This window comes from Pseudorasbora parva, chromosome 20 (genome assembly GCF_024679245.1).
Source record: "Pseudorasbora parva isolate DD20220531a chromosome 20, ASM2467924v1, whole genome shotgun sequence".
In the NCBI taxonomy this organism is placed as follows: Eukaryota; Metazoa; Chordata; class Actinopteri; order Cypriniformes; family Gobionidae; genus Pseudorasbora; species Pseudorasbora parva.
In genome coordinates this window covers 40,697,942-40,842,120 of record NC_090191.1, presented here as the reverse complement: position 1 = coordinate 40,842,120, position 144,179 = coordinate 40,697,942, and the positions used below count along the sequence as shown (strand labels likewise).

The 144,179-nt window shown below is 38.0% G+C and overlaps 5 protein-coding genes across 7 annotated transcripts in view; all 5 read right to left on the bottom strand.

The window, feature by feature from the left end:
* The window catches only part of grm8a (glutamate receptor, metabotropic 8a), a 275,021-nt gene extending 233,904 nt beyond the window's left edge, over positions 1–41,117 (bottom strand). For both annotated transcript variants that reach the window (XM_067428552.1, XM_067428553.1), the window contains exons 1-2: positions 41,031–41,117; positions 36,314–37,068 (exon numbers count right to left, since the gene is read on the bottom strand). In XM_067428552.1, coding sequence (XP_067284653.1) covers positions 36,314–36,820 — 507 coding nt within the window. In that variant the 5' untranslated portion in view covers positions 36,821–37,068; positions 41,031–41,117. The remainder of the gene's footprint in view (positions 1–36,313; positions 37,069–41,030) is intronic.
* A 1,414-nt stretch (positions 41,118–42,531) lies between these two features.
* On the bottom strand, positions 42,532–59,624 carry znf800b (zinc finger protein 800b). Its single transcript, XM_067427980.1, has 6 exons — positions 59,436–59,624; positions 54,778–54,907; positions 48,319–48,414; positions 47,988–48,131; positions 46,115–47,297; positions 42,532–43,335 (listed from the first exon to the last, which is right to left on the bottom strand). Coding segments are annotated over exons 2-6 (1,530 nt in total). The 5' UTR covers positions 54,884–54,907; positions 59,436–59,624; the 3' UTR covers positions 42,532–43,334.
* A 6,052-nt stretch (positions 59,625–65,676) lies between these two features.
* atxn7l1 (ataxin 7-like 1) lies at positions 65,677–88,094 on the bottom strand. 2 transcript variants are annotated; one of them, XM_067428097.1, is made up of 10 exons: positions 87,990–88,094; positions 80,024–80,103; positions 77,351–77,534; positions 76,531–76,949; positions 74,018–74,100; positions 73,674–73,924; positions 72,318–72,483; positions 70,066–70,187; positions 68,118–68,766; positions 65,677–66,776 (listed from the first exon to the last, which is right to left on the bottom strand). In XM_067428097.1, exons 2-10 carry the CDS (start codon positions 80,037–80,039, stop codon positions 66,759–66,761), a joined length of 1,908 nt encoding a protein of 635 aa, XP_067284198.1. In that variant the 5' UTR covers positions 80,040–80,103; positions 87,990–88,094; the 3' UTR covers positions 65,677–66,758. The 2 variants fall into 2 exon arrangements, with proteins under 2 accessions (XP_067284198.1, XP_067284199.1); XM_067428098.1 differs by lacking the exon at positions 87,990–88,094 and adding an exon at positions 79,026–79,098 and having other exon boundaries at positions 80,024–80,050.
* Positions 88,095–96,858: 8,764 nt separating this feature from the next.
* sypl1 (synaptophysin-like 1) lies at positions 96,859–108,313 on the bottom strand. Its single transcript, XM_067427085.1, has 5 exons — positions 107,969–108,313; positions 106,047–106,165; positions 104,159–104,363; positions 102,014–102,205; positions 96,859–99,117 (listed from the first exon to the last, which is right to left on the bottom strand). Exons 1-5 carry the CDS (start codon positions 108,038–108,040, stop codon positions 98,986–98,988), a joined length of 720 nt encoding a protein of 239 aa, XP_067283186.1. The 5' UTR covers positions 108,041–108,313; the 3' UTR covers positions 96,859–98,985.
* Positions 108,314–111,973: 3,660 nt separating this feature from the next.
* Positions 111,974–141,243, bottom strand: nampt1 (nicotinamide phosphoribosyltransferase 1). Its single transcript, XM_067427276.1, has 11 exons — positions 141,093–141,243; positions 132,215–132,371; positions 129,118–129,221; positions 128,912–129,040; positions 120,937–121,095; positions 120,507–120,643; positions 118,028–118,253; positions 116,988–117,107; positions 116,761–116,901; positions 116,356–116,490; positions 111,974–114,188 (listed from the first exon to the last, which is right to left on the bottom strand). Exons 1-11 carry the CDS (start codon positions 141,147–141,149, stop codon positions 114,075–114,077), a joined length of 1,479 nt encoding a protein of 492 aa, XP_067283377.1. The 5' UTR covers positions 141,150–141,243; the 3' UTR covers positions 111,974–114,074.
* Between the last annotated feature and the right edge of the window lie 2,936 nt (positions 141,244–144,179).

The window sequence follows — 144,179 nt, the reverse complement described above, 5'->3', positions numbered from 1 at the left end:
GCGGAAACTTTGCAATGGACTGAACTGGAACGCCCTCAGCCCTTGATCACTTGGAATACACTATGGAGTTGATTTATTATTTATTTTTTTCCTTTACGAAATAGTTTAAAGCAGCATTCTATATGTATATGGATGTGTTTGGGTTGTTTTAAATGTTTTTAAAAATATCATAGAGTTGTTTGTGGTGGGGTAAATTAAACACGATACGTGGTGACGTCACAATCGCGTTGCATTGTGGTATATGAAGCTGCCTGAAGTGTACATATGAAGTAGACTCGCTCACTCGGTCAAAATCGAGGTAGCAAGGGTCTGTCCATATAAACTTCCCTTGTCCACTTCACGAAGTGGAACGCACTTCAAAATGGCGGCGGGGATTCCCCCAAGGGGAAGGGCTTAGGGAAGTTTGCAAGTGCGTGTCTTAAAGTGGAGTGGAACGCAGCATGAGTCAATCAGCAGGTAAGGGGCGTGTCCATGGTGAGAAGTGTGTGAGCCAATCAGCAGGTAAGGGGCGTGTCTATGGTGAGAAGAGAGCGAGCCAATCAGCAGGTAAGGGGCGTGTCTATGGTGAGAAGAGAGTGAGCCAATCAGCAGGTAAGGGGCGTGTCTATGGTGAGAAGAGAGTGAGCCAATCAGCAGGTAAGGGGCGTGTCTATGGTGAGAAGAGAGTGAGCCAATCAGCAGGTAAGGGGCGTGTCTATGGTGAGAAGTGTGTGAGCCAATCAGCAGGTAAGGGGCGTGTCTATGGTGAGAAGAGAGCGAGCCAATCAGCAGGTAAGGGGCGTGTCTATGGTGAGAAGAGAGCGAGCCAATCAGCAGGTAAGGGGCGTGTCTATGGTGAGTGCACCTCATTATTCAAAACACACGAGTAACACATGACAGACATTAGCCAAGAAAGAACTAATATATGCTGCTTTCGCTTGAATATGCTCGTGTGTCATGTTCGCTTGTTTGTCCATTTGCGATCGTATTGTGTCTCACTTAAGACCCGTTCATTTCCACAGCGTATGGAGCATCTAAATCCCCTCAGTGTTTCAAGCGTCAGCTCACAAAATGTGTCTGACAGGTAAGATACTGTACTCCTACACTTACAATTTTGAGTTCATTGAAATTAAATTTTTGAGTTAATACAATGAACATTATTTGAGATTCGACAACATTTTATTAAAATATTATTAAAAGATTTTGTAAGCATATTGGGTAATTGTGTGTGTGTTTTATTTCTGATGACGTTATCGAGTTGATCATGAGAACGGTTTGTGTTTTTGTGATCGCTACAACTCTAATCTGGTCATAATTGTAATGTGTGTTAGTTGGACTCGTGCTCATGTACTAACGAGTCGTTCATGAGAACGGTTTGTGTTTTTGTGATGGAAGGGGTGACTTTTTCATTGCTGTAGTCGTTGTCTGGGTTACATATGTGTGGGGCGGAGCTATCAAAATAGGGCCGAGACCCTTTTGGGGGTGGGGCGTGTTTATTTTGGTGATTTGAAATATCAACAACGGTTACCAGATATCACTTACCCCACCTTTAAGGCTAGTCTAATCCTACGTTTTCTCTTGTTTAATTTGACATATTTCAAAATATGACACACAACGGAAGTAACATGTCAATTTTAGCATACCTGTATAAAACGTTCAGCTTTCTTCATAGTTCCCACTCTAAAAGCTGGTCAGGGATTTTAAACCTTCCCTTTCTTGGAAGCTCCTTAAAATTCGGTTGAAGATGATTCAACCCAGAGAGGTTTGCTCGTGTTTCACACATCCCTACAGAGAGGAAGTTGCAACATCCTTAAAGGGAGATTACCAAAGCCTCTCTTCTACGGCTGCCGCTTCAGCTCTCTTCAAAAGACAAAAGGAAATCTGCGCCCGGGCCATTTCTCTAACAAGACATTCCCACGAATCCTGCCTGCAGCATGTTCAGAATTCAAATGGATAATGCTTGGAAAGTATTTATGAAACGCGAACTTCTATGGATTACCAACTTGTTGCATTTGATAGAAACGATCTTATGGAAATTGCATGTGGTGCCGTTTCATTAGCGAGTCTGATGGGATTGTATATTACGCCTGGAAAAGGAGCCGGAGGTCATCATACCGAATTAATAAGGTCAATTAGCAAACACACAAAGCCATCTAGAGCCAATAGCAGGGGCCGAGAACGAACACAGGTGTCTGTTTACTTCTCAGCGTGGCACGGATTTGATTTATGTACACTTGACTTCTCGGCTAAACACATTTCTAATAGAGCAGCGGCTGGTGAAAAATGGCTTGTAGTTAATTATATATGACAGGGAGAGGCCTCTTATTAAAGGGAATTTTATCGTGAAGTGCCACTGTGTTCTTCCTCGTCAGAAAATTGAGATTCATTGGGAGCAAGAACGGGACTCACATGGTCTGCGTGCATTATCTGCAGAGGAAAAGATAAAGCAATGAGAGCATCTCGCATGCGGTTACAGGTTACAGAAAAGGATGAAGAGCAGCAGGATCTATGTGCAGCAGATTTCTTTATACACTGTCAGAAAAAAAGGTACATTTCTGTCACTGGAGCGGTACCCTAAGGTACTAATTCGCACTCTTAGAGTACTGATATGTACCTTTTAAGGTACTAATATGTACCTTTTGGGGGTTAGTAAGGTATAAAGATGTGCCTTTTCACTTTTGTACCTTAGGGTACCGTCCCAGTGACAGCACTGTACCTTTTATTCTGAGAGTGTATAACAAAAATAACAACAACTTTGATTTGACAATCTAGAAAACCGCAAACAGAACAACCACATTTATAATGACAAGGACTAAATATACACAAACTAATGATGGGTAATACAGGGGCTTTGTTAGGCCCCCAAACGGTGTTTTCATGTAAATGAACGGCCAAAACACATACATTTTACATTTTTATTTGAAAATTGTGTCATCTAAACAGCCCCTTAGCATTAGCATGGCAACAGACGTGAGACAAGCCCAGCATTTTAGCACGAACAGCTCCGAATAGAAAAACCCCATGTTGTCATCCCAAAACTACGGTAATCTGTTGATCTCTTGAAACCAATGACTAATCAGAGGTGTTTCAGTTAGGATGTCTGTGTTTGTGTTCAGAACATAGACTGTAAAAAAATATGGATGTAGTGTCCGTGACGTCACCCATAGGATTCTGATAAGTCGTTCTGAAGCTTAAAGTAGGGGCGAGCGGGGCGTTGCCATCTTGTGAGCGCGTGTCACTTCCGGATAACAGAAAATGGACAAAAAGGCGGGATGTGCACGGAGCTGAGGTGACGCAATGACTATAGACGGCGGATAAATGGCTATCCACTTGTAACCACGCCCTTAATTATGCAGAACTTTAAGGCTTTACATAACGTGAAAGAATGAGTTATAAAAAAATTCACCCCCCTAACGGTTGTCATGAAGATCAAAATTAGCCATATAGGCAAAAACCACAATTTGTACCAGGCTGTAAACATGTTTTATTCTGCTGTAAAGTTGAGAATTTTAACATGGGGCTCAATGAGATTCTGCTCCTTCTGGAGCCTGCCTCTAGCGACCAGGTAAGGAATTGCAGTTTACCTTACTTCCATATTGGCTTCAAGAGAGATCGCGGGAGGTTGCCGCTTGGTTCAGAAGAGCCTCAAAGGTTTCTATTTACAACCTGTTTTTGCACCATTGAGAAATGTAGCCAATCACAGGCCAATCTGTGGATCTCTTGAACTCAGTGACCAATCAGAGGTGTTTTAGATACAATGTCTCTGTTTGCATTCAGAAGAGCCTCAAAGGTTTCTATTTATTACTTGTTTTGCAGCGTTGAGCAATGTAGCCAATCACAAACCTATCTGTTGATCTCTTGAACCTAGGGATGCACGATATTATCGGTACGACATCGGAATCGGCCGTTAAACGCTTAAAATATAAAAATCGGCATTGGCCGATATGAAAAAAATATGCCGATATGCCTTGCCGACACGATAACGTGTTAACATGCGCCTGCAATAACTCACGTGTGCAAGGAGTGCTACAGCGATAAGACCATGTCAGCACTGCGGTCATTCTTGAAGTGAAAACAAGCAAATACATTGCATGTAAAGTGATTTATATTGACTGTTTTTAAATGCTGCCTTGAATTTGTGAATGCGCGTACAGAAGGACAGGACCGTCAGCAGCAGATTTGCCAGGTTTTCACAACAAAACTAGCCCAAAACAAGCCCAATCGCGTCTCCCCACTCTCTAGCGCATTCGGCAGCAGAAGCTCCTCCAGGTCCTAGTGTCCGCCCGCCAGACCGCTATATATTTATACATGCTGTTGTTACAGTGATACAATGAAAAGTAGAACACACAAATAAATTGAAGTTACTTCTTGTCCTGAATAAACAAATCAGTAATGATGTCATAAATCACAAACATACACAGTGTATTAATCTGTAATTACATTTTAGGAAATGGATGGTGAAAAATAATCCAAGGAGCTCTACAATAATTGTAGAATTGAACCCCCATTTCATGTGCACAAATGTTAAATCCAAATATACAATATTTAGGTTACAGCTGCATCTGGGGTGAAAAATGACAGACCTTTTGTTATTTTCAGAGCTTTTAATATACTCTTATCATAAAAATAACTTTATTAACATTAATTTATCTTCAGCAAGAATCCTTAAAGTAAGGAGACCTCAGAAATCTGAAACAGAATGAAAAGTGTTTGCTCAAAAAGGTGTTGTTTCCAAACAAAGGGAAAAAATAAACATATATCGGCATATTGGATATCGGCAAAAATCCAATATCGTGCATCACTACAATGACCAATCAGAGGATGTCTGTGTTTGTGTTCAGGAGAGCCTCAAAGGTTTCTATTTACAACCTGTTTTTGCAGCGTTGAGCAATGTAGCCAATCACAGGCCAATCTGTTGATCTCTTGAACTCAGTGACCAATCAGATGTGTTTTAGATATAATCCACTCACCTTTCAGTAAAACAAACAAAGTGTAGACATTATGATAGAATCATTGTATTTTATTGATTATAACATAACTTTGATGTAATGTGAAAAACTGAAATGAGACAGCGTTTTAGTGATTATAAAGAGAGCATGGCAAAATCACACCTATGCTTAACAGCGGTTATCATAGTCAACTATTGAATTATGTTTTAAAGGGGAAGTGCATCTTTCTTGGCCTTACCATGGAGTTGGTTTACCGTCCGCCGATGTACGAGACAAATTAAATAACTATGGTTTATAGCAGTATTTACTGTGTGGCACAAAAACAATTACTCATTTCAAGAGACAGCATTACACGCCAATGTATATTAGTGGTGTATTGTTCAGTTACAATACAATTTGAGATATATTATACAAAGTACAATGCAAAAAAGCATTGTCTGCATGTTTATTTGTTGGGGAATACAAAATAGGCCTATAGGCTAGCCATTACTAGAAAGCTATACAGTATTTTAGTATGCTACTCCCAATCTCGGTTCCACTAGCTCTTTTTGCTTAATTAGCATAACTTCTAGATGATATTAAGATGAAAATGTTTTTTTCATATGCTGCTAATTACATACGCAAAGTCAGTGTGCTTCACTCATTCACCACAACGATACTCTATCGCTCATTAGCTGCCAGGAGCACCTCCAACAGCCTCCTGACCCATGTGGAAGCAAACTCTAATTAAAGCTAGTAGACTCGAGTCTTTCAGAGCCATCCGAGCTCTAATTACAGGGCCAAAAACGAGGCTTCTCTCGCCTGATGGGAAAGGAATGTGTATTGATTGAACTCGCTGCATTTCTGTGTCTGTCCAGCTGCTGCCCTTAAAAAAATGCAGCTTCTTTTTATTTCTAAATGATATAGTGCTGCCATAATGATGCATTTTGGCTTACAAAAAACAGAAGGTAGTATCACTCCGGCCCTCCTCGACAAACTCCCAATAGTATTTTCCATTGGCTTTTGGATTGTGGCAACAAAAAACAAAAAACAAAAAAAAGCTCTGTGGCCAATTCTTACACGTTTTGTTCACGCTGTGATACTGAACACAACGTATATGTTGGCCTGTCACGATCACAAATTTTGCTGGACGATAAATTGGCCAAGAAATTATTACGATAAAATCGTCATTCTGAGACCATTTTCATCTAAAATAATGATAATGGCATAATAATGCAGGTCAATTTTTCAAAGATCAATAAACTTTTATTTCTAAAAGACTAACACTGAAAACGCAAAACATTTAAATAATCAATAAATAAATCATTCATCAAAAAAAATTACAATAAATGAACAAAAGACCAAAAACAATAAATAAAATGGATGAAAACTGCAAAAGATGGGGTGCATATTAGGGGTGGCACGGTTCACAAAAGCCACGGTTAGGTTCTGTACGGTTCTTGTTTTTGTTTTAATCGTTAACACTCCAGAAATTTACTTTAGCATGATATATTACTTAATTATCAACAGTTTAGGATACTGCATTTAAAAAAACGTTATCTCTTGTAATAATTCTCAAACAACTTGACCATCTCTGAGGAAAGCTAGGTGAGGTTTTGATACAGAAAGAGAGAAGACACTGATGACATGCTTTTCATTAAATGGCAAAAAAGGAGAATGTGTATTGTATCTCTACAGGACCGCATGTGCCTTTTTTAGCACACAAAGATTGAACTGAAGAATTAACTTGAATTTATCAAACTGCCAACTTCAGAGTAGCTTTAAGTCAGTGTCGAGTATAAACATCTCCCAAAACGATCGGCGCGCGCGCAGTCAACAAGAGAGACGAGGAAAACAAACATGCATGCAAATGGAAATTATAGAGCTCATTTTTTTAATCGTGCGATTAATTGATTTATTGACTATCGCGACAGGCCTACTTATATGAATGCTAAAAGCCTAATCACCAGAAGTTCGTAGAATAACATTTGAAAATATCTTTAGCTTGGGTTTACCACAGATATTATTTTTATATATATATTGACTTCAGGATAATGGAAGTGTTAAAATGCTCTTTTCCGAGTTTTGGCGTAGAAAATATGTCACCCTTATGAATAAATTCCGGCAGATCTGACTGGATGAGCCAGCTATCAATCTGGGTCAACCAGTTCCTCCCTTTGCCCTTAAATGTCAACAGCACACGAATTGCAACGAAATAACATTCCAGTCCTGCTAACAGGGGGCGTGTCTTAGAAGGGTCGCACCGCCTGTCAATCACTGCCTGATGCACCAACCATTGACACCTGTAAATGTAATAATGATCAACACCATTGGTTCAAAGCGCTGGCAAGGCTTTGGTAATATAAAACCATGCCAATAAAGCTACTTCAATCAGCACTTGTTTGCAAACAGGAGGAGAGAAATTATGTCTCTGTTCATGGTATGTAAACACTCATATATTGTGGTCACACACAGTCAATATTTATTCTAATTACTTTCACGTGACTAATCACGCTATTATATGCGGCTAGTATGAGTAACAAAATGCTTGTGTCCACATTTGACTGTAGTAATAATAATGCAAAACCTGACACTTCAAATCAACATTAAAAACCTAAACTTTGACAATTAAGTAGTCTTTAATAACATCTAAATATACATACAAATGCAAAACATAAGAAAATATAACTATGTACTAAAAACTGAAAAGTTTTTCTTTTGTGTACAGTCAACAGCATTGTCAAAACCACAAAAAAATTACCAAAAACGGGGTACTATTCATGGCAGGCCAGTAGATGGCGGTGTCACTTTGTAAATCAACACTACTAGACTTAACGTATAATACGCATGCGTCAATGTTTTCACAAATGCGCGTTTTTGTGGTTTACACAGAGACAATAACGGTATCGATTTCAGAAACTTGCACATTGAAACCCATTTAAGGGTGCTTTCACACCTGCCTCATTTAGTTCGGTTGAATCGTACTAGAGTTCGTTTCCCTCTTTGGTGCGGTTCGTTTGGTCAGGTCTGAAAGCAGCAATCGCACTCGGGTGCGCACCAAAAGCGGACCAAACAAACGTACCGAGACCTCCTTGAAGAGCTGGTCTCGGTACGATTTCAAACGAACTCTGGAGCGGTTTGTTTGTGGTGAGAACGTGATCCGACCTCGAACAGAACCAACTGCAAAAGTACTGATCAGTTTTGGACTGAACCAGCTGCCGTAGTTAGCTGCGCTGACATTGTGTGCATGATATTATTACCTGATAGATCGTTGGCAATATTTTCGGAAGATGAGCATGTCGAGTTAATAATTAATGCACGCCTCCTCTTGAAGTGACGAGTGATGTGCGCTCGCCGTCTGCAGTGCATTAGAGCGGTGTTTCACGTCGCATCCGCGCTTCATTATAGAAATGTATTGTTTGCATACTGTGGTAAATACACACAGTGAAGTAGATTATGGCCAGGGACAAAACTAGCCCGCGCAGTCGTCTCTCCATAGTGTTATTATAGTTTGCTGGCTTTGCCTCTTCTGCTGGAATTTTCCCACACGTAAATTCTGACCAATCGAAAAGCAGTTTAGGAAATACGCCATGGCCAATGAGTGATGTTGATGTTGTCACGTGCCTGCGTTTTGGTTCGTTTCAACGGGTTCGGACCAAAGCAATCAGTGTGGTGTGAAAAGGAACCCAAAAAATCTGAAAAATGCAACAATGTATAATTGTTTGCCCTTGGTTCGGACCAAATGAACCGAACTAGAGATGTGAAAGCACCCTAAGTTTGCATTTTTTACACCCCCAAAATGCTGTTGACATTTTAATGAGGGTCCAAAATGTATAAATAATTCAGTTTTTTAGTAATTATGTCTGACAACAGTGTTTCCCCCCAAAAAAGAAATACGCAGCCATTTATATACAGGGCAACTAGTGGTTTCACAAGGGTATTACAGGTGATAAATGGTGCATAATTTAGAGGTAAATATATATTGTCTTCGCAGAAGCCAGTATTTATTTTGGATTTCTTAACTTATAAATAAAGTCATCTTTAATAACAGCTTAATATATATCCAAATGCAAAAACCGTATACAGGTAAGGGTATGTTTACACCACAACTATGTACTAAACTTACAGTCAACAGTGTCGTCAAAACGAGCCCATTCACACGGATTAGCTTAAAAAAAACCGGCTAAAACGCTGTACTATTCATGCCAGGCCAGTAGATGGCGATGTCACTTTGTAAATAAACACTACTAGACTGTAATGTTGTCAAAAATATCGATATATCGATATGTATCGATAGTGGAATATATGAAACGATAAGATTCTCAGTTTCTACAGTCTCGATACCAGCTGCGCTCTCCGACCGACAGCGAGTCGACACACACCGCGTTCTCACTCAGCCCGGTTAACCTCTGAACACGGCGAACGCGCGGTCTGCTGGATTTTTCCTCATGACAGCGCATTAGTGTTCGAATGTGATCGGTCTGAATTTCTTGCGGGATTGCACATAATTCAACTAATCCCAGCAGATTTCGCGCTGACCTCTGAAGCGCACACACACACACACACACACATCATAATAAAGCCACCTCTGACATACAAGTGCAAACATTTGCTTCTTTTTCCAGCTTATTATTGGGCAAATACACTCAAAAAATTATCAGTGCACATCTGGAAGAGTATTACCGTGAACACAGTCGTAAACAGTTCAGGAAGAACAGGGTTTAGGATCCATGCGTGCGTTAGTCTTAAAGGGACAGTGGTTATTTGTTATTCAAACTACAAAAAGACTACAAAAAAAACTACAAAAAAAAATGTAATTACTTTGCATTTTTTTAATTCAGTTTCTTACCTGAATGTTAGACCTACCTGAAAAAATAAAGCAGTCTATTTCATTTGTACCTTTTATTCTATTGTATTTATTTGTGCTATTGTTTCTAATTTGTTTATTTGTTCTTATTTTATTACTGTTTACTCGTCTTTTTAAATTCAATTTACCATTCGAAATCCAGCTTCCTTGTGCTGTGTGTAAGCTATTGCAACCCAAATACCCTGTTGTAAAAAATACATTGAGGAAGCAAATATTTGTGAGAATTTTAATAGTAATTGATCAATAATTGTTCAAATCAAAACGATGCCCAACCCTAAGGAACATGCTGGCCACATTAATTTTTAGTTTAAAAAAAATAAAACAATGAATAATAAGTTATGTTGTCATATTATTCATCTTTTATTTATTTTTTACTATGGTATCGATTTAGTATCGGTATCAAGGTATTTTAGTCTGTTATCGTATCGAAGTCATAATTTTGGTATCGTGACAACACTACTAGACTGTACACGTAATACACATGCGCATTCATGTTTTTGTAGTTTACACAGTATCATTTTCAGACACTTACCCATTTTCAAAAATGTGCGTTTTTATGCCCCCGGAATGCAGTTGACGTTTAAATGACCGCCCAAAACACATAAAAAGTTGTGTTTTTAAAATAGTTTGAAAATGATGTCATGTAAACGACCCCTTAGTAATTACGTCTGAAAACAGTTTATCCAATAAAAAGGGAATTACAGCCATTTATATATTATTATATAGGGCTACACAGCCATCTAGTGGTTACACCGGGGTATTACAGGTGATAAATGGGACATAGTTTAGAGGTATATAAAGCCAGTATTTACACAGAAGCCAATATTTCTTTCTGATTACTCATGGGCTCACCGGACTGGTTCTTGGTCCCACCTGTGTCACCCCAATAACCCTGCCTCCAACTCCATTTCCTTCTTTCATTCTGATTTTTTCCCCTCGTTCTCGCCACTACTTCAGAATTGTGTGTGTGTGTTTGTGTGTGTGTGTGTGTGTGTGTGTGTGTGTGTGTGTGTGTGTGTGTGTGTGTGTGTGTGCTCAAGAGGAGCTGAAAGGTATCAGTGCTGTGGTAGGCACCAGCCGGCCTTGGGGAATGTGGGAATTAAAGTCGAGGGGTGACACAAATGGTCAAGTGAATGGAGATTATGTGCCTCCATCAAACTGCAAATAAAACACACTCACACACTTCTTCCTCCTCCTCCTGTGACAAACTCTCATCTCGTCCCTGCATATGAATAATTCACTCAGATACTCCAAAAGGAAGAGCTATTAAAATTACATGGGTACGGGGAGAAGCAGATAAAATATTCGTACCTTTCCTTTCTTCTCGCTGTCCTGTAGCTCAGAGCTCACGATTAGAGGAGTCTGTTTGAGGTTTCTTCAGCCCTTTCTATACATTAGTAAATGACAAGATATCCAGCTGCAGTAAATATTATCTGGGGGAGATCTTTGCATTTTGGGAAATGTTCTCATTAGCATGTTTTTGAGTGAGAGATAAAAAAAAACAGGTCATATATCCTCCAAGATCTAAACAAGGAAAAGCAAAGGCCTTGTCCAATAGTTTTTAGTCACAGCTGTGAAGGTTTGCTAATCAGAGGCAGGTGGTGAAGGTTTCATTCAAGAGGTCATTTGATTGGGTAAAAGTTTGGCCAATGGACACACACAACAGAACTCAAATTTTAATGCAATGGGATTTTTAAGCATCTTTCATTTGACATTTTTACAGTAAAAAGTAACTCAGGAAACTAACATAGTAAAAATTTTAGAAGATTTTGTTTTAATCGTAATTATTCTCATTTCATGTCTAAAGTAAAAATCAAATCAAATATGTAAAATTGTGCATTTTCTCGTGCAAACTTCAAAATGCATGAAAAGTACATTTAAAATTATGAGAGCAATTAGATTTTCTTAAATGTAATAGCAACGAATGTGCTAATTCGCTCAAAGTTTTCATGTATTTTCCATTACACATTAAAAGTTAAAATTGTGACTAAGTTTATTGTTAACTAAAACTAAAACTATTACAATTGTTTTTGTCAACTGAAATAAAGCTGCATTCAAATTAAACATTTATTTTAAACAAGAATTAGATGGAAAAACTCAACGAAACTGAGACAAGTTGCCTTGAAAAAAAAAACCTAAAACTGAAATAAAGCTCAAAAGAATTTTTTTTTTAATCGCAAAAGCACATTACAAAAAAAACAAATAAAACTTAAATGGAAATTAAAATGTAAACAGAAAATATAAAAGTTACCTGGAAAATAAATAAAACTGAAATAAAGCTAAAAAGAAATATTTTAAAAAAGCACAAAAAACAGTAATTAAAATGTAAACTGAAAATATGAAAGTAAATTTAAAATATTAATAAATGCTATAATGGTATATGAATATGTGCCTAAAATAACACTTTAGCATCCTGATATAACATTCATGGGGAAACAAATGGCAACATTTCTGAGAATGAACCATAAACAATTCAGATCACATTCATGAAAGAAACGCACAGACACGTAAAATCAAGAGGTGGCTTCTCGACTGACAAGCTCAACTCACGCTGCATGACTCTGAAGTGCATTGATGTCTATAGATGGCTGATGCTCATTGGCACTGGTACAGTTCATGCTTTAATTAGAGACCCAAGGGCTCCTGAGGGACTGAGTCTACTACAGCAAATCAACTAGCCACATCTCTCTCTCTCTCTCTCTCTCTCTCTCTCTGCATGCTGGGAGTGTGTGAGTGCGTGTGAGGGTGAACACGGGGAGAGTGCGTCTAATGGTTTATTTTTTCCTTTTCTTTTCTCTTTACTTTGAAGTTATAACGGATTAGTTTATTGATTTATTTTAGGAAAAGTAAGTTATAGTGTTGGTGTAAGGTGTGGCGGAGTCGGGATGGCGTCCCTCCCTGAGAGTGGAGCGGCGTCTCTCTCGCTCCGTCATGGCGTCAGGTGTATGGTTGAACCTGGCGTCACGGTGGAGGATGTTTTACTGGCAGCGGGCGAGCAGATCGGGTACGAAAACATCTGCTCGGCCTCCCGTATGAGCAAGGCAGTAGTGATCTTTGTGAAGGAGGAAGTCTTGGTCAGTCGGCTGATAAGCAGCGGTGTTGTGGTAAGTGGCGCTTTTATTACCGTTTCACCGCTGGTTACACCGACGACGAGAGTTACAATCTCAAATGTCCCACCTTTCATTAAAAACAGCGAGATTGAACGATCTCTGGCGAGCTACGGGAAGTTCGCTAGCCCGATCAAAATGGTTTCACTTGGTTGTAAAAATGCGGCTTTAAAGCATGTATTGTCATTCAGGCGACAAGTTTTTATGTTTCTGAGCGAACCGGATTTGAATGTTTCTTTTAGACTGTGGCATGAAGGGAAATCTTATCAGGTGTATGCGAGTAGTGGAAGCATGAAATGCTTTGAATGTGGAGACGTTGGGCATAAAAGGGTGGTGTGTCCACACAAAAGTCAGGTCAGGGAGAATACACAGCAGGGTGCTGATGCTGCAGGTGAGGGATCAAAGGAAGGGGAAGAACAGCCTCAGGTGGAGAGTGAGGTGCATGAGGATGATGATGATGGTGGTGATGGTGGTGGTGCTGCTGGTGTTGTAGGTAAGGTGAGGTCTACTGTTACTGTGGACCAAAACAGAAATACTGAGGAAAGGGGGATGACAGATGAAGGTGAGGTTACGGCGGGAGGAAGTGGAGAAACAGTGATTGGTGAGGATTTGGTGATGGCAGATGAAGGTGAGGTTACGGCGGGACGAAGTGGAGAAACAGTTATTGCTGAGGAAATGGTAATGACAAACGAAGATGAGGTTACGGCGGGAGTAAGTGGAGAAGTGGTGTTTGTTGAGGATGGTGGAAATGGAATTGAGACTCAATTAGAAACATCACAGGGTTCTATAATGAGTAATGACAACGATGATGCTCTTTCAGATGTTTCTGAAGTTGGTTCCCAGGTTGTGGAAAATGTCTACACACTGCAAGAAATAAATGAATTTTTGGATGTTACTTTTGGGAAAGTGGTGGAAGTCAGTGATTTTTTCCCGGATTTGGATAAATTTATTGCTTCAGCCACTTTGTTGCAAAGAACAGTAAGCTTTGATGAGCTAAGCAAGAAAAAGAGATTTCGTCTAAAGAAAATTTTAACGAAGTTACGTCAAGGCAGGTCTAGTGCTTCGAATAATTAAAAAAATGGATAAGTTACAAAGAGTGTCTTTTTCACTATGGTTTCTTCTGTTTCTGTTCCTTTTTTCTCTCTTTCTCTTCTCTATGGGGTGTCTGAAGGTTGGCTCCTTAAATATAAACGGGGGTAGAGATAGGAAGAAATTAGCAGTAGTCTCAGAGTTTTTAAAGATAAAACAAATTAATGCAGGAAACACACACTGACGTTAATAATGAGGTGGAGTGGGGTATGTGGTGGGGGGGGAAGCTAGTTTTAAGTCATGGCTCAAGCAATAGTGCTGGGGTTGCTATTTTATTCTCAAAGAATATGAATTTTAACATTTTAGCTGTGGAGGAAATTGAGAAAGGGAGGATTTTATTAACAAAGATAGAGTTTTGTGGTTTTTTGTTTGCTTTTGTTAATGTTTATGCCCCAAATAACGGGTCGGAAAGGGTGAAGGTTTTTATAAAACTAAATGAAGTGTTAAAGACGATTAATGATGGTGTGTGTGTTGTTTTGGGGGGAGATTGGAACTGTACAACGGATTTTACTGTTGATAGGAATGGAGTGGAACCACATCACCAATCCAGCTTAGTACTTTCTAAAATAATGGGAAAAAATGTTTTGATGGATGTATGGAGAATGAGGAATAAGAAGGAAAGGCAGTACACATGGGTTAAAGTGACTGATAATGTGATTTGTGGGGCTCGATTGGACCGTTTTTATCTTATAAAAACATGGAATAATAGAGTAGCAAATGTTTTTCATTCGCCCAATGGCTTTTCAGACCATCATATGGTTAGTCTAGTTTTAAATCTGAAAGAACTGTCAAAAAAAACTTTTTATTGGCATTTTAACACCAAACTTTTACAAGATGTTTTGTTTACTGAAAGATTTAGATTGTTTTGGGATGAATGGCGAGTGAAGAAGAGTTCTTTTGAGAGTCTGAGTCAGTGGTGGGACGTGGGTAAAGCTCAAATACGAGTCTTTTGTCAGAACTATACCCTGCACTCTTCATCACGTATTAAAACAACAATAAAAGGACTGGAGAAAGACATTATGAAATTAGAAAAAAGCCTTATGGATGATCCTGGAGCGGTGCAGAAGGACTTTCTGGAAAAGAAAAGAATGGAGCTTGGATCTTTTCTACAGGAACAGACGAAGGGGGCACTGATCAGAGCAAGATACTGCTCCATCAAAGACATGGATGCTCCCACCTCCTATTTTTTTAATTTAGAGAAGAAAAATGTACAACAAAAACACATGTTTCACCTGCGACGTACTGATGGATCCATAACAACTGACCCAGTGGAAATAAAAAGAATGGCAGTTGACTTTTATGGGAAGCTATACAGCAAAGAACCTTGTGATTCTAACAGTGCTGCGGAATTACTCCAAGACTTGCCAAAGTTACCTGATGAACAGAAGGAATGGCTGGACAATGAGATCAGTTTTGAGGAGCTAACGGAGGCGATGCAGCAACTGTCCTCGGGACGCTCTCCGGGAATAGATGGACTGCCTGTGGAGTTTTATAAACAGTTTTGGACTATTATAAGAGAGGATTTACATGAAGTATTTTTAAGTTGTTTTAAAGAAAAGTCACTACCTGTAAGCTGTCGCCGTGCAGTTTTATCTTTGCTTCCAAAAAAAGGGGATTTATGCTGCCTGAAGAACTGGAGACCGGTGTCTCTTTTATGCTTGGACTATAAGATTTTATCCAAATGTCTTTCTAACAGAATCAAACATTGTTTACAGTTTTTAATTGAGAAAGAGCAAACGTACTGTGTCCCAGAGAGGTCAATTTTAGATAATATATATCTGTTAAGGGATTTAGTTGATTTTGGCCATCTTAATAATATTAATCTGGGTATTTTATCATTAGATCAGGAAAAGGCATTTGATAGGGTCGATCATGGGTATCTTTTCAATGTTTTAAAAAACTTTGGGTTTGGTGAAATTATGTTATCATATGTAAAGTTGTTATATTCTGATGTATGTATTATGGTTAAGGCTGGTGGGGGTCTAAGCGCTCCCGTTCCTATTGGTCGAGGGATTCGACAGGGCTGTCCGTTATCTGGTCAGTTATACAGTCTGATGATTGAACCGTTGTTACACAGACTGAAAAAAGACCTAAAAGGTGTAGAGATTCAAAATGGGGGTGAAAGTGCGAATTTGGTATTATCAGCTTATGCAGATGACATCACTGTTTTTATTACAAGGCAGGAAGACATTAGAAGATTAAATAAAAACATTATTTTATATGAAAAGGCATCTACAGCCAAAGTGAACTGGGAGAAAAGTGAGGGGTATATTATAGGCAGGTGGGAAGAGACGGGATGTCCAACACTTCCAGGTGGCTTAAGGTGGAGAAGAGAAGGGTTAAAGGTTTTAGGGGTTTTTATTGGTAGTGCGCAGTATCAGATGAAGAACTGGGAGGGTTTGCTGGAGAAGGTGTCTGGCCGGTTGTCTAAGTGGGAACGGCTATTACCACAGTTGTCCTACAGAGGTCGAGTTCTGGTTGCCAACAACCTGGCAGCTTCTGTCCTGTGGCACAGGTGTGCAGTCCTGGATCCACCGGAAGAAGTTATATGTGAAATACAAAGAAAGCTGGTAAACTTCTTCTGGAGTGGTGAGCACTGGATCCGGGCATCGGGGATCTACTTGCCAGTCTGTGAGGGAGGACATGGACTGGTGGATGTCAAGAGCAGGATCAATGCTTTTAGACTGCAAGCAGCAAAGAGACTCTTGTATCACAAAGAGTTGTTGTGGACCCACACTGCGTGTGCCATTTTACAGAGGGCAGGGGGTCTCGGACTGGACAAACACCTGTTTTTAATGAGGTTGGAAGAAATGAATCTTTCTGGAATTACACCTTTTTATCAGACAATGTTTTATGTGTGGAGGAGTGTTTTTAAAATGGACAGAGATTGGAGCAGTTCTGCTCAATGGGCTCCGGAAGAACCTTTATTTTTTAACAATATGATCCAGACAAGACTTTTATCATCAGTGACTGTCAAAACCTGTCTCATTGGGAAGGGGATTGTGAAGCTGGGTCAACTCATGGATAAAGATGGATGGAAAGCGGTGGGAGTTATTCAAGGAATTACGGGCCTACAGTCACAGAGACTTGCATCTAAGCTGATAGAAGAAATTTCCATGGTGGTAAAAAACATGTATGGAGAGAACATGGCAAGAGGACAAATGGATAACCATAGTGGCAAACCAGAATTTCCAAGAATTGACATTTCACTGCTAATGAGTGACGAGGACGAGGGTGAAGTCGCCAATTCAATCCTGAACTCTCGGACACCTCAACTGGAGTATTTGGACAATGTTTCAAAGAAGGCGCTCTATCACTCTACGGTTAAAGTGATGCATCAGCGGTCACTAAAGCGACAGAAAGCCTCCAGATGGCCAGGTTTGTTGGGACCAGAATTCCTTGTGCGAGACAGGTGGAGGACCCTGTATAAACCCCCTGTAGAGAAGCGTACTGCTGATCTGCAGTGGAGGATTATCCACGGGGCCATAGCTACGGACAGACACGTGGCACACCTGAATCCAGCGGTGGGGGGGCAGTGCAGGTTTTGTGGTGAGGGAGAAGATTTAGAACATCTGTTTTTAAAATGTGGTAGATTAAATAATCTTTTTCAGTTACTAAAAATTTGGTTTAATGGTTTTACAGGGGATTTTAATGATCAGGTCTTTATTGGAGGGTTGAAGTATAGTTTTGTTTTAAGGAAGAGAGTAGTTTTATTGAATTATTTAATAGGGACAGCAAAAATGGCTATATGGAAGACCAGAAAGAATAAAGGTCTAGGGTTGGCGGCGACAGATCCAAAAGTGATGCTGATGTGGATGGTGGCAGCAAGATTGAGAACTGAGTTTGCATATTACAGTCTTACCAATAATATTCCTGCTTTTTGTGAAACATGGTGTTTTAAGGAGGTTTTATGTGTTGTACATGATGATCAGTTGGTTTTAGGGTTTTAGAAGAAGAAGAAAAAAAAAGAAAACAAAAGCTTTTTTTTTTATGTTTTGTTTTTAAGACATCATGTTTGTAACAAGTAAAAAGTAAAAATAAAGTTTTTTCTAAACCTCTCTCTCTCTCTCTCTCTCTCTCTCTCTCTCTCTCTCTCTCTCTCTCTCTCTCTCACCGTGCTAATGTTTTTTTCAGTGTCTTTTATCAATAGTGTCACCAGCCTAATAAAGTGTGCGAGGCTTTCTCGTGAGGCAGGGAGGAGGGCTGTGTGAGTTCATGCTATCGGTGACGGACATCTCCTCCCATGCTGATCAGAGAGAGAGAGAGAGAGAGAGAGAGAGAGAGAGAGAGAGAGAGAGAGAGACAGAGAGAGAGAGAGAGAGAGAGAGAGAGAGAGAGAGAGAGAGAGAGAGAGAGAGAGAGAGAGAGAGAGAGAGAGAGAGAGAGAGAGAGAGAGAGAGGAGGCATGCACTGTCAGGTCACATAAACGACCTGTCGCTGTCACCAATCGCCTGGAATGACGCTGACAGAGAGACGGAGGAGGAAAGAGAACGAGCCATTATCATTCAGGTGAGGCTGGAGCACTGCAGTGATGATATATCTTCGTTGGCAAATGGGAAATTTAAAAAACTGGACATTTTGAATGTTCTCAGGACATAACTTGATCGAAACATTGTTAAAATGTTCTTAGAACATATTTTTGTTTGATAGGAAGCTTAAAAAAGCGTTAAATATCTTAAAGGCGTCATAAATGCCCCTTATTACAAGATGTATAATGAGTCTCTGATGTCCCCAGAAAGTGTATGTGAAGTTTTAGCTCAAAATACCCCATAGATGATTTTTTATAGCATGTTAAAATTGTCATGCACCGTTTTTGTGTGTGTCCCTTTAAATGCAAATGAGCTGCTGCTCCCGCCCCCGTATCAAAAAGAGGGTGGAGCTTCAAGAGCTCATGTTAGCAGCTCTGATTACCTCACTCACACACACACACACACTGAAAATGTCAGAAACTGTACAGCCTTTTATGTTCAAACCGGAGTCAGACAATGATGGAGCAACTCAAGAAGAAGTGACGACATGTAGGACATTTCTGAAGGGTAAGTTTATGAATTTATGAGTTAACTATCTTCAAGTCATCGATTAGGATTCTGTCATAATCTATAAACCGCTGGTGTGGGAACTTTTGTGAGATGAGCCAGAGGATATCTGCTGCAAGAAGAGAGAAAAGGTATAGTTTAGTTTAATTACGGTTATATTGTCATCTTGCTTTTATGCCATGCTATTAGTGTTCGTTCTGTATTGAAATAAATGTGAAAAAACGGATGTGACAGCTTGAGCGACTCCCAAATGTGCTCGACTACAACAACTCTTCTCAACATGGCCTTTGTTGTGTGTTCCCAGGGGCGGGGTTTATTTTATTCTAGGTTTTCTGAAGAAGTTCATTGTAGTTCCTACCAGCCGTTTGTTGTAGTCCTTAAAAAGTGATTTCCATAAAATAAAATATCTCCCTATGCTTTGAACTTTGAGCGTCGTAACTTTGCAGATGTTGTTTATGCTCAAACAGCAACACTACAGACTCACTAAAGTTAAAAAAATATATAATTATAGTCAACCACCCCTTTAAGCTATTGTTAAATACAGAGCTTATTTCAGGCACTGAATTCAGAATAGAACCAGGAGTGCTAAAATGCTTGCTTCTGGGGTTTGGCCTACAAACATAAGTAAAGCAAGCTAGTCAAGATGAAGATCGTACAACTTCTTTAACAACTTGGCAACAAGATTCGATGCGAGCGCTGATGTAAATCGCATGGAAATCTCTCAAAAGCAATTAAAAATTCACAGGGAAAAAGATCTAAGCCTGCTAAAGTATGAGCACGGATTTCAATCCCGCACGCCGTGAAGTCTGGCCTGACCCATAAAGCAAAAATGAGAGAGTTCAGGATACTCCATCTACAAATCGCCACTCTGTCAATGCGAGAGGTGTTGTTTACCAGCAGTCTCTTGTGGGCATAAAGAAGCAGCTTCCTGCAGTCTGAGTCATTTTCAGCCAGGCACCAGATTTCACACTCATCTGCTTCGTCCCAATGGACTTCACTGTGGGCAGCGAAGACGCTACGCTAGCCGTCACAACACACTCTGAAGTGCTCCGGATTCACTGCCTCAATTGGACGTCCAAGTACACACAATGCCAGCTAATATAGGAGCACTTCAGCTGAGTGTGCATGCTTTTTGTTCTCATAGCTATTGCTCATTTGCATGTTTAAAGGAATAGCAATATTTCAGAGGTTTGTATGGCACTAATCTGTTGTTTTGTTGTGCCATTATTTCGAGTCTTTATTTTGTGATTTTCACTGTCAAATTCAGAAATTCACTGAAAAGCATACGGTGAAAATGTTTAGGTGTTATAATGGGATATTGGTGCCTGTACACTGTAAACACTGTCTGGTTTTCAGTAAAATATCAAAAAACTATATCAAAAAAAAAGAAGTGACACAAAATTGTCTTGTTTGCTGAAAAAGCCTTAAAATTCTAGCCTGGATGCCAGCCGAACTCAGCCCCGGCCACAACATTTGAGCTCGGGCGGTTCGGTCTGGACCCGATCCACAGAGGAGTAATAAAGCCCGAACAGAAACTGTTCTGACCAATGAAATCATCAGGGCGAGCTTTAGACGATGATGGACAGATGATCAACAGTAACGCAATCATGCACGTCATCAAAGGCGCTTGCCTTGGATTGAATTTGTTCAAATCCTAAACGGAGAGCTTGTTCGTATATGCATTCACATTCACTATTTCTCTCTGAAATGATGATCATGTTGGTAAGCAAATGTGTATCTTTAAATTCTTTTCTTTTTTACAACACCGGCAGAGGTTGTTTATTTCAGCGTGCGTGACAGAGTTGCCAAGTTTTACAACAAAACCCACCAATAACTAGCCCAAAACAATAGCCTCTTGGGGGGTTCTCCGGGGAAAAAAGGCGTTTAGGGGGTAAAATGTGTGTTATTTAGGCAAGGTTGCTGCTAAAATTCGCATTCCTGGGTCTATATATCACATAATAGTCGCTTCAACCCGCGGACATAGAAAACAACCCGCGGAAAAAGATGCAGATTTGGCAACACAGTGCAGTTGAGTTCTGTTGACATTTGACAACTAATGTTATGCGTCGCTCTGTTGCTCTGATTGGTTGTAGATCTATCCAATTGAGGTCTTTCCTGGTTGGGTTGAAACACCCCATAATCACAGCCCAATGAAGCAGTATCAGACTCATATTCTGACTAGAATTCAGTATGACCACGAAATCAATAAGTTGGGACAACATATGTTTTTACATTGCTTTAACTCTTTAAAATAAGTAAAGCAATGCAAAAGATTCAACTCATGAAGTCAGTTTAATGTAATTTAAGTTGAAATTACTTAAACATCCAAGCTGGTTGTACTTAATTTAAGGCAAAAACTGTTTTAAAGATTTCAAATGGGTCGATATGAAGATGAACGCGGTGTTAGGAAAGTAAAAGTGATTCAGTAGCGGTGGCTTTGGGAGTGGCCTCACAGGGCAGCGAAGCATTCTGGGAATTGTAGTCTTTCATCCCCACGAGACAAAAGTAAATTTTCTGTTTTTTCTCGGTCTAGAAAGCAACAAATTCAAAGATAATTTCACATTTCTACTACATTAATGACCCCGTTTAAATACAGATTCATCTTCCCAGCGCTGAAGTACCCCTTTAAAGACCAGATAACTTTGAACGGACATTCAATTAACGTTACTGGAAGAACGTTTGTTCATAACTTTGCTGTTGCTGGATGCCAGCTTGAAAAAGTATGAGCTGTCATGAAATGAACCTTGCTTATTTAATTTCATAGCCAAAAACCCCATATTGACTCCTGAAAGAGTTGTTTCAGGACCTTTGATTGTTGTGACCTTTGCTAGGAAGGAAATTTAGAGACTGGGCCTGAACTTTACCTGAATAAACCCGTGTTATACTGTGTGTGTGGTTGTGTCTAATGAGCTCGCTGTCTATTTTGTGCTCCGAGTCCATTATCACACTCTTAATTCTCCTCATGGAGGAAATCAACGGGCGGAATTGTTAAGTGGCACCCGTGGCCTCTCGCCTACGCGTCCTCGCTCTCATCCTCACGAGGTTTCCACCCCAACAAAGCATCCGAGAGCCGACGCTCTTCAACCTGAACCCGTGAGGCACAGACTGCGTCTGAGAATGAGACCCTGAGGGCCCACAAGTATGTTCATCTCTAAGACTAGGGTAAGGCTGAGGCGTTATGATGTTAAAGGGGTACTTGGGCTGTCAATAAAACTTGCCTGTCTTAAAGGTGAAAAAACCTGCTACCCAGAGACAGAGGTGGACAAAGTACACAACTCTATTACTTGAGTACTACTACTGGTCAAATATTACTCCGTTACAAGTGAAAGTTGTAAAAACAGATTTTTACTCAAGTAAAAGCACAGAAGTATTTGTTTTCAGAAGTACTTTAGTATCAAAAGTAAAATTCCTTTTTTATGCCAATGCATTACTTTATTATTGTTGTATAAATGCTCATTATGTCATCCTGGTTTAAACCAGTCAGTGATGCTCCATCTGACATATTAGCATACGACTAACTTAAACTCATTTAAATACTTGTATATAAGTTACAAAGCTTTTTACAAAGCTGCTGTCACTTTAAGGCCGCCTGCACGGATCCAATACACTGATACACATCTGATATTCTCACAACTTTACATTTCTCTTTCTCACAGACGTTTATATTTTTAATATTATATAAGACATGCACCAAGTGTATGCCAACTAAACTAATCTTGATTTTTTTTAAAAACTGAAACACTTTCAAAGTATGGCTATGGGCGCACACACTGCCTAAGAACCGTCTTCTTCCATTTTACTATGAACTGATCAGTGTTCAAAAAAAGTTGGGAAAATGTATATGACCCTATAAGAGTGATTCCTGACAGACTGTCTGAAACAACAACAACAAAAAACCTTTTAAAGAAGGAAAAAATCATCCTCTGACTTTCAGAGCTGCTACAGAAACGACTTTCGACCTTGAAAGAAATGTAGTGGAGTAAAAAATACGATATTTGTCTTTCAAATGTAGTGAAGTAAAAGTCATAAGTTTCCAGAAAAAATAAGACTCCAGTAAAGTACAGATACTCAAAAAGTGTACTTAAGTACGGTACTCAAGTAAATTTAACTGTCCACCTCTGCCTAGAGAAAAGGCTTATGTCATCCCGCTTGCGAAATAGGTTGAAAACTTCAACACCCACAATGCACTGGGCATGTTGCCATCCAAGGCCACTCCCACCAGTCTGCTATCGAGTTAAATATGTTTAGCTTGTTTTTAGATTCCAGTGAAGGATCCAGCTCGGTGTAGGCAGAAACGTAAATAAGGAGAGAAAGCCGTGATGGAAAATCTGAAAAACCTGTTTGTAGTCAACATTATATCATGCAATTGCGACTTTATATCTAACAATTCTGACTTTATATCACTCAATTCTGACTTTATATCTCACAATTCTGACTTTATATCCCACAATTCTGACTTTATATCTCAATTCTGACTTTATATCACTCAATTCTGACTTTATATCACTCAATTCTGACTTTATATCTCACAATTCTGACTTTATATCTCTCAATTCTGACTTTATATCTCACAATTCTGACTTTATATCCCACAATTCTGACTTTATATCTCACAATTCTGACTTTATATCTCTCAATTCTGACTTTATATCACACAATTCTGACTTTATATCTCACAATTCTGACTTTATATCACTCAATTCTGACTTTATATCTCACAATTCTGACTTTATATCCCACAATTCTGACTTTATATCACACAATTCTGACTTTATATCACACAATTCTGACTTTATATCACACAATTCTGACTTTATATCTCTCAATTCTGACTTTATATCTCACAATTCTGACTTTATATCCCACAATTCTGACTTTATATCTCACAATTCTGACTTTATATCACTCAATTCTGACTTTATATCTCTCAATTCTGACTTTATATCCCACAATTCTGACTTTATATCTCACAATTCTGACTTTATATCTCTCAATTCTGACTTTATATCTCACAATTCTGACTTTATATCTCACAATTCTGACTTTATATCTCACAATTCTGACTTTATATCCCACAATTCTGACTTTATATCACACAATTCTGACTTTATATCTCACAATTCTGACTTTATATCCCACAATTCTGACTTTATATCACACAATTCTGACTTTATATCTCACAATTCTGACTTTATATCCCACAATTCTGACTTTATATCACACAATTCTGACTTTATATCCCACAATTCTGACTTTATATCACACAATTCTGACTTTATATCTCACAATTCTGACTTTATATCTCACAATTCTGACTTTATATCTCACAATTCTGACTTTATATCTCACAATTCCGACTTAATATCACTCAATCCTGACTTTATATCCCACAATTCTGACTTTATATCATGCAATTCTGACTTTATATCTCTCAATTCTGACTTTATATCACTCAATTCTGACTTTATATCACACAATCCTGACTTTATATCTCTCAATTCTGACTTTATATCACTCAATCCTGACTTTATATCACACAATTCTGACTTTATATCACTCAATTCTGACTTTATATCACTCAATTCAGACTTTATATCACTCAATTCTGACTTTATATCACACAATTCTGACTTTATATCACACAATCCTGACTTTATATCTCTCAATTCTGACTTTATATCACTCAATTCTGACTTTATATCACACAATTCTGACTTTATATCACACAATTCTGACTTTATATCACTCAATTCTGACTTTATATCACACAATTCTGACTTTATATCTCACAATTCTGACTTTATATCTCACAATTCTGACTTTATATCACTCAATTCAGACTTTATATCACTCAATTCTGACTTTATATCTCACAATTCTGACTTTATATCACTCAATTCTGACTTTATATCACTCAATTCTGACTTTATATCACACAATTCTGACTTTATATCTCACAATTCTGACTTTATATCACACAATTCTGACTTTATATCACACAATTCTGACTTTATATCACTCAATTCTGACTTTATATCACACAATTCTGACTTTATATCACTCAATTCTGACTTTATATCACACAATTCTGACTTTATATCACACAATTCTGACTTTATATCACACAATTCTGACTTTATATCACACAATTCTGACTTTATATCTCACAATTCTGACTTTATTTCTCACAATTCTGACTTTATATCTCACAATTCTGACTTTATATCACACAATTCTGACTTTATATCACACAATTCTGACTTTATATCACTCAATTCTGACTTTATATCACACAATTCTGACTTTATATCACACAATTCTGACTTTATATCACTCAATTCTGACTTTATATCACACAATTCTGACTTTATATCACTCAATTCTGACTTTATATCACTCAATTCTGACTTTATATCACACAATTCTGACTTTATATCTCTCAATTCTGACTTTATATCACTCAATTCTGACTTTATATCACACAATTCTGACTTTATATCTCACAATTCAGACTTTATATCACTCAATTCAGACTTTATATCACTCAATTCTGACTTTATATCACTCAATTCTGACTTTATATCACTCAATTCTGACTTTATATCACACAATTCTGACTTTATATCACACAATTCTGACTTTATATCCCACAATTCTGACTTTATATCACTCAATTCTGACTTTATATCACTCAATTCAGACTTTATATCACTCAATTCTGACTTTATATCACACAATTCTGACTTTATATCACACAATTCTGACTTTATATCACACAATTCTGACTTTATATCACACAATTCTGACTTTATATCACACAATTCTGACTTTATATCACACAATTCTGACTTTATATCTCACAATTCTGACTTTATATCTCACAATTCTGACTTTATATCTCTCAATTCTGACTTTATATCACACAATTCTGACTTTATATCACACAATTCTGACTTTATATTCCACAATTCTGACTTTATATCACACAATTCTGACTTTATATCTCACAATTCTGACTTTATATCACACAATTCTGACTTTATATCACTCAATTCTGACTTTATATCACACAATTCTGACTTTATATCTCACAATTCTGACTTTATATCACACAATTCTGACTTTATATCTCACAATTCTGACTTTATATCACACAATTCTGACTTTATATCACTCAATTCTGACTTTATATCACACAATTCTGACTTTATATCACACAATTCTGACTTTATATCACACAATTCTGACTTTATATCACACAATTCTGACTTTATATCACACAATTCTGACTTTATATCTCACAATTCTGACTTTATATCACACAATTCTGACTTTATATCTCTCAATTCTGACTTTATATCTCACAATTCTGACTTTATATCTCACAATTCTGACTTTATATCACTCAATTCTGACTTTATATCTCACAATTCTGACTTTATATCTCACAATTCTGACTTTATATCTCTCAATTCTGACTTTATATCACACAATTCTGACTTTATATCACACAATTCTGACTTTATATCACACAATTCTGACTTTATATCACACAATTCTGACTTTATATCTCACAATTCTGACTTTATATCACACAATTCTGACTTTATATCACACAATTCTGACTTTATATCACACAATTCTGACTTTATATCACACAATTCTGACTTTATATCTCACAATTCTGACTTTATATCACACAATTCTGACTTTATATCACTCAATTCTGACTTTATATCACACAATTCTGACTTTATATCACACAATTCTGACTTTATATCACTCAATTCTGACTTTATATCACACAATTCTGACTTTATATCACACAGTTCTGACTTTATATCACACAATTCTGACTTTATATCACACAATTCTGACTTTATATCACACAATTCTGACTTTATATCACTCAATTCTGACTTTATATCACACAATTCTGACTTTATATCACACAATTCTGACTTTATATCACTCAATTCTGACTTTATATCACACAATTCTGACTTTATATCACTCAATTCTGACTTTATATCACTCAATTCTGACTTTATATCACACAATTCTGACTTTATATCTCTCAATTCTGACTTTATATCACTCAATTCTGACTTTATATCACACAATTCTGACTTTATATCTCACAATTCAGACTTTATATCACTCAATTCAGACTTTATATCACTCAATTCTGACTTTATATCACTCAATTCTGACTTTATATCACTCAATTCTGACTTTATATCACACAATTCTGACTTTATATCACACAATTCTGACTTTATATCCCACAATTCTGACTTTATATCACTCAATTCTGACTTTATATCACTCAATTCAGACTTTATATCACTCAATTCTGACTTTATATCACACAATTCTGACTTTATATCACACAATTCTGACTTTATATCACACAATTCTGACTTTATATCACACAATTCTGACTTTATATCACACAATTCTGACTTTATATCACACAATTCTGACTTTATATCTCACAATTCTGACTTTATATCTCACAATTCTGACTTTATATCTCTCAATTCTGACTTTATATCACACAATTCTGACTTTATATCACACAATTCTGACTTTATATCACACAATTCTGACTTTATATCACACAATTCTGACTTTATATCTCACAATTCTGACTTTATATCACACAATTCTGACTTTATATCACTCAATTCTGACTTTATATCACACAATTCTGACTTTATATCTCACAATTCTGACTTTATATCACACAATTCTGACTTTATATCTCACAATTCTGACTTTATATCACACAATTCTGACTTTATATCACTCAATTCTGACTTTATATCACACAATTCTGACTTTATATCACACAATTCTGACTTTATATCACACAATTCTGACTTTATATCACACAATTCTGACTTTATATCACACAATTCTGACTTTATATCTCACAATTCTGACTTTATATCACACAATTCTGACTTTATATCTCTCAATTCTGACTTTATATCACACAATTCTGACTTTATATCTCACAATTCTGACTTTATATCACTCAATTCTGACTTTATATCTCACAATTCTGACTTTATATCTCACAATTCTGACTTTATATCTCTCAATTCTGACTTTATATCACACAATTCTGACTTTATATCACACAATTCTGACTTTATATCACACAATTCTGACTTTATATCACACAATTCTGACTTTATATCTCACAATTCTGACTTTATATCACACAATTCTGACTTTATATCACACAATTCTGACTTTATATCACACAATTCTGACTTTATATCACACAATTCTGACTTTATATCTCACAATTCTGACTTTATATCACACAATTCTGACTTTATATCACTCAATTCTGACTTTATATCACACAATTCTGACTTTATATCACACAATTCTGACTTTATATCACTCAATTCTGACTTTATATCACACAATTCTGACTTTATATCACACAGTTCTGACTTTATATCACACAATTCTGACTTTATATCACACAATTCTGACTTTATATCACACAATTCTGACTTTATATCTCTCAATTCTGACTTTATATCTCACAATTCAGACTTTATATCTCACAATTCAGACTTTATATCACTCAATTCTGACTTTATATCACACAATTCTGACTTTATATCTCACAATTCTGACTTTATATCACACAATTCTGACTTTATATCTCACAATTCTGACTTTATATCACTCAATTCTGACTTTATATCACTCAATTCTGACTTTATATCACACAATTCTGACTTTATATCTCTCAATTCTGACTTTATATCACTCAATTCTGACTTTATATCTCACAATTCTGACTTTATATCTCTCAATTCTGACTTTATATCTCACAATTCTGACTTTATATCACACAATTCTGAGTTTATATCACTCAATTCTGTCTTTATATCACTCAATTCTGACTTTATATCACACAATTCAGACTTTATATCTCTCAATTCTGACTTTATATCTCACAATTCAGACTTTATATCACACAATTCTGACTTTATATCACACAATTCAGACTTTATATCACTCAATTCTGACTTTATATCACACAATTCAGACTTTATATCACTCAATTCAGACTTTATATCACTCAATTCTGACTTTGTATCACACAATTCTGACTTTATATCACACAATTCTGACTTTATATCACTCAATTCTGACTTTATATCACACAATTCTGACTTTATATCACACAATTCAGACTTTATATCACTCAATTCTGACTTTATATCACTCAATCCTGACTTTATATCACTCAATTCAGACTTTATATCACTCAATTCTGACTTTATATCACACAATTCTGACTTTATATCACACAATTCTGACTTTATATCACTCAATTCTGACTTTATATCCCACAATTCTGAGAAAAAATTCAGAATTGCGAAATAAAAAAAATTATTTACCTTTTGCATTTTTTAATACTGTGGCGGAATAAAGCTTCCATAAAAATTGTATCAAAACAACCCAGCATTTTTTTAGAGTGTGCTATCATGAGCTGTCAAAAGTCTTGCTGATAAATAAACTTGAATTTATCTAGCCATGTAACATGGAGAACAAGGAAACATTGTTTATTTACATATACTACCAAAACTGTACCAATACAAAGCCAGTTGAAAATCAGAAATGTAGAGTTTAAATGCAGCACATCGATTGAAATGTCTGTTATAGTGCATAACATGGTAGACATATCTGCTTGATTTATATATTTTTGAATAAAGAGAAAATAATCAAATGCTATTTGTAAAGTACACTGGATTATTCAAAAATATGAACATTTTCTCATAATTTAATTTCCAGGACAATCACTCAAGCATGTCATAAAACACATGCATTCAGCCGCGCACAGAAGGTTCCCGCCAGGAAGATGCAATTTAATAGATTTAGGAAGGTGCAAAGGTTTATTGGCCTCGTGTGCCGATGCCAATGGTTTTCAGCACGCAAGCAAACCCATCAGCTGAAATTAACTTAAGAGGGCTGGTTCAATAAGAGAAGAAAAAAAACTTTATGAAAATGCCAACTTCATTACACAATCCATTATAGCGCAGTGCCATGCCAGTGATTTATGCCGTGCCGCATTTCGTGGTCTAAATAAGCCACGGAAGAGCGCGGTTGATTCTGACCTTTCCACAAACACACAGAGACTAACGATAACGGTCTCGCTGACTCAACCCAACATAATGTGCATCTGTTGGTTAATTACATTTTAATCTAATTGTTGTCTTTCTGGAGTAATGAAGCACAAAATCGTTTCATAATTCACAGGCTGTGCGACACATTAGTCTTTCTCTTTAACTTCAAACTGAGATGCAGAGCGAATTTATACAAAAAAAAACATTTACGCTCGCCAATTTAGCTCTCAGCATGAATGCGGCGTGATTTTACCTTTGTTCCCTTTTACATCAAGGCAAAACCTGAAGTAAAAGCCACCGTGACTGAATGGACAGGGCTACATGTTGCTACTGGATAAACAAGTAATCTCAAAGCCTGTGGCTTGTAATTGAATCAGGCTTTCAGAAGCACAAAGGTTGGTGTGTTTCAACACAATTATGATGGACGCTATATTGATCCAGCCGTATTTTGCACATCGCCGTCAAAACCACGCTGACCCCTTTTGCTCACAGCTGAAAAAATGCTGAAAGGATGTAATCTGATATTTGCAAGAACCATGCAATAATGTTAGTATGTTAATGTGTTCACATGCAAAGTGAAAACTATTAGGCCTATTCATTATATGAAACGTTGAAAAGTTGAAAAAGCAATCCAGCACTTAAAAAAAAGCTTAAATTTTTCACAATTTACACTAACTCACACACAATTACAACACAAATCCTGTTCTCAACCGCTTTTTGCATTACAAATAAATGAATGCTACACTCAGAGCAAAATCATTATTATTCAAGTCCATCTTAAAAGCGTTTCTGGAAAAGTTCAGTCTGAATGCACAATGAATGCCGAGCCGGAGCTCATGAATATGCATGTCAATTGTTTGCCAATGATTGTAATATTGCTAAATATTGTTAAATAAATAAGAACAGGCAGCGGTGTAACAAGCATCTTAATTAACAACCAAACCCACCGTCCCAACAGCACTGATGGTGTACTGATCCGTTCCACAGTGAGCCGCATTAAAAGCCTTCATTTTAAAGTCAGCTGAACAAGTATTTCTTCTTGATAATGCAGTGCAGAAGGCAGTAAAATTGTGATAATTAAGGAAAATAGGGTAACACTTTAAAACACTGTTCTGTCATTAATGAAAAACTTCACAGGAACAAAAGAGTAATGCATTATTAACACTAACTACTATTAACTAACAAGAAACTCTGATTGTTGAATTAGTAATAGTGCTTGATTAAATGTGATAGTTCACTATTAGTTAATCAATAACTACTATTATATTCACACGTCCCAGAGGACTACTTAGAACTGCTATACAGATTCATAATTAACATGAATAATGCATAATTCATTCTAATGTGAAGGTCATGATAACACACTAGCAATGACTCAAGTATTGCCAAATCCTTTAGTAATTATTAATTATTTGGATCCGTATTCTAAAGTTAAAAACACAACAACTCGCTAGTAATTACTGAAGCAAGTAACTTTTGTACGTTTTTGGATAGTAATAGTTTCTGACGGATTTGGTAACACTTGAGTAATTAACAGTGGGTTACCATGATCTTCACTTTAGAAGACTGATCCAAATTATTAGCAATTACAGATGTAGTCACACTATCAAAAACATTATAATGAATTTAGTCATTACTAGAGAATTATCATGTTTTTCACGTTAGATATACTGATCCAAATCATTAGGTATTTGGTAATACTTGAGTCATTACTATTGGGTTGCTATGACCTGCACTTCAGAATTAATTAAACATTATGCATTATTCACATTTATTATGAACCTGTATATAGTAGTTCTCTAGGTGTGAAAAAATTGTGACTAATAGTGAACTACCACGAGAAGCATTCAACTGAGCGTCAATACTTACTAATTCAATAATCAGAGTTACTAGAATGTTAATAGTGCATAACTCTAGTCTAGAAATCTAGATGAACCCTAGCGGCAGCAAATCTAATCTGTAGTCTAGCAACTCTCAATACCCTTCTGAGCTGAAAACGCCAAACTCTGGTCGGGCCAATCACATCGTGTATAGAGTCGATGGGCGGGGCTTAACATAATGACGGCCGAGTTGCGTTTGCGTGCTTCTAGTAAACACAGAAACTGGCGAACGGCGGCGGTCTTTCGAATCAGCTTTGACTGCGACTCTGGAAGACTTGGAGTTAAGCTTTTCTCTGAGAAAAGAACAAAGAACGGCACTGAAGTCATTCTTAAAAAGGGAAGATGTGTTCGGAGTTTAGCCGACCGGATACGGCGAATGTTTAATCTGTCAACGAGCTCCGCTTCACCTTCGTTGCTCTGGTTGGTTGTAGCCCTATCCTATCGCGTGCAGAGGGAGTTTGAAAGACAACCGTTTATCCGCCCCTCGGATTGAGCCGTCTATGGAGAGTTTCCAGACCAAACATCTTGATGTGGCTCTGGCTTGTCAGGCTAGCATAACTCATTTGTCCTGTCTGGTTATTTATTAATGAAGGAATAGTATTCTAAAAGTGTTACTAAAAATAGTTTAGAATAAAATAACTACACATGGACAGTTTTACTAATTGGTCTATTTGCTTATCATACTGTAAAGGGTTACTTCAGCGATTTAGCATTAAGTTGTGTATCAGTAGAAACCCGGTAGTATATTCCAATGATCGTGCTACAGGCTTCTAGTTGCTCAACTGTCTTAGGTCTTCTTTGTCGCATCTTCCTCTTTATGATGCAGCAAATGTTTTCTATGGGTGGAAGCAAAACACACACCCCTGAAATCTGACTCCTGCTGTGTTTGTGCTGCGACTCTCGTTCGGCTCACGCTGTGTTGAGCAGACACGTTCAGTTTTTAATTGTAGTGTCTGTTCTCTAACTGAACTAAATGAATTTATTACTCTAAAAATCAAAACGACTGTGGCTGTGACTGACAAAACGGCTTTGGGAGTGGCCTTGTAGGGCAGAGGAGCAAGTGCATTCTGGGAGTTGTTGTCTTTCATCCACATGAGCCAAAAATACATTTCCTGGCTTTTCTCAGTCAAGAAGGCACCAACTTCTAAAATTATTTCACATTTCTACTACATAAATTACCCAATTTAAATACACCTGGATCTTTCCAGCATTGAAGTATTGCTTTAATGTAGCAGTTTAAAAGTTTTGCTAACATTCCCATTGAGTAGTTGAATAGTGTCCAGTTTTTTAAATATGCAAATGCTAAGGAAACATTCAATTTTTCGATTTTGAATTTGAATGTTCTCTGAACATCCCGAAACAAGTATCAATATTTAAAAAAACGTTTTATTAACAGTCCATGAACAATGTATGAATAAGATTTCTGTGCCGAGGTTTTGAGAACATTATTAAAGCGTTCAATTAACATTACTGGAAGAACGTTTGCTCACAATGCTCAGAATGTTCCCTGTTACCTGGGGGGCAGTCGACAGCAAGGCAGCTCACTACCTTTTATAGTGCATATATTACACAACGGCATTATGCATGTTCCTCTTTCACTCTGCCAAACGCCAACTGGAGGCACTTCATGGTGCTCAGAAATCTCATGTGGTAAGACCCCACCTGCAGGGCTGCCCTGATAAATCACCTCCCCAATGAATTGCATCTGAATTGCACCTGCAGTGCGCGGGGACCGTCGGACGAATGGAAATCAGGGGACTAACAGCCTGTGGCCGTCCTCTCGCTATGCATCCTAATGCGGTAGCGATTACCTAAACAGGAGCTCTGACGGGGAACTCCATAAGCCCCATTCAGAATCACAATGCGCTGGCATCGGCCCCTTTTCACAGTGCACTCTCTGTTTTCAGTGACAAATCTTAACATCAGCATATTTCAAATGTGCTATTTAAAGTGTCATGAAACCCCCACCTCAGCATGGATCAGTTTTCACCATTCATTTGCACTTATCAATTTAGCAAACAGTTTCTTCCAAAGCTACTTACTAATGAGGAAAAACACGAAACCTTAATCTACGACAATGCACAAGTATCTGCAAAGTAATGAGCCATTTGTATTTGAACTCACAGACACACACAAATACACTTCGCATTTTTAATAAGTTTGAGGCTTCCACAACATTGATCTTTAGATAATTGGTCTGATCTTTTGACACGCTCACAGTGCCATTTGTGTCTGACTGCATCTGTAGACTCGAATGACTCAAGAAACTCTCTCAAGCAAGCAAGATATACATTCTCAGCCTGAAAATCTAAAAATGTTGCATTTAATAATAACAGCATTTCATAGGCCTTAAACAGCCATGCTGGAAAAAGAACATGCATGAGCACATTCGCAGCCATTTACATGCACAACACCCAAGACAACGTCTCTTCTAATCGTGTTTAACGCGATTACTTCCTGATTTCAAAGTCTGGCAGCTGACATTGTGTTACAGAAAAAGATCTGCGCTTGCAATATGGGACATGCGTCATTTACTGCGGATGGGTCGTTGGGCACACTGTGTCTACATCAATCAGTCAAATCATGGTCAGCTAATGAGTGTGGAATAAACAGTAGAGTTTCATTAACATCGTGTCGCTATTTGGCACAGGACGGCCGTGAGTTGTTCCTATGACAACTACAATGAGCAGTCGGCCAGAAGTGTTATTTAGACTGCTTATTAAACATGACCGTGTTAAAATCTATTGTTGTCAAGAGGCCACTTGAACTTCAGTCTACAGACATGGGAGACACTATATGAGGCACATCCCAACTCCTGGAGGCCTTGTTCTTCTAGAAAACACTAGATTGTAACTTTAGCTGTTTACATACATAAATGATGACAATGAAAGAGCCCCCTGGTTCACTTAATTCCCACCGACAAGTATAGCAAAATGCCGGAGTTCACTTCCCTGTCGCGTTTGCCCAGAAACAGTGATCTTCCTGCTGGGTAGGGGGATGTACATTTAAGAATACAATAGAGTCTGGGCAGTGTCATTCTCCGAAATCATCCTGCCTTGAGATTCTTCCAGGCCATGCTCTGTCACAACATATTTCAAACAACCGTAGTTTGAGTTGTGTGAGGTCACCCGTGGTTATGAAGACCGTGTCTACTTCATAGAACAACTGAAGAAGACTTAAAAGTAAGCAGGCAGAAACTTAACCCTAGGTTGCCCATGAACACTCTTTGGATAAGTATTTTCTCTCAAGGATACAGTGGCCATGGATTGCCTTTTGTACCGTTTTTACCAACAGCCTTTTGGCTTCTTATCTAGATTGCTAACCACTACACTATACCATGTCTTGAACATTGGGGGGGGGGCAGTTTTTTGCCATTTGGCCATTTCTACTTATTGGGGGGCCACCATTAACAACTACAGACTCTGGCCCGATTTAACTCAAAAAGCCTCATAATTTTGGCAAACACCTAAACATTTTTGTTGAACTTGGTCTTGATTGTAGTTTCCAACCTACACCTTTTAAAGGCTCAACCCAGATTGTTAACGACTACAACAGACTACGCCCCATTTCCAGGCCCCAGAATAACAAGAAAGAAACAGTTCAACCGTTCAGTCTCATATCTTCTTTGTTCGTTACACTATATCTTTTCAATGCCCAGCCCACTTCTACATTACACTACGACCACTATTCACAACAGCAACTCTGTCCCATTCCCAGGCACCAGAAAGGACCACTTATGTGTCCCTCTTTACCTCAAACATCTTACTTTTTGAAAACATGACGGAGACACATCAGCCATGATGACCCCAACAATTTTGCCAGACTTGGCAAATACTGGCTGGTCAAAAAAGAACCTTTTAAATCCCCAGCCCAGATTTTTAACCACTACACTGTATTATAAACTCCATTGACAACAGCTACAGTCTACACCCCAATCCCAGACCCCAGAAAGGCACGGTTAGACCTCTTATGCGACCCTGCTTACCTCAAACACGTTCATAATATTGGCAAACAATGGCGATAACCCAAGTATTTTGTCAAACTTGCCAAATATATTCTGGTCTTGATTTGTTTTTAGCCTACACCCTTCAACTACCAGCCCAGATTATTGCACCCTAACCCCACACCTCAAAAGGGCATGGTTAGACCCTTGGCAAATATGGACTGGACTCGACTCAACATCTGGACTCAACATCTGTCACTGCCAACAACTTCAGTTTGCACCCCTCTCCCAATCCCCAGAAGAACAAGGTGAGCGTGCTTACCTTAAAAAGCCTCAAGATGTTGGCGACCATAATGGAGACGGAGCTGGCGGCCGCTCCAATGACTCCTACGATTTTGTCGGGCTTGGCAAATATGGGCTGGTCTCCATTAGCACAGCGTACATCCGAGCCATCGCGCTCAATGAGAGCTTGTACGAAGGTTAGCGACTGCTCCAGGGCGTAGGTGTCCCGTGAGCAGGTGTCCAGGATACGGGCACCCAACGTCACATTGGGTAGCAGCTCGGGGTCTTTGTTGATAAGGTCGATGGCAAACAGCATTGCCTCCAGTCTGTGAATACCCTTCTCCTTCTTTAACTCTCCACAGGGAACACCACGCTCACCCCGGGAATGAACCGGAAACAGGCCCCCCAGGATGATGTCGCCATCCAGACGGATTGAGTGGGCATACTCGATAGGTGGCGTCTCCACCCGCTGGAGAGATACTGGTAACCAGTAGCAGAGGAAGAAGAGGAGCTGGTATTGAGTCCGACTTAAGCGTAACAGATCCATATCCTTAGGTTTGCTGGGAAAAATGTGAGAAAGTGTAAATCGGAAAATTCCAGTTGAAGGGGTCGAGGACTAACGGGGCAGCAGGTGGACGGGAACATCCATGCCCATTTCAACGCTGAAGACGAGCACTTCGACAATTTAGGGCGCGGCCACGGGAACGTCTCACGGGGCACAGATGTCTGGTGTGCATGTCATGTGATTGATATAAGGAGACGTCAGACAACAAGTGCCTCCATCTTCAGAAGCATCTAAATAAAAGCAAACACTTTATGAGTGGCTGCACAAAGAGAAATCAAACATGCATTATACACAAGCAACAAAGCAAACTCATCAAGCACACAGACGTCTTGACAGAAAGGAAATTACATCACAGTCATTTGGAGCTCAGTGTGGTCCTTCATTTCTGCCTCATTGAATGCACAACAAAATCAAGGCCTGTTCCCTCACATTTGCATAGGCAACTAAAGACATTCTGCAGTGTGTCTATTCGTGGACAATGAAGCTGTCGGGTTGATTTTTGCAGTTCAGCTTGTGGATTGGATTGGACTGGGACAGAGAGGGATCAAGGTTATGGCTGATGGATCTTCATAACAGTTTTTGTCGGGATGCACATATATAGAAATTTGGGGAAATATAGATATTGAGTAATTATTTTGATGTTAATCTTTAATTATAGTATACTCTAAAACATTTTTTCTTTCAATAATTTAATAAAATATATGTAATAATCATATCAGTACAGTCACCAATATATTGTGTGTTCTTAAAATTCGGTGATTTCCAACAGAAAGCATTTGAAGTATTATACATATTGCTACAGTATATATATACAGCTCTGGAAAAAATGCTGTAAAATGCTGAGACCACTTAAGTGGTCTCTTCATTTTTTCCAGAGCTGTATGATGCTCACGTGTCACTGTTGGTGCTTTCGGCGGGGTCAGGGGTCAGCATGGGCACCCTGACTGGTCAGCGGCTCTGCCGCCCCATACGCAACAAACTGAGCTGCTCTGTGTATTCTGACAGCTTTCTATCAGAACCAGCATTAACTTCTGGAGCAGTTTGAGCTCCAGTAGCTCGTCTGTTTGATCGGACCACATGGGCCAGCCTTCGCTCCCCACGTGCATCAATGAGCCTTGGCCGCCCATGACCCTGTGGCCGGTTCTCCACTGGTCCTCTTGGAGCACTTTTGATAGATACTGACCACTGCAGACCGGGAACAGCCCACAAGAGCTGCAGTTTTGGAGATGCTCTGACCCAGTCGTCTAGCCGTCACAATTTGGCCCTTGTCAAACTCGCTCAAATCCTTACGCTTGCCCATTTCTCCTGCTTCTAACACATCAACTCTGAGGACAAAATGTTCACTTGCTGCCTAATATATCACACACACTAACAGGAGCCGTGATGAAGAGATAATCAGTGTTGTTAACTACACCTGTCAGTGGTCATAATTTTATACACACACACACACACACACACACACACACACATACATTTTATATACTTTATTTGATTCCACATTACAAGTCATTTTAATTATAGGAATCAATTTTTTTGAATGCTCTAACAAATTAAAACACAGCAGCACATTATCATAGATTATGCCGTTCTAAGGGAACAGGAAACATCGCCTCTTCCAGATAAACATGTTTCCTATAGTAGCTGAGACTGAGCAGTACTTGTCCTGTTTTAGAAATCCCCCCAATGCGAAGTCCACGGATCGCCATCCTGTGCACATGACCCAAACAACCAAACACTAACACTATAAGCTGGCATTTATACCCAAGGATCTCAGTTATAGATACCAATGAATGATATTTCAGAGTCTTAGAGCAGTAAGAGTCCTCCATAAATAAGTCAAATGCACATGACACTTCAAATAATTTGACTGTTTGACTGTCAGTGGTCATAATTTTACACACACACACACACACATACACACACACACACACACACACACACACACACACACACACACACACACACACACACATGTCGTGTTTCCATGTTTTATGGGGACTTTTCATAGGCGTAATGGATTTCATACTGTACAAACCGTACATCCTATCCCCCTACACTGCCCCTGCCCCTAAACCTACCCATCACACACACACACACACTGCCCCTAAACCTACCCATCACAGGAAACATTCTGCATTTTTACTTTCTAAAAAAAACTCCTTCTGTGTGATTTATAAGATGTTTTCCTCATGGGGACCTAAAAATGTCCCCACTAGGACAAGGATTTTGGATATTGCCATCTTTGTGGGGACATTTTGTCCCCATAACGTATGGATTACCAGGCCACACACACACACACACACACACACACACACACGTTAGGTTTTTGTGAATTGTGGGGACTTTCCAAAGGCGTAATGCATTTTATACTGTACAAACTGTACATTATACACACACACACACACACACACACACACACACACACACACACACACACACACACACACACACACACATATATATATATATATATATATATATATATATATATACTGTGTGTAAAATATTTCAAATGTTTCTGTTAGAAAAAATATATATATGTTGTATTTTTATGAATAAATCCCATCCTATATTAATGCACATTTCTTTTCTTTTCTTTTTTTTCCTTTTTTTTTTTGCCAAACCACACAAAGCTCCAAAGGTAGCTAATTTACACTGCTGTTGGTACACAACCAAGCACCTAAAACCTTCCAGAGAGTCGAGACAGAGAGAACCTCTCGTGAAACACCTCCACATCTCCACTAGAACGGAGAGCCGTCGTTTGATTACGCGCAACGAGCGCGGTCACGCACAGCCTCGCGCTTCCGAGAGAGAGAGAGAGAGAGAGAGAGAGAGAGAGAGAGAGAGAGAGAGAGAGAGAGAGAGAGAGAGAGAGAGAGACATGCTGCGCAATCTGCCGCCTCCGTGCGCCAACAGCATCTCCACCCCTCAAAGGAAGTCCACTGCACACTTCTGAACGCATGAGTCTGCGCTCTCCTGGAGAGCCACTAATGCCACTGAAATCCCCCACACTCACACTGACACTAGGGGAAAAACCTCCTCATTATTCCTGGATCTTACTGTGAACAATATATTAGCTATATAAAACAACATTTATTCGACACTTTTATTCTGTTCTAGAACAACGACTCACTGTTCTTCTCTATGTTCTGCATTTCTCTGGGAAAGACCAGTGCGCATTGGTTTCTCGAGTGCAGGGACACACTTCTGCCCGTTTGAATTGAAATGCATTTGCATATAAGACGCTCTGTGCATAATTGGATTTGTTTCAGCCTAATATTCCTCTAGTTTGCGCGAATTAATCTCTATATGAGAGAGCTCGGGTCTTCCCTCTCTTCTGTCGTGATTTCAGAGACAGATGGAGTTATTACCCTGGCAGTCGCAGTGTGTCCCATTTCTCTTTTTAATTTACACGAATCAGTGTGTGTCAAGCAGAACCATCTTCAGCTGGAGATGCCATTATATTTCCACCAGGAGAACCTGTCTCATAGGAATCCAGAGCTCTCTCTCTCTCTCTCTCTCTCTCTCTCTCTCTCTCTCTCTCTCTCTCTCTCTCTCTCTCTCTCTCTCTACTGTAGTTTGGGGGGGGGCATACAATCGAGTGCAATTGAGTTCTACGTCTGTTAATGCAATTCAGGAGAAAGATACGAGACATTACACACATTCTCCATTCATGCATTAAGCACGCACATTTCTGATTCATAATTCTGAATTTATGAGAAAAACATCATAGTGCCATGTGTGTGAATCAGCATGCATGCGGGCGTGTGCAATTACGCACATTCCTTTAATGCAATGCAATGATTCACACACACACACACACACACACACACACACACACACACACACACACACACTGTCTCAATCAACACAGCCTCTGCATTCTCCTTCATTTCTTCACACACATTGATTGTCTCATTAAAAGCGCAACTATTGCTTCTCAAACAATAAAGTGCTGTCAAGTGACCATTGTCATCTTATTAAACGAGCTGAATAGAAACAACTGCAACATTCCTTCAGGTCTCACAGAGACACAATAAAACACAAGAGTTCCCTTTCTCATCACTGACAGTTTTCGCGCTCAAAATATTCCCATGATCAAACATGCCAAACAAAATCATGAGCAGATCATATTTTCTCGTGTAGTATTAAAACATACTAACATGGAAGTGCAGTAGATGTGAGATCTTACCTTCTTTCTGCTCTCAGATGATGGTTTGTGGTGCTGAAATGAACAGCGCATCACCAAAATCCTCCCAGTGAATGCTCTCTCTCTCTCTCTCTCTCTCTCTCTCTCTCTCTCTCTCTCTCTCTCCTCTCCCTCTCCCTCTCTCCCTCTCCCTCTCCCTCTCTCTCTCTCTCTCTCTCTCTCTCTCTCTCTCTGTCTTAAATGAAGCATGCATTTCAGAAGGAACATTCACATGATCGTTTCCCCTGAACGATCAAGGAAACACCCACTCTTGTGGACAAAAAAAGAAGGGAAAGGAAAAGGAAAAGGTGCAGAAGTGCAGAAATAAAGGAGAATAAATACATAAATGTAAAGACTAACGTTAATTTGTATCTCGCGCTGCACTTATAGGAATAAACCGAATTTCTATCTACAGAAACCGCATTAACACACATTCCAGTTTTTAATGTTAATGTACCGATGTCTGGTGTCATCTAACGCTATATTTGTGGATGAACTCTAACCTACCCTGTTCAATGTATTCATTTAATGAGTCTGAATGCAAACAAGTAGTCTCAAACACTTCAGCATGCAAATATCTATACTATTTATTCAGACATTTTTGGACGCACCATCTACGACTAACCAAAACCACACCTGAATAAAATGAACTTGTATTTCCACACAGTAAAACATTGTTTATTTTATTTTATAGAAAGTTGGGGAATGTCAGCTTTTGGCTGCATTATACTTCAACAGCTGGTTTATAAATAGTGCATTATTGCCCTCTAGTGGTGTAAAAAACTCTCACTCACCAAAATATTACTCAGCAGAACCTCATATACTCACACTGCGTGTGTGCGCGTGTGTGTGTGTGTGTGGCCACAATTATTAGAGCACTTTGCATCTGGGAGTCTTATTGGCTCCGGGTTTATTTTCCCAGAGGACAATGACCCAAAATGGCCGCCTTAAAGTGAAATCAGAAAATAAACTGGACGGATCTATTGTCCATTGAAAGGAAAGCCTTTGGCTTCAGTTGCAGAAGGCATGGGATAACTTTAGTATTGAAGTTCTCAGAGGAAATATATTGACATTATGCCAGAGATGAGCTGCTGTAATTAATGCAAAAGGTGGACATGCCAAATATTCCAGTTAAAAGTGGATAAAAACAGCACGACTCACTTCATCTGATATTTGATGGTCAGAGCAATCATCTGCATGTTTCATGAACATTATGAAATTAAATGAATCAATTATTATGTTTACATAAATACACACACTTGCATGTATATATTTAAGAAATATTTGCATGTAAAAACTGTACATACAATTTATCTTATATATATATTTTTAATAAAAATATAAACATTTTCTTAAATATATACATGCATGTGTATTTATATATACATAATTATGCACCGCAAACACATTATGAACACATTTTCCCCAGCACTTATATATACACACATTTATATTTGTAAATGATTTGAAACAAAATAGCATAAAGGGGAAAAACAATGCACACTGTAATTTATCTGTTTATTGTTGGTCAATACAAAGAAACATAAAAAAATTTAAACTTTAACCAACTTTTCTCCATCAGGCTAAATAAAGAAACTCGGATAAACACAGCGAATGACAGAAGACCGGTTCAGTTTTTTTTGTAAAATGTGAATCGATAACATAAGAAGAATCTAAAACTGATTTAAAGTGAATTAATGAGCGAGCAGGTCAGTCAATACCTGCAGGTCAGTCAAGCACAACGCAGTCCTGTTCCCCATTCGTGCGTGCCTGTTCAGACAGAAAAGATGCCTTTCCGTTAATATAACACAAGCAGAGTTTGTCTGCCGTTTTCTCAGTGATCGAAACGAGACGTCCAGATGTTACCCCACACAAATGCACTGAATACCAATGAGCCTGATGTGTGTAAAGAGCCAGCGCTCGATGCCCTATCCACAACAGCAGCTCCGCCTGAGGCCACTTCACTACAACCGGACAACCTGGAACAATCACCTGGACGTTTTCGGATGGAAACGCCAAGTCTTATTGATGTCAGCCGGGGAATGGAAAGCATATCCATTTCCTCTTAGATCTGAGAGTGGTCCGAACCCTTCATAAATGTGTAATAGAGCGCAGATGAAACACTGTACCGTTACACTGAGAGCTCTGGGACAGCGGAAAAGCTCCTAAAAGCACATTTCCCAGGGTTTCTTATAGCCTAATGACGGTTTACAGTCTTTTTTGTTAATGATCGGCCTTTTCTTTGTCACTCTCACTGTCCAGTACGTCTTTCCACCGTTGTCCGGTCCAGTTCGCTGTCAGAAAACATCTAATAAAGAGAGACAGGAAGTTAGAAAGAGACACAAAAACAGCATCATAGAAAGTTATCGTGAAATATACCATAGTAAAACCGTATTTCTATGGGCACGTACTAGTTCCTTGTAAGATTCAACATGGTCAGTTAAACAGTGTCAAATATTTGTATCTATAATGTACAATATGAAAAAAAATATGTATTTTGAGATTCGCAAAAGACTATACTTAGTGTTATTAAATTATTTTTCCTTTCCCCTTTTCTTTATCTAAATCTAAGAGAGGGACAATCAAACAGTACAGATAAATAATAATAATAATATAATTAATATAATATTTATTATATTCATGGTGAAAACAGAATAAACAACAATTCATACAATTAACAAAAAACTAATAGAAATTCAATAATATAATATAACATACCATAATATACAATTTATTATAATCTAATTTATAATATAATATAATAATCAGTGTTGGGTGTAATGCATTACTAAGTAACTATTGAGTAAAGTATGTAAAGTAATGGATTAGCTTCTGTTAGTCTTTCATATTTTTTTAATTAGTTACTTCAGATGTAATCGCATTAAATACTGTATAGATTATGAAACACTTCTATATCTAATGCATTTAATAAACAGAATTAAAAGAGCAATTTCATGTCTATCCTTATAGTTTAACTGATCAGGGTTGACATGAGATTTAGAAAGTAATAAATAATGCAATACCTTTTAGAGAAAGTGATTAGACCTAATTACACCTTTCCAAGATAGTAGCAATTAAAAACTCTTTTAGAGTAACTTACCAAACACTGAATAATATAATTAATATAATATAATTAATATAATATAATATAATATAATATAATTAATATAATATAATATAATATAATATAATATAATATAATATATAATAAAATATAATATAATATATCATTAATATAATATAATTAATATAATATAATATAATATAATATAATATAATATAATATAATATAATATAATATAATATAATATAATATAATATAATATAATATCTGAATGTTTATGGGACACAATCCGCACAGGCTTTATTGCTTAAGTAACTCTGCCACATGTGGCCTGGGAGCAGCTGCTGGTAATCCAGCCTTCATGTGTTTTCATGTTAGATGTAACTTACTGCAACCCAGAGCCAAACCTAAAGACTGAGACCCAAAGGAACGAGTGAAATACTAACTGTCAGAGTGACATATGGACTTCCACCACGGGGAGAAAATGGGGCTTTAATGGGAAAAAAAGCAAGTCAAGAATGGTCATGGATACCCAAGGCAACTCCGTCACCCTTATTTGAAGATCAGAGAGCTCCTCTTGTCTCTCCGGTCCTGTGACAGAGCGGCGTGATTAATACCGCCCAGCTGAGTCGAGCTGTTTCCAAGGACACGGGTGAGTTATCTTAATTGCTTCTTAAAGAAGCCCCCCTCACCGCTTCACTGCCACCCCAAGGGCTCTTTAAACCTCGAGGTGAGACCGGGGCGGCCTAATTTCCGGGGCCTTGCATTGGCATCCATGCTTCATTCTTCCGTGCTGAAGTCCACCCTGGGATTTCCTCTTATTCATTAGCAGCGAGGCTGTGGCCAATCAAAGCCCAATTCCTCTCTCTCGCTACAACACACGCCGTCTCCTTCGCCATCGAAATTCAGAGGCAGAGCGAACACGTGCTGGCACAGAAAACAACTGCACACAACCTATTGAGCTGCCTACCTAGACAAATCCAGATTTAGCATCAGGAGTAAGCCTAAATGAAGTATAATACTTCATTATAATACTGTAGCCTAAATTGCATGCGTAAACTTATACACTCGGAGATGTTTTGGTCAAATTCAAAAGCACAATTCCATGAGTTTTTCAAAGGAAGAAATGCGTGAATTTTGTTGCCAGGAATACAATTGAAGAACGCACTGCGACAAAGTGATCTGCCTTTTGAGATGTTTTGAAGGCAGGATTGCATGCATTTTTTTGTCAACAATGCACTTTCAGAACGCATTGCGTTGAAGTAGAGTTGAAATGCATTTTTGAAAGCAGATTTGCATGCAGTTTTTTTCAAGAATGCAAGACAAAGTGACCTGTCTTTTGAGATGTTCAGGCCAAATGTAGAAGCAGAATTGCATTTTTTGTAAAGACTGCAACTGCAGAATGCATTGCAATGAAGTGATTTGCTTTTTTAGATGATTTGGGCAAACTTGAAAGCAGAATTGTGTGCATTGTTTCACTTCTGAATACACTGAGAATAAGGTGATCTGCCTTCTGAGATGTTTAGATTGGATTCAAAACCAGAATTGCATGCATTTGCAAAATGTACTGCAACAAAGTGATCTGCCTTTTGAGATGTTTCGGCCGAATTTGAAAGCAGAATTGCATGCATTATTTTTTTTATATCTCAGGAATGCATTGCGTTGAGGTGCTCTGCTTTTTGACATGTTTTGGCCAAATCCAAAGGCAGAATTGCATGCAGTTTCTGTGTCAAAAATGCAATTGCAGAATGTGAAGAGCTACGTGGAAAAAAAATATATTGGTTGGTGGACAAAGCAGAAGAAATGTCAACAAGACATACTTTAAAGTACTGTGAAAAATAACCTGTTTTTTTGTTTGTGTGAGCTATGCAGTGTGCCAAACTGAAGTACAGAGCTGTTATCAACATGCTACAACTGAGAGGAAAGGAGGACTATTAGTGTGGCATTGTTTCCTATGCTTTAGTAGAAAGCAAGGCATCTCACTAGGGTTTGGGGAAGAGTTTGTGTGGCATGTTGCACTCACCAAAGCATGACCTTTGATCTTGTTCTGATACCAGCGCTCCTCGCTGCGGTTTTTAGATGGCTTCTCTTGTGCAACCCTAGGTACCGTGTCTTTTTAAAGCTCTGTCCACAGATGTTGCACACGTGAAGAGATTTCTTAGTGACACTCCCTTTTGGGGTACTAGGCTTCACTTGTTTGCTGTTGGTTCCTTTGGCAGTATTTAAGGACTTGTTGCGCATCACGGCAGGTGTTTTCGGGTTCCTGCGTGTCAGATATGGTGAAGTGTGGTTGACTTTCACTTCTTCTTGATCTTTGGCTTCGTCTTTGTTCAACACAACCTCCACCGGCTTCTTGACGGCGTAGCTCTCCAGCGACTGCGAGATCCGGCTCAGGTAGGAGGACTTCTTCTTGTGTAACTCCGTGAGATGCCGTAGCACGTCTCTTTTGCGCCGCGTCTTGTAGCGGCAGAGCGGGCAGCAGTAAAACTTGACGAAGAAGTCTGTGCCATTGTCCGTGTGCAGCTCGATGTGCTTCTCCAGGTTCTGCACGGAGCTGAATGTGCGTTTGCAGAGCTTGCAGAAGCGCGCCTTGAGGTCAAAGCCCAAAGAGTATTCAGCCTTGATAGGGACCTTGTCCTCCTTAGGGCTCTTATTCTGGGAGTTAGAGGAGCTTGGACTTGTGTTGGGAGTGTCTGGAACGTTACCATTGAGGATTTTCTTGGATTTGCATGGAGGATCAGTAGAGTTGGAGGATGAACTGGAAGATACAATCTTGTGAACAGTCAGCAGGTGTCTTCTAAGGTGACCTCGAACCCTATATGTCCTATTGCAGAGGAGGCATTTAGAGGAGGTCAGCTCTTCCTCCATTGGCTCAATCGGTTCTACAGCATCCGGATGCTCCTTTTTTTCCTCCACATCTTTGTCCGGGTTCTCGGTCTCATCTTCGCCATCAATGCATTTGTTCTCCCCTTCTTCTGTGTGCAGTTCCTGTCTGTTGTAATGGCAGTGTCTCCAGCTGTCTGTGGTGTTGTGGTTGGGACTCTGGGATGAAGCTGGCAGGTCGTCTTCTTTGGACAGGTATTGGTACACAGCATTCTGGTTGCTGGCAATGGGCTCAAATTTCAGCACGTATAACTCTTCATCACAGCGGGGATAGATGGCTTCAATAAGTTCTTTCATGCTTTTTTCGGCATCTCCAGAGGGGTCTAGAAGACAAACCAGAAGTAGATATTATTTAACAGGACCGTATCATGGAAAACAGGATTTTCTAAGCATTTTTGAGCAATATGTAGATATACTATAACACTTACGAAAACTAGATTAGCCAAACCATGTGTGACCCTGGGGCACAAAACCAGTCATAAGTCGCAATAGCCATCAATGCATTGTATGAGTCAAAATTATTGCTTTTTCTTTTATGCCAAAAATCATTAGGATATAAAGTAAAGAAATCATGTTCCATTGAGATTTTTTGTATATTTACTACCGTAAATATATATGAAAATTAGTAGTAGTAGTAATATGCATTGCTAAGGACTTCATTTGAACAAGTTTAAAGGCGATTTTCTCAATATTTAGATTTTTGCACCCTCAGATTCCAGATTTTTAATAGTTTTATCCCGACCAATTATTGTCCTATCCTAACAAACCAAACAACAATGGAAATGTTGTATGCTTATTTTAGAAATTTAGTAAAGTCTTACAGCAGCACAAATTGTAAATAAGATGCAACAAAAGTTAAACCATTATATGCTTGAAAATAACAGACAGAATGTGTGTCACCAAAACATAAAATCATTTTATTTTGATGTCAATAATTTATAAAAATGTGATGGCGAACTCAACGCTGGTCTTTTAGAATAGAATGAACAGCAGAAAGGCAATGTCATACTAACCGTCAGGTTCAGGCATTCGAGTGAAACAATACATTTCCTTGTGATTGATCAGATTGGGAAGGCCACGGAAGAGACTGCGGCAGAGTTTGCATTCAAAGATTGTGTCCACCTCTTTGAGGAGAATGTGTTTGAGCTGTGGAGTACCTGCAAATAACCACAAGAGGGCAGTGATAGGACTCAGACGGTGCTCCACATACTTTGTTCTACTATAGCCCCGTTTCCACCAAAATAACTCGGAACAATTTGTACCAGGAACTTTTTTGGAAAAAAACGGGGCTTATGACTATAAAGAGAGGAAATAAAGGGAACACATTGTGAAAAGACATGGCACCTGTGCGGAAACATTCAATGATCTGTTGGATGCCAGATTTGGAGGTGAGCAGCGGCGTTTGTAGCAGAGGAGGATCTCCAGGTTCTGAGGAGTACTCTGCAACAGAAAAACAGTACATCACATGCTCAATAGAGGAGTAATTATCTCTGAACAGAAACTGTTCGGACTAATGAAATCCTCAGGGCGGGCTTTAGACGATGACGGACAGATGATCAACAGTACCGTAATCAAACGTCATCAAAGGGGCTTGGGTTATATTTGTTCAAATCCTAAACGGAGAGCTTGTTCGTATCTGCATCAACTTCACAATTTCTCTCAGAAATTATGATCATGTTGGGTAAGTACTCTGTGTATCATTAAATTCTTGTATTTTTTTACAACACCCGCAAAGATCGTGTATTCCAGCCTGATTCCAGCGCACGTGCAGACAGGGTTGCCAAGTTTTTACAACAAAACCCGCCAACTACTAGCCTTAAACAATAGCTTCTCGGGAGGTTCTCCGGAAAAAAATGGTGTTTGGGAGGTAAAATGTGTGTTATTTTGGCAAGGTTGCCAGCTAAAATTCGCAATCATGGGTCTATATATCACATAATAGTGGCTTCAACCCGCGGACTTGGCAACACAGTGCAGTTGAGCTATGTTAACGTCGCTCCGCTGCTCTGATTGGTTGTAGGTCTGTCCAGTTGAGGTCTTTCCTGGTTCAGTTGAAACACGCCCCATAATCACAGCCCAATGAAGCAGTTTCAGACTCTTATTCTGAATACTTATATACTTATTCTGACTAGAATAAGTATGACTACGTCAGGCTAAATGTCTTGTGTGTTAACCGGGAAATATACTCCGAGTTGTCTGAACTCACGGAGTAAGCAAGCTTAGGGTTAATCAACCGGGAGTTCAAGGTATATGTTAACCTTGCTTTCTGGAATACCCCTCAGGCCTTTTAAACAAAGAGATTAGCTGTTGTAAATGTTGCAATGGCATAAATCATCGTTGTATATTTACACCGGAGAAATGCTGAAGGTCTTTGCATCACAAAAAAACATCCAATTAATCAAGTGCCTCAGCTATAATACTGCTTATCTCACTTATTAATACTCATGACAGTCCGTCAGGCTGGATCTCTTTGAATAATTCTCCCCAGACAAACTCATTACACAGAAATGATGATCTGAAGTCTCGTTTGCCGTGCTCGTGCCAGTGTGTTTCGGATGGCAGATCTCACAGATATGAGTCATATCCATTCAGAGGTTCAGCTTGTGCTTTCTAAATGAGACTTTATTAAAGTTTGCATTATTGATGGCCGCTGCCTGCGACTGTCTGTATTTGCGAAAGCGTCTGGCTCTGAAACAAAAGCCTTGATTTAATACACATTTTTCCACTGGATAAATCGGTTAATATCTCTTCGGTTTGGGTTTCGTTTGCCAATACTTCAACATTGTGATTAATGAAGCTCTAGTTTGTGGAGACGTTACAGAAAAGACTTATTAGTGGAGTTTGAAAATTACACTAGTTTTAATAATGTTGCTCGAACTTAAAGTGTTCAAAAATGAAATGTATGTCATTAACTCCTCGCCCTAATGTCGTTCCACACCCGTAAGACCTCCGTTCATCTTCACACACAGTTTAAGATATTTTATATTTAGTCCGAGAGCGTATGTAAGTGTATGCACACTATACTGTCCATGTCCAGAAAGGGAATAAAAACATAATCACAGTAGTCCATATGAGACATCAGTGGGTTAATTAGAGTCTCTTGAAGCGTCGACAATACATTTGGGTCCAAAAATAACAAAAACTACGAATTTATTCAGCATTGTCTTCTCTTTGGGGTTTGTTTTCTGTCCTCAAATAAAGATTCAAACGGTTATGAATCAGCGAATTGATTCATGATTCGGATCGCCAATGTCACGTGATTTCAGCAGTTTGACACGCGATCCGAATCATGAATCAGTACGCTGATTCATAACCGTTTGAATCTTTATTTGAGGATTGAAAACAAACCCGGAAGAGAAGACAATGCTGAATAAAGTCGTAGTTTTTGTTATTTTTGGACCCAAATGTATTGTCGACGCTTCAAGAGACTCTAATTAACCCACTGATGTCTCATATGGACTACTGTGATGATGTTTTTATTCCCTTTCTGGACATGGACAGTATAGTGTGCATACACTTGCATACGCTCTCGGACTAAATATAAAATATCTTAAACTGTGTGTGAAGATGAACGGAGGTCATACGGGTGAGGAACGACATTAGGGGGAGGAGTTAATGACAGACATTTCATTTTTGTTTGAACTAACCCTTTAAGGTTATGGATATGGGGAAACACTGTGGCAGCCATTGTCTTCAAACTATAGAAATGTAACCATCTAAAACAACTCTAAAAGAGCATTTTCCGTCACCAGAGCTACATGGAAGACAATAACTCTTCACTACGAGAGGCGGTGGAAAATCAATGGTGTGTAAAGATACGGGGCACGAACACAGCTGTGGATAAAGCGACCAAATCAGTCGGAGATTGATGATGGGGATGTTGGTGAATTTATGGCCGGCCGGCCAGCGGTGTGTTAAGAGTGCTCCTCAGAGACTCGCCGTATATTGCCGGTGTTTTATGTGTGTGTGGGGGAATTTCCTGGAGGAATGGCCGGAAATCTGCCAATGTCAGGACAGCTATAGGTGAGGAGGTGGCCGTCTACAAGCACTCAGAATCAATCTGGACTCCGCACTTCAGCACTGCTGACTGATGCTTTTGGTTTGATGGTCTATGCGCCAGTTTCCACTAGACCGTTCAGTCTGTACATTAAGAGCCAAGGGTACACATTTAGCACTTGCCAAGTGGCATATGAAAGAAAAATCGGTTTTGGCTGGTAAATAAAACTCGATTTACTCACTTGGTGACTGATAGTAGTACATGACAGGGTCGTTATTGCTATAACTATAAGTAAAATTTGGCAACTAATAAATATAAATAAATAAACAAGTATGTTTAAGTTAAAGTACTAAAATGAAATAAACATACAAAGTGTTAAAAAAACAATTTTTTAAAAGGTGTGTTTTGTATATTGTTTTCGGTAACTGAAATTAAACTGATATAAAATAACATAACTAATATCATATACATTTTTTGCAACTAATAAATATAAAAAAAATTGGTAACTGAAATTAAGCTGAATTTTTTTTTAAATATTAGATGGCATTGTTTTTTTGCCAACTAACTAATAAATAAATAAACAAGCTATGTTTAAATTAAAATACTAAAATGACTAAAACATATATTTATACTTATATTAAACATACGTTTTTTAATATCGTTTTCGGTAACTGTAATTAAGCTGATATAAAATAACATTAATATTAGATGATATTCGTTTTTGGCAACTATAAATGTAAATAAATAAATAAGTTAAAGAACTAAATTTGCTAAAACTGGAAGTAAAATAAAAGTTAAAAAGATTTTTTTAAATAATAAATAAACGATAAAATAAAATAAATAATAATATAAATTACTAAAACTTTTTAAACATTCTAATTGAAAATATAAAAATAAAGGCTAAATTAAAATATGAAAAGATTAAAAAAAGTGATAAAAATGACAAAAGCACAATATAAATTACTTTAAAATTTGAAAATATAAAAATAAAATCTAATGTGTATATATATAAGATTATAGAAATGACAAAAACATAAAAATTACTAAAACTTTTAAATTATAATAGAACTGTACTTATAAAAGCTAATTTAAAATATAAAAAAAAACGAATAAATGACAAAAACATAAAAATTTGTGCTGGCTAATAAATTAAATACGTTTGTTTACATAATGTGTGTGTGTACGGTGTATAACTATGTATATTTGAATACACACACAAATATACACACCGTGTATACATTTTTATTATATATATTAAAAAAAAATCCTTAACTATAAACATGCATGTGTGTGTATTCAAATATACATAATTATTCACTGAGCACACACATTATGTAAACATTCACTTTTATTTTGGCTGTGATTAATTGCAATAAATCGATTTGACAGCACACACAAAAAAAATCCTAAAACTTTTTAAATTATAATAAAAACGGAAACATTTAAAGCTTATAAAAATATAAAATAAAACAATTAATAAAATGACAAAACCACATAACATATTTACTAAAACTTAAACTAAAATGAAAAATGAAAATATAAGAATAAAAGTCCGTTCAAAATATTAGTAAGCACTATAATAGTATATACTAAATATTAAAATGGCACTGCTGAGATTAAAGAAAATACAATGGGTAAAAATAGCTTTTACAAACTCAAAATTAATGTTGCGTTTGAAAGGAATACACTCTCTAAAAAACATATAAGTTAATTTGTACTGTTAGTAGAAAAAGTATGTAAACAGGAAGTAAAACTGCTATATCCTATCACTTGTACACACAACTTAAGCCCCTCCCCTGAGCCCACCCCCATGCATACATCATCACATGGGCGTGGCCTCTTGACTTCCTGCTATAACATAGGCAAAGACCAGCCCAATCAATGTTCCCATTTCACCCTGTGTTTGTGTGTGTGTGTGTGTGTGTGTGTGTGTGTGTGTGTGTGTGTGTGTGTGTGTGTGTGTGTGTGTGTGTGCGCGTGTGTCCAGTATAGCCATTGGCTGAGGGGGTGGGGTGGGGCGTGACCTCTGTAAGGGTCACAGACTCGAGTGGCCCCTACTGAGTGAAGCACAATAGCAGGCAGTGGAGGAATTTGCTGTAATCCTCTACTAAGGAAGGATCAGAGCGGATGGGCCACTATTAAAATGCATTTACTCTTGTTTCGGATTATGTCCATTCATCTGGACAGGTCCGAATGGATCCCACTGGTCAACTTAAAATGCGTGTCATAAGCCCTATTCGGACGGGCATTTTTTCTCATGTGGACGTCCGTAAAAATACTCTTGCATGCCACCTCAGTGATAAACGCGTGCATTCGGATGGTGACTTCACCGTGGATGAGCTAGTTTTGTAATCCTGCGCACCTGGGAGCTTGCTCACGGGGTCAGTCCAATGATTGTCTGCTGTAAAACACGTCATATGCTTGGAATAATACGAATAAAATCACATTTAATTTAATAGTAGGAAATTATTATTTAAATCTCCTGTTAAAAAATAATAATAATACGACGCTGCAAATTGAACCTACGATAATTACTGCCGTAATAACAGCTCATTTTAAATGTTTACATGTTTTTCTTCTCTTTTGAGCGGTGAAGAATGATTATTCTTGTAAATATTTTCCGCTTTTCAGTAATAAAAGTGTAGGCTATAGATCTTTAAAATGCATTCAAATTACAGCGATACGGTGCGCCGCAGGGGTCAAAAATGATATAAACAGTTAATCCGTCTTTTTTATAAATGCATGCGGTTTATGAATGCAATGCAACTATAATTTATGTCTGTTTTTTACTTTTTCACTCCTTTTCTGTTCTGAACGCTTTCAATTTAAAAGATTTCTTATGGAATGAGGGGAAACAAAATACAAGTTTATAATATTTTTGTTTTATTAGCTTGTATTTTACATTATTTTTAAATGTAATTATAAAATAACTTGTCTGTGGGGTTCTCTCAACAATGCACTTTCGACTTATTTTCCAAATGAAACGATCTTTTCTCGAAAAAAAATCTCAGAGATGTAGCCTAGAAATCTAGACGCCCCCTAGCGGCAGGAAATCGAATCTGCCCGTGAGTGTCGTCTAGCAACTCTCAATACCCTTCTGAGCTTTATTCGCCTAACTCTTGCCGGGCCAATCACATCGTGTATAGAGTCGGTGGGCGGGGCTTAACATAATGACGGCCGAGTTGCGTTTGCGTGCTTCTAGTAAACACAGAAACTGGCGAACGGCGGTCTTTCGAATCAGCTTTGACCACGACTCTGGAAGACTTGGAGTTAAGCTTTTCTCTGAGAAAAGAACAAAGAACGGCACTGAAGTCATTCTTAAAAAGGGAAGATGTGTTCGGAGTTTAGCCGACCGGATACGGCGAATGTTTAATCTGTCAATGAGCTCTGCTTCACCTTCGTTGCTCTGGTTGGTGTAGCGCTATCCTATCGCGTGCAGAGGGAGTTTGAAAGACGACCGTTTATCGGCCCCTCAGATTGAGCCGTCAATGGTGAGTTTCCAGACCAAACATCTTGATGTGGGTCTGGCTTGTCAGGCTATCAGAGATGTGGATTCGGACGGTAATTAAGTCACCACATAACATTGGTGTTTGTCTAAAAACAGGAGGTAATTCGGCCAGGGATTTTTACGTGGGTGGTGGGAGTAAAACACTGACATGCTGGATTCAGACGGCAATAAAATCCCAGACTAGCCGTTGTAAATGATAAAAATACCTTACGTCCCCACCAGAAACGATTACTGTCTGAACAGGGCTATAGATGGCATTTGCATGCATTATTCATTTAAGAGTCAAAAAGTGGGAGTTTACCTTGCGTCTTGCTCGCATGGTCAGGCCCGGGCACAACGGCCTCACCTGTGATGTCATCCGTCTGACAAGACTTCTCATTGGCTGGGGTCGAATGTGCTTCCTCCATCTCTAAACTACTTCAAATGTGCCTCTGTGGAGATGGAGAGAACAGCAGATCACTAAACAGCGGCTCTAAACTAAGAGAAGTGTTATCGCATGATGTACTGACAAACCGCTTAAAGCACTAAAGGACAGAGATCTTACATCCAGGGGGAGGGGGTCTAATGCTATGTAATTTATTCTGACTTATTTACACTGTTAAATAGTTAATTTTCATGCTAAACATAGCCAAAATAATATTAAGTTGAGTTGGTATTTTGGTGCCAAACACTCTCCTTCAGTAATCGAACAAGTTTTGGAAAGTTTTTTCTAAGTATGTTCATGTATGACGTCACAAAGTTCCCTTACATGGGCACTTCTCCTAGATAAGCACACACACACACACACACACACACACACACACACACACACACACACACGTCGTGTTTCCATGTTTTATGGGGACTTTTTATAGACGTAATGGATTTCATACTGTACAAACTGGACATCCTATCCCCCTACACTGCCCCTGCCCCTAAAGCTACCCATCACAGGAAACATTCTGCATTTTTACTTTCTCAAAAAAACTCCTTCTGTGCGATTATAAGATGTTTTCCTCATGGGGACGTAAAAATGTCCCCACAAGGAAAAGGATTTCGGATATTGCCATCTTTGTGTAGGGATTACCAGGTCACACACACACACACACACACACACACACACACACACACACACACAAATCAACCAGAGCAAGAGCAAGATTACGCACACACTCTTTCACACTCTCGCTCACTCGCACGCAATCACACCCACACGCAATCGCACACGCACTCGCACGCAATCGCACACGCACGCGCACACACCCGCACACCCACTCGCACCTGCACGCAATCGCACACGCACGCGCACACACCCGCACACACCCGCACACCCACTCGCACCTGCACGCAATCGCACCCGCACCCGTACACACACCCGCACACACACACACGCGCACACACACACCCACTCGCACCCGCACGCAATCGCACCCGCGCACGCACCCGCACGCAATCGCACACACACGCACCCACTCGCACGCAATCGCACCCGCGCACGCACCCGCACACACACCCGAACACGCACGCGCACACACGCACCCACTCGCACACGCATCCACACGCAATCGCGCACGCACCCGAACACGCACGCGCACACACGCACCCACTCGCACACGCATCCGCACGCACGCGCACACACGCACCCACCCGCGCACGCACCCACACGCAATCGCACACACACCCGAACACGCACGCGCACACACGCACCCACTCGCGCACGCAATCGCACCCGCAATTAGCTTATATTTTACATTATTTTTTAATGTAATTATAAAATAACTTATCTGTGGGGTTCTCTCAACAATGCACTTTCGACTTATTTTCCAATAATTACTGTATTTTGTTCTTTTTGAACTGGAAATTTGGTTTTGATTGATTGCTTTTTTGGGGGATATTTGTATAGATTTTGATAGCATCTGTCAGTCGTTCATCATAACTTTGCTTTAACGCATTGAACATGCATCTGTCTCTGTCTCCTCTCCATCCCTTCACATCACTTCCCTCTGCTTTTGAAATACAAATCTCGGTTGTATAAGATCCTCCTTCAGACATTTATCACCCTACACTAACACTAAATGCTCAGACTAAAGCCCATGTAAAGAGAGCCATCAAACGCCACTCTCTGACACAATGTTATTGAAATGTGGCAGGAATTGACACCGTAATGTAATAGGATGAGTGCTTTATCATGGCTAGCGGCATTCAGACTACTTACACTAATAAACCTCTGGCCTAATTCACCCAGCTAAAGGGAAACAAACCAAATCTCTCAAAGTCCTCACAAATACATGAGAAGAGAGAAGAGAAAGTTAAAATTTCTTTGTAATACATGAGAAGTAGAATGTCTAAGCTGCTCTTTTCCTGATAATGAAAGTGATCAATGCTGGTCTGTTTCTCACACAAATCTGTGCAACACAAAAAGGCTTGGAATACAACGGACCAATCATGCAGACTGCATTTACGGTCATTTTTGGCGCTCAAAAGCGTTGGTCACCATCCACTTTCACTGTATGGAAAAGAGCAGCATGAACATTCGGCTAAACATCTGCTTTTGTTTTTCACTAAAGAACAAACGTCACGCAGGTGTGGAATGACATGCGGGTGACTAAATGATGACAGGACACTCATTCTCAAAGTCATTATCACTTTCAAAAGGGATCTCTAAGTGTCGCCCTCTGCTGGAGTTTGGTTGAAAAACAAAAACAATGCTCTCCGTCTTGACCATAACTGAAGGTTGATACTTGCTACAAGACAAGCTCATGGAAAAGTAATAAATCGTTCTTTTTCACATCAGATCGATAGACAGTCATGGATGGAGAGAACAATTAGGATGGATGGATGGATGGATGGATGGATGGATGGATGGATGGATGGATGGATGGATGGATGAAATGATAGAACAACATTGTCCATTGGATGGATGGATAAACAGATAGAGGGATGGACAAACAAATGGATGAATGGATAGACTGACAGAACGACAGCTAGATAGAATGATAGAATGACAGCTAGATAGATAGATGGATGGATGGATGGATGGATGGATGGATGGATGGATGGATGGATGGATGGATGGATGGATGGATGGATGGATGGATGGATAAACAGTTAGACTTATTGATATATAGATAGAATGATGATACAATGATAAATAGAATGACAGACGGATGGACGGACGGACGGACGGACGGACAGACAGACAGATAGATAGATAGATTAGACAGACAGATGAAAAGCAAATATTTAACCCAGCGCAGGATTAAAACAACCCAATTGCTGGGTTTGTCCATATTTGATCCAACATTGGGTTAAAACAACCCAACATTTTTTAGAGTGTATATAAATTAAAATTCAATAAAGATCATAATACAAAATGTAGCATTTTATTAAACAACTTAAACAATTATATCATATTTCATTGGCAGCTAATTGGCGAGTAAAAGGCAGAGGCGCTGTGTGTGATGGTTGTTGAGCATGCATTTACTCATCTCACTTACATAAAAACAGATTCAGTATTCCTCAAAATGAACAAAACCAGTGAAACACAAACTCAAAATATTACGCAAACCTGCAATAATTACACAAATGTACTTTATGCATTTATCTCACTTGATTAACCGGCGTCTTTGCTGCTGACCTTTGATGATTAAATTCAACCACACCAATAAGCAGTAACGACTTTAGGCAAACATCACAATTGTGTTGATTTTGAGACAGTTGAACTTTGTTCTCCTGCATCCCCTAAAGGTTTGTTTGAGCGGCGCCCTCTCCTGTACAGCTCTGCAATCGCATTCATTCAGCCTGAGTCTTATTTCACTTTTGGTATGAAATATGTATGATTACATTTGCCAAATACAAAACTTTTTTTGAATTGTTAAAAAAAAAAAAAAAAAAAAAAGGAAACCCTGCCCGGGTGAAAAAAAGTAACGTAATGCATTACTTTATATAAAAAGTAACTAACACTACTACTTAATTACTTTTTTATGGATGGACGCACTATTGTAATGCATATCTTTTAAAAGTACACTTTTTAGGAGATGTTGGCCAGTTTTGGGGAAAGTTAAAGTTGTTATTCATTATTGTACTTATTATTTTGGAAAATATGTACTGTACTTGAGTGCTATAGGAACTGAACGACTGAAATATTGCATGCAAATGCAATAATAAAGGTAAACTTAAGTCAGAAAACAGCTGACAATCACTTTATAAACAAGTGTCTTCAAATGTCAAACATAAAATCAGGTTTAATGTTGTTTTAGTGCACCAGTTTCACACTGAACACCTGGTTTGTCCTCGATAGTGGGGACAAACAGAAAGTGTGCTGCTTTGCAAAGCTTGCATTGATTTAAACTAACTTCTACATTACTAAGTAGACCCGTTTTTGTATGTTTTTGGCCGGATACTTTGACTTGTTTGGGTAAAAATGTTGTCACGCTATCCAAACTGCCACTTAAACATATTTTTCTGTATTTTTAATACCTCGTCCACAATCTGCAACTACCGAAGTTCACACTTCCGACAAGGAAGAACCACTTACAACCACAAAGGGCGATTGACGCACATGAAAAAGCATTAAGCAAACACGGAAAATAAACTTTACAGCTTATCAACATCCAAACACGCAGAACCGAACCTCTGGCACGCGCTGCGCTTTGCTCGTCATTGCGCGCGGCGCTGGAGAGCCTCGCGCCATTGCGCGCGCTCTCCAGACTAAAAAAGGACAACTATTACAACAAAACACGCATAATGTTGCCAACAACACTCAGCCCCCTCTAAAAAACTCGTTAAACCCCTTATAAATCACGCGCGGAATCGAAAACGGCCGTCTCTTCGCCGTCCACAGACTGAACAACAAAACCAAGACGCCATTTTCTTCATCAGGGAGGAAACGCGACGCTTCTACGTGTTTAAAACGCACGCAACGTTAAACCGCTACATCAAAAAACGTGAGGCTTAAACCAGGCTTCTAGTTGTTCTTACCGATATAATCCGCAGATTCCCAGGAGATACTTCGACTATGAGTTCCTGGGTTGTGTGTGACGCCTCCGCGCGCACGAATGTGACTCTCCAGCACATGCACGTGCCCTGCTGAGCAAACACCGGAGAACTATCAGGGTGCCGTGGCCTAGTGATTCCAGATCCGGGCTGGACAGAGAAGGTTGGGAGTTCGAGTCTCAGAAGAGTGTCATCAACCAAAACATTTAAAGCATTTGATCGAATAAACTGTACAAAAACTTTGACTATCACACAAATGCCACTACAAATAAACGGACACGTTTAACATTTCCAATAAATAAAAAATATTTTACATTTAACCGTTTTAGAGGTCATTGTCATTCTAATGGACTCCAGAAGTGTCTTTACAAATTTAACGTTAGTTCTTAACATTTCTTTTTAAAACATTGCATAGTTTAAAAGTTCTATTTAAGATCATAATGAGTTATACCTACGCAGCTACTACTATTTGGATTTTTTTACTATTACTATTATTACTTTTACAATTACTACTATATCTGAAATAATATAGCATCGATATAATAACAATATAGTATTAATAGTACTATATTATAATTACTATTAGAGATCAGATCAAATAAAGTTATGATCAATATTTATATGTAGATTTATCCGAGATTGTAAAAAATAAATTATAAACTCGCGTTGCCAAATTAACTACTACTGACCTCGGGCGCTGGGTAGTTGCGTTGCTAGGCTACCACCACCCGAGATTCGCGCGCAAAACTTGTTTATATGAGCACGTGCGTCTCTGGTGTTTATGAACTCGTGCATGTCAAAAAGCAGGCGCCATAGCAAAACGGTTCATGATAGATAGATAGATAGATAGATAGATAGATAGATAGATAGATAGATAGATAGATAGATAGATAGATAGATAGATAGATAGATAGATAGATAGATAGATAGATAGATAGATAGATAGATAGATAGATAGATAGATAGATAGATAGATAGATAGATAGATAGATAGATAGATAGATAGATAGATAGATAGATAGATAGATAGATGATGGATGGATGGATAGGTGGTATGTGGATGGATGGATGGATGGATGGGTGGATAGGTGGTATATGGATGGATGGATGGATGGATGGATGGATAGTCAAATGGATGGATAGTCAGATAGATGGAAGGAATGATAGTCAGATGGATGATAATCAGATGGATGGATTGATGAATAGATATATAGATGGATGGAGGGAGATAGTCAAATGGATGGATGATAATCGGATGGATGGATGGATGAATAGATATATGGAGGGAGATGGTCAAATGGATGGATAGATGGAGAAAGTTAGATGTATGGATGGATAGATAGTCAGATGGATGGATGATAGATGGAAGGAATGATAGTCAGATAGATAGATAGATAGATAGATAGATAGATAGATAGATAGATAGATAGATAGATAGATGGAGGTAGTCAGATAAATTGATGAATGATAGTCGGATGGATGGATGATAGATTGATAGATAGATGATGGATGGATGGATGGATAGATAGTTGGATGAATTGAGGTAGTCAGATAGATGGATGGATGGATGGATGGATGGATGGATGGATGGATGGATGGATGGATAACAGGGCTTGAAGCCGCAGTGTTCCCGAAGACAGGGATTCTTATAAACTCTAAATAAATAAACACTTGACACACAATTGAATGTAAATCAAGAACGCAGGAAAGCAGGTAAGAAAAATGTATTTCTGTAACAGCTGAAATGCAAAATATCATCAAACCTGAAAATACACATCTATATCATCGAGAACACACGGGCCAACAGGACACGGGAATGAGGAACGCCTCTGAGCGAGACTTACAGATTCTGTACGAAGAGTCCAGGTATAAAAATAAGGCCTTGGAAATCTTTACAATTGTTACGGCTGGGTCACACTGAAGGCGTCGCTATAATACATCTATCAACATACAGGTCACGTAAGAGTAAAAGCGGGACAGATCTGATGCGGTGGGAAATAACCTCAATAACTGGGCTGTTTGTGCAGTGTTATGACAAACCACCTATTTACCAATGACATTCACTAATAATGGCAAAGTAGTAGATGCACACATGCAACAATATCAGTAGACAAACTGAAGAGAGAAGAGACTGCATGGAGAACATTACACAGTTAGTTCATATTGCTTCTGGCGTTTCCCTTTACATGGAAGCAAACGGCGGGTCTTTCGCTTTTACAGAACGTTGAGTTCAACGTTTCACCGAAAATGTAGCTTAAAATGCAATTATTTAAACTAACTAACAGTTGTAATCTATGAAAGCTTGTTTTCATCACAGAAAAAATAAGGTTTTTGAGAATTTTTTTCTCATAATTGCGTGATATAAAACAATTGCAAGTTATAGAGTCAGAATTATGTGATATAAACTTGCAATTGCGAGAAATAAAGTAGCGTTGGCAACCTATAAAGTTGTTATTGCGAGATATAGTCCGTAATTATGAGATAAAGTCATAATTGCGATTTAGTCATAATTTCCAAATAGTCATAATTGCGTGATATAAAGTCAGAATTGCTATATAAAGTCGTTAAGTAAATTACGAATTAAAGTCAGAATTGTGTTATAAAGTCGTAATTACAAATTGAAGTCAGAATTGTGTTATAAAGTCGTAATTACAAATTGAAGTCAGAATTGTGTTATAAAGTCGTAATTACAAATTGAAGTCAGAATTGTGTTATAAAGTCGTAAAGTAAATTACGAATTAAAGTCAGAATTATGTTATAAAGTCGTAATTACAAATTGAAGTCAGAATTGTGTTATAAAGTTGTAAAGTAAATTACGAATTAAAGTCAGAATTGTGTTATAAAGTCGTAATTACAAATTGAAGTCAGAATTGTGTTATAAAGTTGTAAAGTAAATTACGAATTAGTCAGAATTGTGTTATAAAGTCGTAATTACAAATTGAAGTCAGAATTGTGTTATAAAGTCGTAATTACAAATTGAAGTCAGAATTGTGTTATAAAGTCGTAATTACAAATTGAAGTCAGAATTGTGTTATAAAGTCGTAAAGTAAATTACGAATTAAAGTCAGAACTGTGTTATAAAGTCGTAAAGTAAATTACGAATTAAAGTCAGAATTGTGTTATAAAGTCGTAATTACAAATAGAAGTCAGAATTGTGTTATAAAGTCTTAATTACAAATTGAAGTCAGAATTGTGTTATAAAGTCGTAATTACAAATTGAAATCAGAATTGTGTTATAAAGTCGTAATTACAAATTGAAGTCAGAATTGTGTTATAAAGTCGTAATTACAAATTGAAGTCAGAATTGTGTTATAAAGTCGTAAAGTAAATTACGAATTAAAGTCAGAATTGTGTTATAAAGTCGTAATTACAAATTGAAGTCAGAATTGTGTTATAAAGTTGTAAAGTAAATTACGAATTAAAGTCAGAATTGTGTTATAAAGTCGTAATTACAAATTGAAGTCAGAATTGTGTTATAAAGTTGTAAAGTAAATTACGAATTAAAGTCAGAATTGTGTTATAAAGTCGTAATTACAAATTGAAGTCAGAATTGTGTTATAAAGTCGTAATTACAAATTGAAGTCAGAATTGTGTTATAAAGTCGTAATTACAAATTGAAGTCAGAATTGTGTTATAAAGTCGTAATTACAAATTGAAGTCAGAATTGTGTTATAAAGTCGTAATTACAAATTGAAGTCAGAATTGTGTTATAAAGTCGTAATTACAAATTGAAGTCAGAATTGTGTTATAAAGTCGTAAAGTAAATTACGAATTAAAGTCAGAATTGTGTTATAAAGTCGTAAAGTAAATTACGAATTAGTCAGAATTGTGTTATAAAGTCGTAATTACAAATTGAAGTCAGAATTGTGTTATAAAGTCGTAATTACAAATTGAAGTCAGAATTGTGTTATAAAGTCGTAATTACAAATTGAAGTCAGAATTGTGTTATAAAGTCGTAAAGTAAATTACGAATTAAAGTCAGAATTGTGTTATAAAGTCGTAAAGTAAATTACGAATTAGTCAGAATTGTGTTATAAAGTCGTAATTACAAATTGAAGTCAGAATTGTGTTATAAAGTCGTAATTACAAATTGAAGTCAGAATTGTGTTATAAAGTCGTAATTACAAATTGAAGTCAGAATTGTGTTATAAAGTCGTAATTACAAATTGAAGTCAGAATTGTGTTATAAAGTCGTAAAGTAAATTACGAATTAAAGTCAGAATTGTGTTATAAAGTCGTAAAGTAAATTACGAATTAAAGTCAGAATTGTGTTATAAAGTTGTAAAGTAAATTACGAATTGAAGTCAGAATTGTGTTATAAAGTCGTAATTACAAATTGAAGTTAGAATTGTGATATAAACTTCTGAATTGTGAGATAGTCATAATAACGAATTAAAGTCAGAATTGCGAGATATAGCCGTTATTACAAATTAAAGTAAAAATTGCGGAATAAAGTCAGAATTATAATATATAAATTCGCAATTATCCATTTATCCCGTGGCAGAAACAAGCCTTCACAGTAATCTCACCCAAAATCAGCCTAGTGAATGAAAATAAGATGATGAAAAACAAGAACAAAACAAAAAAAGCACAAAAAAAATATAATAAAATTATATAAATTGCACTGCTATGCCATGGTGACATTCATTAATTTCTACAAGAGGGACGTGTATATGATATATATATATAACATACAGCTTAGTTACAGTTCAACATTACTGCTGAACTGCAGTACATTGAGTTTTGTGGCACTATTGGACCAAAACTGATGAGCCATCAGATCAATAAGAGGCAAACCATAGCTCATAAACATTACAATTGCAATCAGAATCATCCAGTTCACTTAACTGGCCCTTAACGCTTTCCTGAAAAAATATATTATTGTGTCAATATATTCTCTAGAATAATCTCTAATGATTGATGTGCAATGGGAAAAGGCAAAACATGTATCCGAAAATCCTCTCATCCCAGGCCGCTTCCCGTGTTCGGCGTGGGTCGACCTGGAGGAACTCCACATGGAAGCACTTCACCCATTAAAGATGGTGCGGAGGGGTCCGGGTTGGTTTCTAGCTCTGGTTCGCATTGGCAGCAAGGCAACACGGTAAAATCGGACATGATTTGTTTTGGGGGGGGGGGTCACAGCAAACAAGAAGCTGGGTTCACAGAGCATATCGTCTTAGCACAGTCTGAACAACTATACATGATTCATATATCAATACTTTCATAAATAAAAGAGTACTCAAATCTCGAAGAAGAGTTCAAAAAAGGATCTTTACACACACAGGAGTTCTGCCTCTTTGAATATTAATATCATTATGCTAGCGATGAAGACCTTCTCAGAGATGAAGCTCAAATGTGAAATGCTTTGGGAAACAGTTTGGAAATACTTTGGTGAGGTTAGTGGAGCAGAAATCACACACTTCACCTCTGATATCAACATGAAAGGGCATATTCGGGGATTCAACAGGACTTCCTAGTTTAGAAATCGTCCGTAACATTAATTATAATGCATGAGGCCAGGAACATGTACACTACTAATTAAATAATATATATATATAAACGTTTTTAAACAAGTCTCCTCTGCGCAACAAGGCTGCATTTATTTGATCAAAAATACAGTAAAAATGTTAAAATACTGCTACAATTTAAAATAACTGAATATATTGTACAATTTTATTTATTCCTGTGATGAAGAGCAACATTTTTAGTGTCACATGATCCTTCATAAATCATGATTTGATGCTCAAGAAACATGATTATTAACAATGTTGAAAACAGTATGTGTGTATGCATGCATGTATATATATATATTTTTTTTTTTTGATTTTTTTTAATTAAAACTATATTAATTAAAATATGGTATATTAATCAAATTTAAATCATAAATAAAATCTTAAAAATAATAATAAAATACTATATTTTAACTAATATAATTACTAATTAAAATAACATTATTATTATTATTTAAATACTATTTTAGTATTATTTTATTAATTTAATGTAAAAAAATCTAATAATAATATTAAAATAATAATAAATGTTATTTTAATTAGTAATTATATTAATTAAATATATATATAGTATCCTTATTATTATAAGATTTTAGTAATTTATTTAATTAAAACATTAAATAAATCATAAATTAATAAAATCTTATCATAATAATAAGGATACACTATATATATATATATATATACACTACTTAAAATATATCAAATACTGTGTGTGTGTGTGTACTGTGATACAGTTTTTCAGGGCCGTGTGATAAACAGAGCATATATAAAATGTCCCTTTTGATGAATGTATAACTAAATAAAAATTGAACGGTGATGTAAATAGGAAGTAAACAGCAAAAATGTCTCTGTCGACTCTGAGAAGGTCTTCATTACAGGTGATTAAACACTAAAAAGGTACACACATTGACCTCGTGACATCTTAAAAAAAACATAATAATTAAATAAAATTGGCACCAGAGCTCGGCCGACTGCCAGTACTGGCTCAACTGTGGGAACGTCGTCATTTCAGTTAATATTCCTTTAAAAAATGATCCGGACGAGCAAAGAAGTTCGGCCCTTTCATCTTTAGGTCTATGAAGAGACGCGTGACTGAGGAAGATAGAAACCACTAAATCCTTGAGAGATAATAACAATAAATACAAACCAAAAAAAAAACAATTATAATAAAAGATATGTACACACATTTCCAACAATAAGGTCTCTATAATACTTAAAACTTTTAGAATGGCATACAAATATACTTCTGCTCGACGCGTGACACTAATCAGGTCAGTTAGAAAATTAACAAAGACGATAAATTATTATACAAAATTAATCACCAGGTTAATGAGTACAACTCCTGACTTCTTAAACCCACAAAACACGTGTGTGTCAAAAACACTCATAAACCTAAATTCATCCGATTTAGAAAAATACAACTTGCCAAAAAAAAAAAGCGTCTGTAAAATATTCCCTTGGTAGTTTTTCCCCTCCTTTTGTTGTAGTTCAGGCATGAAATTAAGTGCACTTTAGATTGACACGATTGAGTCTGAGGGGTTTTCCTCCATCCACATGAAAATCAAAATCAAACTCTGTGTCGCTGAATGTCTGAAACTGGTTAAATCAAAAGAATCCGAGTCCATGTGAAACTGATGTTGGTGAATGTCGTCACTTCAAAGGAAACGAGAGACACCATTCTTCCATAAACTCTCACACGACGAGCTTATTCCCAACGGGAAGGCAAGCGCCGGGACTCAACCGTGGAGGGATCAGAGGCAGCGGTGGGGATAAAGGCAGGACGTCCGGTGCCGTGTCAGTGAGGGACCTTGGGCTGTAAAAGAGCTTGCTGGTTAGTTCATTTGCATATGCAAAATCTGTGAACTTTTAGCTCTTAGAAGCATCAAAGTGATTTCAGGCATCATTTGTAAAATATAATTCACAGGCAAAAATGTGCCTTTATTAATGCAGTGGAAGTAAAATCATGTGAAAAAAGTGTGAGGTAATGTAGGAATAATCTAGTGTCCAGGGTTCTCAAACCTGAGGAACAACATATTTACATGTTTTTTTAAGCCAATTGTATGAACTTGTTACATTTATTTCAAAAGAATTCAACTATGAATTAAAATGGATGCATTGCTACACATATATATATATATACACATACACACACATACATATATATAGGGGGTTTATTCTTATTCTTATTTATGTCAATGTGATTCATTATCTATTTTTCCTAGCAGCTGGCATTGTTGTGTTAGGATGGGAATTTGTGCGTGGAGAATGTAAAAAATCAATGCGCTTAGAAATCTTTTTTTGTCACTGAATACTTTCTATGTACATTGTTCTGATGAAAATAATAATAATAATAAAAAGTTAACAATGAATAAAATATTTTCAAGCCGCACAAAGCTAGAAAACTATATCGGCACTATAAATATTCCATGATTTTAAATAACATATATTTAAAAAAAAAAAACTATAATCAAAAATTTAATAATAATCAAAAAATGTAATCTTTGAAATGAAAAAATAATATTGTAAAAATACCAGAATATAGTACACTAATATGCAAAAACTATGTAGTGACCATAAAAATTCATTTAAAAAAAAATGTTATGATAAAATAAAAACTATAAAAATTCAATTTTTATATTATATCCACAATTATATTATATATATGTTTTCGTTTATTAAATCTATTTCATATCAAAACACCTTTCCATGGCTTTAAATAACTTTTTAGAATATTATTTATGTTGTTATTATAAAAATAAAACAAATAATTATAAATATTATAATTATATAATATAGTTTATTTCTGGGCACAAAACATACATTTATAGAAAATATATTAGATAATATAATGCTGAATAAAGTCGTAGTTTTTGTTATTTTTGGACCCAAATGTATTTTGGACGCTTCAAGAGACTCTAATTAACCCACTGATGTCTCATATGGACTACTGTGATGATGTTTTTATTCCCTTTCTGGACATGGACAGTATAGTGTGCATACACTTGCATACGCTCTCGGACTAAATATAAAATATCTTAAACTGTGTGTGAAGATGAACGGAGGTCTTACGGGTGAGGAACGACATTAGGGCGAGGAGTTAATGACATCAATTTCATTTTTGGGTGAACTAACCCTTTAAGGATGCATGTTTTACCTGTCTGGGGAGGGCGCTGTGGGCCGTTTCGGAGACTGACGACAGCAGACCGGTGCTGCTCTTCCTGAATATCCCATCCAGTGCTGTCGATTTGGTGGTTTTGCTGGGTTTGTCGCTGTCAGCGCTTGATCCAGAGCTCTTCCTTTTCCTCCCATCAGAGTATGGCAGCGGGCTGTGAGACGAGAAGCCCCCGTGGTCCCCGGTGAGGGCCTGCGGGAGGGACGGCTCCACACTGCCGAACCTGTCCTGGTCCCGCGGCCCCTGTCCCCCCGGCCGGGGCTTGGCCCGCATGCTAAGGGCCGCCGTCCCGTTACTGATGTGCGCCGCGCCCGGTGGGAGATGGTAGCTGTTCCCGCTTTTCCGGTAAGCCCCTGATTCAGAAGTGGGAGGTGCTTTCCGCCTTTTGGGTCCCGGTCCTTCCCCTGAGGCTTTCAGTGGCCTGGCCGGTTTATTCCTCTGCAGTCGGGGTCCAGGCTCGGGGTCCCGGATGCAGAAAACGCCAGTGCCGTTGTGAGAGAAAGAGGTGGAGTATGAGAGCATGGAGACCCCGTCCAGAGGAGCCGTGAGTGTGTGATTCGGGAGGAACGCTGAGCCCAGGGGAGAAACTTCAGACGGGCTCGTCATGCTCTCCACCGCTAGGGGGACTTTCCTGTGGCAAACAGGATATGACATCATCAGTCTGTGGTAGGAAGCCATGTGGCACGTTAACCTAAATATTGTGTGTTTGCAGAGCGAAAGAAAACATTTTGTGCAATTACACAGCTCAGCTCAAGCCATTAATATTTCACTGATTTCTGCAGAAAGCAAAGCCTTCTGAGATATCATCTGGGTCAGATTTCACCCAAAATTAACATAAAGATAATTGGTAACACTTTATGAGAAGGTTTCATTAGTTAAGGGATTGTTGAAGAAAAGTTACTGTATTTGTTAATATCAGTTAATACAATAGAACAGCCATTCATTGTTTGTTCATGTTAGTTCACAGTGCATTAACTAATGTTAATAAACATTAAACTTTGTTAAACACTAAACTTTGATTTTAACGCAGTAGTAAATATTAATAAACGCTGTAGCCTTGTTAATTCTTAATTCATGTTAATGAAAGTAGTTAACTAAGGAATTATAAATTAACTAATTATTGTAAATTGTTAGCAGAAATATATATATATATATATATATATATATATATATATATATATATATATATATATATATATATATATATATATATTTATACACACACGCACGCACGCACACACGCACGCGCACGCACACTTATATAAAGATTATAATAAATGAAACAGATTTAAAATATAAAAAGTTTAATTGTATACAATTTTTAAATATATTTATATAGATAGTATTATTATAACAATTGTCAGATATTACTAAATAATAATTAAAAGTATTAAATAAATAAAACAACAAATAAAACATTTGTAAATTGTTTCACTGCCTTAAAAATGTTCACTAATAATGACTTTTATTAATCATATTTATGACTATTTTTCCTCAGTTTAATAATGTAATAAAATTATTATTAATAAAAATGTATGTTTAATCATTAAAAATGTTAGTATTTTCATTAATGCAACAGTTTTTTGGGGTGAAAGAAATATATTGCATAAAGACATTTTTTTGTTTTGCATTGCAACTATTTTTATGTGGTTATTTTTATGGCACAATACATATAAATATTTAATAATAGTTATATTATTATTTCTAATAAAATAAACAAAACAAAATAATGTGCAACTGCAAACATTCAAAATGTTTTTTTTTGCCTTTATATTTCTAACAAAATGTTTTTTTTCTTTTGATCTTGGGGTGAAATACCAGCCATATATTTATGAGATTCCCTGTGATGGAAAAACAAGTGAATCCACCCATTAATTCTGCCTAAATGTGGCCATAATTGTGCAGTCAGACAGAGAAACGTGTAACTCGCCTCCACATGAGAGAGTTGACGTGTTTTTCCACCATGCAATGAAGCGCCCGCCTCACCCGGTCCCACCGTCTGTCGAACACGTAATGACCTCGTCCCATCAACCGACTGCTGAACGCACAACACTAACACACACCAGCAAAGACAAAGAGAATATGTTTCTCACATTATATTGCTTCATTTTTAAAATGCTTATACAGCAAATAAACAGGGTCCAGTGATGCGCAGGTCAATGTATAACCAGCCCGCACCCGACCGACGTTTTCAACTAACCCACCTGCAACTCGGGCCGCAAAAAAAGGCAAGAAAATATAGTAGGCTACCCGACCCGCTTCCTGACCCGCATTTTTTTAAAGCTACACTGTGTAACTTTTTTTAGTTTGTTCTTAGCTAAAAACACTTAGTTCTTTCAAAAATACATGTGCACATTAATGTATATTTACTTCTTACAAGTAATAAAGTATTCTCGTAAGTTTATAATATGCGATTGAAAATACATACGGGTGAGGGGTTCGAATGCCGGTCGCCATGTTGTCCCTCCATCTTGAAAGTACATTAGCCAAAGAGGGACATACCCGGAAATTCAAGCTTCGCCTTTCGAGTTTTAACACTCGATGGCACCGTGCCGAATGTGAAGAGGGGGATTGCCATGTTATTCTCGGACTAAATCGGCCACCATAGGAGTTAAAACGAAATAGGAACAGAAACTATTATTCACTGGATGGTCATTGGAAATCGGCAATCCGGCATTTTGTCCCGTGTCAGGAAAGGGGTTAAAGGGCTATAATGTGCCATTGGTGGCCTAAAACAGAAGATTAGCTACTTATTTTTAGCTTTCCTCGCACTGAAATAATATTGAATCAGCCGTCCCTGGGTTGAGCCGGTTTAATTCTCGCCTCTATGACTCGAATGAGCGTCACTGGCCGCACTTATTATGAAATTACTGAGGGTGCTCTATCCAACGACTTCACTATAGCGGTGTGAGAAATATATGATTTTATTTACAGGTCATTTACGTTAATAGGTTACTAGTATTTTAACATGTCATCTTCCTGAGAACAAAAAAAAAAGGTTATGTAAATGTAGAATTTTTTCTCCTCCTGTCATTGTTTGGAGCATAACATTTTTATTTTATTTTTATTCATAATGTTATATGCGATATACTGCGGAGCTTACGGAGACTTCCACCATCAGCTCTGTTTCTGTTCAGTTTTCTGTGTTGGTTGATTGTTTTTTGTAGTATTCTATATTTTTTTTACTTGTTATTCATGTTTTTGTTACTTTTTCCCTTTGTTGCACTTTGAGATTCTTCGGAATGAAAAGTGCATTATAAATAAAATCTATTATTATTATTATTATTATTATTATTATTATATTCTAATATAGGCCTATAGAGGACACCAGAACCCCTTTATTGGGGAAATTAAAATACATGGATTTTTTTTTCATTCATCCAATCCATTTATTTTACCCAAATATAAAGATGATTTTTCAATGATGTTATGAAAGATAGCCTACAGAATATTTTGATATGGATAATGTCCCCTAAATAAGCAATATTGGCGATCGATTTTAATCAACGAATGACGGTGCAGCCTCGAAAGAGAGCCAAGATCACTACGATCACTGCTGTTGCCCTTTGTCAGTTCACCGTGATCTCACAAAGTTTTCGTCAACAACAAATCTCTTACTTACATAGTGACTTGACTTTGTTATTAAGAGGTTTCGCGAGCCTGCATTAACTCAGCCCTGAATAAGAGCTCTGCCATTCCGAGTGGTGAGATTCTGATCGCGTTCCAGAGATCAACAACTATCTGTGATTGGCTGCATCGATCACCACTGTCTCTGTGATTGGCTACACCACTCACAGCTGCAAAAACACGCTGTAAATACATGCATTTGACGCTCTCCAGAGCTCGGACACAAATGTGAAAATCTGCCAAATCTGTTTCGCCAATATTATTACTGTGTCAACTGAGGGTGCTTTTGCTTGCGTTTGAGGGTGCTTAGCACCCCCGTAGAACCGGGCCTGCTCCTGGCCAATGGATGAATAGGAAATTGTGTCTAGTACTATATAAATTACAAAGGTTTAATTGGCCTCAAACGACCGGACCGACCGCGACCCGAATATCATGAATAATATTTTTAGATGACTCGTAACCGCTAATTTTGGATCAACACACGCATCACTGACAAGGTCCCAAAACATAACAGACAAACAGCAATCCGATGAGTAATGGTAGTGTTCAGCTCACGCTCATGGGTTGTGGGTGGTGTGGAGAATAATGGCACGGCGGCTTTTCGGCCTCGTCAGGAAGATCGCCTTCTCCTTCATCGCTCGACAAACGAGCGTCTCCGGTGCATCTCTGCCAGCCGGCCGCAGGTTCAGGAGGAGGAGCAGAGCAGAGCAGGACAGACACTCTACAGAGGAAGAAGAGATGGATCAGCGGAGAAACTTCATAAGCAAGGCTAGTTTTCTTATATAGCACATTTCAGGCCATATTTTAACGACCTGAGCGCATGGTCTGAAGGCTCAGGTGTACTTAAAGGGATACTTCACTTTAAAATGAAAAGTCATCCTTTACTCACCTTCAAGTTGTTTCAAACCTGTATGAATTTCTTTCTTCAGCTGAACACAAGGGAAGATATTTTGAAGAATGTCAGTAACCTACTAGTTAACTGGAGCCATTGACTTCCATAGTATTTTTTTTTTCCTACTATAGAAGTCAATGGCTCCAGTTAACTGTTTGGTTACTGACATTCTTCAAAATATCTTGTCTTTAAAAACGGGAAAAAATGGTCTTTACATAGTCCAAAAGTGTTGTCCCTCGTCTCTTATTGAGTCATGGGTGTGTTTACGTGCAATAAACCAATCAGAGTCTCATCTGCCATTCCCTTTAAAAGCCAGTTGTGCTCGCACCATGACGGATTCACTATTTACATGTGTGCGGAAAAACTGAACGCTTTTCCAGAGAGGAATCCTTTTATTTTCAATATTTGGCATGTGTGTGTGCTGCTGCATGTCCCTGTGTGTGTAATAATCAGAGTGTACACCCGTTGTGCACTCATCTATAGGCTCATATTACTAACACACCCTTTAAATAACACAAAAATACTGCACTATTTTATCTTTAGAGCAGGTTTGTGTTGGTCAATGGTGCAGTCGTTTCCAGTTCCTCAAATCAGCAACACGCCAGCAATTAGGGTGAACAGGCGTGAGTACATTTGCTATTTAAACAACGTTGAGCTTATCTATATATTATTTCAAAAGCTTTCCTTGTTCCAATTTAAACTTTAGCAGCAAAAACACAGATAAAGTTGGTAAGTTTGATTCAATTCAGCTAATCAGTTCAAACGATTAATTTCACTGAATCATTCTGATTCAATGATTCAAAGTGTTTCACTCTAAAATGTTTACAGAGCAACTCAAATGTTTTAGTAAAAATATTGCTGTTTATTGATTATATTGGTGCATAATATCATGTGTTCATTCTTAAAGCACATATTTTGAACCTAAGAATGTTTTAAATGATTGTGTTAGTACTTTAGTTTGAAAATAGACCGTAAAATGACTTTACGATCACTGAATGTCATGTCGTCGACAGATGTACCTGTGCAGGTGTGAATTGGCAAGCCGCAGTTTGAGAGTGGGAGTGGTCTTGCCATTGGTACAGCTTGCGGATTGGCTGGGTGCTGTGTCATGTGACTGTGTGACCTGCACTGATTGGCTCGCTGCTTGAACTTCCTTTTTTTGAACTTCCTTCACCTCCTTCTCCTTCGCCCGTCCCTTATGCTCCGCTAGAAGGACGTTGAAGTCTTTCCTCCGTCCCGGAACAGCTCGCCGATGGGTCAGAGAGTGAGTCTACAACACACACGATCAAACACACGTTATGAACACCACCTCAACGATCAACAGATGCCATTCAATCACACACAACGGAGTAACGGTACCAACCTTACAGGTTAACGAACGAGTGCAAGCCCGCTTCGTCTCCGGGTCCAAAACCCCACAGTGTTTATTAGGATCAAACACTCGCCCTGTACAAAACAGACAGTGACTTTATATTGATATTTTCAGCTAAATATCATTTATTTAATGTATTATATTTCATAAATATATTATACGCAATTTCATAAAATGTAGTAATTATTTGTATATGTACAGTGTATATATACACGCATACATACACACACACACACACACAAATATACACACACACACACACACACATATATTTAAAAAAATCTCAATTCACAATTCATAAATTATGTAATATTTATATATTAATTTTTTTAAATACAAATTATAATAAAATATACATGTCAAGTATGTATAAATTATATCATTTTAATTATAAAATATTAAATAAATTATTACATTTATTATTGGTATGTTTTATGCTGTGTTGCATTTTGTTCAATTTGTTCATAACTCCTTGATTATTTGTAACATTTTACTTCTTAAAACAAATATTGTGTGTGTGTGTGTGTGTGTGTGTGTGTGTGTGTGTGTGTGTGTGTGTGTGTGTGTGTGTGTGTGTGTGTGTGTGTTGGGTAGGTTTAGGGGCAGGGGCAGTGTGTGTGTGTGTGTGTGTGTGTGTGTGTGTGTGTGTGTGTGTGTGTGTGTGTGTGTGTGTGTGATGGGTAGGGGCAGTGTGTGTGTGTGTGTGTGTGTGTGTGTGTGTGTGTGTGTGTGTGTGTGTGTGTGTGTGATGGGTAGGTTTAGGGGTAGGGGCAGTGTGTGTGTATGTGTGTGTGTGTGCGTGTGTGTGTGTGCGTGTGTGTGTGTGTGTGTGTGTGTGTGTGTGTGTGTGTGTGTGATGGGTAGGTTTAGGGGCAGGGGCAGTGTAAGGGGATAGAAAATATGGTTTGTACGGTATAAAAAACATTACGCTTATGGAATGTCCCCATATGTCACAAAAACAAACGCGTGTGTGTGTGTGTGTGTGTGTGTGTGCGCGTGCGTGCATGTGCGTGTGTGTGGTGTGTGTGCGTAAAAATGCTAAATGTTAAAATGCACTGGAATGAATTTTGAGTGTTGGTCGAATATCTTGTGTGCAATAATCTCAAGTCAGAGATTTCCGAGGCTTCTTCAGATGCCGTCAGACAGCGAGGCGACTCACTGAGAGCATATTTCAGATTCAGACCAGTGGCTTTATCTCTGAGAAACAGTGGTTTCAATCACAGAGCCCTGATTACAACAATCCGCTCCAGCTCACGGCGCTATCCGACCAGAAGCGCACAAATACTGAAACTCCCTCAAACCGTCAGTAATGGAGCACCAGAGGATCTGCCGGCCGAAAGCAGCCGATTACACAACACAAATCACAGCTCCGGTGGGGCCGAGGGCCGAGTAAACAACACACACACACACACACACACACACACACACACACACACACACACACACACACACACACACACACACACACACACGGACGAGTGATGACTAAACATTCAATCTTACACACCAACGACAACTATACAAACCATAAACCACAGAACTGCTTTCCTTTACAGCTTATAAAATATTCAATAAAATATTATATTTATTATTGTTATCTATTTATCTATTTGTTATTTTGCATGTAAATAAAAAAATCAATCCTAAATTATTTTAATTTTTACTCTGTTTTACTTATAAAAACGTATATTTTGAACCAAAGTGGCAACATTTATATAATATTTTATTATTTATTCATCCTTTTGATTGGTGTTTTTATTTCTCTCTCCTCCTTTTTTTAAATATATGAAATTAAATTAAACAATAAAACATAAAACTCATTCAATCAGGACTAAATACACAATATTATACACAAATATCCAGTGTCATTTTAGTATTATTTAAAATATTATTATTTTTTTTTAAATTATAGTATGGATTAATATTTACAAATTGTTGTATTTTTTATTTCCCGTTTTTATGATTTGGTTCTGCTCAAGCATTTTTAATATTTAAATTAACCTTTATTTTATTGTTTTATTTTATTTACAATGATATATTTCAGGTTTATTTTAATACAACAAATTAATTATTTAAAATAAAAACTTCTTTTAATAACTTCTCAACTTATTTTATTTCAGTTAGTAGCTAAGGCAACATTTCCATTTTTTTCCTTCTTATAGTTAAAATGATTTTTTTTATTTCAGCTTTATTTGAATTAACAAAAATTATGTTAATAGTTGTAGTTATCATGTTAATAGTTATGTTAATAACAGGCATAAAACATGCAGTACTAAAATAATAAGAATTTTCTAATAAATGTGTCATTATAATATTTTATGCAAATTCCACTCGATAAAAATAATATTGACCAATGATATCGAAGCACAACCCTCTCCTGATCCAATCAAATCCTGAATTTCTAGCTAGTTTCTCAAAAAACAAAAAAAAAACAAATTAAATGTTCAGAGAATGTGTTTATTCTCAGTTCAACAATAAATATTAAACAAGTGTTTTCTACTCACCCGAGACTCTCCGATGCCGCCCGCCTTTGGCTCCATTCTGAGGTTTCTTGTCTGGAGGAGAAGGCGGGACTATCGGTCTCCGGTCCAATAGGGACGGAGACGTGGAGGCCTGTGGGGAGGGTGAGGGGGCGGGGCGTTTCTCCAAGGGCGACCGTGACGGGCTGGGCCGCCTGTCAATCAGCGACGGAGGCGTGGCAGAGCGAGGAGTCCCAGGACCGCGACCATTCAGGAACTTCTCCTGGCTCTTGTGAGATGCTGGCGGTGTCGAGGAGGACTTGAGAGGAGCGGAGGATGGAGAGGAAGACGTGGAAGAAAAGGAAAGAGAAGAAGGAGACGAGGTGCTGACTTTGATGTGCGCTCCTCCCTCTGATCTGTTGAAACACGTCATCTTTTCCAGACTCACCACAGGTAGAGACACGCTAGGGGGGAAAATGGTGTGTGTTTTTAAAGGAGCACTTCCCTGGTTTTAGAAATAGAGCTTATTCAACTTGTTTCCTACATCTAGATATGTGGGCAAATGCATTTTTTTCTCAGTGCATGCATTGTTTTAGTTTGGCAGGGTCGACGCTAGCTTAGCTTAGCATAATGAATGGAATCCTGTGTTGCCAGCTAGCATGTCCCGAGTAAAAGTGATCAAATTAGAGTTTGAGTTAAAGTTAAAAAATACTAAACTAATCCCGTCCGAATAGGGCTTTAGACCTGTAATATGTGCCAACAAAGTAAATATGATCAATTTTATTTTGATTTAATGCAGACTTTAAACCCATAATCCTGTGTTTGTCAGGGAAGGAGGGGGTGAGGGGGGTTGTGTTTTACCCACCAGGCCTTGGCTCGGGCTCCCTTGGGCGGATAGACGGCCAGCGGCGCCTTGCTGAAGCGTGAGTGTGGATAATCGCGAGGAACCCGAAAGGGAAGGGGATCCACCTCGCTCTGGCCCGCCGACATCTTGGCCTTGACAGGAACCAGAGGGGTCCTGGAGCTGCTGGGCGAGCAGTGTCTCCTCTCTGAACATCACAACCCAAAGAACATCATGAGACTCTCAACAGGAAGTTACACTGGAGAACCTCTACATTAGGGCTGCACAACTAAAGGGTTAGTTCACCAAAAAATGAAATGTATGTCATTAACTCCTCCCCCTAATGTCGTTCCTCACCCGTAAGACCTCCGTTCATCTTCACACACAGTTTAAGATATTTTATATTTAGTCTGAGAGCGTATGCAAGTGTATGCACACTATACTGTCCATGTCCAGAAAGGGAATAAAAACATCATCACAGTAGTCCATATGAGACATCAGTGGGTTAATTAGTCTCTTGAAGCATCCAAAATACATTTGGGTCCAAAAATAACAAAAACTACGACTTTATTCAGCATTGTCTTCTCTTCCGGGTTTGTTTTCAATCCTCAAATAAAGATTCAAACGGTTATTGATCAGCGTATTGATTCATGATTCGGATCGCCAATGTCACGTGATTTCAGCAGTTTGACACGCGATCCGAATCATGAATCAATACGCTGATTCATAACCGTTTGAATCTTTATTTGAGGAACACGGGAAGAGAAGACAATGCTGAATAAAGTCGTAGTTTTTGTTATTTTTGGACCCAAATGTATTTTCGACGCTTCAAGAGACTCTAATTAACCCACTGATGTCTCATATGGACTACTGTGATGATGTTTTTATTCCCTTTCTGGACATGGACAGTATAGTGTGCATACACTTGCATACGCTCTCGGACTAAATATAAAATATCTTAAACTGTGTGTGAAGATGAACGGAGGTCTTACGGGTGAGGAACGACATTAGGGGGAGGGGGTAATGAGAACAATGTCATTTTTGGGGGAACTAACCCTTTAATCAAATTACTAATCGTGATTACAATTACGGATGCCTCAATTATGTAATCGTTCAGTAAAATGTAATCGCAATTGCAAAAAACAAAGTCCACATATATTATTCTGTGCATAATATTTTCCTGCCATTGTTTTATTTTTACTTTTAGTATAACATTATAATACCGTGCATATTTTACTTTTTTCTTCAAAGAAACCAAACCAATGTATATTTGACTTTTAAGGCATAAATGCCATATAAAAATCAGTAAAGTTTTTCAGGAAGAGTGTCTTCAGCTTGCTTATTCTGATACAATATGGCATGCAGTCGCTTCAAACAATGGCATAAAACTATTCGAAACATAATTCAATGTAAATTGTGAAAATCGTAATTTACAATTGCAATTACAACTTCTGGGGAACAATCAACAATTATGATTTTTGTCATAATCGTGCAGCATTACTGTACATGATAAACACATCCTAAAGCATAGTACATTAACATAGTACAAATGATGCACACTCATGCCTAATATTGCACACAACACACTTACGCCTAATATTGCACACAACACACTTACGCCTAATATTGCACACAACACACTTACGCCTAATATTGCACACAACACACTTACGCCTAATATTGCACACAACACACTTACAATATTCAGAAGTTTGTGAGGTTTTGGATTCACTTTTTCAGTTGTAGTAATATGTGCGTTGAGGAATCTGAGGCTGAAAATGAAACTGCAGTCTTAAATTTATGAAACTAAAAGTTAGCTAAATGGTCATGCTTACATGTAAATGCAAATGATAGGCGATATATAAAACAACAAAGAAGTATTATATGATTGTATTTAGTATAAATATAAATTATAGTGTATATTTGAATATATACATATACAGTATTAAAGAAATATTTGCATGCATATACTGTCTGTCTGTCTGTCTGTGTGTGTGTGTGTGTGTGTGTGTGTGTGTGTGTGTGTGTGTGTGTGTGTGTGTGTGTGTGTGTGTGTGTGTGTGTGTGTGTGTATATATATATATATATATAAATATGTATATGTATATGTATATATATATATAAATATGTATATATATATATAAATATGTATATATAAATATGTGTATATATATATATAGATATGTGTATATATATTTTTCCCCCCCTTTGTTGCACTTTGAGATTCTTCGGAATGAAAAGTGCATTATAAATAAAATCTATTATTATATATATATATATATACACACATACAGGGAGTGCAGAATTATTAGGCAAGTTGTATTTTTGAGGATTCATTTTATTATTGAACAACAACCATGTTCTCAATGAACACAAAAAACTCATTAATATCAAAGCTGAATATTTTTGGAAGTTTTAGTTTTTAGTTTTAGCTATTTTAGTAACTTTTGTTAATAGTTATGTTATATGAATAATAGTTCAATCAAATCCCTGAACCAGAAATGCTATTAAACAATGCTTTCTCAAAACTCTCTTGAAAAGTGTGAGACAATGCATATGCTTGTGATGTTTCTTCAAGCAAAATCCTCATGAATATCACACAAAAACATCATCCAGTCCATGGTATTAATATGCCCCAAATCTGGCCTATTGAACTCAACATGCAAATCCTTTCGAGGCGAGTGTTAATACACTTACGGTTCTTGCTATGCATGGCTGTGGAGAGGTCGAGGTGGATGCGCTCCTCTCTACTCACTGTTCCACTGTTCCCCAACTACCTGCAATTACAAAGACTCATTAATCACACACACAAATTAGAGGCAACATATAATGCATGTACGGCATTTCAAAAAATAACACAGAGCCAGACTACTCTCTTGTCAGAGTAAATAATAATAATAATGGTTTGAACTGGCAGCTCACTAACTGGCCTTGGCCTTAACATTGAGCCTCATCTGCCAGTGAAACTCAGCCAAGAGCCACAACAGTGTTTGCGAGGTCTCAAAAGAGCTGATTTTAGAGGCTGTGTTTGGACACGGCGGACGAGGAGAGCCCCTCGCTCACAACGGGGTTTGACCGCCGACCAAGAGAAGGAACAATGGTCCGGCCGCTCTGACCGCTGGGTAATTCAGCATCGGGTTGGTCTGAATGAGCAGCATGTGTGCAAATGCGGTTGTGCAGCTGGACTGAGAAAAAAAAATGAACACGGACAAAGTCCATCGTGTTCACCGGTATGCTGACGTTCTGATTTTCTGAGCACAGATGCAGCTAAAACTTTACTCAGATGAGGAATAACCAATAGTGTTGTTTCCATTAGTGTTGCCACAGTTACTTTTAAAAAGTAATCTAATTACTGATTACTCCTTTAAAAAGTTACTTTACAGATTACTTGATTTTAAAAGTAACTAAGCAAGATTACAAGTTACTTTCCAGATTACTTGATTTTAAAAGTAACTAAGTAAGATTACAAGTTACTTTATTAGTTACATTCAGCAGTTTCCGACAATAGCCCTGCCACCTCAACACAGACATGACAACCGTTTTGGCCAACACTAACTTAATTGGACGTGCATTTTTAACAGTAATGTCAACGATACATCTCCTGACATTTTAAATAGTTTTAAAATAAATAAAAATTAATTTTTTTACTAAGGAAAATTGCTAAAATTGTAACTCGGACTTGGACAAATTACTTGAATCTGATTACTAGTTTGGAAATAGTAACGCGTTAGATTACTGGAAAAAAGTTGTCAGATTAGAGTAACGCGTTACTGGCATCACTGGTTTCCATCCACTTATTTTGATGTGCATTTATTGCATTAAAAAAACTGCTGTAGATGCGCATAAATTAAAAAAATACAGTTGGATAAAAAAATGTATCAGATATGAAAACATATACATAAACTATGATGGAAATATATTTACCTCAATGCACATCAATAAAATCATATGACTGCGTGATGGAATGACATAACTGGACTAAAGCCGGGTGCACACTGCGATTTTGGCCACGATTTGGCCGTCTGAGACAAATTTAGGAAATCCTAAAAGATTCCTCAGATCCTAGGCTAAAATCTGACGTCTTTGGCCGTTAGTTTGACATGTTCACCGGCAGCCGATTAATGAGCGCTGCGATCAAATTTTACCTCAGACGAAATTCTGGCAGTGTCTGAAGTGACACACAATCCTGCAGTGTGACTTCTCCTACGACGACAGTCAAATATCTCCGTTTTTCAAGACAAACTATGACCAAAATGAGAGCTAGAGATTTCTTTGAAACCAGCATTTCAGTCCCGCGTGTAATGCAGCTCACCGTCACTGAACGCGTCATTCATTGATGATCTTAAACTCCAGACGAGTTCTTGCGCGCGTCCGTTCGTGCAGTCTGACATTAATGCCAACTGAGATCTTACAGTGTGACATGGCTTACATCGGGGATCATGTTCGTACAGTCTGACAAGGGACATTTGCAAAGGATTTTGAAAAATCGCACAGTGTGCAGGACCCATAAGTCTGTTGTCAAAGTGTTTCGGTAATAATTACCTCCCAGAAGCTTCCGCCTCCAAAAATGTGTTTATTGCGGTTCGTCTGCGTGCTTTGAGACACAAGTAATTTATTATATCGCAAAATTATTATACACAGTGGCTTCTCCTGCTTTTCTTAGTGGTATTTAGCAAAGTTTACCAGAAAGTGTCAATTTTGTTCTCTTTGACTCGCTCACTCACAAATGTTTGATGCGATATTCCCATTTTTTCCCCAAGTTAAATTCACATCTTTGGATGGAAACGTAGCTTATCTGTCGAGTCTTTAAGATGATGTTCAGATAGGGCCGCACAATTTATCAAATTTGTAATCGGAATTACAATTACAGATGCTACAACTATGTAACCGTTCAAAGGCACAATTACCACAAAAAAACATTATTTATTGCATCTACATTATTATGTGTGCTTGAGATGTGTTTTTTTTCCCTCCATTGTTTTAATTTTAGTATAACATTATAATACCATGCATATTTTTTACTCTTTTTTTCTTTATAGAAACCAAACAAATGTATATTTGACTTTTGAGGCTTAATGCTATAGAAAAGCAATAAAAAGCATAAAGTAGGGTCGAGCTGGCCGTTGCCATCTTATCAGTGCATCCCAGCGTGTCACTCCCGGATAACTGAAAATCGGCAAAGAGGCGGAACGTGGGCGGAGCTGAGGTGACGTGATGACTAACAGACAGCGGACAAACGGCAATCCACCTGTCACTCAAAGTGGCCACGCCCCTTAATTATGCAGAACTTTAAGGCTTTATATAATGTAAACGAATGAGTTATAAAAACATTCACTGCAATAGGGATGCAACAGTGAGGACATTTTCCCACCGGTAATCGACGTGTGACAACACCTATAAAACCGGTATCACCGATGGGGGCTTTTCAAATCGCTAATTTTGACCCGCAAGAAAAATGTGCACAGCCGCTCGGGCTTTCATAACAGAGGGAGCGGAGCGAGTGTTTTCAATTCATTCCTATGGAAGTTAAGCTTCCATAGGCATGAACTGAAAATGTGCCAGTGAACACACATTGTGAATAGTAAATGCGTGTGCACTGTGCAGCCCTGAATGAATGAAACGGTGGTCGTGATCATTTTACTTTCGGTTTAGAATTAGCACCAATTCAGGGCGGGTTGCTTGAATGTTGAGTTCATTAGCCTATTATTCTTAATGAAAAACACACAGAACAGTACAAAGACAAACTCACTTAAATAGGCGCTTTTACATTTCACTTTGAAACCAAATTTTCCGCGATCATCTTGTCTGTCAGCTCCTCTCGAAATTAATGAAATCTGACTTCTGCTGTGTTTGTGCTGCGACTCTCGTTCGGCTCACGCTGTATTGAGCAGACACTATGAGTTTTTAATAGTAGTGTCTGTTCTCTAACTGAACTAAATGCCTCAGTGGGCAAGGGATGTAACCAGTGTTAAGTCTGAACACCGGCAACACCGACTTTCACAGCAAGCCTAGTAAGCAAGCACTGCTTTGTTTACGATTTGTATATCTGCTGTCCTAGTTTCTGTTTCTAGGAATAGATGAAAATAGACTATTGCTGAAATAAACATATTTCCTTACACACAGGCACAGAGCGCACAACACCTTCAGGCCTTTAAGTGTGTTTAAGCGCTGCTTTTTAGCCGAAACGCAGCCAACAAGAGGCAACAGCACAGTCACCGCTACTTCTTTGACGTCGCTTTGGTGTGTCCGGGGCTTAAGTCGAAACAAGATACGACTCCATTCCCTCCTCCAATGAAAGTCTATGGGATTAGTTTTATCATCTGCCAGATAAAAATCATTGGTCGAAACTAAACAAGTTGCAACAAATCTGAGCAATAATAACATGTGATAACTCCACCCAGGATAAAACGTCGATTAGAAACATCGTCTTGGCATAAAATGCATTTTCAAAAGTATTAAATAAGGTAGAAATTGTACGGCAGTGACATCCACCCGCGTGCATGTGTGCGTATATGCGTGTGTGTGTGTGTGTGGTCTGATCAGCATCTCCCCGTCTGACAGGACACAGGAAGCCACAGGCACCAGCTGAGCTGAGTCTGTTTACATCCGGTCCGCGACCGCATTGAACTGTTGACCACTAGCCATAAAGCTCACAAACAGACATGTAAACTGAAAGCCAAGCAAACACGTGAGGTGAGCAAAAGCTGTGACTAACACACACACACACACACACACACACACACGATGGTCGGTGAGAAGCACTTACCCAGCTTGAGGGGATGGAAGAAAAAAAACAGAAAGCGAAAGAGATGCATAGAAAAACAGGAGAGAATAGCACGCCTCCTGTGTGGTTGAAGGCGTCCCGCCCTCCCTCCCTCTCTCTCCCTCTCCCTCTCTCGCCGAATAGCTGTGAGCCGCTGACCCCTGCGCCGAACCCTCGCAGCTGTGGTCTTGGAAGAGGGAGCGAGAGAAAAAAAAATGCAGTTATGAAAACTGCCAACGGGCCTTCATTGCGTTCCCGTCGCGTGGGACACCTCTCCGGTCCACGAGGGCACGAGGTCTGGGCACGGGACCAAAGACTGAGACGAGACTAAAGCGAAAGTAAACACGACGAGCTCATGACGGCTTCAGCCCCGGGACAGGATGCTTTTTCAAAGGAGCAAGACCTGCTTTGTTTGTATAACATTCCCATATAAAGGTGTATAGCACAACGATACAATTACAATACAAGCCACAAACACCAGGATAAATATACTATAAATCATGTCGTTTCCTCCCAGCAAGAGGTTCACCCACAAAAAAAAAAGTCCCATTCATTTTCTCAGACTCTGATTTGTAGCAATACATATCTCAAGACAGAGAGCTCTGAGGTGTAAATACACACACTAGTGAGCTTGATTTCAAGTTTGAATTAAAAAAAAAACCTGTTCAACAGTTAAATTCTGTGTGGAAAAACTACACTACCCATAATCCTGACGAGAGATCCACCAATCAGACGAGTCACTGTTACCATGGAAACCGAAATTAAACCAAATCAACCAATCAGACGAGTCACTGTTACCATGGAAACCGAAATCAAACCAAATCAACCACAGAGTCACTGTTACCATGGAAACAGAAATTACACCAAATCAACCAATCAGAAGAGTCACTGTTACCATGGAAAATAAAAAACAAATGCAAATGACTCGCTACTCAAATATATTTTTATACACAAAGCTTGGGATCTGATTTTTTTGTTTTGTGTGTATATAGTTGCTATATTTATAACATTTAGTACACTCATACAGCATTGAATACTGTTTTAAAAATAGGGTTGGAATATTCCGGGAATGTTCAAGGCTGAACACTTTCCATTAATGGGAATATATGGGAACAGGGGCGATTTTAGGATTTTCATTTTAGTGAAGGTATGAAAAAAATAGTTACACTTTAGTTTAGGGTCCAATTCTCACGAATTATCATGCATATTACTAGGATATTGGCTGTTTGTTATTACTTGCAAAGCACATATTAATGCCTTACTCAGCATGACTATATTGTACATCCCTTAATCGTAACCAGTAATGTCGGCAGGGTTTTATTAATCACCGAGATCCCAAATGTAAGCTATTGTTGGGGTGGTTCGTGGCCTGATATGCAGCCTTGGTGAGCAGAAGAGCCTTATTTAAAAAACAATTCAAATGTATTTTTGATCAAAAGCAGCAATTTTGTTTGATTTGATTTATTCCTCACAACTCCATGACTTATCTAAGCAATGAGAGAAGACTGTTAAACCAGTCGGTTTCTCTTACCCACAATGCCCTAATGGAAGGTTTTCTTGATGACGGTGTCTGTAACACGCCTGAGGTGTGAGACTGGGAGTGTTACTTAATAATGAAAACAGCAAAGGACACTAACAGGTGACTTCAGCATATCATCTATATATTCAGCCCGAGCCGTAGAGTTAAGGGTTTAGTTGAATTAGGAGTGTCTGCTATCCGGTTGTTAAGTCTGACGTCACGCGGCAGCGCTTCCGGGTCCAAGCGCTCTATCGTATACCACAAGAAAAACAACAAACGGTGCTAATATACACACGATGTGCTGTGCAAAAAAGTTATAATCATAACCCTTTTCTCCCTACCAAAATTCTAGATGGCCAGACAGTGATTCATCTTTTATAAATCGTAAAAATATGAATGTATGTGACGCTGTGAGCACAGAGACTGTTGTGTAGACTGTAAGACTGTTTAACTTTTTTAAATGTTTAAAGGTGCACTATGCAACTTTCCGTCCACTGGAGGGCGCCTATTCAAAACAAAGGCGTAGTTTGATGACGCCAAGTGTGAGCGCAGTATTTTGGGACATGTGGTCTTCACATCACAGCCGGTGGAAAATAGGACTCGGGCAGAAATCATGTTGATGGATGCGGTTATTAACGTTACTGTAGTGTGAAGCAGAGCAGGAGCGAGTGTTGAGGAGCTGAGCACGGCCGCTGGAGCGATTGTTAAACAAACACACGCCTCGCAAATACCGGGACTTTTATAATGACGGGACGGGACACAGTCCACGGGCACTCGCACTTCCGCTTTTTCTGGTTATGATTATGAGGTAAAGCAGCTCTGTTTATCATATTAGATACATTTAAGTGTGTTTAAAATTGTGTTATGATGTGCGTTCACTTGTTCACACTGCGAAGAGTAAAGCGCTCCTTCCAAATAAAACTAAACTGAGGGTAGCGCAGATATGATGAGATTGACAGGCGACTCGCTCAAACGCTATGCTGACACGTCCCTGTCCCTGTACAAATTGTTAAAAACATCTGGGATATTGTAAGTACTCAACTGAACAAAATATATAACACTGGCCTAGTGGTTTTTGGATATTTTACTGCAAAAATACTACATAGTGCACCTTTAATATTTATTATGAATAAATAGCGCTCATAAACGAGTGTCGATGACATTCTCAAGTGAAGCGAGCTGAGGCTTGAACCCAGAAACGGCGTTCCTTTCGTCGCGACTTAAGCGGATAGACAAATATAATCCATCACTGCTCATACTCAAGCTGAGGGATCTGAGACTACAGACGTGATGTACCTCGTGATCATTCATATCTGCAGGCCTGTCGCAATTCATTCATTATCGAATCGGTGTTACTTGATATAAAATGCAATTATTTGAGATAACCGTGATAATTGTGAGGTTAAAATTTCAATCACGTTTTGCCAAAGAATATAAAAAACCCTGCTGTAAAGTACACACAAATAGTCAGGATATTATAAAGGTATATAATATTATATTACATTACATTAGAGTAATTATATTAATCAATTTCACAGCAAAAATGTAAATCATATGGGTCTATTTTATCATAAAAAATATATTTTTTAATTATTTTATTATATAACATTACATTATATCAATTTTCACAGCATCATATAACATATGATCATTTAAAAAAATAATAATAATTAAAATAATAATAATTAAATAGACCCATATGATTAACTTTAATGCTGTGAAAATTAATATAATTATTATTATAATTAAAAATTAATGTAATGTGATGTAATATACCTTTATAATATCCTGACTATTTGTGTCTACTTTACAACAGGGTTTTTTATATTCTTTGGCAAAAAGTGATTGAAATTTAAACTGCACAATTATCGTGGTTATCTCAAATTATTGGGATTATATCAAATCAAATGGATTTCATTATTAAAAATGTATTAATTAATTAAAGATGAGCTACTCTGTGGAGTTTACAAGTCTAAAAATATATGAAAATATATATATTATTCATAAATTAATATTGTGATAAATATCGATATAGTATGATATGGAAAAAAAAAAAAGATCATATTTTAATGGCTATCCCTTATTATTTGTATGATAATAATCATCAGCACAAAAACCCATGATCGTGATCTTAAAATCAAGAAGTGGAAGAACATTTATTCCTTAAACAAGTCTCTCTAAATGAACAAATATTTAGTTTGAGATGAATAAACTAAAACAATAAACCCGAAACAGCCGATGACGGTACATCCCAGATAATCAATACACAACTGAAACTTTAAACTCGCACTTCCCTGCTCGTACGTCAAGAAAATGAGAGCATTAAACTCCTCCGTATCATTACAGTCCAAAAAGTCATGTAGTGGCCAACACACACTTACTGTAATGAGTCAGGACGTCCTGAGGCTGAACGACTTTGTTGCAGACATGGCAAACGACGGGTTTGAAATCCACATGGGTTGAGACGTGATCATCCATGAGCATATCTACAGCCGAGAGAGAGAGAGAGAGAGAGAGAGAGGGAGAGGGAGAGGGAGAGGGAGAGGGAGAGGGAGAGGGAGAGGGAGAGGGAGAGGGAGAGGGAGAGGGAGAGGGAGAGGGAGAGGGAGAGGGAGAGGGAGAGGGAGAGGGAGAGGGAGAGGGAGAGGGAGAGGAGAGAGAGAGAGAGAGAGAGAGAGAGAGAGAGAGAGAGAGAGAGAGAGAGAGAGAGACTTTAAAAACCACTTCACATATATCATTCACATCTGTTGTTTTTGCTTCAAAGTTTGACTGAATCAAGGCATGTTTGTCCTTTTCTAGTGTATTTGAGAAGGTCCTGTGGTGTAACACACACACTCAAACATAAAGCTTAGGGCCAGAAATACACCCAATCACGCTCTTAAATTAACTGAATAATCATTTTACGGCCATGAGCGATATGAAAATTATTTTGGTTGTATGTCTGACCCACTAAATTATTAACCAAGGTTGCCAATGAGGGCCACAGCTGACAAGATACCTCGCATAACTCACATAAAATTACATTTTGAGATGGAAAAAAATAAGTCTTTCTACGTATATCAACTAGCAAACATGCTAATTCACGGTACCATGCTAATTAACAGTAGCAATAGTTTAGTTCATGTCAGCAAAATGCTAATTCACGGTAACATGTTAGTTCATGTTAACAAAATGTTAATTCATGCTAACAACATGCTAACTTGTGTTAACATGTTACATAATGTTAATGAACATGCTAATTCATGTTAATAACACATTAAAACATGCTAATTCATGCTAGCAAAATACTAAATAATGCTGGCAATATGGTAAGAAATGTTAATTCATGCAAGCAAGCTAAAACGATGCTAATCCATGTTAACAGCATGCTAATAAATGCTAAATCATACTAACAACATGCAAATTCATCGAAGATTCTTGTAAAATGTTAAATCATGTTACTAGAATGCTAATTCTAGTGCAATCCAAAATGCTAGTATAATGCTAACAAAATGTTAGCTAAATGCTAATTAATGTTAATTCATGTTAAATGTTATATTAAATGTTAATTAGCATGTTAGTTCATGCTAGCAAAAGGCTAAATAATGCTAACAACGTGCTAAAAATGCTAGCTACTAGTGTTGTCAAAAGTACCGACCGTGAAATCAGAACTGAAATTTTAAAAACGTGGCGCTTTGAGCACTGCTTAGCGGAATCGTAAACACCTCTGATTGGCCATTGTGCTCACACACTCATCAAATATATCTGCTAACGACATGCATTAATCAAAGAACATGATAAGCCCCGTTTCCACCAAAATTACTCGGAACAATTTGTACCAGGAACTTTTTTACAGGAACTTTTCTCCCCCCCAGACCTGCAACTGTCTGCGTTTCCACCGCGATCTAAAGTACCGTGAAGATTAGGCAGATTAGTCCTGTGATGAAGGACTGCGCGCGACTGCTCCTCCAAGTCAGTGACAGACAGTAATCATTTTTGTGTGTACCGATTGAAAGATTTAGTGGACTGTTTACATGAGACGTTATCTAAACCGATCTGGTGTTTATGTGATGACTTTCAATCGCAATCATTTTGTCACATGCAGTTTGTCTGCCGCATCAAAAATGTCAACGCTGTTTTCTCCAGCAGCTGGAGTGTGTTAACTGTAGCCATAGCAACTCTTAACGGCCACCAGGACTAATACAGTATTATATAATAAGCTATTTATTATATTATATTTATTTGTTGTAAAGTGTAATAATCATCTCAGAAAAATCTTCTGTCAGGCGCAGTTAAAGTAAAAACTGCCTGGGGCAATATACGCTGTGTCATTACTCCAACATTATCTTCATAGCTTACGAAATAAAAAGTTTACCCCTCAGAAAAATGTGCTTTCCTCTCTTGTCAACATGAGCGCGGCGCGCGCTGTCACGTCATGTAAGGACGCACACTTAAAAGTAATCGGTCAGGTCGTTTACATGGTGAAAAATAGACTGTAAAAAAATGAATAACGAGTATGGAAGAGATTCAAGCTGTGCTGCTTTTGCTGGTTATGTATAGGTTTACTAAAGAGGTAATTAACAATGACAGAAAAGAGCACTAATATGCAGATTCAGCAGCATATTCAGAAAGCTTGTAAAGCTAGATTTAAAATGACAATGTATATTATTATCAGCTATTACGGACATTGAACATGAGATGGCTGAGACGAGCGCGCGCCATCAGACAGAGAGCAAGACTGATATTTACTGAACGCAGACTAGGGATGGGCGTATCGATATATCGATACTGGTGTGAGTATCGAAAGTATCGATACTCAAATAAAAATATCGATACTAAGGTGTTTGTTTTTTTTTACCAGTAATTTTGCTTATTTAAAAAGATTATTTAAATGCATACAATACAAATTAACTATGTTAATTGTGTAGTATAGGACCATTTTCCTGCTCATCTGAACCATGATCTGAATGCATGCAAACGCTACAAGGCAGAACCAATCGATCACAGAGAGACCGTTCGTTCACTGATGACACTATTCAAACAGAACTGCGTTTCCCAAAACTATCATAAGAAACCATAGATGCTTTTAACACACAGCCCAGTATAATGCTCATCAAAAGACAGAAAAACATAATAGTTTGAGTTATTTCACAATAAACAAATAGAAATTTTAGCCTACATAGTGCAATCACACTCTTTAAATGTAATGTTAAAAGTTGAAATTGATCATGTTCTATGCTGTAACAAATGCTAAAATATATCACTATCAGAATAAAAAGGTCGCATTTTATGGGTGCAATGTTCAGTCACTGGCAGTCCCTTGTGAAACTGAACCATGTTTTTTTAGTAGTTCAAATAGGCTATTATTTGTAAATTTCCATGGTTAATTTCACTACTACTAAACATTTTATCCATGTGTTAAAAAATTAGGATCTAATAAGTTGCAATTAAGGCACATTGAATGTTAAAATACCTTTCAAATATGTTAAGTGGGTATTTTTACTCTTAGTCATTTAAATAATTTAATATATTTAATAATTAAAAAAAATAAGTTTAAAAGTATCGTATCGGTATCGATATCGGTGATACTGGCCTTAAAAGTATCGGAATCGTATCGAAAACAAAATAAGTGGTATCGCCCATCCCTAACGCAGACCGAACCTCGCAAAAGACTTTTAAAAATGTCGGTTGAAATAAAATGCTGCGTGAGCTCAACCAATCAGCATGTTCAGCGCCCAAGTCCCGCCCTCGAATGTTCCTGAACTTTGAAAAAGTACTACCTCGCGAGCAGGGCCGTTTGGAGGGGGAAATATTTACCCTGAACTTCATTTAGACCCTGGTTCCACCCAAAGTTCCTGGTTCCTGGGTAAAGTTCCTGTGGTGAAAACGGGGCTATAGCCACATCCTTTTTAACAACATGTTGATTCATACTAACAACATGTTAAAACGTGCAAGCACACGTCACAATAGTCGCAGAAAAAAAGGGGCGGGCCTGGTTGAGTTAGCTAGTACTGGCCATTATGGTAAGGGGCGGGACATTTCCCAAACACACTGGAAGCGCTTGACCACAACACACTGCTCCAGCCGACCAATCAGAGCACAGTGTGCTTAGAAGGCGGGGCTTCATTGAGACAGGAACTAAACAGAGCGTTACTGACAGACTGAGAAGAGAGAAGCCGCAACAATGGAGAATATGAGGAAAATAATCAACATTCTAGTAGAGCATAATATCAAGACACATTTGATTGTGATGCTAATCACAGTGTTTAAATGTAATTATTTTGACGAGCAGCTTGTGTTTGAAAGCATGACTTACTAGTGACCATTGAGACTTCATGTTTAGTGATGTATTGAGGCTCACAATCAGTGGAGAAGTGTGATGTAAGTGTTCAGAGGAGCTTGTCATGTTCGCTGAGCTTTCTTCCACCATCCATGCAGAATCATTACACACTTCCTCTAGTACACACTGAGAACATACACACTCACACACACAAGAGTGCTAAAACTGAGGAAAAAAACACATCTGAACTGCATTAACTCCTGCTGTGTGTTGTGGTCAGACACTTAAATGACATATTACGTTCAGAATGTAATACTAGTGTATTGGTACAAAAGTGCGCAAAAAGTACTATATAATGCCCACTGTTTCAGTCACCATTTTTAATGGAATAAATTATTTATCCGAGCACATAGTTATATGTTCCTAATAATCTTGAATCCGAATAACTTCCCCTCCCTCTTGCAGCGACATAATCTCTTCTCTGATGATGTGGGCGGGGCAACCTGTCACTCACATGAGATCAGCCAATAGCAAACCACAACAGTCCAATCAATTCCACAAAGACGAAATCAAGCCCCACCCTACATTTGTTCTTGTTTGCAAAGCCGTTTCACTCTCATATACGTCACAATAGTGAAGAAAAGACGAGTGCGACTTCTTACTTTAACACTTCAGCTTCGCTGATTTAATTAATGAAATGTCAGTCTAGTGTTTTAGTTACTAGTATTCAAATGTTTTTGTTAATAGCTTATTTATCTGTCTACAATATCCCAATTTCAATACTTATTTTAAGTTTATAAATATTACTATTATTTATAAAAAATAACAAAATATACATAAAGTTCTCCAAGCAGTTAAACAAAAAACTTTCTTAAATAAAACATACTTGAAGTTCTTTTCTATTTCACTGAAAACATGAATATATATGTATTTGTGTTAGTAAGCTGCATTAACTGATGACATTCTGATATGGTGACATTATTGAAAAGCTATTGTAGGTGCAAACAGCGAATGCAACAATAACCCGACACAAGAAGAAACCAACATGACTAACACACACACGTGCGCACACACACACGCAAGCACAAACAGAAACATTCCCGAACACACAAACAAACTGACATACACACACAAAAACACAGATGCACACACACACAAACAAACAAACAAACATCCACACAAACAGATACACACACATACAAACATATACACACAAACAAACATACACAAACATATATAAACACAAACAAACAGATACACACACAAACAAACAGACAGACATACACTGACACACACACAGATGCAAAAACCCACACATAAACACACATGCACAAACAGACGGACATGCACACACACACAAACAAATACACACACACACACACACTCACACAAAAACCCACAAACGCAGACAAACAAACACACACAAAAACAAACACTCACCTGCTTCACTGAGTTTGATCCCCTCTACACCCTTCAAGAGCTTCTTCCCAGCAGTATCAGAGTAAAGACCTGAAAATATATATATATATATTTTTTTTTAAATCAATATCGCATCAAACTGACACTGTGTAAACAGTCCACTAACATGCACACGCACAGTTACAGATTCTGGAAGCTAGATGGCTGTCTTGATCCAGTAATGCAACACACACAAACACGTACACGCACAAACACACACTAGTGTCTAAACTTATACACACTCCGGCTCGTGAGCCACTAACACACATGCATTCACGTGTAAAGTACAGAAGTGTCTGACAGCTGTCAATCACCCGTGACATATATATATATATAATATAACCCTATGAATGCATGCGTGATAAACAGCGTGTTGTTTATGCAGCGGCGCAGATGCACGGAGGACACGCACGCGCGCGCACGATCTCCCGTTCTAAACCCCGACACCATCGAGTGTCGTACAGCAGTTGAGAAAGTGTGTGAGGGCAGCAGTGTGACTTACAGTGTGTGTTGTAGCTCCTGTGTGCAGTGTGAGCGCGCGGCGGTACAGCGTCGCCATTGCTCTTCCTTCTTCCTTCACAGACAGCGAGACGAGCGAGCGAGAGAAACATATGACGCCACCTTCGCCCGCGCTCGGCCAGGGTTCGGCTGCGCTCGGCTTCAGCAGACGCCGGAAAGGTGAAAGGTTGAACGTGTGTAACTTACATCATCGTTCTCAAACTTTTTTTTGGCTGAAGTACCCCCTTTTTATGATTTTTCAAGCCAAGTACCCCTTGCCCAGTCAACACCATTTTGAAAGTATAGGGAGCCCAGAGGCTGCAGGTGCCAAGAGAGATCTGAGAGATCTTGAGATGTGAATAAGAATAACAGTGAGACATTTATAATATCTGATGCCCCCCGAGTAGATTTATTTCTTATAAACATTTCTGTATTTAATATTTTAAAAATAGTTTATAACATTTCATGTAGTTTTACGTAACTCCAGATTTATGTAAATCTCTTAAAGGTGCAGTGTGTAGTATTAATAAGTAGCCTGGATGCCAGCTGAACCCAGCCCCGCCCACAACATTTGAGCTCGGGCGGTTCGGTCTGGACTTGATCCATAGAGGAGTAATTATGCCTGAACAGAAACGGTTTGGACCAATGAAATTGTCAGGGCGGGCTTTAGATGATGATAAACAGTAACATAATCCATTGACGTCATCAAAGCCGTGTGGGTTGACATTGTTCAAATCTCCGTTGCTCTGATTGGTTGTAGTCCTGCCCAATTGAGGTCTTTTCTGGTTCGGTTGAAACACACCCCATAATCACAGCATCAGACTCTAACTAGAATTCATAATATAATATATTCTAACTAGAATTCATAATATAACCACGTCAAGCTAATTAATGAGGATCTATTGACAGAAATGCAATATAATATACATAACTATGTTTTCAGTGATGTATAAAAAACGTTGTGTTTTTGTTACCTTGGATTTAGCATTTCTATCTACACACACCTAGGGTCCCCTTACAGTAAAGCCGCCATTTTGCACCGCCATGTTTCTACGGTAGCCCTAAACGGACAAACTTCTCTACAGAGCGCTAGTCACTCTCTGCTCTCTCAGGCGACGACATTTTTGTCCTGTGTCGGCCACCATAGCTTCTCTATGAAGCTATGGAGGGGTAAGGGTTAAAAATGCAATTCACAACCTCACCACTAGATGTCGCTAAAAAGTATTAGGCATAACAGTAAAAGCTAAATCAGTGTTTTTCAGTTCATTGTTTTCACTAACAGTTCAGAATGCATGTCTTGGTGATCCTTTCAATGGGGTACATGGGCATGTCTTTACTTAATTTACAACATAATTTATGATTTCATTTTTTTTAATGTATGATTTAATTTTCAATCCATCTTTGTTTAGTCCTAATGTTTATATTTAAAAAAAAATACAATTGCCTATTTTCATGATTTATTCCTAAATGTCAGTTTCCACTTTCTTCTCACGGACATCTATTTGAGAACCACTGATATAGATAATTCTTTCATTAGTATGGCAAGCCGTTTTGACGTTTATTCGTTCACAGGATATACATTTGATATGAAGAATTAAATTTTCACTAGTGAAATGTCACAGTTTGCCATTCAAATTCAATTCCTGATATCAGTATAATTATAAAAATATCTGAAATGGCTTTCTTACTAGTTACAAGCATGTTCATGATATCAAAAATGAACATTTTTATTATAGTAGCAATTCAATTGTTGATATCAAGAATTCATATCCTGTGATTGAATAAACATCAAGTGAATTTTGTCATATGTTATGATTAATATTATCATTATTAATAATAAAATTGTATTTTATTACATGCATATTAATTGTATACATTCATTAAATTAATCAAATAAAAAGGAAATATTAATGTAATTAATAACAATAATTCATGACAATAATATTAAATTAATCAAATTAAAAGGAAATATTAGTGTAATTAATAACAATAATTCATGACAATAATAATCATTATTACTAGCTGGTGATGTTGCATATAATAACAATAATAATGTAATTATATAAATATTGTTATTTACATAACATAATACATATTAATTGTATCCATTTATTAAATGAATAAAAATAAAAAGGAAATATTAATGTAAATAATAACAATAATAAATGATGACAATAATTATTACTAGTTGCTGGTGTTGAAGATAATAAGAATAATAGTTGTATTAATAGTTGATTGTCAAAATAATGACTTGTGTTACATAACATATATTAATTGTATACATTAATTAAATGAATATAAAATAAATAAACATGAATGTTACAATAATGAATGACCATAATAATCATTATTACTAGTTACTGATGTTGAAGAAAATAATAATTTTAGTTGTATTAATAGTTGATTTTCAAAACAATTATTTATTATTTACATAACACATTAAAAAGGAACTATTAATGTTAATAATAACTAATCAAATCATTTCAAAACAATAATTTATGACTATACAAAAAAAAAAAAGAATAAATAAAAATCAGGCCCCAATTGAAAATTTTCTAGTGACTGACTTTTCTAGGCCTTTAATAACCCTTGGAGCTGTGTGGAGCAGTTATATGATGAATATAACTTCAAAAACAGAGCAATCAGTGCTATTTTAAAGCTTGAAAGAGCCAGGACATTTTAATATAACTCTGGTTGTATTCGTCTGAAAGAGGAACGTCATACACACCTAGGATGGCTTGAGGGTGAGACTCAGACAGTCAGGGGTCAGAACACCTGTAGCACATTAAAAACTCGTTTGACACTGTAAAACATCCAGACTCTGACCAAATATACCATATTGAGGCCTTCGCTCCAGATAATGTTGTGCTTGTTCTTTTGACAAATGGTGATCAGGGAAGTCACAGGACGAGCAAGCAAAACAAAAGCGCTATTATACCAGAAGGAAACCCAGATTTATTTGGGTAAGAGATCACCCTTTCTCCACAGAAGCACAATGTAAGAGATATCAGGATTGGTATTCAAACACTACCAAGTGCACTTCACAGTCAGTTTTATTAAGAAAAAAAGAGAAAACACCTTCAGGAAGTGTACCCAAACCAGAGTCCAGCAACATTAGAAATGCTTAATACTGCATAAAATGCATTGATAACAATATAAAAGCAAAATAAACATCATACTGCAATTTTCAAAAGCAAAAAATATACACGGGAATGATGCTGCTGTGTAAAGGCTTGTTCACGCCGAGGACCAAAAATGACAAAGATATCGTTCGAAAAAGGCCCGTTCACACTAAGGACGATAACTATTCTGATAACAAATGAGATACAGACTCTCAAAATCATTCTCAATATTAAATAATAGCAGAGTTCACACCACAGCTATAATAATGATAATGATACAGAGAAAATATAAGATAAAAACACTGACAGCCAATCAGAATCCATCCTGCTTTGAAGAGCTCGAGCATTTAAAGCGACAGGCGACAAAACTCAGTGTGTGCTTCGAATAAACAACATGGTCCGCTGGTATAGTTATCGTTATCATTATTATCTTTATAGTTATTGTTCTTGGTGTGAACGGGCCTTAACACTGGAACATGTATGCAAATGTTGACGAAATAGCGAAACTTCGTAAAGTAAAATATACTTCATTCAAGATACATTCACATTCAAAAAAGCATGCTGACCAAATCCTACTGTAAAGGTAAAACAAAGGATAAGACTTTTATTTTATTTTTAAAACGACACGTTCTTCAAGTGCACTCGAAATCAAAAGTTGAAAGATATAAAACATAAAAGGAGAAGAGAGAAACATCACATGAGTACATGATCACATCGAACAATCTTCCAAACTTATCAGAACCACGTCCACTTTACCCGGGTTCAAAACTAGCCTAAAAACGCATTTGTTTTCTTTGAATTTCAACTTATAATTTTGTTTTAATTTAATTTCTAGCATCATTCTATTACTAATTTCTTTTCTTCTTTGTTTTTTACTTGTATTGCAATTGTACTTGTATTGTTGTACAGCACTTTGTTCGGCCTGTGGTTGTTTTAAAGGGGTCGTTGCATGCGATTTTACTTTTTTAACTTTAGTTAGTGTGTAATGTCGCTGCTTGAGCATAAACAGTATCTGCAAAGTTACAGCGCTAAAAGTTCAAATCAAACAGAGATATTGTCTTTTTAAGTTATGGCAGTTTATTGCCTACAAAAATGGCCGGTTTGGACTACAACAAGCTTCTTCCTGGGTTGGTGACATCATAAACCCTCGCTAGTCTCCGCAGATGAGACTTCTGCCCGTAACGGTAAGGGGCGTGGCCTTAACCTGTGCTTGGCACTTCAGCCAATAAAGATACAAGAATCTACATTTGGCCATCTAACCAATCTAAGACCATTGTGTTTTTCAGAGGGAGGAACTTCAGAGAAGCAGGAAGCAAACGAGCCGTTCAGAGGACAGTGGAGACGGCGGTGTGGAATAAAGGTCAAATGTAAGAAAAATACGCCGTTTAAAAAAAAAAAAAGAAGTATTAAGACATGTAATACTGCGCCCCATAAACACGGAACCACCCCTTTAAATGTGCTTTATAAATAAACCTGAACTTGAGTACCATATGCAATTTAACATGACATGCTCTTTTTGGCAAGCCTACACAGTGGTATATTTCATAAAGGCTAAAGTGGGCATGGTTCTGCTTTCTAAAGCCAAGTGGCGTGTTATCTTTACGCATTTTGAGCTATCCGTGTGTATGTCTACGCCGAAACAAACCATTATGTGTGTGTGTGTGTCCTCAAGGTAAATGGATTTATAAACATACTAAATTATGTTTTCTTGAAAATGTACAAATGCAGAACGTTTCTTGTGATGGGTAGGTTTAAGGGCTGTGTGTGTGTGTGTGTGTGTGTGTGTGTGTGTGTGTGTGTGTGTGTGTGTGTGTGTGTGTGTGTGTGTGTGTGTGTGTGTGTGTGTGTGTGTGTGTGTGTGAGAGATTGGTAGGTTTAGGGGCAGGGCCAGTGTGTGAGTGAGAGAGAGATGTGTAGGGGGATAGAATGTAACGGCGTTGATAAACACGCCAAAAAGCGATTATGCGTCTTGATAGCACGCCAAAATGGCATACGAATTGGCGTGTCATACATACGCCACTTCATGAGATCAGTCTGGGTTTAGATGTGTGCTGGAGCCGGACCCCGTCCCGCCGCTTGTTGAGCGCTGACCTTCTGAGAGTGCCAGCGCGTCTCTTTGTACACAAACCAGGCGTTCGCGACCCAAAGGAGGAGATTCAAGTAACCAAACACCTGAAAATGAAGTCTGTAGTTAGTTATTTACAATATAGAGACTTATAAAGCATGATTAAATGCATGCAGAATAAATTTTACAATGAATCCCGATGAATAAAGACCCATGCTACATAAGGGGAACTGAGAAATAACATTTTCCTTGAGCTTATTGTCATTGTACTGTAAGAATATGAAATTGCAGAAATGAAGCAAATCTAATCTTCCCGCGAGTGTCGTCTAGGAACTCTCAATACCCTTCTGAGCTGTAAACGCCAAACTCTTGCTGAGCCAATCACATCGTGTATAGAGTCGGTGGGCGGGGCTTAACATAATGACGGCCGAGTTGCGTTTGCGTGCTTCTAGTAAACACAGAAACTGGCGAACGGCGGTCTCTCAAATCAGCTTTGACTGCGACTCTGGAAGACTTGGAGTTAAGCTTTTCTCTGAGAAAAGAACAAAGAACGGCACTGAAGTCATTCTTAAAAAGGGAAGATGTGTTCGGAGTTTAGCCGACCGGATACTGCGAATGTTTAATCTGTCAACGAGCTCTGCTTCACCTTCGTTGCTCTGGATGGTCGTAGCGCTATCCTATTGCGTGCAGAGTGAGTTTGACTGACAGACGTTTATCCGCCCCTCGGATTGAGCTGTCAATGGTGAGTTTCCAGACCAAACATCTTGATTTGGGTCAGGCTTGTCAGGCTAGTGAAAGACCGCCTCTGCAGAAGAATTTCTTTGGCAACTTTCGCCCCGCCCACTGGAGTGTTAGTGAGATGACAAGGAGAGACGAAAATACAAAAAATAACATTTCCTTCCAAAGGATCCTAATGCTAGGAATGTTCTTATTTATTTTTGACAATATGAACGTCTCAGTTGAGGATTATTTATTTGTATTCGGTACATTTCACTGTGGATTTAAATCGTTAGCAATTTCGGCGCAGGAATTTTTATGATATGGTTTCGACAGTAATGCCACATGTGAGTAACGTGTTAATATTAATGACTGATCTGGGACCAGGGATTTCTCATATGTGATAATTCATGTACAGTCAGATATTCTTTGTCAATGTGTCAGTAAAGCAAACCAGTGACTAAACACTCAACTTCACATTGTTTCTCTTAGTAGGATGAAAATAATCTGTTATTTAAGTAAGGGATAATGTACACCCAGCCAGAATAAACCCCGACAGAGTGATCAGGACCCCGACGCGAAGCGGAGCGTCACTCTGAAGGGGTTTATTCTGCGATAACAACCGGCTGGGTGTGCATTATCCCGCTTATTACACGGCTACTAGTCTCAAATAAATTAGACACAAAATATTGTCTTGAGATTAAATATTTTATTAGCTCTTACACAAAGCTTCCACGAAGAAAAACGGTTCCAACCTGCTTTAAGCCTTTATCTATTGCTGCTAAATGTTGAAAATGAATGCTGAAAGGGTTAGTTCAGCCACAAATGAAACCAAGCCTATGATTTAATCACCCTCAAGTCATTATAGGTGTTTATGACATTCTTCTGTCAGACAAATACAATTAGAGTTATGTTTAAAAAGTCCAGGCTAACGTTAATCCCAGCAGTAGTTGTAGTTGTGTTTGAAGTCCATAAAAATGCAGCTGTCCGTCAATAACGTGCTCCACACGACTCCGATGGGTTAACAGAGCTTCTGATTCCAATCGATGCGTTTGTGTCAGAAAAATATCCATATTTAAAACATTATAAAGGAAACCCGCCGTGAAGTCTTCCATTGTAACCCACGGCTGTTTAAGCCACAAGATGGCGCCAGCGTTAAGCACAGAAGTAGAACCGGTCAAGATAACTCGCAGTACCCGGATGAGCTAGCCTGACGTGGCCATACTCAATTCTAGTCAGAATATGAGTCTGAAACTGCTCCATTGGGCTGTGATTATGAGGCGTGTTTCAACCGAACCAGGAAAGACATCAATTGGATAAACCTACAACCAATCAGAGCAACGGAGCGGCGTATTGTCAAATGTCAACAGACAGACCTCAACTAACGTTACTGTGTTGCCAAGTCCGCGTTTTTTTCCGCGGTTGTTTTATATGTCCGCGGGTTGAAGCGACTATTATGTGATATATAGACCCATGAGTGCGAATTTTAGCAGACAACCTTGCCAAAATAACACACAATTTACCCCCCAAACACCATTTTCCCCCGGAGAACCCCACGAGAAGCTATTGTTTAGGGCTAGTAGTTATCGGATTTTGTTGTAAAAACTTGGCAACCCTGTCTGCACGTGCGCTGGAATAAACGATCTTTGCCGGTGTTGTAAAAAAATTCAAGAATTTAATGATACACAGAGTACTTACCCAACATGATCATCATCTTTGAGAGAAATTAGGAAGGTGATGCAGATACAAACAAGCTCTCCATTTAGGATCCGAGTAAATATAATCCAAGCCCCTTTGATGACGTGATGATTACGTTACTGTTGATCATCTGTCCGTCATCGTCTAAAGCCCGCCCTGATGATTTCATTGGTCCGAACAGTTTCTGTTCGGGGATAATTACTCCTTTATGGAGCGATGCCAGACCGAATTGCCTGACCTAAAAATGTTGTGGGCGGGGCTAATTTCGGCTGGCATCCAGGCTACGGATGAGCGGTTGTTATCTGGATATAACATACAGCTGGAATGCGCGATTGACCAATCAGAATCAAGTATTTCACAGAGCCGTGTAATAAACTGTGATTAAATTATATATTTAACATGTTGGTGATTTAGCTACAATGCTCATCACTGCAACCTTTCATGACAACATCTGAATATAATGCTATAGATATAAATATGATGCCATAATCAACACTTTTCACATGAGAAACGTTTTTTAAATTAAAGTGGGTGTGGTTTTAAAACCTTAGACGCATTGCTGATTGGTCAGTGTATTTTGTGTCTTACCACAGATATATTGAGCGAGCGCATGCTGGCATACTCAGTGACTTCACATTTCACACCTCCGTCCCTGCAGAGCGCCAGAGTGGATTCAAGGCCGGCCGTACCGGTGGCGTCCTTCACCGTCTGCAGGCCGCGTGCCCACGCCGACGAGCACACCAGCCACAGGAACGCAAACGCCGCTGTTAGCACAAAATCCTAGCAGATAAACACACAGAAATATTACACATACTAGGGGTGTGAAGAGATCTCGCAAAACTAAACTGTGACAAGATTTCTCGTCAAGGTGAAAAGCTGTCTCGTCATATTCTCATGACCTGGTCATGACGAAGTGTGAGGGTGAAGTTTAGATTGCGGCTCCACTCTAGTTTTGCTATTTATAGAAATAAAAACTATTTAATTCAGGTGGATAATCATAAAAGTCGCTTTAATTCCATCAGCTCATCTAGAACGAGCTGTTCGCCGCAGTGATCACGTGACGAGAAGACAAATGTGTGTTATGAGTGTGTTGCGTGTTAGTGAAGCGCTCGCATTCAGCGCGTGTTACAAGTGTGTGTTACATGTTAGTGGACTAGACCGTGGCGGAAGATTCGTTGAGCAGCAGAAACCGCGCTCAGCACCACCGCTCCCTAATCACAGAGTATACGCACGATAGTGAAAGTAAAAGGGAACGCGCATTCAATAAGATTTCAATAAGTTACCGCTGTTTGAAAGCGGCTCCCTTAAAGCTAGTTGTAACCATCTCTTAGCTCTGTATCTGTATGCTTGAAGAAACAATTGGTCTCTATTTGCACTTTAAATATTGAGTACTTTGATTATGGTTATTGTTTGCACTTAATATCTATGATCAATCTATGGGAAGTAGTTAAGTTTGAGGTCAAACAAAGCTTATGTGCACTAAGGTGTGAAGAGACAATCATACAGGAAAGAATACAGTACTGTAGTCTTTTACTGTAGATGATAATTCATATTAAGAAAGTAGAATGAAATTACATTCATTACAAGATGATTAGTTAAAACATTTCAATGCACCTGCAAACAATTTTTAATTTCTAGTCATGTATTTCACCAATTGTGGATTTCTTAAAAAATGTAAAAGTCTCGTCTCGATCTCGTGAGCCCGATCTCGTGTCTCGTTAGAGAAGCGTCTCGTCACACCCCTAATACATACTGACGAGAGTCTTCACAAAATGCATGTTGCATGTACACTTCAAGCTCATTGGCTAGAGGTATACTCACTAGGGATGCCACAATACTCAATATAATATTGAACCGTTCAGTATGGCATTGACGGTTCAATACGCACTTGTGAATTGCGTTCTGCATTTAATTAACTATTTCCATTTCTCTCCGTTTGAAATATTTCTCTTATTTCGGCTGTTTTTAAGTGTGTCTGTGAGTCTACGTGCTGATATGAGGAAATATCCAATCATATACACTAAAGTTAAAGGGTGTTTAGCCGCGTTTTAAAGCCTTGCCGGTTAAACATTTCATTCGCGTTTTACATGCGCCGTGCGCGCGCGCCTGTCAAACACACGTGATTACTGGACTAAGTAGTCTTACTGAACTAATACTATAAAATACACACAAGGTTAACAATAACACAGTCGGTTATGTCTAAAGCGAAAGTAAAATCTGCGTGTATGTATATGAGATCGTGCAGATTGTGAACACTTGTCCTTAAAGAGACAGTTCACCTCTAAAATTATGTTAATTAAACAACAAAAGACAAAAAGAAAATCACTCACTGCTCTTGAATTTAAAAAAAAACTTAATACAGTAGCTTTTAATCAATCTATATTGTATATTGAAGACTTTGTAGTTTAAATTTTACATTTATTCATTCAATTTCATACTTAAAAGGTACTGTACAGCTCTGAGCTGCAACTGTAAATCTTTATATATATTTATTTTATATTATACAATACACTGGGAATGTGTTCAAGTTTTTTTTAATTAAAGTTTTAAGTTTAAGTAAGGTTTTTCAAGTCTTTTAAGTAAAATAAAGAAAGAGTATTGCAATAAAAAACTTTCGGTTCCTGTCCCCAAAAAGAATAGAATTGCAAAAAAACGAACCGTACCGAACCGAAAACTGTGGTGAAAAACCGAGGTGTGTATTGAACATTGTAGTGTTGCATCCCTAATACTCACAAACATAGCGCCGAAGTCGGAGTCTCGGTACACGTGCATGTATCCCAGATACACCAGCAGAGCCACCATGGAATAGAGGAAGGCCAGGACGGCCACGGCCACGAAAAACTCCACCGAGGACGAGGAGTCTCCCACCAGATGTGTTTCAGCAACGGTGCGGTTACACAGAGTGGCGTTGCTCTCCAGCAGCCGCTCCCGGCTCAACCTGCACCAGTCCAACACACACAACCACAAGATTCTCCATGTGCTATTAGAATATATTTCTTATTTTTATATTTTCAGTCTTCGTTTTAATATTTGTTCTTGTAATTGTGTGTTTGTTGTTTTTTTGATTGTATTTATTTTTATATTACTATTTAGGTTTGTTTTATTTCCGTTTTAGTTCTTTTTCGTTCAGGTAAAGATTTTTTTTTTCATTTAATATTTTTATTTTAGCTTGATTTGTTTTATTAGTTTTTTATTTATATAATTATTTAATATACTACTATTTAGGTTTATTATTTAAAATATTACTAATATAATAATTGTTTTATATATTACTATTATTATTATTATTATTATTATTATATTTAAAATATTTCTATTATTACAATTATTTTATATATTACTATTATTATTATTTATAATATTACTATTTAGGTTTATTCTTTTAAATATTACTATATATAATATAAATATTACTATAAATAATAATGATTTATTTAATTGTAATTAACAATAGGACTATAAAATAGCTTTTTTTATTAATTAATTATATATATATATATATATATATAAAAACCTCTGAACTCTTCCTCCACTACTTTTCTTTTCTTCTTCCCTTTTCTGTTTTTTGCTACTCTGAGTAGTATACAAATCTTGGTATTTAGGGCACTTTTTTGCGTTTCTTTGCCTCTTCTTGACAGATCGCTTCCTGTACTCCTGAGTTGTTTGGATAAAAGCGTCTGCTAAATGCGTAAATGTAAAATGTAAATGTCTCATAAATAACTGTAACCACAGTTATAATACCATTACAAAGCACATTTAGTGCATTAAAACACACGACGAACAACCAATGAAAGAATCTGCAAACATTATAATGCATTTGAACTTACAACTACTTATGCATTATAATGTACATTATGGATACCTTTATAATGCATCGTACATAAGGGCATTAAAGTTACACAACGCAACTTCCATCCACTGGAGGGCGCCTATTCAAAACAAAGGTGTAGTTTGATGACGCCAAGTGTGAGCACAGCATCTTGGGAGATGTGGTCTTCTCCTCACAGCCGGTGGAAAATAGGACTCGGGCAGAAATCACGTTCATGGATGCGGTTATTAACGTTACTGTAGTGTGAAGCAGAGCAGGAGCGAGTGTTGAGGAGCTGAGCACGGCCGCTGGAGCGATTGTTACACAAATACCCGCCTCGCGAGCACCGGGACTTTTATTATGACGGGACGGGACACAGTCGCCGGACGCGCGCACTTCCGCTTTTTCCGGTCATGAGTATAAGGTAAAGCAGCTCTGTTTATCATATTAGATACATTTAAGTGTGTTTAAAATTATGTTATGACGTTACTCTGTGCGTTCGCTCGGCGCTGCTGTAACATGTTCACGCTGCTAAGAGAAAAGCGCTTCTGCAGAATAAAACCGAGGGTAACACAGATATGACGCGATTGACAGGCGACTCGCTCAAACGCTATGCTGACTCGTCCCGGTCCTTAGTTAAAATAGCAATTTTCTCACAATTTACAAATAATTGGAAACATTTGGGATATTGTAAGTACTCAACTGAACAAAATATATAACACTGGCCTAGTGGTTTTTGGATTTTTACTGAAAAAATACTACATAGTGCACCTTTAAGTAAGGTTTGAGAGAGTTTGAACAGTCGGGCCAAACCTGAATGGGTAGGTGAAGGTGACACTGAGTGTTTCATTGGCGCTTCCGTCACAGATGATGGAAAGCACATTTCTGCCCGTATATCCTCCACAGGTCGCAAACGCAAGCACGGCGGTGATCTGGAGAGAGAGAGAGACAGAGAGAGAGATATGAATGAAACCATCTTTAGTTTGACAAACCCTGAAGATGCCCTGCACTGGCTGTCATGATGAAATGAAGCCCGTTCATGAATTATCTGACGTCTTGATTTGATCTTGTGCTCAGTTTTAACCCTCTTTAACCCTTTGCTTAGCTAAATGAAGACCTGCTGCTCATTACGTTTGTCGATTTCCCAACACCAGATGTTTCTTTTCGCTGCGTGACACATCCTGTTTGCCAGCTCATTCTCAAGATGCAATTTACACTAAACAAACACTTTTCAGATTTGTGCTTTATAGGCGGCAACAGCTGAGTCAGGAGCCGTTTTCCCTGCCAATATCACATTCCTCTGTGGAAGTAAAGAAGGGAGGAACTCATGTAAGAAGGTGGCTAAAGAAAACTCCAGGCGTGCTGGAGTTGCTGGTGTTGGGAATGTGCATTTTGTGTGTGTGTGTGTGTGTGTGTGTGTGTGTGTGTGTGTGTGTGTGTGGTGGGGAGGGGGGGGGGCTCTATTTTGCACAGGCTATAACTATGCCAGACATATCATAAGCAATATAGTTTCATTATTAAAATTTACTTTTTATAATTTCTTAGTATGAACTTGAGCATGTATAGACAAAACATTATGATCCATTCATTCCTATTTTTATTTTATTTTTTCAATCTTATATTTATATTTTATTCCACCTTAATTTTAATTAATAGTTTTATTTATTATAATAACGCTGGAAAGATTTTATATTAGTTGGGGTAAATTTATGTTTCTGTTATTATTATTATTATCATTATTATTTAAAATACTACTATTTAGGTTTATCATTTAAAATATGACTATTATTATTATCACTTATTTTACAATATTTAAAATATTATTGTTATTTAAAATATTACTATGTATGTCTATTATTTTAAATATTACTATTATAATCACTATTATTTTAAATATGACTATTATTATTATAATTATTTAAAATACTATTATCATTATCACTATTGTTTTAAATATAACTATTATTATCACTATTATTTTAAATATGACTATTATTATTATTATTATTATAATCATTTAAAACAATACTATTTAGCTTTATTATTTTTAATATTACTATTATTAGGATTATTATTTTAAATATTACTATTTAGGTTTACTATTTTAAATATTACTATTATTATTACTGTTATAATTTAAAATATTACTATTTAGATTTATTAAAAATATTATTATTATTATCACTATTATTTAAAATATTACTAGTGAGGTTTATTTTTATGTTATTTATATATTTCTGTTAGTTTGTTTAGTAAAATTTGTTTAATAGTGTTAGTTAAAAATAATAAACCTGAAATTAATTTGTATTAGTGTCATTTTTATTAGTTTATATATATATATATATATATATATATATATATATATATATATATATATATATATATATATATATAAATAAAATAGTGCTGTCAAATTTAATCATATATAGCAAAAAAACTATCTATCCCACTTCCTTTCCGTGGGTTAAAGGGAAAATCCCAGATTTATAAAATTGTATATAATTGCTACATACTTCACATAATGCATCCCACATGGGTATTACTCACTAAATATTTCGTGTGCAAAAGTTATGCACAACATGTTTTTCATTAAGTGCTACACCTACAAGCAGTTGGACTGAATATTAAAGCTGGTTTGTGCAGTTATGCCTGGAAGAATGCACTCGTGTTAATGCGTTTTCTGCGAGGCCTTTGCCCTCCGTGAGGAGTTAAAGCTTGAAGACTTTCTTACTTACCCACTCCACGACTTTAACAAAACCCAGAGGCTCTTTAACAGGGGTTAAATTTAATCTGAATCCCGTCTGCATCTTTCCCCAACGACCCTGATATCCTCCAGGAAGAAAAAGAAGAAGCTCAAGATTTCATAAGAAAAAACCCCTAAGTTTGACAGAGTGACGCGGCTCTGTGGTAAATGATGCTGCTCCTCCTCCGCGCGAGCGAACGAGAGTAGATCCAGATGAAAAGAGAAACGGATTTATTTTCTGATTTCAGCAGACACACAGGACATTTAGTAATAGATTTGAATCTGGTTTTGATGCGCGTGTGAAAACAGTCCAGCGGACAATATTTCAGTCATATGATTCTCGACATTCCTGTGCTCCGTTATAAACTCTTAAGTCTCTTAAAGGGACAGTTCACCAAAAAATTAAAGGGGGGTTAAACTAATGCTATTTCATGTATTCTGACTTATTTACGCTGTTAAAGAGTTGATGCTCACGCTAAACATGGCCATTTAAAAAAAAAAAAAAAAACGAGTTAGATGTAGCCTATGACAGAGTAGGCTACTTCTGTGCCAGATACAGGTTTTTGTATTTCAACAAGTTTCGGATACAGGATTCAAACAAGTTTCGGAAAGTTTTTTTCATGTATGATCCTGTATGAGGTCAAAGGGTGGAATTGCTTGTATGGCACTTCTCCTGGATGAGTGCACGCGCACACACACACACCACACACACGTGTCTGGTTCATTATCTTTGAGGGGACTCTCCATAGACGTAATGGTTTTTATACCGTACAAACCGAATTTTATATCCCCCTACACAGCCCCTGCCCCTTAACCTACCCATCACACACACACACACACACACACACACACACACACACACACACACACACACACACACACACACACACACACACACACACTGCCCCTTAACCTACCCATGACAGGAAACATTCTGCATTTTCACGTTCTCAAAAAAACTCATCCTGTATGATTTATAAGCCTTTTGAAAAGTGGGGACCGCTGGCTGGTTCCCACAATGTAGGTGATCTCAGGTTTTACTATTCTTATGGGGAGATTTGGTCCCCACAATGTAATATAAACAAGGGCACACACACACACACACACACCAGTGGCGTAACTTTGTTTTAAAAAGTGTAAAAGACATAAATTGCATATCATATGCACGCGAAAAAAGCTCATTTTGACGCGTGAGGGGCGCTCATATGTCAAAATGAGCTCTGGCATGCATATGGTAGGCAGTTTTTCGCGTGCATATGATATGCATAATATGGCGTGTTAAGGGAGGTTGCATTGCTGATACAATGTTATATCAGATGTAAAATATGTACAAAAACAATTGCAGAAAAATTAGTTTTAAGATGTCCGGAAATCAATTAAATAGTTAATTTATTGATATAGATCTCGTTTAATAATTGCATCTAAACACAATATAGCATTGTGCCAACAATTTTCACGTGAAAAAAGGCATATAGATCTCTGCAACGGCGTTAAGCGTTAGATTAAAGCGCTGGTCTGTGTGAAGACTGCATGAGCCGCGAGAGAAATCTGATAACAGTGGCAACGAGCACTAGATCGCCTCTTATTTAACAAATGAATGAAATGATACTCTTCTAGTCAACCAGAGATGTTTTGTTTGTATTAGTTAGGTTCATCCGTGAAGCAAGATTTTTAAAAAAAAAAGTGGTGGGGACATGTCCCACCAGTAAATTACGCCTATGACAGACACACACACACCAGCTTCACCAATAACCCAGCGTTAAGGGAACAGTGGATGCCGTTTGTTTTCCCAGAGTTCTGCAAGTGTGTGTTTTTTCCCGGTCATGAGTGGAAACCGCAGGTGGTGAGTGAAACTGCATCAAATGTGTTTCGTTGGCAATCGGCACACACTTATATAGTGAATCCAAAGTTATCGAGGGATAATGCCATGATGTATTGTTTGTGTGCTTTAGCTCCGCCCACTGCACGCCTCTACAAGCTCGGCTGTTCTCAGAAAGAATCGGTAGTGTATGTCGTTTATATATCTGATAAAACTAAAGACTCTTTAGAGATATGAAGGATCAACACTACAAGATTAACATGAGACTGGCAGAAACCGTGTGTTATGTACCATTTAAATGACTTTCTTCAGGGTGCGGAATGACGATCTGTATGTGTATGTGTGTGTAAGTGAGTGATAAAAGCTGACCCCTGTCCATCGCCGAAAGCATGTGAGCATCAGAACTGGACCACGGAGCAATGGAAGGTGGTGGCCTGGTCTGAGGAATCACGTTTTCTTTTACATTACGTGGATGGCCGGGTGTGTGTGTGGCTTACCTGAGGAACACATGGCCCCAGGATGCACTATGGGAAGAAGGCGAGCCGGCGGAGGCAGTGTGATGCTTTGGCCAATGTTCTGCTGGGAAACCTTGGGTCCTCCATCCATGTGGATGTTACTTTGACACGCTCCACCTACCTAAGCATTGCTGAGACTGTGTTCAGCCTTTCATGGAAACGGTATTCTGGTGGCTGTGGGTTTGAGGAGCACAACAATCAGTTTGAGGCGTTGACTTGGCCTCCAGATTCCCCAGATCTCAATCCAATCGAGCATCTGTGGGATGTGCAGAACAAACAAGTCCGATCCATGGAGGCCCCACCTCACAACTTACAGGACTTAAAGGATCTGCTGCTAACATCTTGGTGCCAGATACCAAAGCACACCTTCAGGGTCTAGTGGAGTTAATGCCGCGATGGGTCAGGGCTAGGGTTGCCACCCGTCCCGTGAAATACGGAATCGTCCCGTATTTTCAGGAAAAATGACGCGTCCAGTATCAAAGCAATACGGGACGCGATTTGTCCCGTATTTTACATAGGTCCACCCGCATTCTGTGAAGACACGTCCTATTCTGCCCCTAATTGGGTCGCTGCCGTCGTTGGGTTTGTTTGATTGGTTTGTTTCAGGTTCACGGGCCGTGAATCACGGCCAATCAGAGTCAGAAGATGAGGGGACCCCGCCTCGCCGGTTCTTTTCTATATGGGCAGAATCCATTTGAAACGATACCCTATATCAAATAATTTTTTGATTGATAACGTTAGATTTCATATGCTGCCTATTAAGAAATAATGTTAATAATGTAGGCTACATTAATGATGTTATGGTATGATTTGTTTATTAAGGTTAAGTTGTACAGACACAAGCATTACTTTAATAAGAGATAAGATATATATATATTTAATACATATTTATTCCAAATAGGACCATTTAGGAATAAAATAAACAACTATTTGTTATGCTTAACAAATTTAAATAATTGCATCATCCAATAGGCTACTATAGAATTAACAATAGACTATATAAAAACGGAATAATACATAAATATATTTACTTAACTTACCAAAAATAAAAATGTTGTTAAGTGTTTTATTAAAATAAGAAATGATTGTAGATATTATATCATTTACAGTTATTTAGGTGTGGTTTCACTGTTTGGATGGTGTTACTGCAAACAATGACAAATATTTTAGTCAAAATCTTTGTTCACAACATTATAAAATTACTCGAGTTAATTTGCAATTTCTTATCCTACTCCCCACTAGGTTACAGCAGCTGAGTTTGTTTTTCATTGTCATAGCTGTGTATTATACTGAGTGCATCTGTTCACACTGATTTCAATAGCAGATATCCTATTATAATGTCCATTGGTATCAATCTTAATATATATACAAATTATGAAAACATGTTTTAAGTTATGATATACGACCACTGCACTGGCACACCATCGGGACTGTGGTCATCGTGGCCCCGAGAGATGAGGCCACCGCTGCGGCAGGCGTCACTTATTTTTCTGTATTGAAGGTGGCAACCCTAGTCAGGGCTGTTTAGGCAACAAAAGGGGGACCAACACAATATTTAGTGTATGTATTGTGTGATGAATGGCTGCTACCAAATATGACCAGTAAATAGATTTTCCAAATCAAATGTCCATGTGCATCGAGAGAAATACAAATCAAACCTCAATTGGTATGATATTGCTTTTTATTTAAACTTTCACACTAATGTTCCTTAACACAGTTTTAAACTAGTCATCAAAATGAAGTGATTTAATTACTAGATTGAAGGCTAGTGCATCGAGAAACAGTTTACTGTCCTTACAGCAGCTATAAAAGGGAATGGTTTCATCTTGTTCACGATTCCATAAAAAAGGAAAAAGAAATAATGACATTTCAGCAAAAAGGATGGACTGTTGTTGTGTTTTTTCAATATGCTGTCATCGGTCATGTTTAAAATATCTAAAGAGGTTGAAAGAAATAAAGGGAGCCCCAAAATATACATAAAAACATCAATGAAATTATAATTAGCAAGTGTTGTCAACCAAGTGTACAATCAAACGTGTACACACACACACACACACACACGTGCCAGAGACTGACTGAGCGACATCAGTCTTCTACAGAACGTAACAGACCAGTGAATTTTCTGTTGTTACAAAATGGGCATTAGACAAAAATAAGAACAAATCTCTATTAAGAAGCCAGCTCTCTCAAAATAACAACACGCCGATATATACAAGAGAGGAGGCAGTTTGGCCACATTATTCTGACTATGGATATTTACTATGGCGGTATTTACGTCCATCTTAAAAAATAATGATTCTGGAGTTTGAAACATTAAGTATACAAAATAGTAAAACCAAGCTCTTCTAAAATGATTCCTGCTGTTGTATAATAAAAACAAAGCTGTAGTGAATAGTTAAAAAAAGATGTTTTTGTTTTTTTGTTGCCTTAACTATATATGAGGTTTATATTGTATATCACGATGGAGCATTTAAAATGTTGGCAAAATTGGGGGAAACGTAGAAAGGGAAGGGTCTATTATATATCTGGTTGAATTCTGACAAAAACATTTCTAGATTATATTTCATCCCCACCCCAAAATAAATAAAAAAATCACGAGAGAAATAAAAAATTATATTTTGCATAAAGAAAATTAATCTTAGGACGGTTAAGATTGAAAAAAAGAGAAGTATCTTTTCAATTTAAAATGTAAGTTATAGTATGTGGTGCCTTTAATGTATGCCAATTTAAATTAAAAAAAAATATTGAATTAGAGTAAAACATTGCAGATTTTTAATGTTAATAATGAGAATCTCTATTGAGAATTACAGTAAAAAAAAAATCTGGAAAATTTTATTTTGTGGTAATTTATGCTAATTTAAATAAAAAAACAATCCTTATTGCAATATTTAAAAATACTGCATTACAGTAATTTTTTTACTGTTAATAATGAGAGCGATTTATGAGAATCACTATTGAGAACTACAGTAAAAATACAAAATCTGGACAGTGAGAATAATAAGAATATGTGGTCATTTGTACTAATTTATATATTGCAACATGAAAAAATACTGGATTACAGTAAAAACATTTTTACTGTTAATAATGAGAATGATTATTGAGGATTACAGTAAAAATTAAAAATCTGGACAGTGAGAATAATACGAATTTGTGGTAAAAAAAAAAAAAGTGCTTAAACATCATGAAAATGGACCCCGAAAAAATTTATTTTTCTCAAAAAAAAGCTTTATTTTCTTTATGCAAAATGAAGTTTCTTTAGATTTTAGGGGTGGGCGAACCCAAACATGTTCTTGCGAGTTTCACCTTTGAAATGAAAACAGAAATGACAAACACAAAGCCAACAAAAGAGAATGAACGAATCCCTCTAGTTCGTCTCCTTTGCATAAAGGAATAGATTAATCCTTTTATAAAGTGAAAACCCTAACACACAACATTCACATTCAACAAACACTGAACGATTACCTTTCAGTCCTACAGTCAAGCAAAGCGAAATCTTCTCGCGGTATACGCACACATATACGTCTCCATTCCTGCAAAGACGTGTGATCAATAGCACGCTTGGTCAAATACACAGTTACATGATTTAAATAGCATGATAATTGCTCTCATCCGCCATTAGAAAGAGACACTGAAGCATAGTGGAGTCAGTAGACAGAAACATAGATCAGCTCTGTACACTGAAGGTGGGGTGACTGTCCTCACGTCTCAGTCCTCTCGTGTGGATGTGGGGTGGAGAGAGGACTGATGGAGGAAGATGGATGCTCTCAGAGCAGCAGATCCTTCACTTCGCTCTCCTTCAGCTTGGCATTGTCTCTGACCTCATCGAAGGTGTACGTCTTTACAATCTTCCCGTTCCTGAACACAGTGTGCAGCAAGTCCTGCGAGGGGACAAAAGGAAACTGAACTGCTTGCCATTTGAGGATATGCAATTCTATGCAAAGCCCAGTTCATTCACTATGGTACCAAACAGAGATCAAGTTAGAAGCGACCAAACACCTCAACGTGTTCCCTATTTAAATACAGTTACACAAACAGTTGAACGATCAAGTATGGTGACACAAAATAAAGCGTACTTTGAGTCAGCGCAGTAAAAAGTCATGCCTGAAACATCCTCCGAGGTGTTTGGTCGCTTCTAACTTGATCTCTGTTTGGTACCATAGTGAATGAACTGGGCTTCGTGGGCTAAGCTAAATGCTATCAGACCGTCACCGCGCGTCAGAGTGATTAAGTGAACGCACTGAGACGAGAGAGGTGTGTATCAACTCGTCTTAGTTAAGGGAATAACAGTTTAATATGAAAACACGGTGAAGTATCCCTTTAAGAACGTGCAGGTAAATGCACTCAATGTGTTATTTATTAAAATGTTTTTTTTATATATTTGTGTGATGTTCTGTATCGCGGCTTTAAAATGTTACGAGAAAACATTTTACGAATGTTTATCCACCACATTACCTTTTATTTAAACCTTAATAAGAAAGCCATTGTCTGTTCGTCTGTCAGTTGGCAGGCAGTTTTGGTCACTTTATTAAAAGTTGTTGCTGTGTGCAGTCGTGTGTAAAGGAAAACAAAAATAGTTTTACACTCCTGCTGACAGTGTCGTGCCCCTCCCAACCCATTCACACACACACAGATGATTCGACTATCAGTCGACAATAGAAAGATTCGACAATTCTGATTCGAATGTGTAACTCCTTAGCCGGGGACACCCCTAGAATGGATGCATAAAAAAAATCTTGAATAATTGTTAGAAATCTAGATTCAATGTCTATTAAACCTTTGACAAGTAGAAATAACACAGTTGTCATGTGTAGGTATGAAACAGCTTCACAAACAGTGTTTTCAACCACACACACTGTAAAAAAAAAATTGTTGGTTTAACTTAAAAAAGTAAGTAACCTGGTTCCCTTAAAATGTTGAGTTTATTGAAATTAAACATTTGAGTTGATACAATGAAGGAAATTGGTTTTAATAAATAGAAACTCAAAATATTATTGTATCTGAACCACATAAAAAATTTGATAAATCATGAAAATAGCACTATTTGGCATGTTTCATCAGAAATAAAACACACAATTACCCAATATGCTTACAAAATCTTTAAAAAATATTTTAATAAAGGTTGTCGCTTCTCAAAAATGTTCATTGTATTAACTAAAAAATTTAATTTCAATGAACTCAGGTATAATAATTCAGATGAATACAAGTACTGGGTAGGGATGTGACAGTGAGGAGATTTTCCCACTGGTTAATCGACACGTGACAACACCGGTAATGGGGACTTTTAAACATTGCTCATTTCAAATTGAAAGTAAAATGCGCACGGCCGCTCTGGCAGTCATAACGGTGTGAAGCAAAGCGAGTGTTTTCAATTCATTCCATAGGAATGTAATGAAAACGCACCACTGGACACACACCGTGAATTAATGTTAGTGCAGCCGTGCGCATTTTACTTTCGGTTTAGAATTAGCGCCAATTTGGGGGCGGGTTGCTTGAATGGTGAGTTCATTAGCCTATTATTCTTGATGAAAAACACTACAGTATAGTATGATGACAAGCTCACTTAAATAGGCGCTTTTACATTACGCTTTGAAACCAAATCTTCCGCGATCATCTTATCTGTCAGCTCTTCACGAGATTAAGGAAATCTGACTCCTGCTGTGTTTGTGCTGTGACTCTCGTTCAGCTCATGCTGTATTGAGCAAAAAAAATTCGATTTTAATTGTAGTGTCTGTTCTCTAACTGAACTAAATGAATTTATTACTATAAAAATCAAAACGATGGTGGGGCGGTGCCTCAGTGGGCAAGCGATGCAATCGGGAGGCGTGGCTTTGGGAGTGGCCTTGTAGGGCAGCGGAGCAAGTGCATTCTGGGAGTTGTTGTCTTTCATCCACATGAGCCAAAAATACATTTCCTGGCTTTTCTCAGTCTAGAAGGCGCCAACTTCTAAAATAATTTCACATTTCTGCTACATAAATGACCTTATTTAAATACACATTCATCTTCCCAGCGGTGAAGTACCCCTTTAATCACGTTAAATGAACGTACCTCTCCATACTCCTCCAGATCACCCTTCCCCTCTTCCAGAGTAACAAAATCTCCACTTGGCGTCCTGTGAAGAGAAAGCCGACCCTTCTTTGACCTTTTGTTGGGGTCTGCAACAGGATCTTTGAAGACATTTACCTGTAATTAACAACATCTGTTTAATAATAAATTCTACATTTAGTAACGCATACTATATACAAGGTCAGATATACTTCTGTTTCTGTAAAAAAAATACTTCTGATCTCATTAAAAATAATAAATTGATTGATTTGCAAAGTAAATGTTTAGGTCTCCAAATACCATGCCCACTTAGCTCATCATAATTACAATTAAAGATGAAGCATGTAATTTCAGTGACACTATAATCACCAATTGCAACTGCATAAACTGCCATTTGTTTGTACTTACGCCTAGTCCATTCGTCACCACGTAACTGCACTTAAAAGAGCAGTTGAGCAGATCTCGGGTCAGTTTCTGGAGCAAAGCTCCTCCTGAGCCAAACGAGATGTTCTCGATGCTCCATCTGTGCTTTTTCATGCCCTCTACAATCTGTATAAAACAATACAAACAAATAAAGAATGAGTTTAAACTCACCAATGGCTTATATCGCATAGATATGAGCTTGACATACACACCTCCTGTAAAGTATTGATGTCCACACCGTCACCCTGAATAACTCTGATGTAGGGTGGAAGCACTTTATAGCCTTTAGAGTTCTCAACTGGATGAAATTTCTTTCCTAAAATTTCTAGGACCTGGAAATTAAGACATAATAATAATTAATTACATTTATATAGCGCTTTTCTAGGCACTCAAAGTGCTTTACATAGAAGGGGGAATCCCTGATTTGTTCTTATACTCTCAAAATAGGAACGGAATGCACTACAGTTGGAACAGAACATGGCATAACATTATGACCGGTATAGTGTAAGTGTATAACACTGATTATCTCTTCATCGCGGCTCCTGTTAGTGGGTGGGATATATTAGGCAGCAAGTGAACATCTTGTCCTCAAAGTTGATGTGTTAGAAGCAGGAAAAATGGGCAAGTGCAAGGATTTGAGCGAGTTTGACAAGGGCCAAATTGTGATGGCTAGACGACTGGGTCAGAGCATCTCCAAAACTGCAGCTCTTGTGGGCTGTTCCCGGTCTGCAGTGGTCAGTATCTATCAAAAGTGCTCCAAGGAAGGAACAGTGGAGAACCGGCCACAGGGTCATGGGCGGCCAAGGCTCATTGATGACCGTGGGGAGCGAAGGCTGGCCCGTGTGGTCCGATCAAAAGACAAACTCCTTTCAGCAGGATAATGCACCCTGCCACACAGCAAAAATGGTTCAGAAATGGTTTGAGGAGCACAACGAGGTTGACTTGGCCTCCAGATTCCCCAGATCTCAATCCAATCGAGCATCTGTGGGATGTGCTGAACAAACAAGTCTGATCCATGGAGGCCCCACCTCACACCTTACGGGACTTAAAAGATCTGCTGCTACCATCTTGGTGGCAGATACCACAGCACACCTTCAGGAGTCTAGTGGAGTCCATGCCTCAACGGGTCAGGGCTGTTTTGGCAACAAAAGGGGGACCAACACAATATTCTGAAGGTAATTGGTAATAGGGTAAACATGAAGTAATGTATGTCCCATGCTATACTTCATCAAAACATCATGTTGATGTCTACCTTTAGAACTGTGTCTAGAGGGTTTCCTGAATCTGGTCGGACCAGCAGCGGGGCGTCTGCACTCCTCATCTCGATCAGACTCCTCAGATCTTCCCCCCAGATCTTCTCACAGGCGTTATAGATGTCGTAGCTGTCGCTGACGATGGACACAGGGACAGAGGGGAACTGCTTGACAATGTGTTCAAAAGCATCCTTCTCATGGTCCTTTCCCCAGGCAGTGATTGTGCTGCAACACAAAACACACTGTCAGTGAGATCAGCGAACAGACAAGCTAAATTATTTACAAAAAAATAATTATATAATAAATATTATTATTTGTATAAAATTTAGCAGTGATATAATTCTATAACACTTTAAAAAAATAAAAATAACAAATATATATATATATATATATATATATATATATATATATATATATATATATATATATATATATATATATATATATATATATATATATATATATATATATATATAGTATTACAATTCTAAATAATAAATAAATAATAATCTATTTTAATATACCTTTAAATATGATTTATTCCTATGATCAAAGCTGTATTTTCAGCATAAAGAAATCATTCCAATATGATGATTTGATACTCAGTTATTAAATAATATTGTTTTGGACCTGTGAAACTTTTTTCAGCATTTACTCAAAATAGAAATATTTTCTTACAATATACATTTTAAATTGTATCAATTTAACACATCCTTGTTAAATAAAAGTATTAATTTCTATCAAAAACACCGGAAAAAAAATACTGACCCCAAACTTTTGAACGGTACTGTATACTGTTACAAAATATGTTCTATTTTAAATAAATGCTGTTCTTTTTATCATCAAATAATCCTGAAAAAGTATCACAGGTTATAAAAAATAACATTGATAAGAAATCATCCTTTTAGAATGATTTCTGAAGGATCACGTGACACTGAAGACTGGAGTAATGATCAAATAAATAAATTACATTTTAAAGCATATTAAAATAGAAAACCAGTATTTTAAATTGTCATATTTCAAAATATTACTGTTTTATTTCTGTATTTTTGTTCAGATAAATGCAGGTTTGATGAGCATAAGAGACTTTCAAACACATTAAAAATAGTAATGTTTCCAAACTTTGACAAGTACCTTATCTTAAAACACTACTAAAACCTGAAGTGCTGGTCATAAATAGTTTCATATTTTGATAACTAACACTAGGTGGCGGCATTGACAACATATATAAAAGCACAAAGCAAGACTTATTTTAAAAGCACTACTTAAACAAAATGCAAAGTTTCAATTTACTACATTTTGTTTTTTACACTACAGATTGCTGGAGTGTGAGGAAATAAAAAAGGTGATGATACGACACTAACTAACCAGAATGCATTGGGACATGCACCTTATTTTGCATTGTGGAAGTAAGCTGTTTTCTTTCAACGTGCGATACTTGCAATCCATTAGCCGTTTTAGGTAAATAGCTGGAAAAATGATTCCCATAAAAACTGAAAATAATATGGCAAGAAATACTGGTTTGCAATATCAAACTGGAGAAGGATGACACCAGTGCAAATTGACGTGTACAAATGTTTTCCTCAAAAAACTTAATTTATTTTTGACTGAAAAAAGAAAGACATGAACATCTTGGATGTGATGGGGGTGAATAAAATATCAGCAAATGTTCATTTTGAAGTGAACTAATCTTTTAAAGGAAAAGTCCACAGTTTTTAAGGCTGCATTTACACTGCAGGTCTTGATGCACAATTCCGATTTGGTGACTATATCCGATTTTTTTGACGACCCGCTTACATCATCTTTTCAAAAGCGACCCGTATCCGATATTTGCATTTACACTGTACACTGGGAAAACAGCCCAAGACATTCAACCGGTGAAAGGAAGTAAAATAGCGCGATATGCAATGGACACAGACAAAATGATTGCACAATGTTTTGCTGTCTGCACTGTTCCACACATCTTTAAAGTCGGCAAAACATTTCTCTCTTAAGGCGGAGAAAAAGAGGAGAGCCCTTGACAGGGTTGGCAGGTTATCCCAACACAACCCGTCCAATTGCAACTCAAAACTGTGTTAAAGTACGCATGAAAACCACAGACTTGGCAACACTGGATCGCAGTTTGCGTCCACCTGAGTTGACGTCATTCGCCTCCGTCCTTTTTTCAATGACGTACGACTCGCATTTACTGGGGGATATCCGATTTGACCGTTTACATGGCAGACGCTAATGCACGCATCCGAATCATATCGGATTTATTACCACATATGAGTGAGGCCTGAATCCGATCTGAGGATATCGGAATTCATCTGTTTTTTTACTGCTTACACGTTCACATGTCATATCCGATCTGTGCCACATGAGAGGAAAAAATCAGAACTGGGTCACTTGAACCATGCAGTGTAAATGGGGCCTATGTGAACCAACGCTTTAAGCTGTGTGATTTATTATCATCAAGCTTTTAGCAAGTCGTTCCACCTGTGTTCTGCAGCTGGTACTGAGTAACCAGGAACCGGGTCTTTGGTGCCGTAGTACTTCTTGATAACGCCGATCCCGGCCACAGTGTCTGTTCCTTTGAAGTTTACCAAGTGTGCAGATGCGCCAATACCAGCCGTCTGAAAGAGAGACACAAGTATAAATACAAAGCTAGTGCAGAAATTAAACCATTGAGAGAAAATAACAGGGTGGAGTGTGCTTGATTTGTACTGTATGTATATAATGCAGGGTATTTACAGTTTGTATGTAAAGAGATACTATTGACTTGGATAGTCTCATCTTAGACATTCCAACTATGTACTAACCCAGTTAATCTGGTCTACTTGACCAGTGTGGTACTTAATTCAGATTTGTGGGGTTTGGTTAAAAGTAAACAGTCTCTCCGAGCACTTCAAATGAAGTGTAGCAGCACCTCTTGAGATGAAACCCCTCTGTAGCCGAAATCGTGCAGTTTATATTCCAGTCCCACCAGGCTTCCTGACGTTTCCATGAGATATTTGGCCAGAATCTTCTTCTGTTCTCGTGAGTTAGTTGCGACGGTGATGGGATACCACGTCTGAACCAGGATGGTCTGTTGAGAAGACAAATGCATAATTTCAACAGTTCCCTCAGCTATTACTACACAGTCGTGTTGTTTAATTAGCAATCTGTACAAGGGTTTTTTTAGTTTCTGAAACAGTTTCTTGCAAACTACAGACCTGCAAACTCCTCAGAGTAAAAAAGGTGACAGTGTGTGTGTGTGGGGGGGGGGTATATCATAGACTATATATATATCATTTATTTAATTAAAAATGCAGTAAAAAACGTAATACAGTGAAATAATATTCTGATGTACATCATCTGTTCGCTAAATGAATATATAGTAAAGTGTCATTTATTTCTGTGATCAAAGCTGAATTTATCATCATTTCTCCAGTCTTCAGTGTCACTATCATTAGGATTTGATGCTCAACAAACATTTATGATTATTATCAGTGTTGAAAACAGTTTTGTTGCTCATGATCATGCTGCTTTTTTTCATTTTGATAATTTTTGCGGAAACCACCATACCATTCAAACATTTGTGGTAAAATTAAAAAAGAGAGAAATTAATACTTTTGTTGATCAGACATAGGCTACATTAAATTGATCACAAGTGATATTTTTTATATTACAAAAGATAATTTATTTAATAAATGCTATCCATTGAACCTTCTCATCAAAGAATCCTGAAAAATAAAATGTATCATGGTTTCCACAACATTTTTAAGCAGCATAACTGTTTTCAACACAGATAATAATCAAAAATGTTTCTTGATTATGAAATCCTGATATGAGAGTAATTAGTGAAGGATCATGTGACACTGAAGAGTGGAGTAATGAGGATAAATTCAGCTTTGATAACAGGAATAAATCACACTTTACTATATTCACATAGAAAAAGGCTGTTTTCATTTGTAATGGTATTTCACAGCATTACTGTTTTAACTGTATTTTTGATTAAATAAATGCAGCTTTGGTGAGCAGAAGATAAACATTTCAAAAGCTGTCAGTTAGCACTGCATTATTCATATGATATAGGCCTACTTTATAGTCAATAAATAGCCTACATTGAGATGGCTTGAAAAACACACATAAAGCATATATATTGTCGCAATCGTCTGATTGTCGTCGTCACGTTTTATCACTCATAACGATTGTTTTCCTTCAGCTGCAGCTCCAGCGTGACAAAGTTTCTACGAATCCGCTTTTGGACTTTCTGTGAGAGCGCCCTCCTCATATTTAGATACGAATAAAATGACAGGTCATGCATAGATTATTTTTTGTCTCTGAATTTAAATCTTGATGTATGTATCATGTATTCATGTATTGATTGTGACCTCAAGAAACACGCAATCATAGGTAGAGAAAGCTCTCTTTAGCGTCCCTGTTAACTTGCCCGCCCTCACGGTAACGACGGTTCATATCCCGCTCGGCGCGGGTCGACTAGGATCGGGGAGACCCAGTAAACGTGCGGAGGATGAAAGTACACTTTATTAAAAGTGCAGGGGACACGTCCCGTAATCTACGCCCATGCTTGAATTGAACACTAAGCTTGCTTACTTCCATCCGTCAGACTCGCGTGGTATCTCGATAGCCAGGCATCTAATTCAATGGCGAGCTCAGTTGACGCTGTGTGCTTCAAGATTATGCAAGTGAGCTAAGATTCCGATTGGCCCAGAGAAATGTCAGTTATAAGAATTATCCAATAGTGTTTCGCATGTCTAGTCTACAGAACTACAGAACCCCTACAGAACTCTTTGGTTCTACGCGATTCACGTAAATGACCCAATTGACCAAGAAAACGGTGATTGTCGCAGAAAAGCGACAAGTTTGCAGGTATGAAACTAATATATTTTTCCCCTAACCCATTTACGTTAAAGATCGCAGACGGCCCCAGTTTATTGTTGTTTAACATTCACTGCACATTAAAACATCACACTCTTACTTGATCTGGATAAACTGGGTATCATTAAGAAAGACTTAAGTCTCCAGCTTCGATTTTTAACCACTGTTTATGATAAAGCTAGGTTGCAGTGACACTGAATCAGTGATGAATAACACTGATTATCTCTTCATTACAGCACCTGTTAGTGGGTGGGATATATTAGGCAGCAAATGAACATTTTGTCCTCAAAGTTGATGTGTTAGAAGCAGGAGAAATGGGCAAGAGTAAGGATTTGAGCGAGTTCGACAAGAGCCAAATTGTGATGGCTAGACGACTGGGTCAGAGCATCTCCAAAACTGCAGCTCTTGTGGGCTGTTCCCGATCTGCAGTGGTCAGTATCTATCAAAAGTGCTCCAAGAGGAACAGTGGAGAACCGGCCACAGGGTCATGGGCGGCCAAGGCTCATTGATGACCGTGGGGAGCGAAGGCTGGCCCGTGTGGTCCGATAAAACAGACGAGCTCCTGGAGCTCAAATTGCTCAAGTTAATGCTGGTTCTGATGGAAAGGTGTCAGAATACACAGTGCATCTCAGTTTGTTGAGTATGGGGCGGCATAGCTGCACACCAGTAAGGGTCTAGTAAGGGGTTAATGCACCTTCTGTATCATGTGAAAGTGGCAAAAACTAAATTAGTGCTGGTCAAGTCAGCTGGAACTTGAATCCAAAAACAACTCAAAGACCCGCTTCATGTCACCCGAGTGCTTGGGAAGTGTCCCACAGTCAACACAGAGGGTTTGCTGGACTCATACGAGGGGATGCAGGGCAGAAATGCTTTGTTTAAGACCACCCGGACAAGTCAATATTATCATACTGCACACATAACCTGATAAGCCCTGATGCTCTATGTGTACAAGAACATCCCAGTGTCGCAATCTCATGGACTCGATTCAGCAGCTCATGTGAAACGAGATTTTTGGACACTGAAAGTGCAAATCACTAGAGTTAATCTGTCACGAACCACTGCTAACTTCAGAATCAGCTTCAAAAACCCACAATCCTCATTTTTATTAATTTGTCATTGTAGAATGTTTGTGGCAATTAACATCGCAACCTATTTTATTTTCAATAACTTGATGTGTTCAATGAGAACATATGGAAATGTAGGGCGAGGCTTGATTTTATCCATCAGGAACTGATTGGATCATGACAAGTCGGCATTCTGTATTACAATAGAGTATCTAATGTCTTAAAGGGGGGGGTAAAATGCTGTTTCATGCATACTGAGCATTTTACACTGTTAAAGACTTGGATTCCCATCCTAAACATAGTCAAAGTTTCAAAAACTAACGTTGGACGTTTGATGGAGTATTTCTGTGTTAAAAATACTCCTTCCGGTTTCTCACAAGTTTCTGAGAGTTTTTTTCGAGTATGGGTCGGCTTGACGTTAATAGAACGGAAGGTCCTTGTATGGGCCGTACGGGCTCTTCTCCCGGTAGGGTGCGCGCGCGTGACTAGAGCGAGAGAGGAAATGCACGGCCGTAAACACTCTCAGGTGCAGATCCAGTCCTCCGTGAAGACTTATGTCGCGCGCCACGCTCCACTTTATTCCTATGGGTGACGTCGAGCGACTTCAACGCTTCAGCACAGCATTCCGGGAAGGCAGCGCTGCATTTGACCATAGACTGTAAAAAATATGGATGTAGTGTCCGTGACGTCACCCATAGGATTCTGATAAGCCGTTCTGAAGCTTAAAGTAGAGATGAGCTGGGCGTTGCCATCTTGTGAGCGAGTCAACGCGTGTCACTCCCGGATAACAGAAAATGGGCAAAAAGGCGGGATGTGCGCGGAGCTGAGGTGACGCAATAACTATAGACGGCAGATAAATGGCTATCCACTTGTAACCACGCCCTTAATTATGCAGAACCTTAAGGCTTTATATAACGTAAACGAATGAGTTATAAAAAAATTCACCCCCCTCAGAGTTGTCATGAAGATCAAAATTAGCCATATAGGCCCAAACCACAATTTGTACCAGGCTGTAAACATGTTTTTTCCTGCTTTAAAGTTGAGAATTTTAACATGGGGCTCAATGAGATTGTGCTCCCTTCTGGAGCCTGTCCCTAGTGGCCAGTTGAGGAATTGCAGTTTACATTACTTCCGTATTGGCTTCAAGAGATCGCGGTTGCTCAAGGTTGCCGCTTGCATTTGACCCAATTTGAACGCAGATATGACGGGAAGCTTCACAACATCGCTTCAGTCGCGTCTCAAAGTGGATCTCCACGGTCACTGCTGTCAGCACTTCACCAAATCATACCAAAGAAGTGTGTTTTTGATGGAGCGGTCCCAGCGATTAAAGGTTCGGTCCTGCTTTGGAAGCAGCCGGTGACTTAAACTGCTTCAAATGTCTCTGCTATTGGCTACCTTCGCGTGAGTAAACATCAGTAAACGACACGATCGCTTGCTTCGTCATTCAAATGCGCTAACGGTTACTCCATTGCTTTTCTCTGTTGTGTTACACTAGTCTGACGTGCAAAACCGTTTTGCTTGCTACCTCTAAGGTCTAGTCGCATTCAATAGTCCATAAACCGAATCATGTCCTCATAAAATGCGAGTAAAGACACACAAAGGCCACTAAATACAGTACATACTACAGAGACGGACGTCCTGCTGTTGCTGTTTTTCCTGTTCAATTTATTTCAGCCTCAGATTTGATTGTGGATCATTATCTGTATTAGCTGAGATAGCCATGGTTTTCTCCACGCTTGAGGACGTCACCGCTTTGTTCGCGATCGTCATTCTTTGGCTCCGCCCACACGATACGCCTCCAGCCGCACGTTTTTTTCCGGAAAGACTCGGTACAGCCTATATTTCTTTTATAAATATAATAAAACTAAAGACTTTTCGGAGATATGCAGGATGCAATACTACTCTATAGGTACTCAAGATTGACATGAGATTGACTGAAACTGAGTGTTTCACCCCCCCTTTAAAGCAATGGCTCAATAGCTATTGGGCTACTGGTTAATGTTATTTAATAGCTCACATAACCTCATAAAGTAATGCCAATTAAAATCTGATTAAGAATAAAAATACATAAAAATGCTGATGAATTGTGCACAATAAGATGAGGAGAATCAGAACAAAAAAAGAATGTTCTGTAAAATAAAAAAAAGAATATTTAATAATAATATTTTTATTTAAAGAATACAGTAAAAATACAATACTAATATTTAGGGATTAATCATTGCGTTCAAATTTTAAACCATAGAGCTTTTATTTTGGTGGAAAACCACAGAAAGACCAAAATATCTTTTTTTGGCAACATATTTATAAACAATTCGCATTACAAATTTGGAAAAATGATTGCATGTTGCATTTCAAATGCATGTATAAGTGTCCCAACCTCACAGCAGCTCTTCAGACTATATAGTCATATAATTAAATTGCAACTTTGCGATTTGATAATCGTCGATTACGGTATCGTGCACTTGCCAACATTGATTTTTACTCAAGATTTGGCACTTGGAATTGGGCATGCATTAAGAAGCAAGTGGGGTCAATTATAATGATACATCTGCAAGCTAGCGCGGTGAATACCACATTCACCTGATGGTTATCATTAATCAGGTGCAATGATCTGTGTTTTCTGCATCTTCAGCGAGTATACTTTGCACTTAATGTCATTAACTCAAAATCTGACTTTGTGCAGAGATTTGCATCTCGTAAAGCCAAACTACAATGTGAGACTATCGCAAATAAGAGATTCTCTCCACCCTCACAGCACAAAAGATGACCGCTGGAATGGGAGTGAAGGTTTAAGGGAAGATTATACCTAATATTTTAATTATCAGTATAATGCTGTCTTATAAAGTCTCCAAACAGTTCACTTAATTGTAAGCATCAGAGCCTTCTCATGGCCATCATAAAGGAAGTAGACATGTGTTTACAATCTCCTGAATCCACTAGAGAATATATATGTGGTGACAGTGTGTTCTGAGAGCCAAGGGCATACGGACACATACATAGTCTAAATTTATCATCTACACATTTGCCATACATTCAGAGCCATCTGTAAAAGCAAACCCACCCCTTACACAATTGATGCTGGTTTGAATATACAAATGTCTATACAAATGAAAAAACTAGCAACCTTTCGCTCTGTGACAGGTGTACTATATCATGATGTCGGGCTGTCAGCATGACTCAGCAGGTTTGATGCTAAATCCTTGTGTGGCATGACTTGTCACTGTTTACACGCTCTGTTATAGGAAGTTTGACAGAAATAGTCAGATCCGTCATTTGGAAAGTTTGGAAAACCGCTGTAGTCATTACAGTGAAAAACGTAAACTGTAATTATTACCCAATTATAAATAAATCTTTTGAACCAAAAGAGCATTACGCTGCCAAACGGACGCCCTACTGTTTACGCCACTAGTGGTTCATGAATTCTTTAGCTAATATAAATATTTTATATATTCTAAATAATAACTAAATGGTTAAGATTGAAATAGAATTTCAAGGCTGGCTTTTTAAATGGATTCTGGAATGAGAAACTATATGTGTGTGTGTGTGTGTGTGTGTGTGTGTGTGTGTGTGTGTGTGTGTGTGTGTGTGTGTGTGTGTGTGTGTGTAATTATGTTGGCCCAGTAGTTTGATAGTATTATCATGATAATAATTAATTTGAATACATTCATTTTTGATGATAAATTTGTATTCAATCAAACACAATACAGGAAAATTAAAACAGAAGAAATCACAGAAATAATGATACTGTGCGGTTGAAAAGACTGTTTGTGACGCTGTTTCCTGCTTTCTCTGGCAGCGCGAACACTGATCTGAATGTTCAATATTGTTCTTGTCAAAGGTTTAACAGACATACTGAAGAGACGAAATCGCTGTTATTTAGGGATGAGATCGCATTCTTTAAATTATTAATTGTCCAGCTCTAATCTACAGATAATCCTACCTTGGTGATGTTTTAATTAGCAGTATTAAACAATACTAGCCTGACGTAGTCATACTCAATTCTAGTCAGAATATGAGTCTAATACTGCTCCATTGGGCTGTGATTATGGGGTGTGTTTCAACCGAACCAGGAAAGACCTCAATTGGATAGACCTACAAACAATCAGAGCAACGAAGCGCCGCATAACATTAGTTGTCAAATGTCAACAGAACTCAACTGCACTGTGTTGCCAAGTCTGCGTCTTTTTCCGCGAGTTGTTTTCCATGTCCGCGGGTTGAAGCGACCTCAATTATGTGTTATATAGACCCAGGAATGCCAATTTTAGCAGACAACCTTGCCAAAATATGTTTAACATAACATTTTACCCCCGTTATTGTAAAAAAAAAATGTAAGGATACACAGTTGCTTACCAACATGCTCATCATTTCAAAGAGAAATAGTGAATGTGAATGCATATACGAACAAGCTCTCTGTTAAAGATTTGAACAAATTCAATCCAAGGCAAGCGCCTTTGATGACGTGCATGATTACGTTACTGTTGATCATCTGTCCATCATCGTCTTAAGCCCGCCCTGATCAATTTCATTGGTCTGAACAGTTTCTGTTCAGGCATAATTACTCCTTTATGGGTCCAGTCCAGACCGAACTCCCCAAGCTCAAATGTTGTGGGCGGGGATAAATTCGGCTGGCATCCAGGCTAAAACAACACTAATCTGTCATTAAAATATAAATTTTTAAGCTTTCTAGGTATAAAATTGTACATGATGAAAAACAAAATTGTAATGACACAGTACTGGGCCAATATTGGTCGAATGGACCTAATATTAGCCCCTGACCATCATAACTAGAAGAGAATGGCATCAACACAATAGCTAACGTGTTCCCATGGGAGCTAAAACCCATATACTGACAAATAAATAAATTAAAAAACTAGAATGCAAAGTAAGCATCTTTGGATAAAAGCATTGGATATATATAAAAATAACTGTAGGGATCCGTTTATGGTCATTCCTCACCTCGACCCAGTTAGTGAGCCAGTAGCACTCCGGATCAGTGCTTTCTACGGTGAACAGCACATTCCCGCGCGGGATAACACTTCCCTCCGGCACGGCCTTGATCTCGATGGGCAGGTGACCTTTGTATTTCTGCAGTGATATCACATGAGAGATGTTACTGAACATTCGGCACAGACAAGACAACCCAGAGACGAGTTTCTCCGTACCTCCAAAATGTAATTCCATCCCTTTTCGTTGAAAACATCATCCTGAAAGTGTTCCCGATAGACCTCTTTGGCTTCCTGAATCTTCTCTGGTGTGACAACCTGTCCTGTGAGTGAAAAAAACAGAAGAGGCAACTGTGAGACTAGAGTATCACACATCACAAGACAGCACTGGGACAATACAGGAATAAACAGACACTGTAAAAGAGGGTGGGTAATGTGCGCCCATGTTTATAATTGCACACTTTCCTACATCCTTGCATTATTGCATTATGGGAAACTCCCATGCTCACAGTGCAGCTTTGTCTTACCAGTATTGTGTACAATGATGCCACACACTTGTGTCTTAAAGGAATAGTATCCTCAAAAATACAACTGCAGCTCTACTAGAGTCTTATTATATTTTAAAGTACTCATTTAGCATATGCTCTGACTTACAAATGAGAACTAGATTAACACTACTTATGAAAAGCAGTGCTTGCAAGGCTTGCAAGGTTATAAGGTTTTATGTAGAAGTACCCGATAGTTATTGGTAAATTTGGTTCTTATTTGTCGTGCATCTCACCAAATGAGGACCTGCCTTTATGTTGAAAGGACAAATACATGTGTGTCAACTTCACTGTCACTACCTTTACATGTCTGTGTAGTGTGTGTTGACAAACTTCAGCGATTGGGAGTGGAGGGAAAGCTTCAGAGTAATGTCACTGAGTTCATTCATGAAGTTGTGTGAACAACACATGGTATCCGTGTACGTTCGAGCACATGCGCTCTTTGCTCAGAGCGGTAATAATGCGATTAAAGGTCCCGTTCTTTGCGTGTTTTTGAAGCTTTGATTATGTTTACAGTGTGCAATATAACATGAGTTCATGTTTCGCGTGTAAAAAAACACAGTATTTTTCACACAATTGACTTATCTGTACAGCGCTGTTTCCTCTGTCCTAAAAACGGCCTGATGATTTCCTTGTGCTATGAAGTCCCTCCTTGAGAAACACATAACGAGTTCTGATTGGGCCAGCGCTTCCCGTGTTGTGATTGGACAGCAGCTTAGCGCACTCTGCCCGGAAAGGTCCCGCCTCTTACCATAAGGGGGCGATGCAAGCGCTGAATGTGCCCTCTTCTCCACGTGAGAGAGCAGCGAGACCACGGCCCCTATTTTGCGTGTTCTTGTGTAAGCGGTGTAGTCCAAACCGGCCGCTCGCTGTAGGCTTTGAAAGGGAACTTCTGTTAAATAAAATATATCGCTTGGCATTGAACTTTGAGCTTTATAATTTTACACGTATTATTTATGCTCTAATAGCAACATTACACACTAACTATAGTTTAAAAGATGGAATCACGAAGAACGGGACATTTAAGGTGTTTACATGTCTGTTTATTGTGACTAAAATTGGTGTACACCCTGTAGTTCAATCCGATTATGGTTTCTATAATTATGAGCTTAATTGCATCAGTTTGATCGATGTATTGTGTTTACATGAGGTAAAGTTTATTTGAAATATTGCCAAAATCCCATTAAAATCGCATTATGATTGTGCATGTAAACATACTCATTGTGGTAGACTTTATACATTGATCAGGAAAAACATTATGACAGGTTAAGTGAACAACACTGATTATCTCTTCATCACGGCTCCTGTTATTAGGCAGCAAGTGAACATTTTGTCCTGAAAGTTGATGTGTTAGAAGCAGGAAAAATGGGCAAGCGTAAGGATTTGAGCGAGTTTGACAAGGGCCAAATTGTGATGGCTAGACGACTGGGTCAGAGCATCTCTAAAACTGCAGCTCTTGTGGGCTGTTCCCGGTCTGCAGTGGTCAGTATCTATCAAAAGTGCTCCAAGGAAGGAACAGTGGAGAACCGGCCACAGGGTCATGGGCGGCCAAGGCTCATTGATGACCGTGGGGAGCGAAGGCTGGCCCGTGTGGTCCGATCAAACAGACGAGCTACTGGAGCTCAAACTGCTCCAGAAGTTAATGCTGGTCAGAATACACAGAGCATCTCAGTTTGTTGCATAGGGAGCTGCATAGCCGCAGACAAGTCAGGGTGCCCATGCTGATCCCTGTCCATCGCCAAAAGCACCAACAGTGGCCCGTGAGCATCAGAACTGGACCACGGAGCAATGGAAGAAGGTGGCCTGGTCTGATGAATCACGTTTTCTTTTCTGTGGCTTTTTCAGTAGGATTATGAGCCCTGCTGCAAAGCAAAAATGCTTCAGGAATGGTTTGAGGAGCACAACAACGAGTGTGAGGCGTTGACTTGGCCTTCAAATTCCCAAGATCTCAATCCAATCGAGCATCTGTGGGATGTGCTGAACAAACAAGTCTGATCCATGGAGGCCCCACCTCACAACTTACAGGACTTAAAAGATCTGCTGCTAACATCTTGCTGCCAGATACCACCGCACACCTTCAGGGCTCTAGTGGAGTCCATGCCTCAATGAGTCAGGGCTGTTTTGGCAGCAAAAGGGGGACCAACACAATGTTATGCCTGATCGATGTATATACAATATACTTATGAGCATGTTAGCATATTCTGAAACATTTTTTGACAAACAAACATTTCACAAACATATTATAACTCTTGTTTTTGACAAACAAATCACATGTTTTATTCAGGCAGTCCTATTCACATGTCCTTTGTGGGTTAAAGAGCAGATGCTCTATTGTCTCATTTCATTCTATAACACAATTTCTAAAGCCTTCCCCCCAGCGCACCATGAAATCCTTTACAGTGTAAAAATAGACAAAATTCCTTTATAAAGTGGCACATTTGATCGGCATGCAAGAACAACAACCACAAACTAGACTGCTAGTCGCACATCTTACACTTAAACCGCCTCTTCATGCTGCTATTTTCTTAGACTATAACTCTACTACCATGTTTGGTCATTAAACACTGGCTCCATCATGAGAAAGTCTTTTTTTTCTGTTGGAACAAGCAGTGTTATTATTTTTCAGCCTGCTTATGAGCAGAATGAAGCAAACTGACTTAAGTTTGGAGGGAAAGCTGCATTCTTGAGCGTGAACGCAACCCAAAATTACCAGCGGGGCTGCGTTTTCCATTTACAAGTTAAATCAGCATTGACAGCCACGACCAACGTACCTTTTAAGTATTTGTTGAGAATGTACTGAAGCCCATAGAAGACCGTCTTTTCGTATTTGACTTTTCTAGGCTTGGTAGGGTCTGCCTTCTTCTCACGGCACTCAAAGTAAGAATACACCTTACTAGTGTTGGGTGGGTACTGTTTGTAATGCGTGACCTGCAAGAAAGCAAAATTTATATTATACATTCGATTCAACAGCAAAACAACAACAAAACTCACTGGCACTGCTCTGTTGAATTTGCAAATATCGTAATGGCTGTCAACAACCCCTAGTGTCCACACCATTTCCTGTCATTCAGACTGCTGTTGGGTTTGACTCTAGCTTGTCTGCCAGACCTCCAGCATCATATAATACACATTATTGGACAGACATCACTACTATTATTGTTTATACTGACCCCAGGCATTAAACGTTGGCATGCAGCACGTCCCACACCGTTTATGCTTCAGACAAGAATGATACCTCAAATTGTGTAGCTGCAAGTTTATTAATATGTTTTAAATTCCTTACCAGTTAACTTTTGGCGGCAGCTATTTGCACTAAGTGAAAAAAGCAAATGTTTGTGACTCAAATGTGCCGCTCTCCACCCAGATATGAACGCTGCTGTCAGATAACGGACATCTAACACACAGCTCAATTGGACTCGTCATGTCAGAGGTGTAAGACTTTTCAGTTTTATGGACATCACCATCTTTGATATTTACTTTGGTCACTGTTGCAATGGTTAATGGTAAGAGAATACGGGCTTGACTCCCATACAGACAGTATTTGAGATGCTACTGTAAGATGCTGTTTGAACGGGACATTTTGAGACCATAGACGGTATAAAACAATGGACGTTGGCGTCACTCTTAGGTTTCTGAAGAGCATTTTTAAAGCCCAAAGGTGGCGGAAACGGCTGTCACCATCTTGGCAGTGCATCACTCTCAGATAACCGAAAACGGGCAAAGAGGCGGGATGTGGGTGAAGACAGACAGCAGACAAACGGCTAAGCTCACTCAAGTGGCCACACCCTTAATTATGCAGAACTTTAAGGCTTAATATTATTTAAACGGATGAGTTAGAATAAAAATGCACCCCCCTCACAGTTGTCATGAAGCGCAAAATGATCTATATAACCCAAAACCACTTTTTGTACCAGCCTGTAAACATGTTTATTTTCTGCTGTAGAGTTGGGCATTTTAACATGGGGGTCTATGGGATTAAATCCCTTTTGGAGCCTGTCTCTAGTGGCCAGTCGATGAATTGCAGTCACTCCCGTGTTGGATTCAAGAGAGAGACGGGAAGGTTGCCACTTGTTCAAGACTCGCACCTGCAAATAAATGCAGTTGTCAATCCCAAAAACTGACAGTATGGCCGATGTAGTTGTCCAATAACTGACTAATTAATTAGTTAATTTTTTTAAAATTTCCAATTGAAAAAAAAGACTCAAACTCGCAATATTTGTAATAAAACAGTTATGAAGTTCTGAATGATGAGGGCACATGATTTTGTGACTGTGCCAGTTTTGTGCAATGAAAGGCTGTAGTTATGTAGGCTATTTATTTGCTGAATATGTGTCAGCATAGCAACATCCTCGCAACAACCCACAACAGAATCAAGGTGGTATTTCGAACAAGCAACGTTTCTTCAGATAGATGAAAAATCCAGTTTGTCCTTTTGCTCTTCAAAAAGTTGTGATATAAATACATCCTATGCTCGAGAACGTGACTACAGTTACACAAGATATCAAACAAGACAACCTACTTAGCTCACTTCTGATATTTTGTGCATGCTGACCTTTCCCTGGAAGTTTTTGGCTGGCCCCCTGTGTACAGGACAGCCTGGGAAAGGTTACACACTCGTGGTCATGCCTGTCAGCTACAATGGTTGTTCCCTTGCACTCTGAAAGCGAACTTAAGTCAGCTTTTTCTCTGAAAGGGCAAAAGTCCTTGAGGAGCAGCAGCCGTGGAAGTCCTGGTTTTGAAGGCCCTCTCCCTTCTGGCATAGACCGTTCATGTGAACAGCTGCATGCGGTCCAGGCATGCGCAACAACTGGCTGTGTGCTTGGAGGACACAGCAATGCCACGGATTAGGCTTCAGATCAAGGAAACAGGCAACGGATTCAGCCCAGAGAGGTTGTATAAGCAGCTATTTTAAGTTGTGGCAAACTGAAATGAAAGTAAAACATTGTAAACAAGTTGTAAAACTGAATACAATGGCCTGAAATCTCCTGGACAACACAAACATTAGGGCTGAGCCATTAACCAACGATTATGAAAACACAATAATCGAGATAAAACAATAAAAGTGCCACATTCCAGTCCAGCAAACCGGCAAAATACTGGAAGTGGCGCATTCCACGCATGAGAATCAATGAACCGCATTGTTAGACCGTTTTCTGATGTTGCGTTCATACCAGACGCGAATAATTCGCGCAAAGTTGGACGCGTGATCATTTTGAATCCATTCGCTTCACTCGCGTGACATTCACTACACAAAAGATGCAAATTCGCATCATGGGAGGGGCTTCTGCCAGGCAGAGGCAGTCGTCAGAACGACTAGCCAAGTTAAGGCTGCTATCGCCGGGGTAAATAAGCGCCGCTGATCGCCTGGATCTCACACCTCCAAAAATGCCAGAATAACTTTTCAAATTGGTGCTCTCTTAATAAAAAAAAACACGGATTTGAGTTTTAAACAACTACATTATCACCTTAAAAACTATTAAAACTACATTTTGTGACACAATAACAGTAGTATTTTTAAATTACTCTGGCCTCGGGGTTTCCCATCCGTCACTTCACCACGTGACAGCAGCAAGCAGGCTCCTGATTGGTTAACGCGGCGCGAATATCTGCCAAAATTCTGCTTTTTCAACTTGTGCGTCAAACGCTCCATTCGCACTTATCGCGCCGCCTAATTCGCGTCGCAGAATGTCTATTCGCGTCTTTGCATTGACGTAACATGTAAATCACTCGCGTTTATCGCTTCATTCGCGTCTGGTGTGAACGCACCATAAGGCCGCACGATATATTAAAACCGTTTAAAATCCTATAGCATGGTTCGGTTGTAAGTTCACAAAGGCTGCGATTCAATAATTTAAATATATGCCCCGTGGCTGCGGGTAGGGATGTGCATTTCAAGCAAAAATAATATTCGATGATCGCTGGGAATTATTCGAATATTATTCGAAAATCGCACCCCTCCCCCGCATGCACGCAAACTGGCATAGGTATATCGTTAAATAAAAGCCTTTGGTCAATTAAATGCCGGATAGTGGCGTGGTCAGCACAAACAAATAAAGGCCGGGGGAAAATGTGTGTATAATCTCCTAAATGCCTTTCATTTAATGGGCACTCAAGTTCATCGTGTAGGCTACAGTATGGTTGTGCCGTGAAGGCTGACCAACATCACGCAATCATCCTGATGCCACGCGCCCGTTCTTGCGAGTGCGACACATACTAATTCTATATAGTCTCTTATATAGTTAACCTAAAAACTTTGTAGGGATGGCTCTGTAAATTAAATTGAGAATATAACTGATGCATTTATGCCATTTTAAATAGGTTAAACGATGAGAGATGAGATCTGTGAAAATACCGTGTCAGGCAGGCTACACAAATATTGATCTTCTCGTCTTTTTTATACGTCTTAAACACTATTCGCACGGGATTAGTATTATCTAGGGACCTCTGTGATTTAGAAATTACTCCCCCACATCTGAGTTTTGCGTGGCGCGCATTCGCACGGGATAAGCCTGTGATTTTACTCGAATTTACTGACTTATTACCCGGATATGATGTCAAGACTTCGTTATAGATATAGCTGTATGAAATCATTAAACAGGCATCGATTTCGTTTTGATTATTTTATAGTAATAAATAAACATAATTTCGTTTTTTATTTATTACGCAAAACTCAGATGTGGGGAATTAGCCTAATTTCAGAGGTCCCTAGATAATACTAATCCCGTGCGAATAGTGCTATAGCCTCTGCATTTAACTTAAAAAATATTTTATTTTGTACACAGAACAAACAAAATAGAATAGGCTTCAAAATAAACTATGTTGATGAAATATTGTAAATTGGTCATGAACTAGCTACACGTTAATAAAAATAGGCAAAATCAAAAATGAATAGGCCCTATCTCCGAGAAAAGTGCGTGCAACCTATTGGAAGCACGGGTGAGTAATTAGTTTGGTCAGAAAAATAACTAAATTATAGTTAAAAAAAACTTAGTTAAAAAAATTATGTAAAGCGACATATAAAGTGCATAAACTCTTCTTACGTGGAAGGAAGCTTTTTTCCCTCACGTGATAGCCTTTAGAAAGCGCGGAGTCATTAATTGGGTTAAAAAAATAACGAAATTATATATATTTTTTAATAGAAAATAATATTTATGTAAAGAAATATATTAAATTAAAAAGTGCTTAAAAGTACACTACTCTTAATGGAAGGAAGCTTTTTCTCTCACGTGCAACCTAAAGCACTGAGTAGGCTAATTAGTTGGGTTAGTAAAATAACGAAATTACAGTTTAAGGATAAAAAATATTTATGTAAAGAGATATAGTAAAATAAAAAGTGTTTAAAAGTGCACAACTATTCTCAAGTGGAAGGAACCTTTTTCCCTCATGCGCAATATAGAAAGCGCAGATGCATCATTAGTTGGGTTGGAAAAATAACGAGATCAGTTTTTTTAAAGTAGACAATAATATTTATGTAAAGAGATGGCCTATATTAAAATAAAAAGTGCTTAAAAATAGGCTATACAACTCTTAAGTGGAAGAAGGCTTTTTTCCCCTCAAGTGCAACCAGGCTGTAGAAAGCTGAGTCTGGTTCGGCTAAAATAACCTCACGTGCAACCTATATAAAAAATTAAGCGAGGAATAAGCATTTTACATTTTTCTCAATGCTTGTTACCGATTAGGCTACAGTAATTCTGACCGAAATTGCTTTGTCGACTTTCTAGCTTGGGTGATATGTTTGCATGTTTCGAAAAAAAAAAAAAAAAAAATCAATGATAGATATCTGTCCACTGGAACGTTATCGCTTTTATTCGCTATTAATTTAAAACGGTTTAAAGGCTACATATATGAAGAAAGAGAGGGAGAGAGACCAATGGTGACTGTTTAATTCATTATATAGTTAACAATTAATTCACTGTAATGTGGATAAACGCGCTGTCCATGAATCTGTCGTCAGTGCCATTTTTTCAACTATCCCTAACTGACTGTGCAGCTCCCTTACGGTCATCAAAAAGTTTCTCCAGTCTGACAGTGATCGTCTTTCTAGACGGGACAGTAAACTCGGGTTCTACAAACTCCATCAGACTTCTAAAACTTCTCCTATGATGCAAAATGACGATTTTTGCATCATAGGAGGAATGTTTGCCCAGAGGCTAAAGACTACAGCCAGCAGAGGGAGCCATTTCCGCATGTTTTGAATCCGGCATTGGGGGATGGGAGATTACACTCAGCTTGCAGGGAGAGCTCAGCTTGCAGACAGGATCATTTAAACGGAGCTATGGTGAGCAATGTAAGTCTTTTAACTTCTCAAATTCATTTCTATGAAAGTTAAGCTTGCAAAGGCATGAACTGAAACGCACCAGACTGAACTCACGTTGTGAATGTATGCCGCGCGATTACCTCAGCTCTCATCACTCCTGCAGTTAGTGCTCAGTGCTGTGATACTCGCGCGGTGACTCACTCATTATATTGAACAGACACGTTCAGGTTTTAATTGTAGTGTCTTCAACTCAGTCACAGTAATGAAGTTGGTAGCGTTGGGAATGGCCTCACAGGGCAGCGAAGCATTCTGGGAATTGTAGTCTTTCATCCCCATGGGACAAAAATACATTTTCTGTCTTTTCTCAGTCTAGAAGACACCAAATTCAAAAATTATTTCACATTTCTACTGCATTGATGACCCAGTTTAAATACAGATTCATCTTCCCAGCGCTGAAGTACCCCTTTAAAGCGTCATGACAGCGCATTAAGGTCGACTGGTTGATTAGTCGGTGCAACCCCTACTGTACATCTCTGAGCTGCCACTGTAAATCTTTATATAATTATTTATACAATTACACAATACACTAGGAATGTGTACAAGGGTTTTTTAAAGTAAAGTTTTAAGTTTAAGTAAGGTTTTTCAAGACTTTTAAGGAAAATAAAGAAAAGAGTATTACAATAAAAAAAATTCTCCTTAGCCTCTTTCTGTTCCTGTCGACCATATAGAATAGCAAAAAAAACGAACCGAACCGAAAACCGTGGTAAAAAAACTGAGGTGTGTATTGACCCGTGGACTAAATGTATTGTTGCATCCCTAATAAAAAATTGTACCTTAAAATACAATGTAAGTCGCTTTAGATAAAAGCATCTGCCAAATCCATAATTGTAAAATGTAAATATGCATCAAATCATGAAATATTAACCACACCCCTCTTTAATTCCTGGTGTTGTTTTTTTCTCACCACCGCTTGTTCTAAATGTCACTTGCATCTAGAGTTTCACCCTGTTTCAATCTGAGCCACACCTGTGAATATCAAACGTAAAACTTCAAGACTAGCATCACAGGCTTTAAAAGCAGAGCTCATAGACTGAGTCAACGGTCCTGAAAGAGAACAGAACAAGAATCTACTCATTATCATGAAATGTTGACTGAATAAATGAGGAGCATTCCAGCTAGTTTCCACACGTGATCTATGACCCTCCATTGACCTCTCTGCATGATCCTTAAGTAATGAAGCGTCCCTTAAAAAGCTAAATTAATGTGTCGTCAGCCTCAACGCAAATCACGAGAATCCTATTACATCCGCGGTGGGAGGATAAAAGACCCAACTCCCGTCCTCTAGCAGCACTATGGAAAGAAAACACTGATTAAACATAGATGAGACCATATCCAGAACATAACAGACACAACATGACGACGCTACTCTCAAGGACAGAGAGCGTTGTGCCTAGGATATAAAGTCAAAGACACGAGCAACAACTTCACGATGGCCACTCGGTCAACAAAGCACAGCTTGCTTACAACTGACATTTTAAAGACTCAAAGGTTGAGACACTTCCTTCTTATCATTTCTTTAAACCGAAGCAGAAAGGACTTTTCATCTCTCTGACACAATTTTGAACATTCAATTGCTAAACACCCAGAGCAAGTCATTTAGCTCACCCAGATTTAACCTTTATTTAGAATTTTTTATTATTATTTCAATTTAAATGATCAGGTTGATCCCCATCAAATTGTCACGGTTTTAAAAATTCAATTTACTTTTTATTTTCACTATGACTGTTAGTTATGTGTAGTAAGCTTCCAACATTAAAGGGTTAGTTCACCCAAAAATTTAAATTATCCCACAATTAACCCTCAGGTGTATTATAGAAAGCCAGTGATTATTGTTTATAAAGTTATAAATATGGATATTTTTCTAACACAAACATATCGCTTTAATTCAGAAGGCCTTTATTAACCCCATGTAGTCGATGGAGTACTCTTATGATGGATGGATGGATGGATGGATGGATGGATGGATGGATGCGCTTGGAAACCTAAGGCACCTTTCATTCCTATTATAAAGCTAGGAAGAGCCAGGATATTTTTTAATATAACTCTGATTGTGTTCGGCTGAATGAAGAAAGTCATAAGCTACACCTAGGATGGCTTGAGTGTGGGTTAATTATAGATACTTTTTGGGAGAACTAATATTTAATGGATAAATTCATATTATTTAAAGATGTTTTACAACATTACAACATTGACATTTACATGGGAGACATAACAGCCAAACCTGTGCATTAAAAACTGAAATTAATGAATGGTAATGTGTTATATTTCTTATAACAGAGAGTCATGAAAATCAATTTTAGCGTAGTTTCAGTTTTGTTTATGATATGAATACTACTACAGTACACAAGTGATGTCTACGCACTATATTAATACACTCTAAAAAAAATGTTGGGTTAAAGCAATTGGGTTGTTTAAGCAAACATGTGACCCAACCGCTGGGTTAAAACAACCCAATTGCTGGTTTTGTCCATTTTTAACCCAGCATTTTTTAGAGTGAATATTTTATTTCATAACACATTTCATTGTTTTGCAATGCAATAGCACTAAATATGATGATTTTGAAAACTTGGGCCATTTACAAATATAATAATCGGTTACACTTTATTTTAAGGTGTCATTGTTACAGTGTAATATTATAGTACTGAATAAAATATTAAATACTGAATCATATCAATTAACATGTAGGTACTTACGATAAGGTTAGGGTTTGGTTGGGTTAGTTAGGTGTAATTATGCATAATTTACGGTTACAGCATGTAATAAGGACACTTTAACACAAAGTGTTACCTAATAATCTAACGCATTTTTTTATTTATTTATATATATTTAAATGTCAAATATCTCACATTGTGTAATCATGCCAGTGACAGGTCTAGTGGAGGGTTAGTTGCACAGCTATCATTCAAAATGTTATAATAAATCGCTTAAATAGGCGACAATGGTCTTAAACTTTATCTAATTTTGCGAGGTGAATCCATTTCCTGAGAAATCAAGTAACGTTATCGTACTTTCAGTTTTGTTTTTGGAAAAAAAGAAATCTCCCCTCAGGACCTGCGACTCTCGCCCTTAAGGTGTAAAACACACACTTATCTGCTTATATTTAGATATAACTGACATATACACTCAAATTCTTCGTAGATAAATAAAGATGCGGTTGTACCTGTCGTCTCTCCTCACACACATTCGGCCTAGCGACCTGACTGACACCGAATCGACCGTTAACGGCCTGAAGGATGAAACCACCTTCATTTCTCTTTCTCTTTCCCTCTCAGTCACGGGTTCACCGGTGTGTAATACACCGGGCCATATTCGGTTTTGGGATCTTTGCTCACCTTGTAGGAGTCAGTGGCTAGTAAAATGTTAAAATCGGCTCCTATGTGCTGCTCCATCTTCCTCTTGACGTGACTGGAGTCGCGCGCTGCTGTCAGTTCTGTTGTTCCCTCTCCGCCGCGCGGTCTCTCAACCAACCCCCGTCGTTGAGGAGGGTGGATGACGGAATCAGAATGGGCGGGACCGAATGTGATGGACTGGCCAATCACTGCATGAGGACACCGAAACGTCATTGCAGGGGGTGAGGCGTGCTGCTTGCGGAAACGTGAATGGATGAAACAGGAAGATAATTAAAAAAAAAAAAAAAAAAAAAAATATATATATATATATATATATACATTTTATTTATAATGCACTTTATATTAAACAAAATCTCAAAGTGCTACAGAATTAAAAGAATCTATAAAACAATCTATATATTTATATATACATATATATAAATTTATTTAATTATACTGATTATGTTTTGCTTTACTATTTACTGTGATCGTTCTACAATATAATTTTACATTATAGATCTATTTATTTGTTAAAGTTTACTTAACCGCTTTTTATTGACAAATTGTGCCATAAAATTTAGTTTTCAAAAGACATTTATGTATTTTATGGAAGTACTACTCGATTGCATTTGTATTAATGTAAGTTTTTTTTTTTTCAGGAGACTACAGGTGTTGAGACACACACACACACACACACACACACACACACACACACACACACACACACACACACACACACACACACATACATATATACACACACACACACACCTACCTACCTGAGGGCTACGGATATTTTAAAACGAAACCTAAAAACATATATTTTTACAAAAGCATAGGTTTTCTTATTTTTACTATTAAATTAACTTTGATTTTTAATTGCACCACTAGATGCTCTGTAGCACTTTGAGATTGCTGAAGTATAAAGTGCAATACAAATAAAAATAATTATATATTTTCCATTTATTTTGTTTTATAACCCTTTTACGACGATCGTCAGGGGAAAAGGTTGTTGTTTGCTTAATAGTGTAAATATTACAATTAACATGGTCAAAGACAATACCACGTTCTCTGGACTGATGTGGACACTTAAATCTTGAATGCAATTTAATTTTAATTTCTTTTTGAGACATGGTTTTGGTTTCTTGTTTTCAGACAAATAAGATACCTATGAAGCTATAAAGATTAGATTTATAAACTTAATTTTGAACTTTCACGTTATTTTTAGCCAATATCTTAATTTTATTTAGTCAATAAAATCATTTATCAAGGTTTATCATATTTACATCTGGTCTGACCAATCTCTGGACGAGCTGACAATGACGTCAAGACAGGGCCCACCACCTCAAACCCAGCCAATCACAGGGTTCGTTTTAGCAGCTCTCTGATTGGCTGAGCGAAGGGCTCTCTGAACATGACGTCAGTTCCACAGAGCAGTGATTGCAGTTTCATATAACGGACTGAAGGGGGGCCATCCATCAGGCGTCAATAAAGAGTATGATGGTTATAAACTGCCCTCAGAAAGAAATTCTTTTATAAAAATAAATGTTTTTTGTTTGTTCTTTTTGTTCTTTTAAACAAACATAAAGTAGGCCTAATACATTTGTAGATTCTGTCCTGTTGTGTAACAGCAATGAATTGCATAGGATTTGAAGTGTTATGTAATGATGATAGTGAAATCTTTCGTGCTTGGCTAAATAGTTGCTGAACCAACCAAACAACTTGAAAGGAAAAGTGAATGGATTTTATACGATTATCCAATCCATATAATTAGAGCTCCATTGTATATATTAACATTTCACTCCATTTATTAAAGTTTCATTCGATATACTCCCTGAACGACATTCCGTGTGTGTGTGTGTGTGTGTGTGTGTGTGTGCGCGCGCCTGCCTGTCCTCAAACATACCACTAGAGGACACGATTGCACAAATAATAAAATGTCAAACATTGACAAAAACCTTGAATAGATCTTCAGTCTTTTCATGCATCATTTTTTTTGTGTGTGTGTTGTTGACATGTACAAAAACTAAATAAAAAACAGAAATAAATTGTCTAATATTTAAAATTTGAATATCATTTTAAATCTAAAACCCTTACTGTCTATGCAAAACATTTTTTTTGTTTCATGATTACATACACTGTATTGTCAAAAGACGTCTGACTTTACATGCACATGAACTTTAATTACATCCTGTTCTTAATCCATAGGGTTTAATATTGGCCCACCCTCTTCTGGGAAGGTTTTCCACAATGTTTAGGAGTGTGTTTATGGGAATTTTTGACCATTCTTCTAGAAGCTCATTTGTGAGGTCATGCACTGATAATAAGCGAGAAGGCCTGGCTCTCAGTCTCCGCTCTAATTCATCCCAAAGCTGTTCTATCGGGCTGAGCTCAGGACTCTGTGCAGGCCAGTCAAGTTCCTCCACACCAAACTCACTCATCCATGTCTTTATGTCTTTATCTTTTCCCACAAAGCTGGGAGCATAAAATTGTCCAAAATGTCTTGGTTTGCTGAAGCATTAAGAGTTCCTTTAACTGGAACCAAGGTGCCAAGCCCAACCCCCGAAAATCAACCCCACATCATAATCCTCCCTCTACCGAACTTTACACTTGGCACAATGCAGGCAAATACCGTTCTCCTGGCAACCACCAAACCCAGACTCGTCCATGGGGTTGCCAGACAGAGAAGCGTGATTGGTCGCTCCAAAGAACACATCTCACTGCTCTAGAGTCCAGTGGCGGCTGCTTTACTCCACTGCATCCCATGCTTTGCATCACACTCGGTGATGTAAGGCTTTGATGAGCTGCTCGGCCATGGAAATCCATTCCATGAAGCTCTCTAAGCTGTTCTTGAGCTCATCTGAAGGCCACATGAAGCTTGGAGGTCTGTAGCTACTGACTCTGCAGAAAGTTGGTGACTTCTGTGCACTGTGACCATTAGCATGTGCTGACCCCGCTCTGTGATTTTACGTGGCCTACCACTTCGTGGCTGAGTTGCTGTTGTTCCCAATCACTTCCACTTTGTTATGATACCACTAACAGTTGAGTATGGAATATTTAGTAGTGGGGAAATGTCAGGAATGGACTTAT

What these genes read in the sequence shown, in the direction of transcription:
- nampt1 (XM_067427276.1), bottom strand. Translation starts at nt 141,149, where the DNA reads ATGGAGCAGCACATAGGAGCCGATTTTAACATTTTACTAGCCACTGAC. An exon ending in CTCTAGACACAGTTCTAAAG is followed by an intron (nt 117,108 to 118,027) that starts GTAGACATCAAC and finishes CTTAATTTCCAG; the next exon opens with GTCCTAGAAATTTTAGGAAA. An exon ending in TGGTGACGAATGGACTAGGC is followed by an intron (nt 116,491 to 116,760) that starts GTAAGTACAAAC and finishes TGTTAATTACAG; the next exon opens with GTAAATGTCTTCAAAGATCC.
- znf800b (XM_067427980.1), bottom strand. Translation starts at nt 54,883, where the DNA reads ATGGAGGAAGCACATTCGACCCCAGCCAATGAGAAGTCTTGTCAGACG. An exon ending in CCATGCGAGCAAGACGCAAG is followed by an intron (nt 48,415 to 54,777) that starts GTAAACTCCCAC and finishes TTTCTGTTGCAG; the next exon opens with AGTACTCCTCAGAACCTGGA. An exon ending in CATTGAATGTTTCCGCACAG is followed by an intron (nt 48,132 to 48,318) that starts GTGCCATGTCTT and finishes GGTTATTTGCAG; the next exon opens with GTACTCCACAGCTCAAACAC.
- atxn7l1 (XM_067428097.1), bottom strand. An exon ending in GCGGCATCGGAGAGTCTCGG is followed by an intron (nt 74,101 to 76,530) that starts GTGAGTAGAAAA and finishes TGTTTTGTACAG; the next exon opens with GGCGAGTGTTTGATCCTAAT. An exon ending in GTCAACTCTCTCATGTGGAG is followed by an intron (nt 68,767 to 70,065) that starts GCGAGTTACACG and finishes TGTTTGCCACAG; the next exon opens with GAAAGTCCCCCTAGCGGTGG.
- sypl1 (XM_067427085.1), bottom strand. Translation starts at nt 108,040, where the DNA reads ATGCAGACGGGATTCAGATTAAATTTAACCCCTGTTAAAGAGCCTCTG. An exon ending in TTGTTAAAGTCGTGGAGTGG is followed by an intron (nt 106,166 to 107,968) that starts GTAAGTAAGAAA and finishes CTCTCTCTCCAG; the next exon opens with ATCACCGCCGTGCTTGCGTT. An exon ending in ACCTTCACCTACCCATTCAG is followed by an intron (nt 104,364 to 106,046) that starts GTTTGGCCCGAC and finishes GGACTGGTGCAG; the next exon opens with GTTGAGCCGGGAGCGGCTGC.